The sequence below is a fragment of the Ochotona princeps genome, chromosome 21 (genome assembly GCF_030435755.1).
Source record: "Ochotona princeps isolate mOchPri1 chromosome 21, mOchPri1.hap1, whole genome shotgun sequence".
Classification (NCBI taxonomy): domain Eukaryota; kingdom Metazoa; phylum Chordata; class Mammalia; order Lagomorpha; family Ochotonidae; genus Ochotona; species Ochotona princeps.
The window spans coordinates 35,447,534-35,586,861 of record NC_080852.1 but is presented as its reverse complement, the minus strand read 5'-3'; the positions used below and the strand labels follow the sequence as shown (position 1 = coordinate 35,586,861).

Here is a 139,328-nt window from a genome sequence, read left to right as displayed (position 1 = left end):
AGCTGAGGCTGCCCCCTGAGCCACATGGACGTAGCAGGTGCAGGGTGTGGCTCTCTCAGAAGAAGGGGCACAGGAAACTGCATGAGCAGAGAACTGATGGCTGGTGGAGGTGGGGGCCTCGGGTCATTATAGCCAGGAGAGCAGGGCTCAGAGGGTAGTTTAGTTAGGGGTTCTCCAGGGAAACAGACCTGAGGGAGATTCATCCACTAATCATCTGTTATCTGTCGTTTGCATCTATCTCAAACTACCATCAGTCTATCAGTCATCTATCAGTCTATTGTCTGTCAGTCAACTGTCTCAATCATCAGTCTATCATCAATCAACTGTCTCAGTCTATCATCAATAGATCATCTGTTATCTATGATTATCCGTCACCCTTCTCTATCATCTGTCAACCCTCTGTGTCAATCTGTTATCTTTCACCTATTATCTGTCTATCTCCCTATTGAAATTGACTTTAAGGAATTGGTTCACACAATTCAGGAGTTTAGCAGCTGCGTTTGTGCCACTTTGCTTAAGCTTGACAGCTCTCCCAGGAAACAGCCCCTAATCTCATCCCCGGTTCCCAGTTGAAGAACCCAAGCTCTGAGAGATCATGTGACAACCCATAGCCACCAGCTAAGACTCAGGCCCAGGTGTCAGTGCCCTCAGGCTGTGTGCTTCAACAACAGTCACAAAGAATCTGGGAGGAGTGCCTTGGCTCCCTTGGGGTCAGCTCCTCACTCAGCCGCTGCCACACTCTTCCCCACACCTCAGCCTCAAGACTGTCTTATTAACACGGAGTGCCACACAGTAGCTTGCAGTGCATTAGAGGCAGTGGACAAGAGGAGAGTAACCTAGAGCGGCCCCTGTCTGATCTCAGACTCCAGGTCTGCCCTGTAGTAGGTGGCTGACCCAGGAGGGACCCCAAGTTCAGAATCTCTGTCCCACTGCACCCTGCCCCAGATGAGAGGACACTGCTGCTGTGTTGTAAGTGAATCCAGGGTTTGAGTCATCCTCCGCCAGCACCAGGCAGAGGGGCCCCATGTACCCCCTCATTTAGTGTGAGTCGTTTTTTCCTGGTGCCTGCTGAGTTGGCTTGGGCCAAGGGCTCAGGTTGCCCTTGATGGTGTTAGCTGGGCATGGTCCTCCCAGTGGGTACATCTGCTGGGATGCAGTCCTCATAGCTTATGCTGATAGAGCTGTCTAGAACAGTTGGACAGCTTGCTGTCAAGACCTGAGGGACCTTCTAGGTTGGACCAGCAGCCTGGGCAATGGCCTGCGGTGGGAGTGTCCAGATTTCTCCTGGAGAGAGCAAGCCCTGGGCTGGCTTATGTGACGCTTCCTCCTGGCTTGGCTCTGTGAGTGGGAGCTCTTTTTGCTGCCTATCTTCCCAACTCCCCTGCCTGTGTCCCTTTGTCTAGCCCTCTCAGGATCTCTGTCTTCTTTGTCTTCCTCTGACTCATGAGCGTCTCCCTGTGTCTCACGAATTTCCTTTTAAAGAAACCTGGACTGTTGGTCTCTCCTCCCATCCATCCCGAGCGTCTCTGATGGAAAGAATATAAATAATAACTGACATTGGCCAAACCTGTGCCCAGCAGACATTGCTGCTGATCCAATCACTGTTGACCGAGTCATGACAGGAGATTCAAGCATCCAAACCTCCATTTCAAGTTCTTGAAAAAGAAAGAAAGAAAAAAGAGAAGAAAAAGGAGGGAAAGGGAAAACAAAGAAAGACCTGAGAGAGTTGGAGTTCACAGGGTCAAGGCCAGGAAGAGTATAGAAGTGATGGGTGGGGACTGATGCATCAGCTCTTTGTTTCAGATTTTAATTCAGAAAGACAGGGTCTCCATGAAATCAGCTTTGGAGAAGCAGAAAATAAAGTGGGAATGTCTGGAAATGGCTGCACTGCCTTCCTGAACGCTTGCATGCGTGGTTGATGTAGCCCTGGTGGGGCTCATGCTGGGAAAGGCTGCTCGAGTCATTGGTGTCCACACCAATGTTGTATTTGGGACAGCCTCACTGCCTACCTAGGGGGTGGGGCCTTGCCAGGGGTAGAGAACATCTTGGGGCCTGAGAGATGCTGGTTTGTTAACAATCCCGTATTGCTTGAGGCTGGACTTCCCCTGGGCCAGAGCACCTTTCCATGTGGACCTGAACAATCCGATACCATCCGTTTCGGGTCTGATACTAATCCCTTCCTATTCACTCTCAGTGGCTTCTTGTTGCTCTCAGAACCAAAGTCTCTAGGGGCACTGTGAACCCCAAATCCATCTGCTCCCTCCGCCTTCCTAGCACTCCTCCCCACTTACATGTCTGTCTTTCTATCCTAGGGAAGCAAGGCCATGCATGCCTGCTTACCCCAGCCTTGGGGCCCCGTTCCCCAAGGCGAGTCTCTGCACCTGGGGTTCCCTGACTGCTCCATCTTCACCAGCCTCCAGGCGCTGCCCGAGCCTTCCAGAGCTGCTCTCTGACATACCTCTTACAACACCCTTCATTCCCCCTAATCCCCCAGGGACAGGTCCCTACAGATGGACTGCTGGCATGGAGCTGCTGCCTCAGGTGGTGTAAGTGGGGTGGCTGAGCTGAGAATGCGGGTCCTATTGGCATCTCACCCAGAGAAGTGTCCACCGTCCCCCACCCCTGGGCTCTGGGGAGATACAACAAGCCTTGGCAGATGCCTGAGCAGATGCCAGCCGATGCCAGCTGTCTCCCTGCTGACAGCCCCTTAATTGCTTCCTCCCAGCCTTTAGTTGCCCTCAGAGGACTGTCAGGGCCCAGCCTCCTGGGTGGGTTCTGCAGGCCACTGACCCAACTCTGAGATCTCAGTGATAATTGGACTTCCCTCTTCCGTGTGCCCAGCATCCAGAATGACGCTGGTAGAAATGCCCCAGGCTGCACCTTTTAAAGAAAGCAACCCTTGGAGCTGTGTCTAGGGAGTGCCTTGGACTGAGGACCTACTATGTGCTGGTAGCTGTGCCTGGGTCCTGCTGAGCTCTCACTTAGGCTGTTGCTCCATCCCCCAGCCCCCACTCAAAACCAGTAGTGGACAGGCAGGACCTGCCATTTGGGTGCTGGGTTTGTGGGCTCCTCACCCCAACATAGGCTCAGCATATGGCATTGCTGGTGTTGAGAAGGAAAGCTGTTTTTTTTTTTTTTTTTTGGTTTGTTTGCTTGCTTGTTTTGCCTCCTCTTTTATTGGAAATTATAAACTGCAGTGGCTAAGACCCCGTGAACACCATAAGTAAGTGCCTGGGTTTGAGTCCTGTCTGCACTTTTTCTAGCTTTAGCTAATGCATACCCTGGGTGGTCAGTCTCACATTTGAGGCCTGGATTGAGTTCCTGGTTCTTGGTGTTGGTCCTGACTGTTGCCAGCCTTTGGGAAGTGAGCCAGAGAATGGAAGTTCTCCTTCTCTCTGCCTCTGGAGTGAAAAAAAAAAGTGCAAAATAGTTACCTACACAAGTAGGTGTAAAGTGGGAAGAGCTACAGTGTAACCACGTGAGGAGCAGCTGCCTTGTTAAGAAGTAGCCACCCTGGCCAAGATCAGTCTCCCCAAGTCCTGGAGAAGACCCCGGTGGGAGCCTCCCAGATTCTCTGCCCTCATTGTTCCATGTGCTGTTGCCCACCCTCCTGAACTTTTGGATACTTCTGCTCTTGGTTTTCTTTTCTTTTAAAGATTTATTTATTTTTATTGGAAAGTCAGAGATATGGAGAGAGGAGGAGAGACAGAGAGGAAGATCTTCTGTCCAATGATTCACTCCCCAAGTGACCACAATGGTTGCAGCTGTGCCGATCTGAAGCCAGGAGCCTGAAGCTCCTCTGGGTCTCCCACACAGGTACAGGGTCCCAAGGCCTTGGGATGTCCTCGACTGCTTTCCCAGGCCACAAGCAGGGAGCTGGATGGGAATCAGGGACGCCGGGATTAGAACTGGTTGGTGCCCATATGGGATCCCAGCGCATTCGAGGCAAGGACTTTAGCTGCTAGGCCACCATGCTGGGTCCTGTTGGTTTTCTTTATGGTGTAGCCATTTCTGTGCATCACTGCAGAGGACAGTTTGCTTCTACATTTTTTAAAAAAGGATTTACTGATTTATTTGAAAGGTATAATTACAGAGAGAGGGGAAGGGATGGAGAGCTCTTCTATCCGCTGGTTCACTCCTCAAATGGTGGCAACCATTTGATTGAATTCAGTTGGTCTTGATTTGATTAGCTCAGGCCAAAGCCAGGAAATGGGAGCCTTCATTCTGGTCTCCCTTGGGTGCAGGAGCCCAAGGACTTGGGCAGTTTTCTGCTGGTTTCCCAGGTTCATCAGCATTGAGCTGGATTGGAAGTGGAGCAGCCAGGACTCAAATCTGCCCATATGGGATGCTGGTCTAGAGACGGCAGCAAAGTGCCGGTCCCTCCATCTGTTCTGGAATGGCTCAGGTATGCTCCTCTGTGACCTCGTCTTCTACTCAGCGTTGTATGTGGATGTTGGTCTGGCTTGCTGTGTGCAGCAATAGTCTCTTCATTTCCCTGGCTGCGTGGTGTTCTGTGTGGCTGTGTCACGCTTTAGTGGACTTCTGTTCCTAGTCTTTGGCGCATAGATAAGGTGACTAGCCTTCAGTACATTTCTGGGCCCCCAAGGTATCCATTGCTGTCACGTCTGTGCCTTCAGGTGAGCTCAGCAGGGCACCCAGGAGTGCATACTTAGTAGCTTTATTGAGAAACATTTTAGGAGATGCATATTTAAACTGCCAAATGCTTTTGCCGAGGAGTTGTGTGCCATCTGACATCACCAGCATCAGCGAATGAGAGCGCCAAGGCTCTGTCCTCAGAGCATCCTTGGGTGATTTCATTATTTTGTGACTTGGCACAATCTAGGGGTGGGGGCTGGGGAGTATAGGTCTGTCCCTCACAGGGGTGGGAGGTGGGGCGTGTAGATCTGTCGCTTGTCACAGCCTCCTGATAGCCCCAGGAGATGCAGTGAGCAGGAGCTGCACAAAGGAGGTTGCCACTGCCATCCCACCATGTGATTTCCTGGTCTGTGTTTGTCACTGGTGGAAGGTGTTTTTCATTGGTGGAAGGTTGTGTTGGAAAGGATGGAGAGAGCCGCGTGGTATGTGCGCCCACGCTGCTGACGTCACATGCAATCCCTCCTCATCATGTGATGGCTCCTGCCACACTTCACGCAGCTAATAGCGCTGGCCCTGTCGGCAGCAGCATGGCTTCACACTCAGAGATAATGCAAGTGTGACAGTATCGTGTAGCTGCCACATCACAGGTGGTGGGAGCATCAGCTCTGTACCATCTTAAAGGACCCCTGTTGTATATGGTGATCCCTCTGACTATAATGTCACTCTGCTGTGCCAGGTGATAAGAGAATAGCCAGACCTTTTACTTTTATTTCTTTTTTATTGCTGTGAATTTATGTTTTCAGCCAGCCTTCCGGGAATTCTGACACACTCAGAGCATGGTCTCCGCTCATTGTGCTTCACAGTCACCTGGTACACTTTAAAAATACTGGCTCAGGGACCCAGGCTGTGGCGCGGGACAGTAAGTCTCCACCTGCAGCATCGGCATCCCCTCTGGGTATCAGTTTGTGTCCTGGCTGCTGCCCTCTGTGTCCAGCTTCCTGTTAATGCCCCTGAGAAAGCCGCACCCACATGAGAAACCAAGGTGAAGCTCTGGCCTGATCCGGTTAGTAATGGTGGTTGCTGTTATTTGGGAAGTGAACTAATGGGTAAAAGATCTCTGTGTGACTCTTCCTCTGTAACTCTGCCTTTCAAATTAATGTCTAAAGATGTGTAGACCTGCAGTGGGCATTTGGCCCCACAGTTGAGGTACCTACATCCCACTTGGCCACGCACAGCCCTGTACCCAAGCCTCTGCATGGCCTACCTGCAGGGTGGCCTCGGTCTGTGTCTCTCCACAGCCACCCTGGCCTGTCTGTCCACCGAGATTCTGTTGAGACACAGCTGAGATGACTAAACTTTTCCTCTGGACTCCCTGCACCCTTAGAGGAAATGCCAGAGTCCTCCCACTGGGTGTTCTGCCATCAGCCCCGCCGTTGTCTCTTGCTGTATCCTTGCTTGCTCAGCCACAACCACTCTGCCTCCTCACTGGTCTTCAGACCTCCCAGGCATGGTGCTGCCTCGGGGCCTTTGCACGGACTGCGTTCTCCACCAGGCTCCCACCTCTTCTCTGTTTACACCAAGTGCTGATCCTAGAAACCTCCTCCTGTCATTTAACATCCCTCCCATGCTAGGTATCTCTTCAGAGCTCCAACTTCAGCCCACATGCCACACAGCTGCTCTGGTTCTGTCTGTCTCCCCTGATAGAATGGGGGCGTGGCAGGTGGCAGTTGCTGCTGGAGGCTGGCAGCTGCTTGGGTGTGTAAGTGCCTGGTGAATACATGGGGCCTACACTGACTGTGGCTGGATTATCGCTTTTCTCCAGGAAACCCTGGTAGGAGGACAAGAAGAATGTCACCCACCCTAAGCCTTCGCAGCAGTGTTTGGAGGGACAGCCTTGGCCTAGACCCCCATTTGTCTCTCCCAGCTCCCAGGATGCCACGTAACACTGCAGCCCACAGGCAGGCAGGTCCCCAGGGAAGGCCCTGACATTCGTGGCCTCATTAAGTCCTGCTTGATGAATGGTGGCCTTGCTGAGCTGGAACCTGTGCTATGGCGGCAGGGGACTCGAGGGTGACTTATGGCACAGTTCCTCGTGAGGGCCTGCCTCTTCCTCCTTGTAGCACTCAGAAACGGACCACAAAGGTGCTTGGAACCAAGGTCTTGGGAGTGAGTCCCTGTCCCTACACCCCCTTCCCTGAGTGACATTGCACATGTACCTGCCTCAAACTCAGGTGTAGATTGACAGGGGCAAACTGTATCTGTAGTCCCTGGTCCCCAGCTGACCTGGGGGGAGGGCTGAGTGTGAAGAGAAAGACCATGTTTCAGCTAGGCCTTTCTCATTCATTCATTCATTCATTCATTCAAGTGAAGTCCTTTGGGAGCCCATGGGGGTTGTAGGGAGGAAGAAGAGAGTGTTGTGATTGTTGCCCAGGTTGTTGGAGGTGCAGTTAGTCTTCCAGAGGTCAGAAAGGGCCCAGAACAGACAAGGTCTCACCCCAGGTCACATAGCAGCCTGGTCACTCCTGGGTGAGAAACACCAATGGCTCACACAGTCCCCACGGATGTCTAAAGTCCAACACTGCCGATCCCGTGTCTGACCCCACTCTGACCCGATGGCTTGTGGACTGGCTGTACTGATGGCTCTTATTTCTAGATGCACTTCTGGCATTTTCTCCTGCTGTTCTAATGGCTTGCAGCTGGTCCAGTGTGGGTGAGTCTGCCATTTGAGGTTCCACAAGACTGACATACTGGAGCCCTGGGGTACCTTGTAAACCCCAATGTCTGGAGCCTTAGTCCAGACTGCTAGCCCTGCTGACCTGCAGGAAATCAGAGAGGGTGCCTGCAGCCTGCCCTGGCTTGTTCGAGGGAACCTTCAGAGCATGCTTCTCCCTTTCTTGGTCTGAGGTTGTGGGCAGGACACCTCTGGGTTCTGCGGTACACGGGGCTGCTGCCTGGAGGTCACAGCCCTGCCACGAAGCAGCTATGTGGTTGCACACACATGGCCTTTTCCTGCCCTTGTGTAAGGACCTGAGGAGCACTGCCCTATGCCAGCACACCTGCTCTGTGAGAACAGCGACCTGGCTGCAAGGCCAGCATCACGGGGCTGATGCTGCTTTCTGTTAGCGCCGTCCCTTCCCTTCCTTGGAGCCCAGTGACCTCACCTGCAGGGTGGGGGACAGGACAAGAGCCCCTCCTGGGATGCTGCATTTCCCCAAGCATGGATCCGACTTTTGTTCCCTTGCCTGGTTTCCAGATCATGTCAGGAGAGGGGGTGGCATGATACTGGGTCCCACGACAGACCCCAAGGAACCCTCTCCTGCCCCTGCAACACCAAGTGGATTTCCCCTCAGGGTGGGCTGGGGGTTGGAACCCAGGTTCATGCAGTTGCTCAGACCCACCAAGAAGGCTCACCACCTCCCCAAATCCACGTGTAAGGCACGGGAGCTGTGTAATCTGTAGAAAACCAGGGACAAAGCACAGAGGCCGGGGCTGTGGCTGCTCACGGGGCCTGGTGGGGGCTGTGTGTGCCCTGTGCTGCTCTGCATGCCCGGCAGTCTGCTGCCCACGTGCTCATCCTGGCACCCATGACACAGGTGGCTGGGTGGGGGCCAAGGTGGACTCCAAGTAGGCTGCACATTCACACTCCAAAGCTTTCAGAGCCACCTGATGCGACCCCTCTGAATGGCTCCTTATGCCTTGCTCTCCCCGTTCAGACCCAGGAATAACCACAGCACCTCCCGAGAATGTCCATGGGCATAAAGGGGGTTAACAGTGTTTGCGTTAGGATGATGATTAATAACCCATCCTCTTGTTGACCCCCATTTGTTTTTAGTTTATTTACTTGAAAGTCAGAGTTACAGACAAAGGGAGAGACAGAGAGGGGGAGAGAGCTCTTCATCTGTGGGTTCACTTCCTAAATGGCTGGTGGTCAGGACTGGGAAGCTGAATCCAGGAGCCAGGAGCTTCTTCTGGGTCTCCCATGTAGGTGGCAGGGACCCAGGTACTTGCCATCTTCTTCTGCTTTGCCAGGTGCATTAGCAGGGAGCTGGATTGAAAGTGGAGCAGCTGGGACATGATTCCAGCATTGCAGGTGGAGGTCTTACCTGCCATAGCACTGGCTCCTGGTCCCCATTTCTCTCAGTGGACATGACAGAAGCTCTGGAAGTAGAATGCCCGACACACATTCCAACACTGGCACTATCCGTGGAGCAGTTACAGTCCCCAAACCTGAATCACTTTGTGAAGCTGGCATAGCCATCAGGTGCCAGGACCATATTGTATTCTTATGGATGGCCGAGGATTGGTGGAAGGGCAGTGACTGGTGTCATAGCCTGGCACACAGAGGAGCCTGGGCTGAGCTGCTGTCATGTGGCACAAGGGAACATAATTGTAGCCTTTCTGTTGCCATCCCTTAAGCGTCCCATGGTCTAATCTGTATCCCTGTTAATGATGCCTGCCCAGGCATTTGCTCCTAATTATTGTGTTGTAAAGGCAGTGCCAGGAATATTAGGCTGCCACCTGTCTCCTGGCAGGTGGCCCTGGGGGTGCACCTGTCAGGCAGCAGCCTTGGCCCATGTTGAGAATGCTGGCCAGCATTTTCTTCCTTGACTCAGAGCGTCTTGGGACCACCTGATGAGCTTCTATTGGCTTGGTCATATCCTCTCCTGGGGCTGCTTTCTGGCACTTGGCCCAGAAGGGACAGAGTAACAGTGTTTGCCTAAGGGACCATGCCTGGAATGGGTGGATGGAGGGCTGCATTGTTTTGCATTTCCCTCCTGTGGCCTGGATGCTGTGTGCTGCTGGAGCAGCCACTTTCCCTCTCTGAATGTCATGTCCCCACTGTCAAGAGTCAGTGAGGACTCCACCTCCAAGTCCTGCAGAATCCCTGGGTGGGGCTTTAGTGTCTGCCAGAGCCCTAGTCCCACCCCTGCATCCCGAGTCAGTGCCCAGCTGTTCTGCTCCTTGTGTGAGGTCACCTGAGGGTTGGATGCTACCTGTGCTGAGGTGAGCCTCACTGTCCAAAATGTCATGCAGATCATGTCCCATGTACAGGAGGCATGGGATGGAGGCCGTTTGCTGCTTGCTGCCTAATGCTCAGCTCCTTCCAGTTGAGGGACAGTCTCACACCTTAGTCCACACAGAACCTCCCAGTATTCCTCCATGTTCTTCATCATCTTCCTCTGCATCCCCATAGGGACACTGAGACCCAGCCTGTCTGACTCCAGGGCGCATCCTGGGGACCCTGATAGCAGCCACGCTGTTGCGCCATGCACAGGAAGCTCTGCCAGGGGGAAGCAGCTGGACCCTTGCGACAAAGCAGCTTCCGTTCCCCAGTCAGCTTCTCTGTCCTCCCACACCCATGGTCCTATCTTCTCCAGCAGCAAGGAGGGCAGCGGGAAGTCACAGTGAGACCCAGCCCTCCTCCAAACCCTGCAGTAGCTCCCACCTTCCCCAGGGAAGCCAGTGTCCCTGGCTGGCCCTGCCTGTCTCATTATTGGCCTTCTCTGTCCCCCTCTCTTCTCTGTGAGCCCTTTAATGACCTCCCTGCTCTTGTTTGCATTTTATGTAAGAATTATATTTTTAATTTTCATTTCCTTGTGAATAGTACCTGGGATACAGGCACACCCCCAGGGCACTTTAAAGGAAGTTCTCTAACCTCGCCACTTCCCCCACAGGATCACAATACAGCAGCTATTCAACAGTGTCTTAATACCCAATTCCCTGGCTTCTGGCATTGCCTCTCAAACATCACCTCTCCGCCCTTGACTTTTTTTTTTTTCTAGGTGAGTGTTGAAAAGAAGGCTTGGTCCCTCTGTCTGCTCAGATAGTGCCTTTCAGGCTGCTAGAGCTCTCCTGCCTCCTCCGGAAGCCTAGGGGTTTGATGGCCCTCTGGCCTGTCCCCCCTGCTGGGGTTCTGGTTTAAAGCTGGGCTTGCTCCAGCTCTGGTGTGTGTCCGAGGTGTTGGTGAATGTCACAGGTGGCGCCCAGGCTGCACTCCCCACCCCCAAGCAATGCTGTATGGCCAGGTCCAGGGTTTGAGTGCCATTCCTGTGCCGTGCGGGTGAGGACGGCCTCTGTCTCATCAGGACTGTCTAGGGATCCCTTTCCAGTTCTCTCAGGTCTGTAGCCCTGTGGATGAGAGTGAGGAGTGCACGTGGTTCATCATCCCCACTTCCTTGTTTGCCTGCCTTTGAAAATGAGACTCTTTCCTCAGGGACACTGGCGGGTCTTGGAGCACGTGGGAGCTCGTGGTTTCCCAGCCTCTTTTCTCTCTGATGCTCAGGTTGACCCAGATCAGGCGGTGGGAGCCCAGCCTCTCCTGACATTCTGGGACTATGAGGGAGGCGTGCCTGTGGTACTTACAGCTCCCCCCATTCCATCCCTCCAACCCCCTGCTGTGGAACAGCTATGTCTCTCCCTCCACACACACACCAGAAGCCCTGGATGAAAGTATTTAGAGTCCTCTGTCTGGGTCAGGGAGACTGCCCCCTTCCAAATCGGCAAAATCGGTCTGTGCCTCTCAGCTTACCCTGTTGATTTCTCACCTTCTAAGATGCTGCATCATTTACTATTCTTTTTTAAGACTTTATTTTTTTTATTTATTTGAAAGGCAGAGTAAAAGAGAAAGGTCTTTCATCTACCATTCACTCTTCAAATGGCTGCAACATCTGGGGCTGGGCCAGGTCGAAGCCTGGAGCAGGGAAAACCATCTTGGTCTCCCCCGTGGCTGGCAGTGGCCCACGTCCTTGACCCTGCAGCCGTTCAGGGTGTGCACTGGCAGGGAGCTGGGCCACAGAGTGGGGACTTGAACCCAGGCACTCCCATGTGAGATGCCAATGTCCCAAGTAGTGTCTTAGCTGCTACACCAAATACCCTCTGGATTAATTTACTTGTTACATCTGTCATTTATTCTCCCTTCCAGCTAGGAAATCCTGACTTTGCTTGTGGCTGCTGCTCCAAGTCTGGCACAGGGAGGGGCCCAGCAACTCCTTGTTGAAGGAGTGGATGAGTAACCCGCCATCCCCTCACCCCCATCCACAGAAGCCACCTTGGAGGCCTCTGGCAGAGCTGGGCTGCAGAAAAATGTCAAGCTAGACCCTAGGGGGAAGAGAAGGCTGAAGATGAAAGGCATCTCTGATGAGATGCAAATTTGTGTCAGGGAGCAGGTGGGGGTGGCAGCAACCCAAGGTCCCTGGGGCTTTGTGAGGCTGAGGCTAGGATGGAAACGGTAGCACTCCGGGGGTTGGGTGGGCAGATGGAGGCTGACCTGGCTCCCCGGAGAGCTTCTCCCAACCATCTTGGGCTGTGTGCTTTTGTGAGGGAAGCCAGACAGTCCCGTGCTGGAAATCTGGCTGACCCATCCTCTTGACTGTGTAACCCGGGCCAGCAGGGGGACTCTCTGGGCCTTGAGACAGGGAGGCTGGCTGACACCCAAACCCAGGCACAGCCCCACAGCTGTTTGCTTCAGGGCTCAGCCTGGAGCATTCCTCAGTCACTTCTCTTTCTTAGGGGCCCTGTTCTGTCCCACCCTCTCTGGGGCTGCCTTGGAAAAGTCTTAACTGCATTGTAGCATCTGACAGGGCAGGTGCAACTCTGCCTGGGTAGTATCCAGAACCCTGAGCCCTGGGGAGGGCTGGCTTGGCTGTGTGTGCTCACAAGGGGTTTCTGCTCCAGCAGTGGCTTCCTGTGCGGTGGGCAAAGTCTGGGAACCATGATTTTCTGTTTGTCATCTACACTGCCTTGGGCTGAACTCCTGCCATTGGCTAGAATCTGGGACTTTGAACTGAGCAAGACACTGGATTAGTCAGACTCTTGGGGTCCAAGTGACCAAAAGCTCAACTCAAGCTGGCCTGAGGAAGGTAGGGAACTTACTGGCATATGATACAGAAAAGGGGGCACGCAGCTTCAGGCAGGTAGGTTCAAGGTGTTGATGTGACGTCATCATCAGGCTTGTACCCCTGCTCATACAGAGACCATCCATCCGTAACCCCCTCTACCTGCCAGCAGAGCCTCCTTTTCCCAGTAGCTCCACCCACAGTCTCGTTGGGCTAACAGGAGCCACGTGTCCATCCCTGAACCAATCAGCACAGCAGGGGTTGGAATATGTGAGTTGGTTGCCCTGTGTCTAGGGTTTCTTCCTGCAATTTGGGGACACATCTACACCCAAACAGCCAACCCTCCCTGCGAAGGAAATGGGGGGGTGCAGCTGGAAGAAGAGGGTACAGGTTCTGGGGGAGGAGCCTGAGTGCATGTGGGGAGTGGAGGCATGTTTTGAACACCTGTGTGTACAGGTGCTTGGCTGTGTGGAGTGGTGCACTGTTTCCTTCTTGCAGCTTTGTCAGATACAGTCTTGTCTCCAGTGTGCAGGTGTGGAGACAGAGACTCAGGGACGAGCAACCTCTTCCTGGGCTGAACATCCTTGCAGGGTAGGAACCATGTCTTCCTCAGCTGTGTGCCAGGCACCAGGGAGGACCTGAATCTTCTGGGATCCATGGGGCCACCTCCCAAATCAGCTCCAAATAGACTGGGCTGGAGATTTCCCGGGGCAGCCGCTGATGCGCTGGGCTTGGGAAGAGACCTGGAATCACCCCCCACCCCACGCCTTCCCCACAGTTTCTCCTCTCAGCCCCATCTCAAGGTCTAGATCCCAGCCCTGGAGATTCCTGGCTCACTCTCCTGCCTCCAACATCATTTCCTTTGAGGATGAGTTCTTTCCTAGGAGACTCCTGCGTGTCACTGGAAAGACTGGGAGGTCCCTGGGAAGGGAATCCATTTCCTACCATGTAATTCACTTGTATCAATCATTGTTTCCCCAAACTTTTACCCCTGGCTCCCACCATGGAGAGAATCCTGCACTTTCAGGGGATGCTGGCCAAGGCCCGGGGGCAGGACTGCTACACACTGATGGGGATGGGTGAGAGGATGGCAGAAACCCCAGACTTTGCTTAAAATATTTATTTTATTATATATCATACTATTATATATTTCATATATATATATATATATATATATATATATGACAAGCTAGGAGTTTACAGAGATTGGGCGCAAGGCATACACACACACACACACACACACACACACACACACACGTCTTCCATTCATGGTTCATTCCCCAACTGATTACATGGCTGGGTTATTCCAAGCTGAAACCAGGAGTCCTGTGTTTCCCATGTGGGTGGTGGGGGGCTCAAACACTTACTCCATCTTCTGCTGCTTTCCCAGGCTGAATTGGAAGCAGAGCATCTGGGACATGAACCTGTGCCCAAAAGGGATGCCAGCTTTCCCTGCTGGGCCACAATACTGGCCCCCACAGAGAGGTGCACACTGCTGGCTCTCATCCAAAGCCTGAATTCTGGGGCAGAGAGACACTTCTCTAGGGAATGTCTCACTCTCCTGTGAGCTGACTGGTGGCTCCATTGTCACATAGGACTTGGGGACTTGGCAGATGGAAGGAAGGTTGGAGCCCAGGTCCTGCTGCCTCTCTGTGACCCTGGGGCATGTCCCTGGCCTGCCGCTAGCCCTGGTGATTTCAAAGAGTCACACTGGGGGATCAGAACGGAGGTGAACTGGGTGTGTGTTGGATGTGAATGGTTGCCGGCATATTTGCTGAATTCACTCTCACCAACTCTTCCTGCGGAGTCCCGTGAATTCTACCCAGCTGGCCACTGTGGGTAGATTCTCTTCCACACTAACGGCCCTGTCAGATGCCCAGCTGTGCTGCCCACTGAGGGACACAGGACAGACATTGTCTCAGGATATCCCTGGCACAGGTGCAGGAAGACCATCTCACACTGGCAGGGAATGCGTTGCTCGCATATCATGTATCAGTGGTTTTGCTTTCCACAGTCTGAGGTGCCTGTGGTCACTTCTAAAAAATAGGAAGTAGAAAAGTTCAAGAGCAGACAACGCATAAGCTCTGCATAGTATCATGGGCTCTCGCACTGCCCTGCTCTATCCTGCCTGGGATGTGAGAGATCCCCACGTCCATGGGATCCACAAGGCGTGTGCTATCCCCACCCACTGGCCATCACTTGGCAGCTGTGGAAGATGGGCTGCCCGGGTGTCTCAGTGCTGGCACTCATAGAAGTCTAATTAACGCCTTTACATAGCGCTTGGGCTGGTCGCTGTCTCTTTCTCAAGCAGTGTGTCATCTCCCGTCATCACAAGAAGGTTGGGAACACACAGTAAGATATTTTGAGCAGGGGCCCACACTCACACAGCTCGTAGTGTAGTGTCATCATGGTTTTACGTTGTTGTTTGTTGTTGTTGCCGCCTAATCCATCCAGTAAACCTTGTCATAGGTGGGTACATAGAGGGGAAAAAGTCAGGGACAGATGCCTCACTGCCCATGGCTTCAGGCATTCAAGGGGGTCTTGCTCTGTATCCCCACAGGGGAGGGGCTGCTGTATTGATACCCTGCAGACAGGCAAGGGTATTGGAGGGCTGAGCAGGTGCATCCTGGGCTGGGGACAAGGTAGGTGGATGGGCTGGATACACACTTAGGCAGAAAAGGACTTGGGGGGACTGGGTGCAGTGGAGGGAGGGCCAAGCTGGCTCAGGCTCTCAGCTCCGGGGAGGATTATCTATTTTAGCAACTCTGGGAGGGAGGGAGGGAGGAAAAGAGGGAGGGAAGAGGCTGGGAAGAGGCAGGGAGCGCCCAGCCTTGCCAGTTAGCGCGGGCAGCTCCTAGTGCAGCTCAAGGACTAAGGGGAGCACTCTGCAGCCAGGGCTGCCACCCCACCCGGCAGGACCAGGACTGTACCATGCTGGCCGTGTCGCTCAAGTGGCGGCTGGGCGTGGTGCGGCGGCGGCCCAAAGGTACCACAGGGGGATGGGCAGGTGGCCCAGAGCTGGTGACTGGACCTGGCACTGGCCGCTGCGGGTGTGGGGAGGGATCTGGGTGGGAGGTGGAGGCAGAGGCACTTCTGAGAATTCAGTCGGGTCCCCTTCCTACCCTTAGCCGCCCCTGTGCCCCTCCCTGCCTGGCCTCTCTCAGGATGGGGTCTGGTTTTTGCGGCCAGGGAGCCCTGGTGGTGGTGGAGGGGGTTTCTGTCCTGCCTGGAGTCTGTGCGGTCGGGGGCTCAGCCACAGCTGTCCAGAGGTTCTTGCTCTGTCTTGTTCCCATCTTCCTGGCTCCCTCTGGGTCTTTGTCTGCTTGAGTCTCTCTGACTCTCATGTCCCTCCCCACTGCCTCCCTCCCCGCCCCCTTCCTTCTGGTCTCTTTCTCCTAGACCCCATGTCTCCCATGCCTGTTTCTTCCCTGGCCTCTGGGTCTCTCTGCCCCAGCTCTGCTTTTCTCTGGGTCTCTCCTGCGTGCTCTCTCACTCCTGTCTGTCCCTGTCCCTGGGTTTCTCTCGTCTCCCTCTCTGCCTCCCCACGTGTCCCCTTTATCATTGCCACCTCTCATGGAGCCCCCACTCAGGCTGTAGGGCTGTGGGGTGTTTGGGGGCTGCATGTGTGCAGGGCCATGGCTGTGTCCGGGACGTTGGTTGGGGGAGCTGTGCTCAAAGACAAGAACTTGGCCTGAGACTGCACTCAGCGGACGCTGAGCACTGGACCATCCCACAGAAGTGGGGGTGAGGAGGGGTGGGGAGCTGTGTGATCCCAGGTGTCATCTGGCTTCCCCAGGCTGCCATGGGGGTCAGGTTTGTTTCTCCTTCTCCTCTGTCTGCCGCGTGGGAGAGGCGAGAGGTGGTGGAGTCACCGTCTCTAAGCTCCAGGCGGAACCTCAGAATAATCCCGCCTTTTACAAGAATGCTGGTGACAGACACTGATGCAGCGCTGCTGCCTACTCTGCAAAAGGCATGTCCGACCAACTTCACTCATTTAGGCCTCCTCACAGCCCTGCCCCTCGTCCTGGTGGTGCAGCGCCAGAGCAGAAGCCTAGACAGGTTAAGCCACTTGCCGGGGCAATGCAGCCATGGGGTTGGGGACCGCTTCAGTCAGCTCTCCTAACTGCTGGGAGGGGTGGGAGTCTCCCGGGGTAGCAGGGTGGTGGGGCACAGAGGAAAGTGGGATATGCATCTGACACCCTTGAGCACCTCACTTAGGGTCTCTTGGGTGTGTCCAGGGGATCCCCTCCCACACACACTGGGAAAAGTCTTGCACCATCTTCTGCTCAGCTCCACAGGCCCCGAGACTGTACGGGGCCACAGTGGAGGAGGGGCGGCTGTGGAACTCGGACCCTGTCCTGTAGGCAGTGGGAGCCATGGAAAGTTCTAGAGCAGCAGATCATGTGGGGCAGTGCCAAGTACTAGCACAGCGGCTGGCTGTGGCTTACAGACCACAGACAGGGATGCAGGGAGGGCGTAGGTGGGGTTCTCAGGTAAGGGATGAGGAGCTGGGCTACAGGGTGGGTACCGAGGCAAGGGACAGACATGTGCATCTCCCTGTCATGTAACTAGGCTCCTGTCTTGCACAGGCACCGTTCTAGGCCCTGGGGGCACAGCCGGCACCACTGTCCTTGCCCTCTCAGCCTCGTCTGCCCAAGCCCCTCAGCAGTGTACATGTTGGAGAATTATTCACTCCCTACTCTGTCTGGCTCACATGGGGGTGCCCGTGTCCATCTCGGAGTCCTGACTCTGACACACAGCTGCATCCAGCATTCCACTTCTGTGGCACCCCATCATGCCTCGGGCACCAGAACTACAGATCCATGTGGGCATCTTGGAGACCTGGGAGTCGGGGTGGGAAAGCTTCTCAGAGGGCAGGGAAGAGCTCTGGTCCTAGAATTGTTCCTAGAATTGCAGAATCCTGGCAGCTACAAGACACCTTTGTCCCCCTTGCACTTGCTGTGTGCCAGGTGCTGTGCTAAGCAGATAGCACATTCCTGCAGCCCCCCCTCCACAATCACCCACTGGAACCCATGCTGCTCTGGGCCCTGCATTGTCCCCATTGGTTGGCTTGTATGTTCAGTCGGGCAGGATCATCTGCCTGCCTTAATTGTCCAGACAATTGTGGAGGCTTCGGGACCCTGGGTCGCTGCTGCCTGGGTGTTGTCTGCTGCAGCCAAAAGCCCATTCATCACTCAGGAGACTCAGGTTGGCCGAATTTGTGCATCACCAGCAGGTCCCTGCTCTTCCTGACCTCAACTCCCCTTCTGTGCCCCCATCCTTGCTCTCCTTGGAGCCCCGGAAACTTCTTTGCCACCTCCCTCCATCCACCCAGTGACTGCCCTTGGGCCAACCTTGTCTCCAGCCCCCGCATCTCACTGTCTTGGCCGAGGTGACGGTGACTCAGAGGCAGATGTGGCGGGCAGGTGGGCGGGCAAGATGGTGTGCAGAGGCAGCAGCTTGCAGCAGCAGCCTGGGCAGCTGGGGTCCTGTGGGACAAGCTGGGCTGACATCCCTCTCCCCTGCTCTTTGCCGACTCACAGTGTCATGCATGCAGAATTGATTTGTCAAGGAAGACTTGGAGACAGGGTCACTGGAGTGAAGACAGGAGGTGCAGGGGAAGGGGACTCAGCCTGGCTGAAAACAGAGCAGAACCAGCTGGGAGAACACAGGTCCTGCCCCTCCCCACCCCATGCGTGCACCCCATCCTGCACATGGTGAGGTTGAGAACTGTTCTACCACCGGGTCTCCCAAGTGGGTGCAGGGATCCAAGCTCTTGGACCATTTTCCACCACTTGCCCAGATGCATCAGCAGGGAACTGGATCAGAAGCAAGGCAGTCTGTACTAGAACCAGCACTCCAGGGTGGGATGCTGGCGTGGCATGCACTGGCTTAGCCTGTATGGGATGGGCTGCGAGTGTGCTCACTGGGTCCCAGCTGTTCTGCTTGTTTGCTCAGTTGTCAGATGATCAGAGGCTCCCTGCATCTTGATGCTCCTGTGTCCAGAGGGAAACTGCTGCAGGACTCAGGGCCTGGAGCCTGGCAGGGGATCTCCAGACACCCCAAGAGCAGCAGCTGGGGGCAGAGCCCAAGTCTCCCAGCTGGTAGGTAACTGTGCCCCCGCCTTGGCCTGATAGGTGTGTTCATCTGTGTGAGTTGTTGAGAGCAGTGTCCGTGAGCATGCTCCCCAGGTGGTTGGGGGTGTGTTGCGGTGGTGTGTGTGTGTGTGTAGAGGTGAGCATAAGTATCCTCAGGTGGGCCTGGGTTCAAACCGTGGCTCACACTTGTGTGACCAATAATGACAGTGTATCGCATCTGGTCCCTTATCTCTGAGATGGGCATGTTGTAGAGATAAAATAAGAAAATATGTGTAAAATGTGTAGAACCCTGGCGCAGGGTTTCCATGACACCTGTATCAGCTGTGGGTCTTCTAAATATTCTAGAAACTTCTCTTCTCTTGGTCTGTCCACTTGGCCTGTTGTAGTTCCACCTTGGATGTCTCTCTGCTCCAGGCTGGGCACTGGCAAGGTTTGCGGGTCTGGGAATGAGTGTACCCCCGACCCCCACCCTGGACCACAGGGGACAGAATGGGGACAAAGCCAAACAGCAGGCCAGAGGACATCCTCTTGTGGCCCATGGGATGGTGTGTGAGGACAGCAACACCCACCTCGTGGAGAGGCTTAACAAGTGCAGGGCCTGAGGAGGTTGCTTGTCCTGGGCTGGCCCTGGGAGAGGGGGTGGGGAACAAGGAAGGAAGGTGAGGGATGCCAGACAGCCCCAGCAATAAAGGGTTTATCTCTCTGGTCTCTGCCTGTCTCCCACCCAGACTTCATTTCCTGCTGTCGCTCAGGGTGAGCTGGGCTGGCGTGCAGCTCCTTGTCTGACGATGGACTCAGCCTGGAATCAGAGAAGGCCCCTCCTCCAGGCCCTCTTTGACTCTCAAGTTTCCCAGTGGCCACCAGGGAGGAGGCTACCCCCGCTGCAGTGCCCAGGGAACCCCGTGAAGAGACACAGAGACCTGTGCCAGGCTGGGCATGTACTGCACCTGGAAGTCTCCATTTGCAAAGTCCTTCTTGGGACTCCTCACAGGAGGGATGCTACTCACAGGCAGCAGGGCTGGGATGGCAGCCTGGGTGCCCCTGGCCCTTGCTGAGCCCACTTGAATTCTGCTTCCTGTCCGTAGTATGGCCTCATCCTGAGGCTCTTAGGTGGATGGATGCTTTCTGATCACTTAATGCATGGTCTTCCCAAGCCTAGGGGACTTGGAGCTTTACATATTCCCATTCTACAGCTGAGGAAGGTTGTATCCTGAAGTCTGGAGGAGTTTGTACACATGCCTCAAGTCACATAGCAAGTGCCACAAAACCCTGGGGGGACCCAGAGACATCAGGGCCCCTGCTGGCCAGCTGCTGCAGGCTGCCCAGTGCCCTCACTTGCCTGCAGCCGAGTCCTAACGTAGAGCCATCAGATGTTATGTCTGGGAGCTGCTGGCAGGCCTGGCTTCCAGCCACCTCGCTTGGCCAGCAATCTGTCCCCCTGTACCCCCACTGCCCTGGGGGTGGCTGGCTGGGCCAGAGGGTTCCTCTATGGAGACAGACTGCAGCTGCCGGGCCACTTCCCCGGGCAGAACTCTCTCCTTGCCGCAGTGTGCTAGTTTGTTAGTGGTCCTTGCAAGGCCTGCCTGCCCCCTTGCCCTACAGCCGTCCTTGACTCCCATTGCCTGTCGGATGGAAGCCAAACTCCTTAATTCCTTAATTCAGCGCTTCTCAAACTTGACATACATCACCTGGGGACTCTGGTCCTGTAGGTGTGGGTGGGGCCTGGGAGACAGCATGTGCAGCTGGCTCCCAGAATGCCACTGCTAGCTTCTTTGGTGATGTCTTCCTTATCTCTCTCTCTTTTGAATATGTTATTTATTTAAAAGGAAGAGGAAAAGGGACAGATTTTTCATTTGCTTGTTCATCCCCAAATGGTTGCCTTAGCCAGGGCTGGGCTAGGCTGAAGCCAGGAGCTTCTTCGAGGTCTCCCACGTTGGTGCTGCTTTCCCAGACTGGTAGTAGGAGCTGGATTGGAAGTGGAGCAGCCAGGTCTCAAACCAGGGGGCATATGCAATGCCAGTGCCGTAGGTGGGAGCTTAGCCTATTATGTCATGGCGCCTCTGCTCGTTACTCCTTCTCAGGTGGGTGTTCCTCCCCGGGCTTGCACACCTGTGGTGGCTTTTCCCTTTGAATCATTCCTTCCCCTGTGTGGAAGTCAGGCTTAGAAGCCCTTCCCAGATGGAGCCAGTTGTTCATCATCTGTGCTCCCATGCACCTTTGCAAGAGGTCCGAGGCTGGTCCAAGAGCAGTGAGTCTGGCTCCTGCCCCCGCCCCTGCCCCATGGGACCCTGGCCCCATTCTTGCTGGCTGGTGACCTTGGACAAGGTAACCTCTGTATGCTGGCTTATTGAACTGTACTTTTCTCTGCTGTGGACAGACAGTTGCTTTTCAGCATATTTGTACCCTTGGAAAATGTGTGGGGACAGAGCCGGGGAGGGGGTGGGGGCGGCAGAGAAGACAGTAGGGGAAAAATGGTGTACCCTCCCCAGCGCATGGAACTGGACTGGGAGGGGCGAGGAGGAAGGGCAGAGCGACCTTTTCAGGGGCTGCTCCCCCACCAAAGTAAATTCCAAGGCGGGGTTGGGGAGCACAAAAGACAGGACTGAGGAAGCTGAGTTTCCAGAATTAATCGCTCATTGACATGCAGCTGGATGGAAAGCAAATGTTGTCTGAAGCGAAGAGGTAGATAACTCCGGAGCTCCAAGGCCGGGTCCTACGTGCACCTCCCCTGTAAGGACTGCAGCTGGGGAGGAGGGGGCAGGGCGCCAGCCCCTGAGGTGTGGGTGAGGGTGAGACCATCCAGGGTAGCCCTCTGTGCCCTGGGGGATTCCTGATAGGGCCCCTTCTGACCATCGCCAGGGCACACAGAGGGTCTCCTAGCCCAGTGCCCACTGGATGCACGTCCTCCCTTTCCCACACCCTCCTACGGCTGGGATCTGGGCATCTGCCTGCTCCTCCAGGGACCTTTGTCTGGTACCCGGCACCCAGCCCTTGGGACATATCTGAGGTCACCCAGAGAGGAAGGCAGATTGGGAAAGGGCCACAGAGCAGGGACTTGGGCTTGTGCTTGGCGGGCAGGGGGAGCTTTAGAGCCTAGGTTGTCCTAGGCTAGCACTGGGCTGGATTGAGCCAATGTGGGAAGGCCCAGGAACTGTGAGATAAAACCCTGGGTGGTGGCTCTGGGGGCGCCTGGAGAAACCCCTGGGATTTCTCTGTGCTCCCTCTGGTGGTGGGACATGAAACAAGGCTTCACAGTGCTTGGTCCAGGGCCAAGAGCTCCAAGGCCCGCACCTCATTTGTTGGCTCCTCTGCTGCCCCCTGCTGGAACCCTGTGTGCGTGTACAGGTTGTTGGACCCTCTGTCCAGGATTCGGGGTTGTCTCTGTCACCACACTGCAGGGGTGCTGATGGAGAAGGCAAGATCAGCAAGTACTGATAGAGGAGTGGAGGAAGGGGCCCGGTGGTCCTCAGGATGGGCCTGTTAGCGCTGTGCTGGTGGGCCACAGTTCTCAGGGTACAGGACTGATACACAGCTGGGGCGAGCAGGGAGCAGCTGCCCACTGTGGTCTGAGCCTAGGATCAGCTGTGCCTGCCCATCAAACCCAGAGGCGGGCGGAACCTCTACCCTGATTCCTTGGCTTTCACAGAAAGCTTTGTGGACACTGCGTGTGTCTAGTTGCTGGGCTCTGTTGCTCCCGGAGGGGAGCCTTAGGCTTGGGGGTAGGGGTAGGGTCTTTCAGTGTAGGAGGGTGTAGATGGAGGTGTGCAGGGCCCCGCTACCCCAGCACCCCTGCAACCAGGCGCGGTGCCTTATGTGGAACACCCTAGGTTTCTGACTAGGTTCTATGGGGATCTGCTACGTGCCAAGTTTGGAAGGTGCCATTCCCCTTTTCCAGATGGAAGCACTGAGGCCAAGGAAAGGCCTGGGAGCCCAGTGCCATCCTCAGAGATGGCCTAGCCACACTCAACCTGCTAGGGTTGGGGGAGTGGTGGACCCTGTCCTGGAGACAGCCCTGGTGACAGCCATGTCCCCTTTAAGCAGAGTCGCCTGCTGCAGTGGGTGGACTCCATGCCCAGCCAGTGGTAGCAGCGAGCTTCCCTCCTTCAGCCCCTCCCTGGGGAGGGGAGGGGAGGGGAGAGAAGAAGGGAGAGGGCTGAGCTCCTCCGGCCTCCGGAGGAGTTGACGCACAGCAGGGGAGACAATAGCGGACATGCTGTGTGGGCTCAGCCACGAGACCCTGGTAGAGGCAGGTATGTGGTGGGCAGGGTGAGGGCGCCCAACTCTGGTGCCTCGGGAGCTGCTGTCCAGGGAGAGAGAACTGGGAGGCGGAGACCCAGGGCAGGGAGGGGCACAGGACACCTGCTGGGTGGCTAGCACCTTTTGGCCCCTGCTGTTCCCCAGGGAACAGGCCATGTGGAGCAGGGGCAGGTGGGTCTGGGGCTCCCGGGGGGATTCTGAGCTGACTGTGCCTCAACCGGAGCCAGGGGCTTGCTTGGCCAGCTGCAGGTGGCAGTGAGCTCCCGTCCAGAGGTGTGGCAAGGAGGGAGCTCCCAGGGGTGGAGAGTGGACTGGGGACAGGTGGGAGGAGGTGTGTGTGGGGGGTGGGGGGACAGCTTCCATACTCCTGGACAGCCTGGACTGGGCCCCAGGGAGGAGCCTGGGGCAGACAGATGGTCTGCTGTGGTCATCTGTCATATGTCCCTTGGCTGGCTTACTCCCTTCCTCCTACCAGGAGCTTGTCAGGGGCCAGGCCCAGGCTCAGACCAAGTGTACTCATGCCCTAGGTCACCCCCACCCCCTCACACTCTCTGGACATGTCTCTGCAGCAGCGCTAAGGGCAGTGCTGCGGACAGAGAAGGAGACTGGGGCACAGGGAGGACAGCGGCTGAGCCGGGACTGAAGCCCAGAGACCAACAGTGCTCCCATGCTGATTCAGAGGCCCCTAGAGGCTAGTCACATTCCCAATGGTAGAGTGGGGGGATCAGCACCCCCGCCACCCCACACCAGGCTGCATCCTGACCTCCCTGTCTAGGTCTTCATTTTCCTGCACGTCACAGGGGTGTGAGGTGACACTGATGTCCCCAGCTTGCCAAGGTCCAGGCACATGAGGTCACTTCATATAGGGGGCAGAGTGACAGGGAGTCCTGTGGACCTCACCTGGGGTGCTGCTACAGAGTGCCCTCCACCCCCTGCTGGGCCCACATTTGCTTATTTTTCCCCAGGGTTGCCGCGGTGCAGAGCTTGCTGGGTGGTGGCCTGCCAGCCTGCCATTCAGCAATCATTTGCTCTCTCTGATGGATGCCTCAATCCCACTCATCACAGACTTCCCTTTCATGGGTCTCCCAGCTTCATATCACCTCTGCTTCCATGAGCCTCAGCACAGAGACTGCCTGCTAAAGTGCATACACGGAGCTGCAGGTGTGGCTTGGCACAAGTGCCTAGGGACCAGTGTTAGGACTCTTCCTCTTCTCCTGAGTGGAGGCAGGTGGAGTGGGGCTGGCTTTCTGGCGGCCTTTCTCCTCTCCGTGTGCCTGGAAAGCACCCTCTGGTTTAAGGCCGATGTGTTCGGTCATCCCCAGGGAAGGAGAGCCTGTTTGTGAGCTTCCTGGAGCTGGTGCTCATTGGCCCATGGTTCGGGCAGATCCCTGGGCATCTACATAGGGGCAGCCTCAGGTCCTGTGTCTCCCAGAGAGAGCTGCAGCTCAGGCTGGAATCTGGGACCAGCAGCCAGGTCTGAGCTCCCGCCTGCCATTGGACCATGCCCTGGGAGGAAGGGATGGGAAGCAGCCCCTTATGGCCTGGGTGCAGACCTTGGAGAAAGTCCCTTGCTGGGTCCACTCTCCTGCCTCCTTAGATGGAGTGGGGGAGAGGACTCTGATTCCCCAACCATAACACGGCTTCGTTCCCAGGGCCTGCAGCAAGGCATGTGTGTGCTGGTGTGAGAGGGGGAGTCTATGCTCTTTCCAGAGCCGCTACCGGGTTCTGCAAGTGCAATGGGCAGGTGCCACCTCCTGTGCTGAGGGAAACCTGGATGGAGCACTTAGCAGCCAGTTGCCTGGAGCCAAGACTCCTGAGTTTACATCCTGGCCCTGGATCTTCTTCAGCCGTGACCTTGAATAACTTCCCACTGCTTATGTAGGTCCACATTCTCCTAGTCTGGGCTGCCTGTGGCAAGCAGGAGAGGTATGCTGGGTGTTTGATTAGTGCTGGGCTGGGCGGGGAGGGAGGAATAGATTGATAGAAGCGTGGCACCCAGGTGGGCAGGGGGTGTTTGGCAGCTGGCCCCCTGGGTGTGAGGGCTGTGTGATGGTGTTGAGCACCGTCAGTAAGTATAAAATGAAGGGGAATGGGAGTCGGAGGGGCCGGGAGTGAAGGCCTGCACATGTATGTTTGGACTGGCTGCTGGGGGAGGCCACCCAGATATAGTGACAATCTGGAACCCTTCTGGAGGGAGGGGAGGAGGTTGTGAATGTCTGGGGGGAGTGTTCCAGGAGAGAGAACAGCAAGTGCAAGGGCCCTGGGGTTTGCAGGGCTGGATCCGGGGAAGGGAAGAGCTTTATGGGGGAGGCTGGACTGTGACTGGTGGCAGGAATGTTTGTTTTTATTCTCCACTCCGTGGGTACAGTCTCTCACGGCCGCAGGCAGCTAGCCGCTGTCAGAAATTGAGCTGGTCTGCTGGTAATTCGGTTTGGAGGGCTCCTTCATCAGTGCTGCCGGTCTCACAGTGAAGATGGCTCCAAGCCCACCTGGCTCAGGGAAGGGCCTGATCCTCAGCACTTGCAGTTGACTTGTTCGTGCTGTGATCTGTTCATTCCTTCCTGTTCATGGCTTTCAAAACAAGCAGGTGCCGAGCCTGCCCTCTCCATACTTCTCTATCATAGGAGGCTGGTGGGGGCCGGGCCCGGCATTCTGAATTCTTGTTCAGCTGTATCTCTGCGACAGACACAACCACACCTGGTGGGCGGCCCAGGACTGCAGGGTCAGCCCTGAGTGCCGGTCTGCCCCAGGGATGGGTCACAGGTCCTCCCTGGGAACCAAGGGGCCTGGGCTTGGGTCTGGGTGCCCCTGGAGGGTTCCCTTAGCTTGCATGTGCCCCACTTTCCTCATCTATAGAGCAGCGGTAACTGTATCCCCTCCCGTGTGGCAAGGCTGCAGTAAGTCCAGCTTCTAAAGTGCATGGCCTAGAGCCATGCTCTCATAGACTCTCACAGGGTGAGTGACAGCTAGGAAGAGAGCTGTCTGCCAGCTTGGGGGCTGGGTGCCTGCCCCCACATGCAGACAAGGTGAGGGGACTCTGACCCCACAGACAGGGGACAGCCCGGCCGGAGCCAGAACCCAGAGTTGGCCAACCCCAGAGTTTACCCTCCCTTTTCATGGGGCTGGACCTCAGGGTGGGGTGGTGCCTGGGGCTTGAGCGTCACTTGGTGGCTGCACTGTGGCTCTGAGAATCATCCCTACCGCCCTTTCCAGTCCCATGCACTGTTGTGAATGCTGCACGAGGGTGTGTGGGAACCCCGGTCCAGGCCCCCTTCTCTCGAACACACAGTGGTCCCAGCAACAGGTCCTGTCTGTGCCCCATGCAGATGTGGGCATCTGCTTTCCTTCTGTTCCCTTCTCTAAGGTCATGGAGGCCCCACCTGGGCCCCCGGCCTCTTGCCTGCTACCCAGCTGAGGCGGGTCCTGGCCAAGGCAGCCTGGCAGGAACCAACTTCCTTTGCCCTTTGTCGCAGCTCTGCAGCTCCCTGGGGCTCCAGAGAGGGGGAGGTCAGGAAGGCAAATGAGTGATTTCCACAGAAATGAAGGAAAAAAGACAAGACCCCTTCCCCCAGCAAGGCAGCCCACCACCGGGCTGCAGGTGCACAGGTCTGCACCCCTTCCCAGCCCTCAACCCTCCTTCCCCCGTGTGCCCCATCTGCATTTGGTGGCCCCGGAAACAAATTTCCCTCTGAAGCGAGTTCTTACAGGACTGACTGACTGAAGGCAAAAGCTCATAATTGCCCATTGCTGGAAGGAGGAGACAGGAAAAAAACACACGGATAAAAATATCTCTGGTTTTTATGCATGTTTCCAGCTGAAAATTGGTGGGAAAGATGTTTTTGAAAAGCCTTCATCTCTAAGCGTGTAATTACTGGGTCCCAGAACAAAAGCAAGAGTGGAGGAGAGTATAAGTGTGTTCTCCAAAGGAGGGGGCCGGGGTCTGAGCCCCATGAGGCTTTCCATAAATAAAGTGACCCCTCAGTTCCTCCAGCCCTGGGCCAGCAGGAGTTGCCAGTGAGAGGGACACTCCCATTTTACAGATGGGGAAGTGGAGCAAATCACAGGGCAGACTGAGACTTGGGGATTCCTCCTCAATAGCTGGTGTGTGTTGGTTTCTCCTACAACAACATGGGATGCCATATCCTCTCTGAAAAGGCACCAGCTCTAGTGGATGCCTTTTGGGATGGAGCAGGAGTCACCCCTAAAATGCCTATGCATTTCTTGGAAAGGTCATTCTCATGTCCAGTTAGTGCCCACCACCTCTGTCTGCCCCTATAGCTCCGGAGCCCAAAGCCAGCAAGATGGTATGAAAGGGACGGAGTCGGGGGGTCCCGCTCAGCCTTCCAAGAGTGTCACTGTAGCCAGTTGGGCACCGTGTGGTTCATGCAGCACTTCATGAATACTGAGTGGCAGATGGACTGGCAAGTGGCAGCGTTGACCCCAAGGACAGACACCACAGCCACCTGGGAGCAGGTGCCCGCCCGCAGCAGCCACTTCCAGTGTTTGGGGTTATGCAGCCTCTTGGACTAGGGCTCTGGCTCTGGCTGTGTTAACATCCAGCTCAACTCCTGCTGCTGCCCTTGGCCGCCCTGGCCAGGGTTCACTGCTCAGAGTTGGCACCTGGGACTCGTTTCCATGGCTCTTCCTCCCCCATCGCTCTCCCTAGGGGTACACAGGTGGCAGGAGGTGAGGAGAGGGATACACTGGTGTCCAAACAGTTTGGGCCGCGGGGGGGAGGCGGTGCGGATAAGCTTTCATTCAGAGCTGCCCTGGTGAACTCCCAGCTGTTTGCTGCTGCCGCGTGCGTGGGACCTGATCTTGCACGTTCTATTAGCCCAGAAAGTCTTGTTGGATCCAGATGAAGTGCGTCTGAGGGAACTGTAATGGGAGGCATTAGACTTAATGGAGCGTTGTCGGAACTGGAGGCGGCCCATGAAAATGGGGGCCCGAGGGAGGGGGTTGAACAGAGCTGCTGGGGCTTGACCCTGGCGGCTGTAGAATGACTGGCTGAAGTGTTTTGTGATTTATTGTTTACCAACCTTGGCCAGCTAGGGAACCCGGCCCTGGTTTGGCAGAGCGGGAAGCTGGGGAGCTGGGAGGGGTGATTAGGACTGCAGGGTGATGAAGGCTGAGGTGGAGTTTCCCCCAATCCAGCCTGAGCCCCGCCCACCCCACCTGGTTGACCCCCACCCGACTCCAGCCTCATTCTCACTAGCAGTGATGTTGCCTCCTAGGGCACAGTGGGCAGTCTGGAGTGGTTTGAATTGCCACAGATGCTGTTGGCATTTGATGGTTAGCAGATAGGGAGGCTGCTAAACTTCTTGGCTTGTGTCCCCTTCCCCCTAAGGAATTACCAACTCCCAGGAGACCCTGTGCCAGGAAAGGAAGCTGCTGTAGATGGAATCTCTGGCCTGCTGGTGAGGGAAGCCATCCCTCCTAAAGAAGGCTGGCCTTATGCCCGCTGCTCTATTATACCTGCCAGCTGCAAATAATTAAAAAGTGAGGCCTGAGAACCATCTGGTCTGTGCTACCATTGGCACCTGAACTCTCCAGGTACCTGCTGAGTGTCACATCCAATCCAAGCTGATGCTGAGAGGTGCTGCCCGGCATGCAAAGCAACTGGAACCCTTTAGCCTGGTTGGTGGGGGTGAAGCCTCAGAGGCGTCTTCCCAAGCAATGGAGAGAGGATTCTGTTTATGTCCGTGTAAGGTTTAACACTGTAGCAGCTAGAGTCATGTGCCCATACAGGTGCTGGGCCACTCCCCACAGCCCCGTGGGACTGTGGTCTGGCCTTGTTGAACCTGCTCCAGCAGCCCAAGGGGTGTCTGAGCCAAGATCTCCCACCCACAGTTGTCACTGGAGTCCCAGGCATGAGATGGGATACAGAACTTATATACATCAACACTCCCTCTCCCCACCGCTGTGTGTAGCCAGCCCTATGAACCGCAGGCTCGACTTGTGGGATTCAACCATCTGCAGGTGGAAAATACTCCAGGGGAAAACGTGCCTGTACTGGTTACCCACAGATGCCGCCCAGTCATCATTCCCCACATGATGCAGTGGAAGGGTGTGAGCCTCCCAGAGGTGATTTAAGATGCTGGGAGGATGCCAGAGGGTTCTGTGGGGCTCGTGCTGCAGCAGGGGTTCCTGGAGCCAGTTTTCCGAGGATGCCTAGGTTCATCTCCAGATGGCCTGGAATCCCTCAGCAGCACAAGAGCCCTGGGAGTGGTCGCCATCCTCTGCTATGCAGGGATGAGGACTAGGAAAGCGTGTCTGTGCTCGGCACTGATACATTTCTCTCTAGTGTTTTCAAAAAGCTGAGTGAGTGCGCAAGTCTCAGCTTACCCATTTGTACAGTGGAGTGATAGCACTGACAGTGTCAAGATCACCCTCTGCACAGTGTCGCGATGTTCAGGTGCTGAGCGGCCGTGACACTCCATGGTATGCCAGGCACTCGGCATACCAGGAGCCAGATGCTGAATTTTCCTTGGTGGAAGCCGGGGACGGTAGTCCAGCTGGGAATGGGGTGTTCCTGACAGCTGGAGGGACCTGCTTACCAGCTGGGTGCGGGCAAGAGGTACAGGCAGGTGTTCTTTCTCTTGCTGCAGATGATGGGCCCTACTGCAAAGGAGCCAAGGATGCCAGTGGGGTGGACATGGCCCTGGCATGCCGCCGACAGAGTGTGCCAGGTAAGGGCTGCTTCTCTATACTCTGCTCCTTGCCCTGGAGCCAGAGAACTCCGCGTGGCCTTCAGGGCAGGGAGCTCGCAGCTATCAGCGCCCTGCCCTGTGACCTCAGCCCATTCTCTCAACCTCTGGGACCCAGTGGCCCGCTTCCCCAGTGTCAGCCTCCCTAGCTCACCCTCCCATCTTTTGGCAGAGGAGTTCCGGGGTGTCACCGTGGTGGAGCTGCTCAAGAAGGAAGGCAGCACCCTGGGCCTCACCATCTCCGGCGGCACTGACAAGGATGGGAAGCCCAGGGTCTCCAACCTGAGGCCTGGGGGGCTTGCCGCCAGGTGAGATGTGGGCTCGCAGGGTCCTGGGTCATGGGCAAAGCATCCAGAGGCAGTGGCTTCCAGGAGCACCCAGCAGCTTGGTGTCTGTGACAGAGGAGGTCTCCTGTGAGGAACCATGGTTCCTGGTCCCATGTCTCCCTTTGCATCTACATGGGGCCTGTTGGGTCACACTGCTTCTGGGAGGCCCTCCCTGGTCTGACCCCAGACCTAGACAGCCATGGGTGCACATCCGCATCTTTCCTGTATTCTTCCCTCTGTGAACCCCTTTGGCCCGGGGCACTGGGGATCTGCCCCTCTGTCACTGCCTCCACTGGCCACCCACAGTGCGGGCACGCTGGTGCCGGGAGAGTCTCAGCGGAAGGCAGCAAGAGCACTGGGGGCTGGCAAGGGACACGATTGTGCCCTGTGGGCTGGTCCCATGGGCTGGTACGGGGCCTGGCCATCAGACAGATTACAGTTGTCACTGACCCTGAGCTGGCAACTGGCAACACTGAGCCTCAGCTTGCCCAGCTGTGAAGTGGGCTCCATGCTGGGGGTGCGTGGCTCCACTCCTGAGCTCCGCCCCCCCCCCCCCCCCCCGGTCGCAGGAGCGACTTGCTGAATGTGGGCGACTACATCCGGTCGGTGAACGGGATCCGCCTGGCCAGGCTGCGCCATGACGAGATTATCACCTTACTCAGGAACGTGGGCGAGCGCGTGGTGCTGGAGGTGGAGTATGAGCTGCCCCCGCCTGGTGGGTGCCCCTGGACGGGGAACTTTCTTGGCTGCCTTGGTCATGGGTGGTCACAGTTGCTTCCCCACACCAGGGCCTGGGTGGTGGGGGCCTGTGCCAGATGAGGTGGGTGGCACTTGAAGACCAGCCTGGGCTGGTGCTGGCTGCTGCCGTGTGCTGTCATTAGGAGGCAGTGGAACTCTGGATCTTCTGGAGCTCTGCACATGCAGTTGCTGTTTGCTCTTCCTTGGAGTTGGGGAGGGTTGGCTGAGTGCCTCGCCCCCTGACCCCTGCTGCCCTATTCCCCCCAGCACGTTGCACCTAAGAACAGTGGCCTGGAGCTTTTGCCTAGCTCTTAAGTTTGAACCATTGCCAAAAGTCTTGACACCCCAGTAACTCTGTGATTTGGCCTGAGGCTACAGTCACGCCAAGACCTCCATAGCACAGGCAGCCCCTTCCTCTGGAAGGAGGGGTGGGATGGGTGGGGCTTGCCCTCCCTACAGGTTCTGCGACCTGTAGGTCATCCAGTTCTCCTGGAACGAGCTCTGGGGAGATCTCCCAGCTTGGAGATGTGACTGAAAGACTCAAGGGAGTTGTCCCCTTCTCCCCAGCCCCCGAGAACAACCCAAGGATCATTTCCAAGACCGTGGACATCTCCCTCTACAAGGAAGGCAGCAGCTTTGGTTTTGTTCTCAGAGGTCAGTGTGCATGGCCCTGGGAGTGAGGGAGGGGCAGAGAGGGAACCAGTGCTACTGCCTGTTCTTTTTCTGCCTGAATGAATGTGATTGGTCAAGTCTGATTGTAAATGGTGACCGTTCCACCAAGTGCTAAATGGGAAATTTTGCCAAGTAACCAAGTGTGCGTGAAGAAAATTGTGCTAGAAAATGATGGTGAAATGATGGCTGCTCCTGGGATTTTGAGCTGTCTAGCAGTCTGGTCCAAAAGGGAAATGTGCTGAGATCACAGGAAATGGTCAAGACGTTTACTAACAGAGAGAGGTCTTTGGTCATGTTTCCTCCTGGACGGGGCTGTGGATGGCAAGCACAAGACTGTCCTGGAGGAGCCTGCCCAGGGGCTGGGTCAGGGACGGGGTAGGATGATCCGTCTGTGGCTCGATTCTGTGCAGGTGGCGCCCATGAGGATGCGCATAAGTCCCGCCCACTGGTCCTCACATATGTGCGGCCCGGCGGCCCTGCTGACAGGTGAGTGTGGGTTCTTGCCAGGCCCCTCCAGGAAGAAGGCAGAGTGGGGCACTTGGATCCCTTCCCTAGATGAGCAGACAGAGGCCACAGAGTCAGGGAGTCATGGGTGGACCTGGCGCACAACTCCAGGTGGGAGAGACCCAAGCTCGCTCTTTCCCTGGCTCCTGCTATCTGGCATTCCTGAGCTGTGCAGCTATGGGGTGGCTCTCCAGGGCATGGGCATCAACCATGGCTGTGGCTCTCTGAGAATTCAGTCTCATGAGTGCTGGTGATGCTGCCCAGCCCCCAGTGACCTGGGACTTGGGGGAAGTCGGGAGAATGTGGCCCTGGCTCCTGACCCAGCTGGCGGGCGACTCCTGGCTATTTGAAGCAAAACATGGACAAGCCTTGTTCAGAAATCTAAATCCATCTGGGGACAGGCCTGTGACAAGCTATTCATGGAACTCCCAGAATAGTTCGGGCCACCTGTCAAGGCAGCATGCAGGGTGCGGGTTTGACCCCCAAACCGAGGTGAACCCTGGGAACGCCCTCCCCCCAGGGCCCTGCTGAGTTCTTTCCCAGGCCCTTCTGTCAATGGGCCAGAATCACTGCTGGGAAACTGGGGCAGAGCAGCAGGAAGCCTGCCCCTCACCGCACCCCACCGCACCCCACCCCACCCCAAGTGTGGCTGGCATCCTCTCTGAGCCTTGGTACCCTCAGACCTGGCTCTAGGGCCACGTAGTGTGGAGGCTGAGACCGAGGCCACCTGATGCCTGCTGCCATGCGCTTTCCTGGCAACCCCCCTAGCTGGGCCAGCCTGGCTGATGGGGCCTCTCCCCTTAGGGAGGGCTCCTTGAAGGTGGGCGACAGGCTGCTCAGCGTCGATGGGATCCCGCTGCATGGGGCCAGCCATGCCACAGCCCTGGCCATGCTGCGACAGTGCAGCCACGAGGCGCTCTTCCAGGTGGAGTACGACGTGGCCACCCCAGGTCAGCAGGGAACCTGTGGTTGGGAATTGAGTCAGGGGAGGCGGTGGCCCACTTCACAGGCTGTGTGAGCTTGGGCCAGTCCCTTAGCCTCTCTGGGCAATAAGTACCATGGCCCAGGCGTAGTGGAAGCCCTGGGGGTGCAGCTGGCAGACAAGGTTAGCGAGCACAGTGGTTGAGAGGCTGTGTGAGCGAGGGGAGGCCTTAAGCTCTCCATGCCTCAGTTTCCATGGCTGGACAGTGGGTATAGCAGCTTGCTAAGGCAGAAACAGTCAGATGGAGAGCTCCGGCAGCCGTGGCTCAGGATTGTTTTGCTGTTCCACCTGCAGACACCGTGGCCAATGGGACAGGGCCCTTGGTAGTGGAAATAGCTAAGACGCCGGGCTCTGCCCTGGGGATCTCACTCACCACAGGCTCCCACCGGAACAAGCCAGTCATCACCATTGATCGCATCAAGCCAGCCAGCGTGGTGGATAGGTGAGGCACACGGTGGGTGTGGGACCAGCGCGGGAGTAGGGGCCCAGGGGTCTGTCTGGTCCGGCCAGCCCACCCATCTTGCTACCTTGCCCTGGACAGGAGTGGGGCCCTGCATGCTGGAGACCACATCCTGTCCATTGACGGCACCAGCACTGAGCACTGCTCCCTGCTTGAGGCCACCAAGCTACTGGCCAACGTGGCCGAGAAAGTGCGCCTGGAGATCTTGCCTGTGCCACATAGCCAGCGCCCCCCGAACCCCTCCGAGGCAGGTGGGTCCCCTCTGCTGCTGCCAAGGCCTGCAGGGTGCCCTGGGTGGGCTGGCGGGAAGTGTGACACTTTGCACAACAGGGGTTCCCATCTGGAAATCCAGGGCAGTTGCTGGGGGTGGGAGGCAGGACAGAGAAACTATGGGGTCAGGGGTGGGGCTCAGTGACAGCCTACTGGATGTTTGCTCCCGCAGCTGGCTGTGTGAATAGAAGTATAAAAACTGGGGTGAGTGGTGGGGGAGGGGTTACTGGGGTCTGCGCTTGAGTTGTCAGCTCCCGGCAGGCACAAAGGGCCTGGGGCAACCCCTTTGAGGAGTTGGGGGGCTCCCAGCTGGAAGCAGGGAGCCAGGGATCTGGGGAGGGGACCTTGGCTTCAGATTCTAAGCAGGTGCCTTTGCCTCTGTAAACAGGGGCGAGTACCCTGGATGGGTGCATGGGCATGGGAACGGGTAGTGTTCAACCCAGGGCTGAGGTCAGGTTGGTCAGGCTGTGGCCCTTCTACTCTCACATCAGATAAGGGGTGTAGGCCTGTGGGGAGGTCAGGTAAAGGGTCAGGCCTACAGAGAGGCCATCTTGGCTGTGTCGGGGGGGACCTTGCTGAGCCCCAGGCCTGGGCTGGGTGGCCTCAGGGCCAGAAGCAGCCTTGCCTGTTTGCTGGACACCTGCTGGATGCCAGGCTTGGTGTCCTGACTCTCCTGTGAGGACTGGCTTGGGATGCTAGTTCCCACCCCAACCCTATGTCACAGAGGCACCTCATTCTCGCACTCTCTGGACCCCAGGAAGGGCCTGTCTCTTGGTACCATTTTACAGTTGTTGAGAGGAAGTCACAGAAAGGCTGAGAAAGTGGAGACCAGTGACCAAGCTGGGGTTTGTCCCAGGCAGCTGGCTCCAGAGCTGGCTGAGCTCCTGGTGGGAGTGAGGACGCTGCTGGAGTGACAGACACTGGGCTAAGACAGAGAGTCTTTGCCTGGCCTTCCAGGGCTTGTCAGTGCAGGCAAAGCCTGGCAGCAAGAGTGGGAACCAGGACAGGGCGATCCTGGTGGCCTGGGAGGAGGCATCCTGTGGCGGCAAGTTTGGAGCAGACAGGAATTCACAGAGGACCCAGGAATGCTAGGGGAGAAATGGGAACAGCCACAAGGGTGATGGACATGGGTTTTGGCCAATCCCAAGGACCCAAGGCTACCCGGGGCAGGAAGAAGCCGGCCCTAGGGCCCGAGATGCAAGGGTGCAGCCCTGAGGGATCCCAGAGGTGCTGCAGCCACCTCCTTCCTCAGCCTTCCCTGGGATGGCTGGGGGCAGTGCTCCCAGCTGCAAACCTCTTGGGCTCCAGAGCGGCTCTCAAGTTCACCCCTGCCCCATCACTTGCAAGCTGAGAGCTGAGCAGCTCATCCCTTTGCTCCATCCCTGCAGCAGGTGTCTTGGGCACAGTACCCAGAAAGGTCTTCTGCTCCTTCATACAGAGAGGCAGCCAACCGGGGGACCCGGGGGACCTCTGCCAACTGGCTGCATCTGCCTCCCTTCTTCCTCCCCTCCCCTCACTGGCTGCAGTGAAAGTGCAGAGGAGTGAACAGCCTCACCGCTGGGACCCCTGTGTGCCCTCCTGCCACAGCCCCCGGCCCGGTCGCTGCAGGACACCCCCCTGGGCCGCCTCAGCTGGCCAGGACCAGAGCCGATGTAAGGTGCCCACATGGTAGCTCTGTGTGTCCCTCCTGCCCTTTCCTGGGGAGGGGCTTGTGCCTGTGGCATGGGTGGACATCAAGACTTAGGGAAACCGGGGTCCCTGCCTGTCACCCAGTGTGTCAGTGATGCTGTGGGTCTCTAGCCCCAGCAACTGGGCTTCTCCACCCCTGTGGAAGCCCCAGTGTCTCAAAGGCTTGCCTGAGGTCACAGTGCCTCACAGGTGGAGTGGGAGGCAGAGGGTAGAGGGGGGTCTGGCCTTGCGGCACGGAACAAGCATCCTGCCAGGGCTCACATGTCTCTGCTCTCATCTCCCTAGCCTTGTCCTCCTCTCCCTTCTCCTCACCAACCATGAACCACGCCTTTTCCTGCACCAATCCCAGCACTCTCCCCCGCGGATCCCAGCCCATGAGCCCCAGGACGACAATGGGCCGGAGGAGGCAGCGGAGACGGGAACACAAGAGCTCACGTAAGCCTGGCTGTCTTCCCTCTGCAGGAGTTGCTGGTGTGCCTAAGAGGACTGCAGAGGGTACTTGGGCAGGGCTCCTGCTGCATGTGTGTTGGGGAGGGGAGGAGAATTTTACTGACAGGAGCTGTTGTTCGGCTGGCTGCTAGGGATGCTCCAGCAGGTGTGTGCTGCCCAAGGGCACAGCTGAGGGGTGCCAATTACTGTGTGTTCTTTTAGTCTTAGGTATTTTTTTTTTATTTGAGGGGCACATGCACACAGAGATGAAAAGATGGAGACAGGGTGTTGTGCTGGTTTACTCCCCAGATGCTTGCAGTGACCAGGGCTAGGCCAGGTCAAAGCTGGACGCTCAATCCAGGATCCGAGTTGCTGGAGCTCTCGCTGCTGCTTCCCGGGTTGTGCATCAGCAGGGAGCTGGAGCCAGGACTCAGATCTGGACACTCTCACGGGGTGTGTGGGCCTCGCCACTGCTGGGCTGAGCACTCTTGCTCTGGTGGTCAGGTAGCCTTCACACGTCTGGCTCCTGTTCTTGTGATATTCTACCCAGCCGGCCCCAGCAGGCCCAGTGCCTGGGGGACAGATCTGCATGAGCCCAGATACTGGCTGCTGGATCCAGGCCCCATCTTGCTAAGGCGGAGGTCCAGGGCAATGTGAGTGCGACTTCTCACATCTCTGCCATCTGGGAACACTCCTGCTAGAGGCACACACGGGCCTGAGCCTGCCAGCTGTGACAATCCTCTCCATTTTCACTACATACATGTGTGTGCAGAGTCATGCATTGCTTGGCAACAGGAATGTGCTCTGGGTAATGTGTTTTTAGGAATTTGTACAGATGTCACACGGTGCACCTGCCCAAACTGAGATGGCATGCTGTCAGTGGGTGACATGGTCTTAGAGAAGGACTGTCATGTCCATGTGACTGTGCGCATGCACATACACACACACACACACACACACACACACACACACACACACGTGTTTCTGGCTACTGTTGCTCAGAGCTGTTTCTGTTTGTGATCACCACCTGTGTAGTGAAGTGCACAGTGCGGGAGGCGAGGTGGGGAAGCAGAGGCTATGTGAGGGCCTGGGGTTTTGAAATCTTTCCTACGAAGAACCAGTCCTCTGGTGGCTGAGAAGGGTCCTGTGGGAGTTGCAGGGCCCCCAGGAATGGTGGGAGGTGAACTGGGCCATTGTGGTTGGCCCAGATGAAGGAAGAGAGGAGTAAAAATCACTCATTACATTGGAGATCCCCAGCAGCCAAGTGGAAAAGAGAAACATTTTAGACTCAGGTGTGAGCTGCAGCAGACCTGGGACAGTCACTCACCTGGAGGTGTGTAGGTAAAAAGCAGGAAAGGCCATTCCTGGGTGGGGGCCATGGAGGTTAGGGACTCCTGGGATCCCCTTCTGAGCCCCCTTCTGAGCCCCCTTTCTAGGTTAAAAGTATTGGAATTATTGGTAATAGTGAAGTCATTAAATAGGAGGGCCAGCCACCATTTTTGTTATTGTGATAGTGAGAAACATAATGCAGATAAACGCAATAGCATGTCTAATACCATATGGCATGAAATATGTAATTTTAGCTATATCATTATAAAGTAAGTAGCGAAAGTATTTAATGTTGGTATCAAAAAGATAATGTGTTTTATGTGGGCTATGAAATCTAGTAGGCAACATCATGTATCACATAGTCCAGCATGGAGTTAGCCTGTAGCCAAGCAGTTCCTCTCAAGAGCAGTGAAGGCAGCTGGACCCAGAGGTCTGCAGTCAGATGAGGGAATAGACCCAGTGTGCACGCACAGTGGGGTATGTGCAGTGGTACAAGGTCACTCAGCTGTGGTGAGCAATGGACTGGCTCCCTACCCTTGCCACAACACTGACAGACTTGGGAAACCCAGCCAGGTGTGAGGGACCACAGAAGGCCATGTGCTGTGTGGCTATGTTTGCACAAAATGCCAGGAGCAGGCAAGTCCGTACAGACGGATTGAGGTCGGTGCTGGCTTGGGGCTGCGGGAGTTAGGGGTGAGGTGGGTGACAGTCCGAGAGAAACGAGGTTTATCTGTGAAGAGGTCAAGCCATGCTGATGCTGACTGCAGTGCTGGCTACGAGGCCCTGGTATTAAAAACCACAGTGTGGCACGCTGTAAATGGGCATTGCCGTGGCCCTTGAATTACGTCTCTGCAGTCAGATGACACCAGCCCCCAGCACCTCTGTCTTACAAAACTGTACCTCCCTTGCCATGGCCCTAGCAGGTGGTGTGGGACACTTGGGGCTCTGCAGAGGCCATCCTAGGTGGAGTCAGCAGCTGCCCTCACCTGCCTCTTGGCCAGGAAGCCCACCATGTGCTGTGTTCACTGTCCCACAGTGTCCTTGGCCTCCAGTACGGTGGGGCCCGGCGGGCAGATTGTGCACACGGAGACCACGGAGGTGGTGCTCTGCGGGGATCCACTCAGCGGCTTCGGCCTTCAGCTGCAGGGTGGTGTCTTTGCCACCGAGACCCTGTCCTCCCCTCCCCTGGTACGCTTCATCGAGCCCGATAGCCCGGCTGAGAGGTGAGCATGCCGCAGAATCCCACCTGGTCCCGTTGAGAAGGCTCAAGGACAGGCAGTGAAATGGGGTCCCAGTCCCAAGCCCTGACTTCACGAGTGTATCCATTGAAGCATCACCCCACCCCAGTGCCAGCCTCATTGCACAGCCACACAAACTGAGGTCCGGCCAGGTGGAGCCCTTAGCCGGTGTCATGTGACCACTTGCTGGCTTGGGGCAGGGCTAAGAGTAACACCCCAGGCCTTCCCATTGGGGTCATCCTGAAGCCTCTTCCTTCTGTTGGCCCCACCCTGGGATGCAGGTGTGGGCTGCTGCAAGTCGGGGACCGTGTGCTGTCCATCAATGGCATTGCCACGGAGGACGGGACGATGGAGGAAGCCAACCAGCTGTTGCGGGATGCAGCACTGGCCCACAAGGTCGTGCTGGAGATCGAGTTTGATGTGGCAGGTGAGTGTGGGCACTGGAATGCTGCCCTGTCCAGTGTCCTCTCCCGGGGCTGCTGGGGAGGGCGGGCTGCCATGTGCTGGTGAGGGCTTGAGATGGGTCTGTGATGTGCGACAGATGGAACTCAGAGGAGAGGAACCACAGAACTGGGGCACTGGCCATATGCCCTGTTTCTTCCCCATGTGGCTCAAGCCCAGAACTGCAGGCCAGTGCTTGGGTTAGGGTCCAGGCCATGTGGCTTTGCACAGGATGCTGCTCCTGTCATCAGCCTGTGTGGTGGGTGGGTCCATTGAGATCAGTGACGTGGAGGTGCCCTGCCCAGGCTGGCTCATGACCACTGCCTGGGAACCTGTGCTGGATGCAGATGGGCTGGGCTTTGCCTCAGGGATCCACCCTGGCTGTAGCTGGGATGCCTTGGGGATTCCGGTCTCCACTGCTATGCCCGCAGCTAGTTGCTTGTCTCTGGCCAATCTTGTTGTGTATCAGTTGGAATTGTGGCTTTGAGGGGTTCCCAGAACAGATCCAAATGCACAGTAGGTGGGGGTCCCCGGAGACTCCCCCCTTGTGTCTCATCTGGTCCCTGTCTATTTGTGCCCAGAGTCCGTCATCCCGAGCAGCGGTACCTTCCACGTGAAGCTGCCCAAGAGGCGAGGCGTGGAGCTAGGCATCACCATCAGCTGTGAGTTCTTTCTCCGCACACCCCTCAGCTTGGAGCAGCGCTTGTCCATGGTGGCCGGCATGCAGGGCTCAGGGAAGATTGCCAGCTGACGTCCCTTCCACTCTGCCAGACCCGGCTGCATGTCCATGGGCAGGACCTGGGTTCTCGGAGCCTTGGTTTCCCGTTCTGCACAGTGGACACCATCTGGCCCTACGGGTCTCTTCTAGTGGGACTTTACAGTGTCCTTGAAGGTGTGCTGGCTGCCTAGGCATCCTCAGAGGCCAGAGAGGCCTGGTACACAGATGGGGCTTGCTTGTATGTTTGTCTTAGGAGTGAAAGTGAGGATTGTAGAACCTAAAGAGAACCAGAGAACATGTGACCCCTGGCACGAGGAGCGCTTTATCCTGCTCCTGGCTGCCCAGAGTGGAGCCGAAGTCCTCACAGGGCCAGGAAGGCTGTGTGACCATCCCTGGCACCGAGACAGGTCCCACACTCTCCCGGTTGCAATCTCCCGTCTGTCCCTTGGACACACCGTGCTCTTTCCTACCTCAGGGGCTTTGCACAACCGAGCTCTCTGCCTGCTTCTCTGAGAGTCTCCCTGGGGAGCCTGTGTTCACTTGTCTCTTCAGCAGGGCCTCTCCTGACCCCTGATTTCAGGCCAGGCAGTCCTCCACGCAGCCCCTTTTCCCAGCTTTCAACCAGCATGTTTGTCAACTGAGAAATTAAATTTGTCCACATCCCATCCTTTTTTCTCCAACCCCACAAGCCTGGCAGCTCCCCATGATGGGCACCTGATGTTGAACCAGGTGACGTGAGTAGAGGTTCCCACAAGCCGGCCCCCCAGGGATGGGGGCAGGAGGAAAAGGGACTGATGTTGGTTGAGCACCTGCCGTGTGCCAGGAGCCATACTGAGTTTTGTGCCTGCATTATCTATCTTTGGTTATTCATGTTTAGTTATTGATAAGGCAGAAGGAGAGAGGGAAGGAAGGAGACAGGGAGAGATGCCATCATCTCTCTGTAGTGGCCAGGCTGGGCCTAGCTTAAGGTGGGAGCAGGGCTGCACTCCAGGCTGGAGCCCAGTTGCCCAAGTCCTCCTTGCTACTATCTGGCATCTGCATTGGTGGAAAGCTAGGTCAGGAGCCAGAGCTGGGGCTTGAACCCAGACTCCATTTGATATGAAATTCCTAATCAGTTAACTATTGAACTCACCTCAGGCCCCCATGATCTGGTTGAAGGTTGCCATGTGTCCTTGAGGGCCGGGGCATCACTATCCTGGTACTGAGGGGAAACCAAGGCACAGGCAGGTGAGCTGATTTGCCTACTGCCAGGATACAGTAAGACCAGGATGTGAGCAACATGTGGGCCTCCAGCCCATACCCAGTCCTGTTCAGGCCTTGGTCCACCCCCTGCGGCCATCTGGGGTCAGAGTCTCTGCCTCCTTTCCCCCAGCAGCCAGCAGGAGGCGCGGGGAGCCCCTGATCATCTCTGACATCAAGAAGGGCAGTGTGGCGCACAGGTAGGGTGTCTGGGCACCAATGGGGGCATGGGGCTGATAGGTGTGGGCGTGCCGCCTGCATGCGTCAGGCTCCTTCCCGTCCCTCACCTGGCTCATGCAGGACTGGCACCCTTGAGCCAGGCGACAAGCTGCTGGCCATTGACAACGTGCGCCTAGACAACTGCCCCATGGAGGACGCCGTGCAGATCCTGCGGCAGTGCGAGGACCTGGTGAAACTCAAGATCCGCAAAGACGAGGACAACTCGGGTAGGCACCCCCTGCCCCACTCCATGTCCTGCCAGGCCACTCCTGGGGCTGCCAGTGCAGGGGTGGGGCAGCCCCATGGGCTAGGCTCCTTCCTCAGCCATCCTGAGACCCCCGGGAGTTTGCCCAGCTCAAACTCTGGTGCAGTAGACCCTGAAGGGGCCATGGGGAAGAGTTGAGGGGACAGACACTGGGGATTGCATGTCTGGGCGGGCGCCGGGTGGGGACACAGCCGCTGCAGCATGAACGCCTGATGTAAGGAACAGTGGCCCACACTTCCCTGGGGAGAGAGGTTTTTTTCTGAGCAGGTGTTTTTCTTTTTTTAAGAAATGTTGGAAATTGTGTTTCTTTTCTGAAAATTTATTTATTTGAAAGGTAGAGAGAGATTTCTCATTGGTGGTTCACTCCCCAAATGTTGGCAACAGTTAGTGGCTGGACCAGGGCCAAGCCAGGAGCCAGGAATCAATCCAGGTCCCCAGTAGGACCCAGCTATTGGAGGGTGCCACCCCTTGCTGCCTGCCAGGGTGCGCAGGAGCAGGAAGCTGGAATGGGGTGTGGAGGACTTGAACCCACAGACTCTAGTGTGGGATGCTGAGTGTCCCAAGAGCGTCCCTGCCTCCTCTCCCACTGTTACCAGTGTCCGTGCTGTCGCTCTGTGGGTGGTGGGCAGAATCTTTCCGCTTCTTTTTATTTTGATGGTGTTTGGCAGAGAAAGCTGTTGTGGAGGCAGGAGATAGCCTGAGGGTCGTGTGCTGTGCGTGTGAGTGTGTGACATCTGTCCGTTGTGGTGTTTGTGAATGGAGAGGTAAGGGTGAGTGATGATGGCAAGGCCATGGGGCTAGAGCCACTCAGTGCCTGGCCCTGCTGCCCAGGCTTGCCCTGTCCCTCACGGGTGTCTCCCACTGTGCAGATGAGCAGGAGACCACAGGCGCAGTGAGCTACACTGTGGAGTTAAAACGCTACGGGGGACCCCTGGGCATCACCATCTCGGGCACCGAGGAGCCTTTCGACCCCATCGTCATCTCGGGCCTCACTAAGCGAGGTCTGGCTGAAAGGTGAGGGACTGAGTGTTGGGGTAGGCCCAGGGTGGGGGCTCCCCAGGGAGCAGGAGCTGGGCTGGGTTGGGGGGTGTGCCGCCAGATTGGATTCTAACCTCTGTCCCAGCATCCTCCAATGGCCATTGGGCCAATCACCTGCTGTCTCTGAGGGGGCAACCCTGACCTGTCCCGTGGGAGAATGGCCCTGACTGGGCAAGTGTGCCTTGCAGGTTAAGTAAGCACTGTGGGGATGGTGGGGGCAGCGCCCAGTCCCAGCATGAGCTGTGTGAGTTCTGGGCGTGGATTGGGGTGGGGGCAGGAGCAGAGGGGGGTCAGGGCCCAAGGCAGGTGAGAGGGGCAAGGTATCAGGCAAGCTAGGGCTTGCTGAGCCCTGAGGCACTGTCATCTGCTGGCCATGAGAGGGTAGGACGCGTCCCTGAACGGATGTGGGCAGGGGAGGGCAAGGGGCTGGCACTGGGCGGGCTGGGACAATTCTGGAGACAGAGCCTCCTACAGAATGTCTCCGCTCCTGGGGCGCCCCCTGCTGCCTGCCTTGAAGACTGCAGCAGCTGGTGAAGGATCGGATCGGTTTCCTGAACCTGACCTGGACCAATGTAGCTTAGAGCTGGCCAGTGGAGATAGAATCCAAGCCTCTACCACCTCCTCCCACACCCACCTCAGGGAGTGCCTAAGCAGCGGCTGCTGCCTGCATCCCACCTGGTGTGCCCCTTCTCTGCAACCCCCTGCTCCCACCAAGGCAGGGCTTAATGTATCAGGTATGGGGTCCAGTCACTGTTTTGCCAAGTCCCACAGGTAGACTCTAATGGATATCTAGGCAGAATTGGCTGACCTAGCCGGTGCTTTCCTCTGGCCCACTGAGCCTGGGTGTCCTCCAGGTGGGCAAACAGCCGGGGACAGAGGGAAGGGACGTAGGCTTTCACTGGAAGGAAGTATGGCTCCACCGTACCCATTTATCCTCAATTAGACTTGATAATAAAATATCATCACCCCCATTTACAGACGAAGGGACTCAGGCTCAGGGAAGTGAAGAAGTTGGCCCAAGGTCACTGGGTTAGGCTAACATGTACGTGGGGGCGGCCCTGGGCCCTGGAAGGGACTGTCCGTCCCCCACCCTCAACTCCCGGACAAGGCCCTGTGTGTCTCACTCCTGGCACTGCCCCATGTCTATACCCCAGGACTGGTGCCATCCATGTGGGGGACCGTATCCTGGCCATCAACAACGTTAGCCTGAAGGGCCGGCCACTGAGCGAGGCCATCCACCTCCTGCAGATGGCCGGCGAGATCGTCACGCTGAAAATCAAGAAGCAGCTGGACCGTGAGCCTCGCGCCGCATCCTCGGGGCTGGCCAGCCCGTCAGGGGTGGGAGGGGCCCAGCGTCACCTCGCTGATGTGTGACCGAGCCTCGTGTGCTCTGTGTGGCCCCAATTCACACATTAGTCCCATGAATGTGTCTGTGGCCAGGTACACCTTTGAGGGTCTTTTGTGCAACCTGGGCTCCCTGAGCCTTAGTAGTCCCATCTGTGAAGTGGGTTTGCTTCTGATTGTGCCACCTCCTATGTGTCAGCAGGCAGCTCAGTGCCTAGGAACTCTTAGCCTGCACTGAGGTGTGGAAACTGGGCATCTATTTCCAGGGCTGGAGGTGATGCCCCTCTTTCTCCTTCCAGGTCCCCTTGTACCCCGCAAATCGGGCAGCCTCAGCGAGACCAGTGATGTGGATGAGGGCCCTCCTGAGGCACTCAAAGGCGTGCTGGCAGCCCCATTCTCACCTGCTGTGCCCAGTGTGGACAGTGCTGTGGAGTCGTGGGACAGCTCGGCCACGGAGGGAGGCTTTGGGGGCCCAGGTGACAGCCCAGGGCCCTTGGATGGCAGCGTGCTCCCCCTATGCTGCCCGGCTAGCAGGGACTCCTTGCCCCTCCTGCCTGCCCTTTTCCATCCTTGGGGACAGTGCCTGACAGAAAGCCTGGCATGCTCCCTGCGCCACTCCCAGGGTCCTTTGCTCTTCTCAGCACACACTGCAGCCCCGTCTTCTGATGGGAAGTCCAGCCCTATGCTGGCCTTGCTTCTGCCTCCCTCTCTGGCACATGGAGCTGCTCTGCTGAAGACAGGGAGTTAGAGAGCCCTTTCTCACCCTGTCCCTCCCCCGGGGCTGAACTTCAGGGCCTCCTGCCCTGTAAATGCACATCAAGACCCCCAGGTGGCCTCCAGGGACCCTCAGTCAACAAGCCTGGTTCAGGGAACCAGTGGGGTGCAGCCTGTGGGTCTCCAGCATGAGTTCCTGGAGACTCCAAGAGGCCGCAGACACCTGTCGAGGGTCATCCCGCCCAGATGGACTGGGGCAGGGATGGTGGGGGGAGACTCAGGAGTGCAGACATCCCCTCTCCGCCTGCCAGGTTCCTACACCCCAAAGGCTGCGACCCGGGGCCTGAACCCCCAAGAGTGGAGGTCCCCTGGCCGGCTAAGAAGCAGCCCCCCGCCCACCGAGGCCCGGAGGAGCAGCTACACCCCGGGCCCTGCTGAAGAGAACTTCCAGGAGGAGGAAGATGAGGACTGGGAGGTGCCGACAAGGTTTGTGGTGGGAGTTGTGTGCTGGAGGAAGCATGCGGGGGCCAAAGTGGGAGACGGGGCATGGAAGGGTCATGGCTGGCCCCTGAGCAGGGGTTACCCGTGGGAGGGGAAGGGAGATGTTGAGGGAACAGGCCAAGAGTGTGCCGGAGAGGCTGTTCCTGTTCTCGGGGTCCCACACACACCCCACCGAGCTCCTGCCTGTCCTCCGTTCACCTGTCTGTCAGAGTGGCTCAATCCCCTAGCCTGCTGGAAACTTCTTTCCTGAGTAGAAGGAATCCCTGCCTTCTCCTCCTGGTGCCCCTATGTCTGATTGCCTGGTGGTTGTCGCGTCTATGGGTGGGCACCCATAGTTAGGTGCCTAGTCTCTGTAGTCAGGTATTCTCCTTGTGTTCTGAACAAATCACCAGCTGCTTAAGGACAGGGACCCCGTCCTTACTCGTCTGTGTCTAGAATTGACTGGAATGAGGCCTTCAGCCTCAGTGTACTGCCTGTGTAATGGGAAGGGAAGGAGAATGCTTGACCTTCAGAGGGTAAAAGAATGTTTTGCAAGCCATAGCGTGCCTTGTAGCTACCCCTTGTCTGGGAACGCAAGTCGCTGCTTGCTGGGCAGATGTGCTTAAATCCCCTGCAAACCCAGGCAGCCTTCCCCGGCCTGTCCCACCCTCCTCCATCTGTTTGTGTCCGTGCTGGCTTCGGCTCTGTCCCCGTCCTATGGTGCCATGTCGGGTGGGGCCTGGGGCAGTCCTCTGGGGGCTGCACCATGGATCTGTCTGTGCGTCTGTCTCTCTTCCCAGGCCTCCTGTGTCACCGCTGTCCACCCCGTCTCATCCGCCCCTGTTCTAACTGGCCGCCGACAGTCCTGGGTGCCCAAAACTGCGTCTTTCCCCCATTCTGTGTCATCAACCACTACCCCTGGGGCCCCAGCACTGTCACCGAGGACGCCTGCCCACCCGCCTGCCTGCCTGCCTGCCCACTCACTGTCTGTCCACCCCAGAGTCCCTCAAGCCCAGTGTGGGGCTTCGAAGACTCCTCAGACCCCAGTCTGCCTCCCCACCCACCTGCCGGCCAGAAGTTGACGCTGTGGTTCCTACGTTACAGCCCAGCCCCCGGCCCTGCCCACGAGGAGGGCTTCTGGCGCGTGTTCGGGGAAGCCCTCGAGGACCTGGAGTCGTGTGGCCAGTCCGAGTTGCTGAGGGAGCTGGAGGTTGGTCCCCCCAAGCCTGGGCACATGTGAGGATGCGCTGAGCATGCTGGGTGTGTGCAGGCCTGATGGAGAGGGTGGCACATCAGGGGCGTGTGTGTCTTGTGGGCACACAGGGCTTGTGCCTGCAGACATGTGAGCGTGCTCATGTGTGCACAGTGTGTCTTCATGCATGTGTCTGCTCTGGAGCCCTTTGGGGGCAGTGTGTTTGTGTGGTATGTGGCTGTGGGTGTGCCCTGAGGAGGTGTGTGGGTGCTAATGGCACGGCAGAGAGGAGATGGCAGTCATGAAGGGCCAGAGGGCAGCTGTGCTCTGGTGGGCTCAGCTCTGTCTGGGATGCCACGGGCTGCTGAAAGGGATGCAGCCGAGCCACTTGTGAAGCTGCTCCCGTCCCAACAGCGATTTGGCCTCCTTTAAAGCTTTGCTCCTTTGTGCTTTTGTCTCCCTCTTTCTTCCTAACATGCTTGCTTCCGATGCGGCTCGGTGTGAGTTTTATTTGTCTTACTAGAGACTTAGTCTGTGTTTTCAGTCTTCCCTTATCTGGCTTTCCATTGCACTCATTCTTTGGCTGCATTTTTTCTAATGTTTACCCCATTCCTTAGATTCTGTATTTCAATGTCTACATCTTTGTATCTGTGGCTTCTCTTTCACCAACTATGCCTACTCTCCCCTGCTATGCCATTGGCTTTCTTACTTTTCAGAGCATCTTAGAGTTGTTTCTTGTGATTTATCTCTAGCTCCCTGTGTGGGAATTTGCCCTCCTGCTCTGTCTGTGGCCAGGATAGGCTGTCTGATTTTGTCACTGCGCTTGCAGGCAGCTTTGGTTACTTCCAAAGCAGCGCCTCAATGCTCTGTGTTGTTGAAACCCCTATGCGCTGCCTCCTCAGTGGTCCTTGCTGAGGCCTTTGAACTTGCAGTTCCAGGCCAGTCTGACAGGAAGTTCTCAGCTTGGTGATTCTGCGTGATTGCAGAAGGTCACACTTGTGACCGCACGCTGTGCTGAGGTCAACACTGGTGCTTGAGTCCGCTTCCTCCTGGGTGTCATGCAGCTGGGCAGGTGTTTTCCGAGATGGCACGCCTCACTTCCTGCCTTGAGCCAGTGTTCTCTCTTCCCTGGGCTGCCTGTAGGCTAGCAGCCCCTTGGAGCAAGGGTTGCATTTCTGCTCATCCAACTTTTTCTTGCTTTGAGATCGAATTTTTTTAAAGCTGTCATTTGCAATCCATGTGTTTGGGAGGGGAGGGGAGCTTCTTGGACCAACCCGGTCTGCGTCATAACTGAAGCCCTAACATTGTGCAGTCTACAGGCCAGGGCCCTAAGGTACCTGGCCTCCCTGCTTCTAATAGTCAGAGATTCTGTGACTGCATGGTCCTGAGTCTCTGGTCTTTCCTGTGGCTCTCCAGGCAGAACAGGGCCAGTTACAAGGGCTCAAAGCTTGCCTCCCTCCTGGGTCCCATCTTCTTCTCTTATCCAACCTGGTGGTTCATTTGTAGGAGTTACTGCCCCAGTCTTAGGGACAGTAGGGTCACAGGGACCAGCTCTCCTATCCCAATGTTAGATGAAATGTGCCCATAGAGCATGCACTTGGACATCATAGAGGGAGGAGAGACTTTGCTGGGCCGGAGTGGGTGCCCATGACCCTGGGGAGCTGTGTAATATGTGTGAGAAGCCCATCTTTCCACCCAGTGAGCCTGGCAGCCTCACCCCATCTCAGGTCACAGACTCGCTGTCTGGCTAGTACCAGGCCTGACTCAGCCCATCCATCTCCAAGGATGCCAAGCCATTGACCTTGGACCTGTCATCATCCTGTTCCCCTCCCTCTCACTATCACCATTCTCGTCCTGACCATGGCTGTCTTTGACTTGGACAACCCCCAACTCCCTGTGGCATTTCCCTTGCAGCCTGAACACCTGGCTCTGCAGCCCCCAGTCTGGAAGAACCTTCTAGAGCCATTCCTCTGTGTCTGTCCCTCTCCCTCCATGCCTGGTCCCATGGGGTTTCCCTATCCCTCTGGGATAATGTTCTTATCTCTGTCTGCAGGGCACTGTAGGCTAAGCCCTTGCCCTCCCAGCCTTGTGCCACCTGCAGGGCCTTCCTCCCAACCCCTCCCTCCACTGCAGCAGGCTGCTGTCAGCCTCCTCTTCCTCATCTCTCAGGTCTTTGCTCTCTGAGCTGTCATGCCGAGGTGGAGTGTCGGCACCTCCTGGGTGTCATGCCTGTCTTGGGCTCTTGTCTCTTGTGTGTGTGCCTTCTGTGAGGTTCATTGTGATGTCTGATTTCACCTCGTGCGTGCTTGCAGCTGGTGATACAGCACTGTGCTGGAGAGCTCCGACTCTGGAGCCAGCCTCTGTTTACTCAGATTGTGCCTGAGTCATGATAACAAAATGACATCCCAGTGCAGAGTGCTGGGAGCGCAGAGTGGAAGCCAGTGAAGCGTTACCCTTGTCCTTCTCCGTCACACTGACCGCAACCCTGTCCACCATGGTGACCTTGAAGGCTGTCACAGGAGGGTGTGGATGGTATGAGCAGCCAAGCATCTGAGACAGGGCCGTCCGTGTCCCCGCAGGCCTCCATCATGACGGGTGCTGTGCAGAGCGTGGCTTTGGAGGGCAGGCCTGGCTGCCGGGCCCGGCCAAGGGGCCACGAGGTACATGCTTCCCCCCAGGAGGTGCAGGCGCTGCTGCCACCAACACCTTTGGAGATGCACAAGGTAGGTGCTGTGGCAGTGGGTACAGGAGGCCTGGGCCTGTGTCCTGGTGCTGTGGCAGTGGGTACAGGAGGCCTGGGCCTGTGTCCTGGTGCTGTGGCAGTGGGTACAGGAGGCCTCGGCCTGTGTCCTGGTGCTGTGGCAGCGGGTGCAGGAGGCCTCGGCCTGTGTCCTGGTGCTGTGAGGACCCACCAGGGCCTCCAGATCAGCCCCAGATCCCCGCCCCTCACGTATTGTCCTCCCCCATCAGACTATTTGGGAATTTGGTCATCAGTTTTTCAAAACTGTCCATGTTTAGATAATACACACACACATACTTGTAATGCATCATGGGCTATTATTTTTAACTAGACTTATTTTCTCCACTGAAACGTGTGTATATAGACATGTACTTATGCTCATTTTTGCACAAGCAGGTACATAGCTCATGTGTGTAAAGACATCTGTGTATATGCATGGAAAGGTTTATGTGTGTGTATATATGTGTCTGTGTGTATATGATTGTTCAAAAAGCTCATGGACAATGAAGTTGGAGAGGTTGGAAATCTGTGTGCCTGTTTCCCTCAGCCTTCTCCTCCTGCACATGTCCTGTGGCCAAGAAGCCCGCCTGGCCTGTATAACCTAGACCCTGCGCAGCACATGGCCCAGGAGCCAGCACTGCACCGTGCAGGAGCCAGAGTGGCATCAAAACCACACTGACGCCCCTCCAGATGTCTCCTTGATGAAGAGGCTCCCGTGAGAGGGAGATGGAGGGGCCTGGAGCATAGGCTCACAGCTGGGAGTGGGCTGGCAGGTGGAAGCCAGACCTAGGGGTCTGGGCTGCAGTGGGAGGAGCCGGGGACAGAGGCCAGCACTCTTGGGACATCTTCCTCCTGCCCCAGGTGACCCTGCACAAAGACCCCGTGCGGGACGACTTTGGCTTCAGCGTGTCTGATGGCCTCCTGGAGAAGGGTGTTTACGTCCACACCGTGCGCCCCGATGGCCCTGCCCACCGTGGAGGCCTCCGGCCCTTCGACAGGATCCTCCAGGTACTGTGCTGGAGGGAGTGGGGGCACTGCTGAGAGTGTGGCCTTGTTTTCCTGGAATGGGCTGGGAAGACAACCCCACTTCTACCCACGATGGGAAGGGCAGGAGTGGAGTTAGGGCAGGCTGACTTGTATTGTGTCACTGGTTTCAGAAAGAACTTAGCATCTGTATGACCTGTCCCTTGGGGGCTGGCGTGGGTCCCTTTCCCACCAGGTTGATGGAAGAGGACCAGCCCACCACAGAACTGCCCCTGCCACACACATCTGTCACAGTCCTTCATAGCCTGTTGGGCAAAAATTGGTCCTGTGATCTGCTTACCTTGGCTGCAAGGGAGGCTGGGAAATGTCAGACATCCCTGGCTTGGCCCCTGGTCATCGGTGACTTAGCTGTTTTTGCTCCCTCTGTATAGACTGGGCCATGTTTAGGACAAATTTACTTCGTTGTATTTGGCTTAATAGGCTTTTTTCAACTTTATTTGGAAAGAAAATGTGCAGTGTAGCAATGTGCATCCCACACCCGTCACCAGAGATGCCTTACACTGGATGTTACAGGGAACACGCTCTGTTCAACCTCGGATGGAGATTACTCAGAAACAAGGCTGTGCTGAACATGTATACACCTTGTTCTGTATCAGTGTGGTGGAGCAGCAGGCAGTTGTTAGAAATGAAGAACTGGGGAGGATGTGTGTGTTGCACTGTTTGTAACTGAACCTTGGAAGGTTCTGGTATCTTGGAAGGTAGGGGAAGAGAGGGCTTGGGTGGGGGGTGACCATGCAGACACAGGGCTTTCTCTTTATGACAGTAACACAAGAGGTGGGAGTTCAGCAAGGTGCAGATTGGTGTGTGTATGCACACACGTGTGCTTTTGGTCTAGCCAACGGAGCTTGGCTCTAACTCCTCTGCCGTGCCCCGTGCAGGTCAACCACGTGCGCACGCGGGACTTCGACTGCTGCCTGGCGGTGCCGCTGCTGGCACAGGCAGGCCAGGTTCTGGAGCTGGTCGTCAGCCGCAACCCAGTAGGACGGGGTGGCCGGGCCTCGCGTGCACCAGGCCCCAGCAGCCCCCGGATGCTGTGAAGAGCCCTGAGGGGCTGCTGGAGAGACGTGGGCCAGAGAAGAGGCTATCCTCCCTTCTTCCATCTGAGGATCTGGCAGACTAGCAGTGGGCCTGAGCACTGTGTCCTGGTTCTGTTGTGTCTGGGTCTTCCCCAGGCTGGGGCTCCTGATGTCTCTGCCCAGGAACTGCTTGCCCAGGATTTAGAGGAAACTTCCAGAGGAGTGTCCCTCTCCCTCGGCCCCCAAGGCTGGGAGCAGCTTCTCCCTGGTCTCCAGCATTCTGGTATTGGGGGGCCTTTGGAGTCCCCACGCTCCAGGCCCTGAGCCAAGGCACTTGGGACTGCAGGGTGGGCCAGGTCCTTGATTCTCAAAGGTTGGAGAATCATGCTTCAGCAGCTGTGCTGGAAGCTTCTGTGACTGCAGCTGGTGGACTGGGGTCTGTAGGGCAGGCTCAGGGTGGGGTGTGGAGTCTGCTCCTGGTGTAGGGGGTGGAGCCCTCTGAGAGGGGAGCAGGGGTAAGCAAAAGGCCCGGGGTGCTCCTCTCCCACAACCTGCCAAGGAGAGCTGGAAGACACAGGGATGGGGTAGCAGGTGGGCAGCTCTGGCACCCATGTCCGTTTATGGAGGAAGGGATGCCAAGAGGAGAGCCAGAGCAGAAGCCGAGTGAGGGCAGGCACTGGGACTCTGCCATGCTGGTGGAGACAGCATTCGCGTGTCCCTCATGGGAGCAGCGGGTCTGGCCGCACCAGTGTGTCCCTTCAGCTCACCTGCTTTGCTCCATAAACTCGAGGTTTTGGTGTGGGGAAGGCAGGGCCCTGCTTTGTAGTCTGGGGTGTAGTCCCCAGCCCAGATGTAGAAAGGGTCTCAGGAAAACATGGTGTGCCCCCTCATCCTTTTTCCACCCCAATCCCTGTTCCTTCAAGCTCTGGTCAGAGTTTGAGCAGAGCCAGGCTTCCCTGAGTCCCCTCTGGGTCCCCTATCACCCTATACCACTCCCCACTGTCCCCGAGCCCTCCTGGAGATTTTGCTCAGCCATGGGTAGGATGCCCAGTGTCTCAACTGACTTGTGTCCTTGGGCAAATGCCCACCTCATGAGGAGGGGTCACCGCCTGCCTGTCAGAGGGGCAGCCATCAGAACCAAGAGCTCTGGATTTCAGGGGCTGGAGCAGCCACAGGTGGGATGTTGGATAGGTGGCTCGGCCTCTCAGGGCATCTGGTGTGACAGGGCTGGACTGGGCGTACTCTCAGGGCCTTTTGGCCTAGGACAGCTGTGTCGGACTTCAGGTGGGGAGGCATATCCAGGCTGGACCCCCAACCCCCTCCAGAGGCTTCTGCTGTCCCCTGAGGTTATGCACTCAGGCCTCTGGGGGAGCTGCTGGAATTCTCATATGCAATAGTTCTCCTGACTTCTCCTGGGGATGACTCCTCCCAACTCCCACATTCCCTGCCCCCTCCCTGCTGAGTGTCCTGCCTGCCTATGCATTTCGGGTGCAGCCCCTGTGCCACCCCCTGCACCCCCTCCCAAAGTGGTATTTTTCTCTGGCTGCGATTAGAGAACATCCTTGTAAAGTATTTTTCTACATGGGATTTTCTTAGGACTCTCAGCAAGCACAAGGTGCCCAGGGGCTGCATGGCAGGGGCTGGCTGTGGTATGTCCATCTTTTTCCCAACATGGGGTACAGTGACTTGGGGGTGCTATTGAGATTTTTTAAAATAAAATCATGTAAATGCACTCGCAGTAGGCTGTTAACTTTGAGATGACAGAGGAGGTACTCACATGTGGAGTTGGCAGCATCTGACCTGCTATTAACTCACATGGGTATTTGGAGTCCTTCCTCCATTGGACTCAGCCCCCGCAGGACCCTGCCAGGCTTTGGCAAAAGGCAATGAATAAGAAGGCCCCAAGGTTGGAGCTGCGGGCCCATGAGGGCATGGACTGGGGCACGGTGCGCCTCCATCCTGAGTGTCAGGGAAGCCACACAGGCAGAAGGGAGTCCTTCTAGCTGCTATTGCTGGTGGGTGCCCATGGCAAGGGGAGCTAGGTATCCTGGGACCCAGAGCCCTGTGTGGGTGGAGGAAGTCGCCCTGGCTGTGCAGCCCAGGAGCGAACACCCTGTCTCAGGAGGGCTGGGAGGGGGAGGTGGGGAGGCAGCCGCACTGCTATGGCATGGCTACCCGGGGCGTGAACTGGCTGAGTCCAGCCTTCAGGGTGGGCTCCAGTACCTCCTAGGGTAGGGACGGGTCGCACACATAGTGGGGGTGGGTTTTATCCTAGCAGTGTACACAGGAAGAACAGTTTCACCTGGAAAGACTTGCGGCTGTGGAGCTGGTTGGATGAGAAGCCATCCACAAACACTGAGCTGCCCGTGGTGCTGAGATCCCCAGAGGACGCAGAGCCAACTGCACCTGCGGGGGTCGGGAGGGTGGAGGGGAAAGGCCGGCAGGTTGGTACTCCCTCCACCTTGCCCTGCCAGCCTCCCACACCTCCAGCCGGATGACTCTGGGCTGGAAATGGGATAAGGAGGCACAGCGGGTGAGTGCCTGCAACTCACCTTTAGCCTCGTGGGCCAACAGCTCGGTCCAGGTGGCAGATCTCTGGGTTGCAGAATCAGAACCACCAGCCCAAGCAGATCCAGGAGCCCTGGGTGTGAATCCTGACTCTTCGCCAACACTTCTGCAATACCCCTAAGCCCAGGACCCAAGATGCTCTGAAACCCAAAATCGCCTGGATACTGGCATGGACCATAAGTGGCACAGATCACACTGAAAGCAGTTACACAGTCCCCCTCAGGCCACGGACGCACATGAACTTGGTGTCTTGGTTCAGGTCCCATCCCCAAGATACATCACAACGTGTATGCACACATTCCAAACTCCGTCCCTAATCCGGAACCTACTTCCAGTCAGGGCTGCCTGGCCTGCCAGCCCCACCTCCAAGGGGCATCCGACTCCCTCTCCCAAACAAAACGCACACATGTTGAACTTTAAAAAGGAAATGTTTATTTTCATGTTATAAGGTGATTACAAACTCCTCTAAAAAAAAAGCAAAGATGAATTTAAAATATCAATAATACAGATTTATCTAAAAAGCAAAAGAGGGAAAACCACCCCTGTGAAACACAGGACTCCGTGTCATGAAACATGGCTGTATGTCAGAGCTCGGGATGCCAAGACTGGCTCGCCCACCCCGGGTCTTGTTCGCACACATGTACTCCTCCCTCCAAGAGTCCATAGTGAGTTGGTTTGTATTTCTTTACAAAAGTTTAAAATCTCTTAAAAATACTCTGAAGCTTTAAAAAATGTCCTGATGAACCAGACATATTTCTGGAAGGAGGCAAGACCCACGTTCTCAGCTTTCTCTTGTGCTAAATATAGAGTCACAGTCGTTAGGGACTAGGGGACAAATTGAGGGAAAAGCAAAGAAATGGAGTTCAAGTGAAGTCAAATCTATCGCCAGGCGGCCCTCCCTCAGGGACTGTGTCGGAACACATCTGTAGCGACACCCACAGAGAACAATGGGGACCACTTCCTATTAACACAAGGTATTTCTGAGAGTCACACATTGGGCGGGGGCAGCAGGCTGTCCCTTGACTTGGGGCTGCCCACTGCTCTTGGAGCTGGGAGCCCTGGGTTTTGTTAGGTTTGTACACAAGAGGCATTTGCACACAGTGGATGCAACACACAGTGGCGACCACCTGGCCCTGGGTCTGAGGATGGATGGGACCTTGGCGGAGAGGGGAGCGGTCCCTTCCTAGCTGTGTCTGAGCCTGGCTGCCCGCAGCATTCCCCTTCAGGAGGGGGCAGTGCTGGGACATGCTGGCAGGGCCACTGGCCGTTATACAGTGGCACGTGGCTGGCACAGTGCCCCTGGTTAGGCTGAGGGTGTACTCTGCATCCTTGAGGATGCAGGGAAAGAGAGCAGAGGAGAGGAGAGGCTGTGAAAAGTCACCCAAAGCTGCTTCCTGGGGCCTGGTCATTTCCCAGGTAGCCTTGGGCTACACTTGGAGCAGGCCTCAGGCGCCTCTTAGGTGGACAGGGCTCTCATTTCCTAGCCTACCAAGGCTGTGGGGAAGGAGAGGAGCCCTTGGTGGGACCCTGGTGAGCAAGAGCTCCAGTCGCCTACCTGCAGCCCCGAGGCACCCTTTTCACCTGTGGGATGGGCCTCACAGGGATGAGGGGGTGGGCCCAGAGCATTAGGGCACCACAGTTCCTTGATGACCAAGGCTGTTGATTGTCAGGGGGATCAGACCTGGATCTCCTGGGTGGTCGCACCTGTCACTGCTTACCCCTGGGACAACCTGCAGAACAAATCCTGGTCCAAACCTGACTCACGGTGCCAGAGGCCCGCTCTGCTCTGTGACTTGGCTACCCCAGCAACAAGGAGCCTGTTGGGTTGGGGCACTCCCACTACAGAGGGGACCCGACTTGGGGAAGCAGCAACAGCCCCTAGGCCCTCGATCCTGCCTTTTCACCTTAAAAGTAACCACTTCGTTAGCCTCCTTTATCCAGATCTGGCTGACCAGGCTATGTGTAGGCATCCAAATTTCACACCCCTCCCAAGCACAGAGCAGGCAGGGACTCTGCCCGTTCTCAGGACATTGGGACCAGAGTCAGAGCTCAAATGCAAAGTTCCATTTAAAAGGAGACACAAGTCATCACACATCAGGTTCGCAGAGCCACACTCTGCACACACACGGGAGCCAAGACAGATGCTTGGGGCTTGGGAAGCTGGGCCAGCAGTTGACCCCTTCCCCTTGCGGGGCCTGGGGACTTGGTCTGTGTGTGTCTTTGGTCTAGGATTTGGTCTGGAAAATCTTAAAAGAAGAGACCTTTCTCAGGCCACTTCCAGAAAATTGAGGTCTGCCTTGCTAACCCGGATACCCCGCAGCTTTTACTACAGGTGTGAGGCTTCCCCGCAGAGAGGGGACCTGAGGACCAAAATGACCACAAATGCCCTGGTAGCCTCTGCTTGCCCAGCCTCCTGCCCATGCAACACCTGTCTTTCTCCACTGGGACTGGTTAGTTTACTAAAGTTCCCTAAGACACACAGGTCACGTCGCTACATGGTACAAAGAAGCAAGAGATAGCTCAGGCAGACACAGAGGCACCCACAAGTACCAGGGGGACAGGAGTGCAGTGCAGCTGCCCAGGCTCGAGGACAGGACTGGTGCTCTGGCCGAGAGGGGCCGGCTTTGGCAGTGGAACATGTACATTGGCCAGAGATGGGGGAGGCTGGGATTGCCCCATGGGAAGGGCCCCCCACCCAAGGCTCCTCCCTGCCCCCGACACTGGGGAGGGGGCTTCCAGAGCCCCTGCATGCGTTAAAACTCCCTGGTCCCCGCCCTCACAGTGGTCCCTGCTTTGCAAGGAAAGATGGTTTCCTTTTGCTCCCACTCTGAACTCTTCACGGCTGTTCAAATGGCACAGTTTAGGTCCAACACACTGGTGGTCTGCGAGTGGGATCTTAAAGGCGTAGGATCCCTCAATCCTGGTTCTAACAGGGACCCGGCTCTGGTGACCAGCTTGGGGTGTCAGCCCTTACCCTGGCTTTTCCCAGCCATGTGGTCTCAGTGTCCAGGCAGTCAACTGTCTGACCTCAGCTACTACAGGGATCAGAAACAAGGTCCTTTCTTAGGGCCCAAGTCACTGTTGTGGGCTGCCCTTGGGCCTGAACTTGGAGGGGACTGGGGTCTGCTAAGTCCAAAAGCTAGGTTTGAGCCCCGGAGCTGCTCTTGGCGCTGGGACAGCCTTGGGCTCTGTCTGGCTTCACCCTGTCCTGCATCGGCCTGCTGAGGCACCCGGGCCACACCCTTTGATCCCTTTGCCTGCACCTCGCCCTTGGCCCCCCAACAAACTCATCATGCCTGGAGGAACAATCACAGCTGTGACAGCCCCGTTCTGACACCATGACATGTGGGGTACCGAACCCCGAGGCTGCCTGCAGCACCCCGGGACGGATCCTGGCCTCGTCCACCTCTCTTGAGGGTGAGCACCAAGTCTTGGGATGGACCCCAAGCCTGGACCCCAGGATTGCTCGCTGGGCTCCCCAGGAGCAGCAGTGTGGATGGTCCTGCTGAGGAGCCACCCACAGGGGCTCAGGATGACGGCTCTCTGCCCCACACCCACAAGTGGAGCCTGGCCCCCAGCTCCCCGGCCTGTCCATGAGAGGGGATGAGCCTTCGGCTTCTCTGCTCAGCTACAACAAGTGCAGGGGTGTGGCTGCCCACGACCCTGCTCTCTGGTGCCCCTGCGGCGGGCTTCCCAGGAACCAAGCTTTGGGAGGTGCTACGCCTTTAAGGTGGGTTTGCTGTCCCAGGAAGAGGCAGCCTTGTGGTTTGGCAGAGCCTTCAGCCAGTGCTAGGAGCACCGTAGAAAGGATTGCTTTTGGGAACAAGATCTATTGCTGGCAAGATCAAGCCGAGTGGTCAGAGTGTACAATTCCTAAGCTGATACAGTCACATGTTAAAAAACAATACAAAGAAAAATTGACCGAGTTCCCAGAAAATACATCTAATTCAGTATGAAAGCTCTGGCCTGGCCCCCAACGGTTGCCCATGGGGTTTCTTTTTGTATAAAGTATCCCCAAATAAACACCACACGCAACATGCATGCACACACACACACACAGAACATACACACAGAGTAACGTTTTCCTGTGACAATTAAAAAAAAATCCTAGTGCAAATATAGAGCTCTGTAAACCTGGTCCTAGGAGAATCTAATGTTAGTAAACAGCAGGGAAGTGGCCACGCCCGAGGAGGGCTCACATCATGGTCTCCACAACGATGTGGGTGGGCTTCATGAGCGCGCCGTTCAGGGACAGGCGGGACCTGTAGGGCTGGGCCCCCTCCGTCTCCACTGCCCAGCGGTTGGGTTCCCTCGGGGTCAGCAGGTACTTGATTCTCTGCAGAAGGAAGGCAGGGAGGGATGGTCAGGCAGGTGTTTGCTCCTGGTGCCTCCCCCTCCCCCGCACCCTTGTGCCGCTGGGTCCTATGCAAATGCCTGTCATCTTTGGACCTCCTATCCCGTGCTTTCTGGAAATATGAAGTCACCCCCTCACCCCTGCCCCCAGTCCTGACCCAGGGCACAGGTCTGTTGGCCAAGCCCTGCTGACAGCTCCAGGATGGGGATCCAGAACCTCCGTCCACACACTTCTCCCTTAGAATTCCTGCTCGACTTCCCTTACTTCGTAACAGTAGAGTCTCTGCAGTTGGCATGCAGGCCAGAGGATGGCAGGGCTACCCTAAGCCTTCTGTGGCTCCTGCCTTCTCACAGCATGGCCTGCGGGCTCAGGTGTGGGCTGCACCTGCCTCCCAGTCCCTCGAGGGAGCTGTAGGGACTGTAGGCTTGGCTTGGGCTGCTCACCCAGGCAGCCACTTCTGTTCCCCAAGCTGCTTGCTGCTCAGAGCCAGTCAGTCTAGGGGTCCTCCCCAGGGACACCAGGCACAGTCCGTGGCAGCACTCAGGCCTCCTGCCCACCCTACGCCCAGCCCTGCTCCTGCCAAGTGCCCAGAGATGTCAACAGGACACAGGTGCTAAGCCCAAGAGCTGCTTCCCCGAGCAGCTGCGCCCAACTTAGGGGTGCAGCGTGCTGCTTAGGGAGAGCCACCGTGCCCCATCTACATGCCCAGATTGACACCTTCCCTCAGAAGATCCGGCCATCCCCGGCCCCACCCTGCTGGTCACCAGTGCCACTTCTCAGGGGCAGAGCTGTGATATGGACTCGGTAGCCTTGTTGGGGTGATCCCAGCCCCAGTGGATTGGCTCCGCTTTCCTGAGTCACCTCCTGCTCCCCCATCATCAGGTGGCCAACAGGCAGTGACAAGAGGCTCGGGCTATGTGGGAGGCTCAACCCGGGCTGGGGGTGCAGTGGGGTGCAGAGCAGGGTTTGCCAGAGCTTGGGCTGGGAGGACACTTAGGCAATATGAGGAACATGTGGGGACAGAGACAGACGATGCTCAGCCACCCTCAGAGCAGTATGTATGCGGGGGGAGGGATGTCTATGCCCACCCATGTCCCCTCCTCTCTCATGCCAACCCTGCTCAGAACCTGAATAATTACTCTAAAATGAGGCCTTGAAGGGAGACTAAGTTAGTGACCCCATCACCAGCACAGTGTTGCTAAGGGCACTGGTCAACCAGAACAGGCCTCCGGAGACCCACCCCCTGCCACTGTGCTCAGTGGACATGGTGACCATGCAGAGCTGGGTGGGCGTGGGGTCCTAGGGGCCTTGGCTGTGGCTGTAGCCCATGTGTCTATCCATCCAGTGCTTTAGTATGGGAAGGAGCTATGGCGCCCTCAGCGCCCTGGCTGGACACAGGTCTTGCCTGGACGTGGCCCTCCCCATGCACACAGGGGCTCCGTGGCCCTTCCTCTTCCTCTATCCCCTCTCCCTTGCCAAGGACACCTCCAAGCAGAGGAAACAGACCCAGCCCAGCGGGGAGCTGGCGCTCCAGGACATCCTGGCTCCAGCGGTTTTAAAAAGCGAACAACAATGAAGATGACCTAGAACAAAGCAACACAGCCCTGGAACCAGCCCAAGCCCAAGCTCGCAGGGTCAGGGAGATTCTGAGAAAATTGTTTCTTGGAAAGCGTTACCTTCCACCAGTGCCTGCCTAGCTGGTGGGAGGTGAGGTGAGGCTGGGGGAGGCAGGCAGGCTTGGCTTGGGGCAGGGCATTTCTGAGGGTCCCAGTCCAGAAGGAGTTTGCCTTAGCTGACCTCTGGCTGTGGGCCTCTGGATGCAGTCCAGGTTTCCTTCCAGCACACACAGACCCCTTGCTCCTAAGCGAAGCCCCCAGCTCAGCCTCGGTGTGTGGAGGGCCACACAGCGCCAGCTTCCCCCACCTGGGCCCCTGCTCACCACAAGGAAGGGTCCCTCCGTCTGGCAGAGGCGGATGACAATGACCAGGGGGATGCACACCATTGAAGACAGGGCCAGGCACCAGCCCAGCCCGATGGCCCAGTCAGGGTACACGTAGACTTTGTTGTAGGTCAGGGGCACGTACTTGACGAGCGAGAAGACGAAACATCCCTGTGGGGAGAGGGCGGTGCTCAGAGGGCTCGGACCCCACCCAGAAGGAGGACCCCCCCACCAGCCCCACGGCTCAAGGCTGCAGGACACAGGCCAAGCCCCTGGGTGTCACCTCAGCTGTGCCCCCACCCGCCCACCCTGAAACCCTGCCGGCTCTTCAGCCACTTGCTCCAAGGCCTCAGCACGGGCTGTTCTCTGGCGGAGTCCTCTCCCGCTCAGCTTCCTCCTACGTCAGCTCCCTCCTTCAGAAACCCACCCGCACAAACCTTCTCTTCCTGCACAGTTGTGATGTGCCCCCCACACCCTCCGAGTCTCTAGCACCCCCATTTCTGCGACAGCCGGTGTAGCTCCAGGAACAATAAATGCAGGTGGCCACCAAGGCATCCCCAGCTGCGGGCAGCAGAGTGGGTGTCAGGCTCAGTCCAGGACAGGGAGAGGACTCAGCCTTGCGGCTCAGAGGGTCGCCTGGCGCTGTCTCCCTCTGAGCAGAGTGCCAAGGGGCTCTGCCACTCAGGGGCTGGATGGACAGTGGGGGTTGTGTGGGAGCAAAGCTGTTTAGAGAGTCATGTTGCTGAGGGGAGGGAGGGAGGAGGCCTCCCCCTGGGCAGCTCCGCAGGCCTGGTCCTGCGGCGGGCGGGATAGATGGCTCCCTTAGAAGCCGGTCTGGGCTCTGCCCAGCACAAGGCAGCTGCACCCCTCCCCTGCCCCGGGGACCCGACCTGCCCACGTCACACTCCTCTTCCACGAGGGGGATTCGTCCCTGCACTCGGACGCAGCCTCTCTCTGATCCACCCAACTCCTCGGGGAGGCAGAGAAGGAGACGCAGGGTCACAGTGCTGAGGAGGAGCTGCCCAGGAACAAACAGCAAGTGAGAGCCAGAACCTGAGCTGTAGCCCCACCAAGAGCCACTGCGCGGGGGAGGGTGCTAGCTGCCATGGTCACCTGGCGGGGAGGCCCCCACCCGGACACACGGCAATGCTTGACTAGCATCTCCTGAGGCCCAGGGAGGGGAGGGACTTGCTGCAGGTGTAGGCAGAGTTAGTGGCAGTGTGGACTCATCCAGCCTGTAGTAGAAACCACTACGGCGGCCTCACTAAGCACCTGCTCCCAAACCCAAGGGGGCTTCTGCCACGTGTGCTGCCTGTGGCCTGAACTGGCCAGCGCAGGCCAGATGCTGAGGGCCCCCCAAGGTGGAGTAAGCTCCAGGGTTCACATAGGCTTTATACCCCCAGGGCTCAGCAGCTGCAGCTGCCAAGGCCGACTTGGTGCTGGTGGGCAAAGGAGCCCCGGTGGGTCGGACGTGGCTGCCCCGGGCCCTGCCCTACCTTTCCTGCCCCTGGAAAAGCCAAGAGCATCGTGGTGGGTGTCTCCTCTAAGCCACTCTCCCACTCTCCCATGGTTTCAACCTGCTCTCTACTCAGCAGTTCCCCAACCAAGCTCCTCCACTTAACCAGGGATGCCCAGGAGTTCTGGGAGGGGCTGGGAGCCGGGTGAGCTGGGGAGCTGTGCTTCCCCAGGATGGCTTCCCTGACTCCTCGTCTGCTCGGGCCCCTGCCACCTCTGGCAGAAGGCCTTGGCTATGCCCAGGCTGGTTCCTCCACCAGGAACACCTGCCCACCTCGACTCTGGGTAGCCCTGGAACAGCCTGCCCCGCCTCTCCTGGGCGGGCAGCACTGAGCTGCCTCACAGGTACTTGGGCAGGTGGACGTGTCAGGCCCTGAGCCGAGGTGGGACAGAACTCACAACGCAGAGGACGGGGGTGATCACAGCCCAGCTGTACTTCATCCAGGGCCCGGGCCGATAGCCGATCATGTCCTCTATACCATCATAAAAGTCATCACCGCCTGTGGGGACAGAGGGGCACCGTGGTGACACAGCAGCTGAGAGCAGTCGTGGCCCCGGGGAATGGCTGGGCACCCACTCGGGGTTTGAGCCACCAGATCCTGTAGACCAAGTGTGGCACATGTTTATTTGAAGTTTTCTGAACTCAAATGCAACTGGACATCTTGTGCTTGTTTGGCAACCTTAAGTAGACTCTGAATCCTAGCATGGTCAAGCCGAGGCCTCAAGGAAGTGCAGACAGACTTTTTCTGAATCCTGGAGTCGGCAGAGACAGACCCCAGGGCGTGACTGGGTTCTGTGCTTGTCAAACACATGGGCACAGAGGGAGGACCCATAGTGTGGCTGTGGTGACATGGCTTGTGAGGGTACAGGCCTGGAGAGACGTGGCCAGGAGGGCCTTTGCTTTGCAGTGAGTTCCTGTGAACACCACCTGCTCCAGAAGCCCCAAGGAGAATGTGAGAAATACACAGCGATCTATACTCACCATAAATCCAGGCAATTACAAAACATTCAAAGAATGCAACCCACAGAAGGCATACACCACTAGCTGCATAGTAGTCAAAGAGTTGAAACACATACATGCCACCCTGCGGGGGGAAAGAACAAGAGAAGGCCTATTGGTGCCTTGGTCTGCAATTCCCTTCCTATGCAAAGAGCTCTGGCACATCAACAAGATGAGAAAAACGGACAGGGTTCTGATGAGATACAGATGAATGCATTTTTTAAGAGGCTCCACATTGGCTTTGAAGACGGATCAGACACAAACACGGAAAACCAATTGCAAATACATCTTGGCAACATCAAATTGGCCCGCAAAGGCGGTGCTTGGAGCCAAGTGTGGCCCACACAGAAGTTTCCGGGGATGTCAGCTGCTTGGGGAATGGGCCGCTTTTCTAACAGACATCTGTAGAAGGGCTAAGCCAGGGGCAGTGCTGAACCTGACTGCTTGTTCAAGAACACGGGTAGCAGGTGAGGTTGTGTGCAGGGCAGGGCTTAGGCTGCCTTGCACAGGCCCCTCTGCAAGCTCTGGCTGGCCACCTGTGAGCTGCGCCCACTGCTGCGCCCTTCTGTTCTTGGCAATTGGAAGCAACCCTCCTCGCGCCTCCCTACCCACCCTCTGAATAGTATGTGCTACCTGCACGTGACCTGGGAAGGGCTTTGGCACACAGCTACAAGCAGACAGAGCTGAAGGTTCCTCGCCCCTTTCCCCTACTGCAGACCCTGAGGGACAGCAGGCAACCATGGTCAGCACATTGCCATGGCAACTGGTAAGAAGAGCAGGGCAGTCTGGAGGGTGAATGGAGCCAGACCCAGGTCAACAGCAGGTGCCAGGCCTTTGCTGTGCTGTCCCCGCTGTGGGCCCCAATGGCCTGCTCAGAACAGAACCCTAACATAGGTGGGACTGGGGCACGAGCACACCCTGGCTCTCTCGGCCAGCTGCTGCCCCTAAGCAGGGCACTTGGGACCCTGATCATATACAAGTCTCTCGTGTGGGGGTGGGGAGAGGGAGGCAAGGCAGCCACCTACCTCCGTCACCATCGTCAGCCCCAGCAGGTAGCTGATGCTACACACGATGGCGATGAAGATTTCCCGACGATAACCCTTCCTTAGGAAGGATGGGTAAAGATCAACCAAGGATGTGATCTGTCCTTCGACTTCAACAAACTGCAGAGGGGAAGAGGACGAGGTCAGACTGGACGGCAGAGGCCCACTCTCACACCGCCGGGAACACATCAGTCGTAAGGAGCAAGGAGCAGCAAGCCAGGCTCAGGGCTGGCCTCACACCTGACCCTGCCAAGCCAGTCCCTATGCTATGCAGTGCCCCTGCAGCCTACCAAGCATGCCACCCCTGCAGCTGTGTGTGGGCTATTCCTGTTGCTGGAAAGCCATTCTCTCAGCACCATGACCTGAAGCTCAGGCTGACCCGCTGCCCTGGTTTGCTAGGTGTCGTCACGACACCCTCCCTCTCCCTTCTTTGGTCTTGTCCTCTCTGAGGCCTGGGGGGAGCAGAGCCCAGGCAGACTTGGCTGCTACTTGATTGTGCCCAGTGAGTGGACCTCAGCTGCCCCTGCTGCCCATAGGCCCCTGAGTTCAGGTGTGGCTCACAGCCCGGTGTATAACCCTCAGGGCATCTTGGGCTCCTGAGTGTGAGCCACGAGCTGCCTGCCACTCCAGGGTCCAGCCCTGTCCCCTGGAGGGTGACCCGGGAAGGACTCCTGAGATCCCCAGCCCTCCTCTGTGCTAGGGTGGATCTGAGACTGCTTACATCACAACATCAGGACAGCCTCCTTTTCAAAACCATGGCTTAGGGACTGTGTGCTGGCCCAGTGGGTTAAGCCTGCCGTGATGCTGGTTCAAGTCCTGGCTGCTCCGTTTCCAATCCAGCTCTCTGCCCATATGCCTGGGCAAGCAGAAGAGGATGGGCCCTGCCACCCACATGGGAGACTCAGATGGAGCTCCAGGCTCCTAGCTTCGGCCTGGTCCAGCCAGCTCCTGGCTGTTGCAGCCATCTGGGGGACAAGGCTGAGTGTGGAAGATTCCTGGCCTTCTCTGTTGCTTTGCTTTTCAAAGTAAACACATCTTTTAAAAACAACTAACAATGGCTTAAAACACCACCCCATGGACAGAGTTCATGGTGACCCCAGCAACACCCCAGCAAGGTTTCTGGGCTGCTGCCTCCCAGGCCTTCAGGAGCATGTGTGTGTGGATGGGCCGCCACGGCAGGCATGGTTTCAAGGTGGAAGACTGGGATGGACATGCAGCTGAGCAGCCCACACACAAACATCAGCACGCTTGGGTTTTGGCCCCCAGCTTCCTGCTGGCGCAGACCCGCAAGGCAGCAGCCATGGCTCAGGCAATCTCGATCCTGAGTTCCCAGCTGCTGGCTTCAGCCTAGTAGGCCCGGTAGGGCCCAGTGCAGGATTTTGAGAAGAGAACCAGTAAGCAGGGTCTTCCTCTCTTTCTCTTTCCCTCTGACTCCCAAATAAATAGATTGAAAACCCATTCTGGGAGTGCTGCACCCCAATATTGCCTGAGGCCCACACAGCTGCTGCCGACAGTGGAGGAGCTCAACACCCACCGTCCACAGGGCAATGTCAGAGGGGCACTGGGGAAGGTTGTCCTGCACTGGGGAGTGAGTGCCCACGAGGCCGAGGGCGGCCCCAGGGGCAGGGGTGGACTTGCTGGGCACTCCCCACAAGCTGAAGTGGTTCCGCATCTGAACTGAGTGCTAGAGCCAAGCCATGACCCAGCACCAAGATTGAAGTGTAGAGAAACACACACGGCTGCTTTCCTTTTCCAGACGGGAGAGTTATAGCAAGATGACCCCACGCTGCTGGGAAGCCCACAAATCCTGTCTTGTCCAAGCTTCCTGCATTTCTGGGGGATAACCAGCGCCCCCACTCCCGAAGCTCTCCAGACTTCCCTGGTTTCACATCCCCTGAGGGCTGACACCTCAATTTGAGCCTCAATTTGCCGGGCAGGGACGTGGAGAAAGATGGAACATTATTTGGGCTCACGGCAGCTGGGCCACTCCTGGCACCAGAATCCGGGCTGGTCTAGGAGGGGCAGGGGGTCTGCCACTCCTCCCTGTGCTGTTTGCTCACAGACCGTGTCCCCTGGGGACGATCCCAGAGTAACAGGTGCCTGCCTCCACCTCCATCCCGGGTCCCTCACCCTGGCTCACCTAACCCTGCGCAATGGGGCGACAGCTCCTAAGCCAGGAGCTCCCAAGAGCGAGGTCACAGAGGACGTGGTCTGAGTCCGAAGGGATGGCTCTGGGGGCAGGCAGACCAAGCATGGCCTCGCTGAGCCGTCACAAGGGTCATAGCCATTGCCAGGTATCGTGACACTGCAGGTGGCCAAGCTCAGGCTCGAAGAGCTGTGTGCTAAGTGGGGTGGTGTGGGGGAAGACTCACGGACAAGGGGCATAGTGTCTGGGTGTGGGAACACGGGAAGGTTTTGGGGGCACAGGCTGGCAATGGTGGCATGGGAATGGCTTTCTCCTGTGAGCCTGGTCCCTGAGCAAGGCAAAATGGCAGCTCTGAGGCTTGGTGCCTTCATTAGCCTGGCATGACAGCCGGCGGTGCCCGAGCAGGTGCCACTCTGACACCCCTGCAGTGCCACTCGCCACCATCCACATGACCTCCATCCCCTCTGTTTCCCCGAATTCACCCAGCAAACAGGGGCTGGATTGTACAGCAGACTCCTGTCACCCGTGGGTCCAAGGATTTAGGTTTCATGCCTGCTTCCGGCTTGATTTTCAGTAGGCAGGTTCACTTAGCCACCGCATGTGGAGTCCTGGCCCCACAGCAATGCTTAAGTGCGCTGGTCACTCAGCCCGGCGAGCGTGTGTCCCCCTCGGCCTGTGCAGGAAGTGGTTCCTGAAGCCCAGGCAGCTTATTCCGACCCACTGAGATGTAAGGCCACCTCAGCTCTTAGCCTCTGCTTTTCCTGTTTTTTTGTTTTGTTTTTCTTTCACTTAAGACTCTGGAAGAAGGAACAAAAAGCCTTTTGCTTGAAGCCTCCAGAGGCCAAACTCATTAGCTCTGGATGATTAACGGAGTCCTCTTGCTTGTTTACACAGCTCGAGCCCATCAACAACCACAAAGTATTTTGTTTTCCCTCTCCCAAATGTTTTCATTCTGTCTTCTCGGCTAATCCTGGTCCCTCTCCTGCCAAGTCCTCCGCTCTGATCTTGCCCTTGCTAGCCGACCTCCTTCTCCTCTCTCTGCGCCCTCTCTCCTTCCAAGACCTCCCTCCTGCCCACTCCCGAGTCCCAGGGGAGCTGCCCTGGACAATGGCTTTGGCAGCGGCAGCCCTTGTGGAGGGCGGCCCAGCTGAGCGATGGACTCCTGGTGGGAGAGGCAGCCTCCCCTCCCCCTGACCCAGATGGCACAATGGCTGGCTGGACACATGCCTCCTACACTTGTGACTCACAGCCCCCTCCTTGAGCCCTGCCAGAGCACCCAGCTGTCACCCCAACAGGGTCAGGTATGAGTACACCTGTCCTCCAGAGGAGGAAGCTGGGACTCCCTGGAAGGATGCTTGAACACACAAGCTATGGGCAGGAGGGAGTTGCACCCCCGAAACTTAGCGAAGGGGCAGGCTGTCCCCTATCATCTCGCTCGCACTTACCTGGCTATCCAGTCCAAGCAAGAGAAGCATAATAAAAAAGAGAATGGACCAAAAGGTGGGCAGCGGCATCATGGTCACAGCTTTTGGGTAGGCAATGAAGGCCAAGCCAGGACCTAGATGGGAGAGAAAATGGCAGGGGCACAAGGGAAGGGAGGCTCATCAGTGACGCAGCCCAGGTAGGCAGCAGGGCACCTGCAGACGCTGGCGCCCAGCACGGCCCCCCAAACCCCAATGCAGGGAGCAGCTAACCCTGAACCCCAGTGTGGGGGACAAAACCAGGGCCAGGCCTGGCTCGCTGCCCCGCCGGTCAAGCTGGGGCTCAGGTTGGGTTCTGCTTTGGCATTTGTTTCTTTCACAGCATGAGCTGCTCCCCAGACCACGAGGATGGATAGCAGAGTGCTGGGGCAGGACACAGGGCTGGGGTGCCAGGAGGGAGCCCGGGGCAGGCTTGGCTATGGGGATCACTGGGCCTGAGTGTGTCTGCCAGCAGTACCGGGGCTCCCATGGGCAGGCGGGCGTGGGGAGGGGACCCGCCGGGGAGGCCTGCAGCATGCATACCAGCCTGTCATCCCTCAGTTCCTGCCCTGAGAAATAAGGGGCAGGTTGTGGCTGACCCCCAAGGAGCCCCTATGTGTACATTCCCCAAGCTGGGCTGGGGGGTATCTAAAGTGGGGGAAGCCACAACAGAATGTTCCAGAGACATGTCTTGCCTCCCACTGGCCTGAAAGCAGATGCCAGGGGCCGAGACCTGTGGGTTCAGCCCAGGGGTTGGGGAAGGGTGCCAGGGGACAGCCCTAGGCTGAAAAAAAAAAATCAAGAACTTAAAAACCAAACAGAATAACCAGACGCGGCCTGGAGCTAGAACACTTGGGTGGGAAAGCGGAGATGGGGCAGGCTCTGAACAGCAAACATTACGACCAAACCACTGATTTCGGAGTGAAGGAAAACCCACAAAAACCCAGCACGTCAGCCCCACGAGAACCTGGAACCTGAAACTGCATTTTGGCGGCATTAACACCCAAAACGCGGCAGAGATAAGCAAGGCTCTTCGCAGCAGAAAGTCACTGGGTGAGGGATGGGGGCTGGGTTCACAAAAACACACCCTCAGAACCCAGAACCCCAAAACCTCAGGACCAAAGATGGAGTTGGAACCCACTTTCCACCAGGCAGGGGCCCTGCTGGTCCCTTGAGAGCACCAAGCCCAGCCCTGGGTGGCGTGCCCCAGGAGCGGGACGCCCGGCCGGCTGACTGAGAGCAGATGTTAAGACGGGGGGGCCCCCAACCCAGTGTACCCCAGTGCTCATTTCTGTACCCTCACAGCTGAGATTTTCTCTGCAAGTGCCCAGTGGGCAAATCTGGGAGGAGCCCAGGCCCAGCAGGGAACTCCTGGGGACCCTGCCTCCCTCCCCAACCCCTCCAACATCTGTCCTCCAGCTGGGTAACGACCTGCCCCAAGGCACTTGGCCATGGCGAAGAACTTATTAGGGAGGGCCAGCTGTTAGGGCAGCACCACGGGGAGTGACATGGTGCTTCAAGTGGACAGCAAGGGCTTCGACCAGTGGCACAGACAGATGTGGGAGCTTCCAGCTGTCCCCAGGAGGTCACCTCTCTCACCACCTGGCCACCCCATGCCCCCATCCCCCCGCCCCAGTGATCCCAGCCCATAGGAACAACCTCACACACTCATTGTGCAAAGTCAATATTGGATGGAGTATGATACTCCCACCACCCTTACTCCAAGCTCCCAAGTGGTGGTGGTGGTGGGAGGGACATCTGGAAGGACTGCCCACTTCCCCGACAGCCTGCAGGCATTTTCAGAGTAGGTCATGGGTATCCTAGGAGAGGCACGGGTCCTGAGCTCAGAGGGTCCAGGGGGAGGTCACAGGTGTCCAGCAGAAGACTGCCTCAAGCCTGCCTGTGACAGTGGCCAGGCTTGTGGCAGTCCCTGCACTGACCCATACCAGCCTCAGGCCTTCACTCTCCTCCTCTGAGAAGTAGATGCCCAGATGAACCAGGCCTGCAGCCATCAGACCCTCCAAGGCTGGGCTCAAGGGTGCGGGACTGGGGCGTGGTTCTGTGTTCCAGGAGGTGCTGACCCTGGTCAATGCCCGCAGCCTTGGAAGGAGCCTCACCCCCAGGGCCCTTGCTGCCTCCAGGGAGTCCCGGATCTCTGTCCCACCATCCACGTTACTGCTGTCTTCCAGCTGCAGGCCAGGGCTTCCCGGAAGCCTGGCCCCAAGAGACAGAAGGATCCCAGCATTCTCAGTGTGCTGACTCCCAGGCCCCAGGACAGTGGGTGCCAAAGAACCTGAGAGCCCAGAGGGCTAGACTCCGAGCACCTGTCCCCCTGGGGCTGACTTCCCAGGGCGGTCCTTAAAGCTTAGCCCCTCCCCAGAGGGTCACACCCACCATCCTCACTGTCTCCCCTCAGTGGTGCTGAGCCTGCAGAGGTGCCTGACATGAAGGAGACAGCACCCTGCGGGGAACACATGCAAAACACCGAAACAAGGCCCAGGGACTGGGGCCTGTGCTCGCTGGTAGGCAGGGAGAAGATCACGAGGTAATGAAACAGTCCCCAGCCTAACCGCCCCTAGGACCACATTGCAACAAAATGTTCGAAATGCAGCTTTGGTGCTCTGTGACACATGGGGGACATCTTGGGGTGGGGGGTCCATTTTAGAAACCAGGCTCATTTCCCCCCAAAGCCCCCTGGGGTCTGGCTTCATGCCTGCAATACTCATCTTACACACTAGGTGGCAGTGCCCACCACCACTGCCACCAATACCACCGTACCTGACTCAGCCACATCAGCAATGTCCACCCCTTGCTCTTGTGCCATGAAGCCCAGGATGGAAAAAATTGCGAAGCCAGACACAAAACTGGTACCACTGTTCAGGCATCCCAGCAGCATACAGTCCCTAAGTTACACATATGTCAGGGAGCAAGTTAATTCACAACACAAGGAAGCCACGCTCCCTACTTCTCTTCATTTCTAGGGTGCACCGGGCCCGCCGGCGCGACACTTGCCTGTATGAGTTGTACTTGTACTTGTTGTAGCTCCCCAGCGAGGTCATGGCTCCCAAGCAGATGGCATAGGAGAAGAAGATCTGGGTCCCGGCGTCGATCCACACCTGCGAGGGCCAGGGAGGTGGCAACAAGAAAGAAAGCAGAGATCAGAGCCAGCTTTGCAGAGGCCACCCTGCCCAAGGATGGCACCTTGCAGAGTCCAGATTCATCGGCCGACCCTGCCCTTATCCCTGGCATCAGGGTTAAGAGGTTAGGTTGCCCTGAAGTCAGCGCTAGCGTGGGCCTGGGCAAGTAGGGTTCCACCCCTGTGGCAACTTTTCAAGTGCAGAAAGTAAAGATGTCACCATAAGCTGGGCACACGGCAAGGCCCAAGGTCAAGGCTGTCATGACCACGTGGGGACCCCTGTGAGGCGGAATTGGGAAGAATGGCTGTGGCTCCGTGCAAAGTGGCTCTCCAGACTCTTCTGGGACCTTCTGGCAGCCCTGAGGCTACCTGTACAGCTGATCCCACCCCGTGTGGCCCACACCCATCCTCTCCTCTCCAGGGGGGCAGGAAGAGGATTGGAGCAGCCTGTATCCCTGGGAATCCCCAACACAAGAGACGTTAGTTTCCTCCAACCCTGAGGGCTGGTGGCTGAGCGCCAGGAGGGGCGCTTCCTAGGGCCTGTCCTCACCAAGGGAGCTGGCAGCTGCACCAGCCCAGCCTCTCCCACGCCCGGGACACGGGGCTCCCACTCACATACTTGCTGAGGCCACAGCCTGGAGGGACGGGAACCCCATTTATAGCAGATCCCTCCCTTACCTGGCGCTGTGCCCAGGGCACTCTACCTGGCAGCCTCAGCAGTTCTTGGCACCAACAACGCACACAGCTGAAAAGCTTGTGAGCGGTGCCGCAGGCCCCGAGTTGATGCTTGGCCACACCTCTACTACCTGCTGCTGTGCGAGCCCTGCCCTGTCCTGTAGCAGCTGGACCCTGGGGGGGACAGGGAAGAAGGGGGGTGGACCCTGCCCTGGCATACCTGCGGGTCCTCGAGGCGTGTGATGTTAGGGTACAGGTAGAACTTGATGCCCTCGCCTGCGCCGGGCAGCGTCAGCCCCCGCACTAGCAGTACCAGGAGCATGGCAAACGGGAACGTGGCTGTGAAGTAGACGACCTATGAGGGCAAGAGGATTCAGGTGGACCCGTGGCCGCCTGCCACCGTAGACGCAGAGAGGGAAGAAGGAAGGGAGGCAAGTGCAGGTGGGACCCGACCTCTCTGGGCCTCTGGGACCTTGCCTGTATCCTGGTACTCTGTGGGCTCCCACCCTGTGGACTCTGAGATTTAAATAAAAACATGTACAAACACAGCGGTGATGACACAAAGCCAATCCCTGCTCTTGGGGCACCATGGCACAGCAGAGCCGGGCACTGGGGTGCCTGCGTGGCCTTGGCCCGGGGCGGCAGCCATAAGTCCTGTACTGAAGGACTGATGGCTGTGTCTGTGCCTTTCCTGTGTGACCTTGGGCCCGGGGCCAACCCTCTTGGGACTTGGGCTTCCTGTGTGGAGTGGGCACAGAGCAACAGGACCCGTCAAGGGGGTGGGGTGGTGATCCCACGGGCTGATGCACCTGGCACCCAGCAGGCTCCAAACCTCAGGCCAAGGGAAACCAGGCAAGTGACAGTGAGAGATGAGGACAGAGCCCTGGGCCTCAGCTGGTTGGCAGAGCAGTCCCCAACAGAACATAAAGCTCTGCTGGCCACAGGCCCCCTGAGAAGGACACCAGCCGGCAAGGGGCTCTGGGAGTGGCGGCAGGCTCTCAGGTCCTCAGCCCAGCCACCCACCCAGCACTTACTGGGCACCCACCATGTGCCCGGGTGCTACTCCCAGTGCTGGGAGCCATTGACTTACTCATCCTGCCCTCCCCATTCGAGGGAAGCCGAGGCCAGGACAGAGTCTGCCATCCTGCCCAGGGTCACATGGCACTTGTGGGGCATGGGGAGGAGCCACCAAGACTGCATAGCGCACAGTGGTCCACAGCCGTCCCTGGCGGGTGGCTCAGGACTTCTCCCAAAGAGCAGTGGGAGACTGCGGCCCCAGGGCTGGAGGCAGAGATCCTACACAGCCACCGACCAGCTTGCTGGCACGTCTTGGGCAAGGCCTGCCCCTCTCGGATGCCCTGCCTCACCTGGACTTGAGAGGTTGGAAAGCCAGAGAGACCAGAGAGGCCCCAAGGGCCAGCCAGCCTGGGCAGTTGGCTGCCGAGGGCTCAGCATCCTGGCCCGTGTGGCTGGGAGGCTACCAGAGCTGACCTGGGTTTCATACTGCTGCCACATCATCCTGCCACTCCCGCCCCTGCCGCATCCACCAACACTCCTTCCTCCCGGGACCTCAGTTTCCCAGCCACTCTCAGACCCTGGAGGCTCATGATTTCCTGAAAACCAGATAGTGGGCAAGGAGGGTAGGGGGTGTCAGGAAGCCACGGAAGGGGTGAGAGGCGGAGAAAAGCAAACCTGGCTGCCCCAGCAGCAGCTCCTCCCTTCCTGCAGCTGGGCACCCCGACCAGGCCAGCTTCCACCTCTAGGGCTACATCTGGAGCTGATGAACAATAGCCACAGACAGCAGCCCCCCAGGGGCTCCGGGGGCAGCCACTTCAAAGGGGGTTAGGCCCTGGCTAGGCCAAGGTCGAGCAGCCAGACAGCTAAGGCTGCAGGGGCACCTGTGACAGGCACTGTAGGGGCACTGGGACCACAGTGCTCACTGCTTCGCTTGGCCCAGGCCCCACCCAGGTGTCACCTGCAGGAACAAACTGAAGCTTGGGGAGGTGATGTTGCCCACTCATGAGCATGGCTAGGGCCAGCAGTGGGGCCTGATGGAGGCTGCTGGTCTCGGGGATCCTCCCAGTGTGTGTGGCTCCCTAAGTTGGAGTCTTGACGAACACCCTCCTACCCTGCCAGTCCCGCCACTCGGTCTGCCGCCTCCTCTTTGTTTTGCGGCGCCTGTCATTGCTCTGAGGACCAGCTGCTGGGCCTCAGAGGAGAGGCTGGTGCCAGCCGCCGGCGGGCCCCTGGTGGAGGCACAGCTTGCCGTGGGACGTGGTATTTTTCCACTCCTGCTGGCGAACCTCTGTGGCTCCTCTGAGCCCTCTCTACCTGGCCACCCTGGAAACGTATGAAGATGCTCCCTACTCCTTGGAGACACTGGAGCTGCCACGCGTGCATGGTCCCCAGGCCCACGACATGCATGGGGCCAGCAGAGAAAGGGCTCCCACACAGCCGCAGCTCCTGGCAGTCTTTACCAGGCTGGCTCTGACTCGGGACCCATGGGTTTCTGGACAAAATGAGCCACCCTGGAGAGCAGGAGTGGCCACAGCATGGGTCTGAGCTCACTCTCCAGTCCTGCCCCATCCCTTCATGACTGTGAGGGCACCCCTGCCTGATGTCCTACTTGCACGCAGGGGAGGTGAAAGAGTGGAAAAGCCAAGGGCATCAAACATTGGCAATAGGGAGGCCTGGGTTCCTATCCCAGCTTGGCCGCTGACAAGCTGTGTGGCGCTGAGACAGTTAATTGCCCTCTCTGGACCTGCTTCCCCTGCTGTGAAGTAACTGCTTCCAGTAGCAAAGCCTACAATTCCTGAGCTGAGACAGCATAGAGCAGCACACCTGGCCCTGGCATCGGCTGCTGGTGTCACCACTGACTGAATGCAACAAGCCATAGTGGCTTCCTCAAGGCCGACTTCAGACCCCAGAGCTGAGCATGGCAGGTGTCAGGCAGGCAGGTAGCATGACTCAATCCCACGTCCTGGGCAGCAGGGCCTGGGCCAGCTGTGAGCCTGGCCTGTGGCTGGGGCCGAAGGCCACGGTGGCGAGGCGGCCGGGCAGAAAGGCAGCTCCCAGCCACAGCACTCAAGGAAGTCCACGGATCGCCCATGTTTGTCTTGGCTCCTCTGGGCCGGCCTGGGCTCTGCCATTGTTCTGGGAACCACGCCTGCCCATGCAGGAGACTGTTGCTAAGGGTGAGGTGGGAAGACCACTGGCAAGACATGTCAGCCCCAGCCCCAGGCGCAGGGGCGCTCTCCAGTGTGGCTTCGGTCCTCCCTGTGGGGCGTCCCCAGGGCTGCTGACTGCTGCTGGTGGGCATGAATCTCCCGCAGCAGGTGGCGGTACCCCGAGGCTCAGGGTCAGATACCCCTCCAGGCCACTGGGCTGGCTCTATGCTCCCCACTGGACAGACCCCAGCTCCTGTCCTGCCTGCCCCTCCTCCCTCACTGTCTTCCTGCAGCTCTCATCTTGCCTGGAATTTCTTCCGTTGGTCCTGTCACAGCGTGACCCCTCCCGGCAGGCTGTCGCTCTGGGCCATCTGAAATTCGTCTGTCCTGCTGGTCCCTACAGATCTCCATTCCTGCCACAGTACCTGACACACAGGAGAGGGGCTCATGGCACCCTGGCGCGTAGCATCAACGACCTAGCCCCTGGCACCGAGGCCCACAGAGTCCTGACAGCTTCGCTTCTGGGTGGGGGCATGGGTGAACAGATTCTCCACGGCGTGCCTCACCTTCACCTTCTCACCACCCACTTCTCAGATGTGGAAACTGAGCCTTGCAGGTAAGGGAGTGACCTCGGCTTCTGCCATCTTTGCAGAGAGGCAGAGCAAAGGGGTGGTCAGGGGGTGTTGAGTTCCCAACTCCAGCTCCCGGCGCACAGCCCTGCCCTGGGAGGCAGTGACGGGGGGCTCAATCAGCCAGACTGAGCCAGGGCACAGGGAGCTCTCCCTCTCTGCCTCTCAGAAGGCTGCCATCGACAGGGTTAGGACACGGAGAGGCAGAGAACACACATGCTCTTGGAGGCAGGTGCCCGTGCCCACTGCCAGCAGGACCTCCGGTGGGCATGGGAGCAGCCTCCCAAGGGCTCCTTGTCTGTGCTTCCAGACCACAGAGAAGATTCGTCAGGCCTGTGGCGGGGGGGGTGGTCCACAGAACCACGCCATCAGCCCCCAGCAAGCCTGTGGCTGGAGGGCTGGCTCCGTCTGCCCACCGCACCCTGCCTGTCACCACGCAGCACCTACTTGTCTGCAGTTCAACAGATCCTTCCTCACACACCAACAGCAACTCTGTCCCCCTTCCCATATCAAGGTGGGACTTTGAGGCAGGATGACGTCCATAAGCCTCTGCGTGCCCAGTACGACGGCTATGACCATTGCAGACCCCCACACTGGCCTTGGCATCATAAGGTCCCCATGCTGCCTGGGAACAGATGACACTGCAGTTATCACCCAGGTACACAGACACGCTCTCTACAAGGTAACATTCTTATCAGCGGCTCCAGGAGCTGATCACGGGCATCAGAGTCACCCACCCTGCGACGTGCCTGGTCGTCAGCAGCAGGACACAGGGATACAGCCAACAGCCCAGCTACAAGCACGACACGTCATCGTCAGCTAACGTTTTTGTGAGCCGCTTGCGTGGTTGTATGTTATAACTCATTTGCTCCGACTTAGCAGCCAAACTCCACGCCAGAGCATCTCAAACTGTGAAGAGCCGAGCACTGGCTGGGGACAGTGCACGAGGCACCATCTGCCTCCCACCTGCCCGCCCGCTCCTCCGGCTGCCGTGCAGCCCTAGGCCCGCTCCACCAAGCCATGCCCCCTGACTGCAGTCACACCGCATCCCTCCTCATCTGCCAACATCAGCAGTTGCTGCTGGGATCCTGAGGTGGGAAAGCAGCAGCAGCAGCAGCCCTGTGCGCTGGTCTTTAGACCCACGATGACTTGAATGTGGGCATGGAGGGAGTGTGGGCAGAGGCGCCCAGCCCGGGCTTTGCTTTGGGACTTGGGACTGGTCAGTGTTCACACCACCCCGGCTGCCTGGGAGGCGGAGTTGGCCTCACCTTCCCCGTGGACCTGACTCCCTTCCAGATGCAGAAGAAGCAGATCAGCCAGACGAGGAGAAGGCAGAGCGCGAGCTCCCATTTCAGAGTGCCCGGGTGGTCGATCCCAGGGGACAGGCTTAGCACGTTGCGCCTGCAAGCAAACACAGAGGGGAGTGGTCAGCGGGCCACGAGGGCTGGGCTAGGCTGTGTCTACCCGATTCACCTTGCCCCCTGCCTGGGCCCTGTAACTCCCATTTGCACAGGTACAAGGGTGCTGGGAAGGCAAGCAGGGATGCATTTGGACCCTAAAACAGGCAGCTGGGGGCTTTAGACACGGCCGAGCCTCAGGCAGGTTAACCCCCAGCCTGTTTCCCTGTTGTAAAATGAGTACCAATTCCTCATGGAAGCTCAGCCCAACCAAGAACCAAACCACAGATCCTCAGCTCAGTTCAGCTGTTCACTCCCTGGCTTTGGGCTGCTTGTCTAACCTCAGTCTGCTCATCTATGAAATGGGTAACTAACCTGCCCCCTGCTCCCACATCTGCCCCCGGCAAAGGTCCTCTCTCCATCCCCCCGAAGGCTGGATCTCTCCCTAAGATGGAAGCATCCAGATGGCAGAATATTCTGTCTGCAGGTCTGGACAGGTTCATTTTAGGGAGAGAAGGCACAGAGTCCCAAGCATGATCAGGACTGTCACTGGCAAAAGGCTGCAGCACCTGGAGCATGTGGCAGTGCTGTCCCTGCCTCGCTCCTGGAGTTAGGGACCTCAGGAGAAGGCAGGGTTGAGACTCAGCAGCAGGAGACCCTGCTGAGGGCCATCAGGGCAGGCGCGGATGCAGCTGCTCACAGACTGTCCCCCTGGAGGTTGGACGAAGGCAGAGCAGGTGCAGGGAGACCCAGGGCCTGGACCTGGTACCCCGGCCCGGAGCCAACCCTGTAGCTGGGACCCAGCAGACACCAAAGGTGGCCATGCCAGCCTGGCCCTGCCCATGCGTCCCCTCTGGTGGCTGAGCACGGGAGCCAGTTCCCTCAGGAAAGAGCCAGTCCCAGATGGAAGGGACAGGCTGAGTGGCTCCCGGGGTCTCAGTCTTTTCTTCTGTCCAGTGGAAGTAATAGACCCCTTTCAGGTTCACAGTTGCCGCCCAGCTTGGAAAGCACCTAATGAACTCACACAGGAAGGAACTTGAGGCGTGGAGGGGGTGGAAATAAGCCACAGACTGCTCCCTGAACACACTTTCCTTTATCCTTTCTTTGTGGGTCACAGTGACAGCCCCACCGATGACCTACATGTGGAGGTCTTTTCATTTTACTTATACAAGGAGTCTAACTGCTCCATTTGATAGATGGGGAAGACTGAGGCTTGGAGGTTCCACTGGCCCCGGGCCTCAAAGTCAGCAGGCTTCTCAGTCCAGGCCCACCCAACTCTACCATCCTGCTGTGCTAATGTTTAAAGAATGCAGAGCCATTGTGTTCTTAAAGGACCTTTCCTGTTGGGGTGACTATCAGGATCCCCTGGTGCCTCAGGGTAGGGGTTATCCCCAGGAGGCTGGGGCCTCAGGGAAGACAGCCCCTGGTGTGGTGTTTTGGGTTGGTGGCCTGGGGCCTGCTGGAGGATGGGCAGTGCCAGGAAGTGAGGAAGAGCTCCCTCCCTCATCATCTGGGCTACGGCACCCACGAGCCAGCATCCTCAGTTGCCCTCTCAAACTCATCAGTATCTCCCCAACCTGTCTCTAAGCACCCCAACTTGGTGGTCAGGTGCAGGCCAGGGGCTTGGCCAATATCTGGCTCAGGGAGGCCCTCGGTCCCTTCCTTCAGCACAAGTCTGCCAACAGCCTCCAAACCATGACCTCAGCTAGCCTGTCAGACCCTTGCTCTGCCCTGGGCCCCAGCCAAGCCCTGATGGAGACCACAACAAAGACACGGAGCCAGGGGCCTCTGCTGAGGGTATCAGGCCCGAGGGCGCCATGCCGTGAGTGACTCTCTGAGGTCCACTCTGCCTCACCTGGCACTTTCACTTCTAGGGCCAGCAGGAGGGTTCAGAGACTAAGACTGGCCGGGACCCAGCTGTCCATCCTGCTGGCTTCAGGGAGCCATAGGGCAGGAAGGTGACAGGGCAGCACACAGTCCAGGAAGGGACAGTAACCTTCACCGTGCGCTCCAAAGGAGCCGGAGAGCAGGCAGGGTGAGGACCCACATGGAGGGTGCACATCAGTGCACCAGTGTCCTGAGGCAGCACGGCACCCAGCATGAGCCTCTGAGCATCCTTAGCATGCCGGTCACCTGCACAGCACACTGTCGGGATGGTTTATGTGGGCAACGCACACGCCCCAGTCCCATTTGCCACAATGCAGCTGTCTCCTCGGAGCCTGACAAGGACTCCAGGACCCCATGGGCTAGCTATGAGTTAGAATCCTAGGGTCTCCTCACTGCCAGAGCCTGCAGAGTCACCCGCTGGACCTGCTCTGGGAGCTGCAGCAGCACTGCCCCTTAGGGCCACCTGGTTGCTTGATGTCTTTCCACCACGCTGCGTCCCATAACTCAGCCAGCAGCCCTGTCCCTGCCTTGTTGTCGTCAGAGCGAATCTAAGCCAGGCACTTCCCTCCAGTGCCTCCACCTCCCCCACCAGCCAGGCCCTACCTGCTTGTCCCACTCCTCCTACATCCACATCAAAGGGTGAGAGACTGCACTTGCCTGGGTCAGCCCGCTGCAGGGCCGACCCCGTTCCACTCCCTCATTCGTCAGCCTCACGGCCTGCCTTCGGGCCAGCTCTGAACAGAGCCTCGCTGAGCAGTGCCTGGCATACAGTAGGTGCCTGGCTGACATTAGCTGGGCAAACTCATCACACCCATTTGGCTGAGAGGGAAAGCTGAGGCTCCGGCTGGACCAGGAAGTCACCCAAAGTCATCCTGACAGAAACCAGACCCAGGTTTTTCTGCCACCCACCCGCCCCCCTCTGAACTCCGGAGTTCAGCCACCCCAAATATCAAGTCCGCCGTTACCCTTGGCCAGGGTCGCTAAGCATCACAGGCCTCCCTGACTCTTCTCCAGAGGTGAGCCACGTTCCTGTCCCAGAATAGTCATGATTCATTCCAGGGTGGGATCCAAGAAAGAATAGCCTGGCCGCCTGCGCCGAGCCGCCCGCCCCGCTGCCGTCCGGCCGGCACTTGGCGATGTAAATACGTCCTCCGAGTGGGCCAAATCGTTTCCTCTTGACTGCGGGCCAGCTGTGTATTGGCCACGGCACCCCCCTAGAGGCCGGTGCAGACAACAATTAGCAAAGTGCCGTCTGCGCTGGGCACAGGGCCGCACCAGCCGCACCCCTCTACCTCCTCCTTCTGACAGCTGCAGGGGGAGATTGGCAAGGGTGCTTGTTTGCAAACATGACTTACGTCTTTGATTCTGACAAAGTCTAACGCTACGTGCCGGGCTCCCAGGAGGACCTGGCTGACTGAGGGCATGGGGCCAGGGCCGGTCCCTCCAGCCAGGGCAGAGGTGACCTCGCAGAGCCAGGGCCAGCAGAAGGGGCAGCAGCTTTGTTTACCAAGCCGGGGGAGAAGGCAGCCCCCCTGGGCCCAGCACCTTAGGGCATCATGCCAGCTTTTGCTAAGCATGGTAATTCAGTGGCTGGCCAGTATGTGTGGGGGGGGACCATGTGGGTAATCTGAGGAGTGGACACACACACAGGGTGTGACCCTGGTCTAACGGCTGCTGGGGACCCACACCCCACCTTGAGGCTAGGACCTCTGCTACTTTGTCCCCATCCTAAGCTATCGGGGTCTTAGCTCTGGAACACACAGCTCAGGCTAGGAGGGCGGGCGTGTCAGGACCCAGCTAGTAGAAGGGCCTGGATGAGGACACCCCAAGGTCACCCGGCTGGGATGACCTCTGGAGGTGGGAACCTCCGGAAGCAAAGGTGGAAATACCAACAGGCTGGGTCCCTGCCATACCAGCCTGCCTCCCCCAACACTTGCCTCCTCTTTTGTAAGTCTGACACTCAGGGCCCCAAGCCCTGGCCCCCGCCACACCTGTCCTTCTTCAAGGCCACCCCCTCTTACTTGCCATTCCCCAGCTCAGGGTTAGAGGGGACACTGTGTCTCTGGGTGCCACTCCTGCCCAGGACATTTTAGGAGGCCTGGTGAGCTGCTACACTTCCCTCTGCACCCCTTCCTCAGATCTCTGCACTTGCAGGTGGGCAGGTAAAACCAGAGATGGGCTGGCAGAGGTGTGACGGTGCCTGGGCAAGGTGGGATCCTGGGTTATCTTTCGAAGGGAGACTGCAGCTCCTGTCTTCAGTCCGGCCAAAGCCCGGCCATCACAGCCATTTGGGAAATAAAAGTGGATGAAAGCTCTCCCTCCTTCTTCTCTTTCGGTAGTTCTGCCTTTCAAACAAGTCAGTGACGATGTTAAAGAGCCTCTGCTACAGACTGTTAACTCGGTGCTGACACAGCACCCCTGGGTCTCAGCTTTGCCCCATTCATTCCCTTCCCACTCTGCCATGTCATGCCCAGGACCAGGGAAGGCAGGAGGCTAGGGCTCCTCCCTCAGGGGCAGCTCAGGGATGGCACAGTAACCATATCCCATTCCAGAACCCCCTGCACCCTGTGCTCACATGGGAGGCATGCCTGGGCCCTGGCCTCAGCTGCTTTCCCAGCTCCTCCTCCACAGAGCTCCAGCTCCTCCAGGGATCCAGAAAAGGGTCAGGAGTCTCATGCCCGGAGTCTCATGAGACTCTACAGAAAAGCTGGACCAGTGTGGCCACCGGCAGGGAGGGGCCGGCACCCAACACAGGCAAGCCTACCCTACCAGGAACTTATCCAAATAAATACAGTTGTGCAAGGTCTTCTGGGCCGGAAAAGGTAGCCAGGATGTGGTGGTGCAGAATGGAGGTTCTGAAATGTAGGGGTCCTAGGATCCCCCCAGAGGGCCTTGCTGGACCAACAGGCCAGCAGGCAGGTGTGGACCCTCAAGGCGAGGGGCCCTCATGTGGGTCTGGAAGCCTTCCCTCTAGGAGCCTTGATGACAGGCGACAGATGACCACAGTGACAACCCTATTCCCAGAGAGGGCATCTTCAGCCCTTGGGGGCTGCTCCTTCTAGAATGCCCAAACACCCCGGGGCAGCTCCAGCAACTGGAAGGACCTTGCACGATGTTGTCGACTGCCACGTGCCAACCCTGTCATCAGGGCCAGCCAGGAAGCACTTCCTCTCTTAGGATCAGCCCACAACCAACAGGGGCAGTGCTGCCAGCATCTTGGATGCAGGTGAGGACACCACAGCCAGAGACAGAACACAGCTGCCTAAGCTAGCAGTGGGACAGTAAGGGGGTAAACCTAAGGAGACCAGGCCAGGCCAGGCCCAGCTGAAGCAATGGGGCCTGGCACACGCCCCCACAGCCTGGCAAGGGGCCAGTGGCTTGGGTGGGGCAGTCCTGGTCATCGGCTGTGTGCCAAGAACAGCACAGAAAGGCCAGGGCTGTGGCCTTGGGCCCTGATCAAGGCAGAAGAATGAAGTGCTAACATTTCTTTGTCTGCAAACCCGGGGCGGGGGCCGAGGGCAGAGAAGCACACTTTTAACGCCCTCTTTGTTTCCAAGTGGAAAACAGTTGCCCACCAGGAGTCCCCAGGCCCAGCCCTGCCCAGGAGCACACCCAGTGGTGACTCAGACCATGCCCGTGCCCGGGAGGCCTCACAAAACCCAGAGCAGGCGGCTGGGCCTTCCTGCCCAGGACGCATTAGCCCTGGCCACCCCTTACCCCTCTCCACCTGCCCCGAGACACCCCTGCAAACAGCAAAGCCGCACACCCAGGAAGCCATCAAGAAGGATAGGGACCCCTGTCCCTCTAGGCTCCCTACTCCACCCCAGGCCTCAACTGGCCTCCTCCCAGGGCCGAGGATTGTGCCTGAGCGTGCAGCCTCTGCCAGCACTGGATGGCACACTCTGGTCTTCTGAGCTCAACCGTATGTACTCTTCTGTGCTTGTTGGCTACACCATGGCCAGCTTAGCCGGGTACATGGTTCTTTATGCCCCTCGCTCGCTCCCCTTCAGATCTGGGTTTGTTCTCGGGTTCCCTTTGGCCCCTGGACACAGAAGACCAGTTGCCCTAGCAGTGCAGCCCCAGCCCACCCTGGGAAGAGCCGCCTCGAGGCCCTGCAAGCTGGCTGTCGACACACAAGGGAAAGAACCCAGGCCTGGGGACGTCCTGGTGGGTGGCTGCAGAGCTGAGTCCGGCCCAAAGCACCAACGGGCAGAATCCTAGGCTGAGGATGAGCTTACTGAAAGCCACCATGTCTGGGCTACTTGGCACACTGCTGAAGCTAACCCAGACGCCTTCTCACTGCCTGCTTGCCCTTTCCTAGCCACTTCAGCTTCACACATTTTTCTCCATGCAGTAACAGAGAATATACTTCTTCCAGAATACATTCAGAGACAGGCATCGCTTTCAGATAATTGAGGACCTGCACCCGCCTTTGGGAGACAACTAGAGAGACCAAGATGTGGGGAAGAGGACCGAGTTGCTTAAGACTCAGCAGCCAGTAACTGGCCAGCCTGGGATTTGATCCCAGGCCTTGTCTAGACCAAACTTCCAATGGATCTCTGAATGCACACCCTGCAGAATCCCTTCCACAGATAGCAACCCCTTGTCCCTGGGGAGGAGATGAATTGTGCCCCCCACCCCCAAGCCTGAGACCAGCCTTACTCCCAGAATTCGGTGACAGGGGAGGTGAAGTTGGTGGTGCTGACGGTGAGCCACATGCTCCTGTTCTTGCGCAAGGTGTCTTCCATGCACTGCGGCGTGTTCCAGCTGTGGTTGCAATGTGCCCAGGGAAGATCCGACTGGAAGGACTGGAATAGGTAGTAGGTGGCCCAGGCCAGGATGACAATGTAGTACACGTTCAGGAGGGATACAATCACGATGGAGGCATAGCCAATGCCTGTGGGCGGGAAGCAGGTGGGCAGCAGGTGAGCCAGGAGCATCCTGTCCATCCCCTCCCCTGTAGGCCATGCTGTCCCTAAACCAGGAGCCAAAAGCAGCCCTGGGACCTGACCAGCAAGTTTCTGTGGTACCACGGATGCACCGGTGGAGAGATGGGAGAATGTGATGGGCAGAATGCCACATGGTTCGCAGAGCGAATGGGTGAACAGGCAGAAGGAAGGCTGAATATGTCATAGCTATACAACTGGCTGGGGGATGGAAGGATGGTGGCTGATGAGACGTTAGGGCAGAGCAATGAATGAGTGAACGGAAGATGAATGGACAGGCTTGTAGTAATTGAATGGTTTAATGGAAGAAATATTTAATGGGTGGATGACTAAACTGACCAACACATATTCCCATCCTTGCCAATTAAATCATAACAGTGATGGGCTTATGTGCACAGGACTACAAAGCTATCATTATGGCAGTACTTGCTGCAAGGCCAGGACATTTCTCATGTGGTTGTGTTTGTCTTCATGGCAACCCTATGAAGAGAGTGGACTGTTTCTCTTACAGGTGAGGACTTTGATGTGCACAGGGATGTGCAGTGTGTTGGAATATGAGGAACAGGTAGGACTTGAGACCAGACACAGAGCCTCCTGAAGCCAAGTGTCTGCCTACAATACACTCTGCTAGACTCCTACTAGCATATCCTTCCTGCTAGCCGGACAGGTGGGCACAGCGGGACCTGCAGCCATCACTGTGTGCCAGGTGCCTGCCATCTACCTCCTCTCCCAACTGCACAGTGGTGGCAGTGTCACACCTCTGCTGTCCCAGCTACAATCCTGAGTCAGGCAGAGCTAAGTGCCATGGGCGAGGAAGCAATGCACCTGCAAACAGCAGGTGCTCACTAGCTGGGCCAAGTTGCTGCACCTCAGGCCCTTGGCAAGGCTTGACTCCTACTCACCAGAGAACAAGGGGCAGATCTTCTCCCAGCAGGTGATGCCCCCTTCAGAGGTGTACTGGCCTATGATGATCTCCAGGAAGAACACAGGCAGGCCGCCCCCAAACAGAAAGATGAAGTATGGTATGAGGAATGCACCTGCAAAGAGAGCAGAGGGGCAAGGGTCAGGCTGGGCCTAGCACTGAGGCCAGAGTCGAAGGTCTGTGCCCCCAAGAACTCCCATCTGAGGGACTCGGGGAGAATGGGCCTTCTCCTCATCCGCCTCTCTCTATGCAGGGCTGTGGCCCCAAGACCCATCTCAGCCACCACCACCTACACACCCTGGCCTACTGAGGCCAGGTGGACAGAGGAACCCCTGCAGGAAGGTACAGGAGGTGGCCTCTCCCCAGCTAGGCTGTGTGAACCAGGGCAGGACTGAGGGGCCAGGCCTTGGGCGGAGGCCTCATGCCCAGCACCTGCAAGCAGCTTTGGCCCATCCATACCCCCTGTGACTGCAGGCAATGGGGTCAAGGTATGTGCTTCATTTTGGGGAGCATTAACACACTCATCTGAGTCCTAAAGGAACCCAAATCCCACAGAAAGCAAAGAAACCCCCGTTGTGTGTCTAAGGCCCGGGGGGTGGACGGGGTGCAGCCTCACCTCCGCCATTTTTGTAGCAGAGGTACGGGAACCGCCAGACGTTGCCCAAGCCCACGAAGCCACCAGCCACCGACAGCACGAAGTCGAGCTTGCTGGACCACTTTTCCCTCTGTGGGGGCTTGCCCTCGGCCTCATCCTCGGGCCGCGTGCCTGGGCTCTTCCCAGGTGACGGCTTCAGGATGTCCTTGTGGAAGTCTTTCAGACACTGCAGCTTCTCCTTGTTGGCCATCTCCTCGCTCTCTGTAGAGGACAGAACAGTCCATACACAGCAATGAGGGCCAACCCCGGAGTCGGCAGCACAGTCCTGCCCTTGGCTCCCTGGAGCTGGCTGCTGCCACATGCCTAGACCCGTGCAGGAGCCTCGCAGCCCCTTGCCCACCCCGTCATCCAGCACCCTTCTAGGATGCCAGGGATTCCAACATTCAGGCTGGGCGACACTATGCACTGGCAGGGCCCACAACCGACAGCTTCAGCTCCCCGGGCACCTCAAAGGTTTCACCTGTGTCATCCCGCAAAACCCCAACACACCCCAGGCAGTGCTAGGAACCCTCCCCAGGACAGCCCTGCCTGTGCATTCTAGAAATTACAAGCCGACTTTCTGATGTTGGATTGGTACAAGACACGGAGCCCTGTGTGGCGAGTGCGGTGTGGCTGCTCCCAGGAGGGAGCTGCGGAGGCAGGGGGAGGGGTGCTCAGCTGGAACAGGCCCAGGACTGGGCAGCGGGCTGCAGCCCACGACAGAGAACGCGTGTTGGAAGCTCTGTTTGCCATCTATTAACCAGTCACATGTCGCAGCAGGAAAAGTAAGGCTTTGTGCTACGAGGATTAGGCTTGAGTCCCAGTAATCTCCTTTCCCGCCCCTCCCCAGCCATTCTCCGGCAACTCTGGCTCTAAGTCCCCTCACCCTCACCCTCCGGCTCTCTGTGGGGCTCAGCCAGCAGGAGCTGCACAAGCAGGTGGAATACACACACACACACACACACACACACACACACACACACACTCCGTCCCTTTCAGGCCACTCCTGGGACCTCACTCTCCTTGAGGTTTGCTGCCAGCCACAGAGCAGCCTCTTGCTTTATTTTTGTTTTTCAAATATTTTCTTATTTATTTTGGAAGACAGAGTTACACAGACAGGGATGAACAGAGACCTGCTGCTTGCCAGTTCACCCTCCAGATAGCCGAACTGGCCAACGCTGGGCCAGGTCCAAGCCAGGAACTTCCTTCGGGTCTTCCTGGGAGAAGCAGGAGCCCAAAGCCTTGAGCCACTCTTGGCTGCTTTTCCAGACCATTATCAGGGAGTGGGTTCAGAAGTGGCACCCATAGGACATTGCAGGTGGCAACTTGACCCACTACACCAGGTGCCAGCCCCCTCTTTCTGCACTTCCTGGGGTGGTTTCAAGTGTGCTGTCTTCTCGTCATGGCTACGTGAGCAGGAGATGGACCACACTTTCTGATAAAGAACAGACAAGGGTGACCAAGAACAACCCGTGCCCCAGCCAGTGAGAAACGGGAGACCATGAGACAACCGCGACTCAAGACCTGGACCCCTGCCCTCAGGGTTCACTCCTGACATGACAGCCGCGCCACAGGTGAGCCCACCGGGCCCTCTTAGGCCCCCACCTGCAGGATAAGAGGGGCAGATGGCATGATGGCTGACTCACAGCCAAACGCCGAAGTTTGCAACCATCTAATTGGGTGGCCGTCGTAGTTTCCTGGTGCTCCTGGAAAGCTGCAAGGTTGGGCTACACAGAGTTCACATTCCTCATGGCTACCCCATCACAGCAGGTGCAGCCAACCCTGAACACAACCTGGCCAGCTCACAGGCGGCACCTATGCACCGGCCTCGGGGCAGGTGGGCAGCCCAGCATGTCTCCTCCAGGGCTCACCACTATCTAGGACATTTGTCCCCGACTGGCCCCCTTGCTTCCAGGTTCTATCCTCCATCAGAAGATGGGCTCCCAACCTGCCTTGTTCACACAGTGCCTCCCTGCCTCGGCCTGAACAAGTGTGTTGCTAGGAAGGTGGTTCCCTGCGTGGCACCTGCCATCCATTTGTACACCTCTGAGTCAGTTGCTGGCAAGCTGTGCAGCCTTGAGACCGCAGGCGGGTGAAGCGTGGGCTGCCAGAGTGCCGTGCCACTCCAAGGGGCAGAGGCACAAAGACACGGCAAAACCCCTGCCCTCGGGATCCTCCCTCCACCCGGCATGGGGTGGGGGACCCCAATTGTTTCACTATCTGGCAGCCAGCAGACCTAGTGAGGCTTCCTGCAGCCCCCGGAGCCCTTCCTCTGTCTGGAGGAGCATCCGCATGGCCTTTCTCTGGCCGCTCCCTCGAGGCCCTGTGCAGGACCCGGCGGGCCTGTGGCTACTGTAAAAATAGCCCCAGCGGCCAGCATTGTTCCAGCCTGTGCTCGCTTGCTCTTGCTCGCACGCCCCCGATGGTTATCTGGACAGCCCATTGTGGACCGCCAGGGTGGGCGCATAATTGGAGGATGTGGGGCTCAGCTCCCCCCTGGAGAAGGTCTCAGGGAGGGAAGCCAGAGAGGCAGAGGCCGCCCTCCTGGATACTCCCCAGACTGGACCATGGGACTGGAAGGCCAGGCAGGCCTTCGGACAGAAGGTGGGAAGGGGCATGCTTCGGCCTCTGCTGGCTCTGGACGCCAGGGCACCACTGGCACTGGTGGGAATGGACCCCGCCAGGATTGGAAGCCTCCTCCCCTGTGGCTGTCCAGAGCCCCAGCTCTGCCCTCTGGGCTCCCAGACCCACTTGCTGCTTTTAGCACTGAGAACCTGCTAAAACACAGGGATTGGCGGGGGTACTTCAGGAGTCTCCCTAAGAACCCCCTCTTCCCCAGGCTGTGGTTTTCTCCAAATCAAGGGTTCGCTCTCCTTGTACACTTGAGATCTGTCACCCCCTCTGCTGGCCAGGATGTTGGGAGCCTTGAGGGGGCAGAGCAGGGGCTGCCACATGCCTGATGTTGGGGGAGGGGCACAGATCTCACTCATCCCCCTGGAGCATCTGGCTGGGCTCCTCCAGGTCCCTCCTCCTCAGGTCCCTCTCCCCACTCTCCTGTGGGCAGGGAGCCTAGGCCCAAGCACACTGGTAGAACATGTGGCCCGCTGCCCTGCTTTAGCCCCCCGCCACAGAGCTGCCTCATCCTATGCCCGCCAGCAGCCCTGCTCAGGTCTCTGACTGCCCACGTGTGCTTGGGCAGGTGCAGATGCAAACTCCCTGGGCCCCATCCTGAGGACTCGTTCCACAGACCCTGGGGCTGCCTGGCTGTAAGCAGCTGGCCTCTGCGAGGGCTCGGCCCATCCCAGCGGTTCTGTTTCTGCTCTCCACCACACCGCACATTCCTGGCAGCCACCCCCGGCTCACCATCACCATGGTGACCATGTTCTCACCCAGGCACGTGCAGCAGCCTCCTCCGCCTACCTCCGATCTTGTACCAAGGCAGGGCTGAAGCAACTCACACAACAGAGACAGTTGGTCAACACCCCAGCCCACCCGTCCTCACCGGCCCGACCTGGACTGCAGACGACACTGACCGCACAGGCTGCCCTCAGTCCTCCTTGCTGCCAAAGCTCGCAGTTCTCCCAGCAGCTGCCCCAGGGCCTTAGCTGGCAGCCCGGCAACTACAGGAATCTCAGATGTGAGGTCACCCAGAAGCTGGGTGACCTCAGCTAGTTACTCAACCTCTCTGGCTGTCAGTGTCCTCATCTGTAAACTTGGGGTGATTGTGTTAACCTCCCCAGGGGTGTCATGAGCACTACCCGAGTGGGGAGGGGCATGAACAGTGTAAGGCCCATGGCAAGTCCATCTGAGCGGCAGGCGCTTCCATTACCACTGCTGGGACAGGCGCGCCCTGGGCCTCGGGATACACAAGGCCTTCCTTCCATTCAGGGCAAAACCAGCAATACCCAGAGATGCCCCGCAACAGTCAGTAGTGCCAGCATCTGTGACAACGCACCCCGTCCCTTGGCTCTTGCCCCCACTGTCCCTCTGCTGGCCTGGCCTGACCTCAGCCACCCCGTCTCCACAGACCCAGGGTCAGGCCTGTAACCCCTGCTGCAGGCCAGCCCTCGTGCGGAGCACACTCAGGGCTGAGGCCGCTGCACCAGCAGGCTCGCAGCAGCCACTGCCCTGGGATAAGCGCTGTTGTCCTTGGCAGGGGCCCAGAGCGGCTCTGTAGCAGCGGAGACATGCAACCCTCTTTCTAGGCGCTCCCTCTTCAGTTCTCGCAGCTCTGAGCAACCAGAAAACAGCCTCTGACAGTCAGACAAGCCTCCTGCCCAACCCCGCTGCAAACCCTCTTGGCCTCTGCTCCATTGGTGGCAGCCAGTCACATCTGTGACTGAGTCTGGCTTGTAATGCAGCCAGATTCAAACCCGTGTCAGCCTCATCAAGATCTGTAAGACAGCCCGTTGTTCCCTTTCGGTGTATCCACCCCCAGCCCCGGCAGTTCTCACTTGGCCGAGCTGAGTGCAAACCCGGCTTCGTCGTCTCTCCTCAGGCACCCCTGCTCTGGAAGAGAGGCTCAGCTCTTCGGCAGGGGAGGAGAGCTGAGGTTGAGACAGGACAGCGAGGCAGCACACACAGGGAGCAAGGAGACTGGGGGCAGGGCAGGAGACTGGGGCCCAACCACTGCCCTGGCTCTCCCAATGCCAGGGTACCTGGGAGGACTCCACACTGCTGAGCCCACGGGCATGGACTGTGGCACCCAGCAGCTCATTCCCGTGCCATGGGGAGCCCAGACCTTTGGTTCTTTCTCCTGTACAAATTGGCTGGAAATTCGGGAGCTTTCTGTACCTGTTTGCACACTCCAACCCTGCAGCACAGCATCTTCTCTGCGAGATGAGCAGTGTTGGCACTTCTTCCAGGAGACTACAGCGCCCAAGATCCTCCTGGCACTGACCTGGCTGCTCAGGAGTTCCTGCCACCCTGGGCAAGACTGCAGGTCCGGCCTAGTGCAATAGCCTAGTAGTTAAATCCTCGCTTTGCATGCACCGGGATCCCATATGGGTGCTGGTTTGTATCTCCCCTGCTCCAGCTCCCTGCTTGTGGCCAGGAAAAGCAGCAGAGGACGGCCCAAAGTCTTGGGACCCTGCACCCACGTGGGAGACCAGGAAGAAGCTCCTGGCTCCTGGCTTTGGATCAGCTCAGCTCTGGCTGTTGCAGCCACTTGGGGAGTGAACCAGTGGGCAGAAGACCTTTCTCTGTCTCTTCTCTCTGTGGATCTTTCCAATAAAAATAAATAAATCTTAAAAAAAAAAAAAAAAAGATTGTAGGTCCCCACCTGGTCCTCTCTGGAATGTCCTTGCCAAGTGCTCAGGGCACGCAGCCTCCCAGGCAAGCTCCCTGGGCAGCACATGAGTTTCTCAGTATTCAGCTGGTAGGTGGACTGGGCCAGCAGCAGGGTCAAGTGCCTATAGAGCAAGAGGCCGGTTGGGGAGCCACACCCATGGCTAGACTGTCCCTTGGGCCTGCCTTTTCCTCACTGGCTTGTCCACACCAGCGCTGGTGGACGCGCTAGGCTGATGGAGGCCAGGAGGAGGCTGCGTGGTCTGGAGCATGTCATGATGTGTGAGCCTCAGCTTCCTGACCGAGAACAACAAGTGACAGCTGCCCACAGGGATGTAACGGGACGAGGCACATGCAGTGCCCAGTACAAGGCCAGGCACGTGCCAAATGAGTGATAAATTTCAGTTATGGCTGAAGAACACCACCCAGCACACTGCGGTTTTATTTTAATGGGTGTCAGGTACCACACCTGTAACTTAGAGAAAGGAACCAGGGAAACGAGCATTTGATGTTCAGGTGCCAATGGGAAGCTGCAGCAGCTGAAATGTGGATCAGACATCTGGATATGGGAGGTGGATGCTGCTCAGGGCAGCTTAACCCACTGCACCACAGACCCACCCACCCAATGGTCTGTTTGCAAAATCGAAAAAAAAAAAAAAAAAAAAGCTGGGGGAGGCCAAAACAGAGTGGCGAGACAGGGGAGGTATGGGTCCAAGGATATAGAATTCCAGCTACACATGAGGGAAAGTGTGGGGAGCGGCCGACCCCACACGGATGAGGGGCTTCAAGATGGCGGCTGGCCAAGTGCCAGGAGGCGGGACTTGTTCCCGCCAGGAGGCAGGCAGGAAGTCACAAGGATAGGCTAATTCTCCCTCGCTGTGGCTGCTGGCCTATCAGATAGCGCCCCGTGGACCACGTGCAGAAGTGATTGGTGGAAGAACTATATTTAAGCAGCTCGCTTTCGGCAATAAAGGTCTTTTTTGGTTCGTGACATTCTGGTGGCTCTTACGTGGGGAATGGGGGAATACAGAAACGGGAAGAACTGGGAAGAAGGGTGGTGGAAAACGGGAGGAAGGGTGGTGAAGAAGCGGGTAGGAAAGCTTAGACAAACGGTGCAGGAGCAGCGGAGAAAGGTTTTAAACGCAGCCGCTTTTGCCAGTTTTTCCCGGACCCCGAAGAATATTCCTCGTCATTTTAATGTCGCTGCAGGGCGGCGACATTCTGGTGGCCCGTACGGGGACTTTTCTGGACAAGTAGAAAAGCATACGGGGAAAGGAAAAAAATTTTCAGCCTGCACTAGCATAGAAAAGTGTACGGGAAAAAATTTTCAGCCTGTGCCAGCATAGGACAAGCGGCTGAGGCAGAAATATTTCGACCTGCGCCAATAAGCGGCTGAGACAAATTTTTCAGCCTACGCCAGCATAAGAAAAACAGCAGAGAGAGACAGAAATTTTCGGCCTGCGCTGGTATAGGAAAAGCGGCAGAGGGGGAATTTTTCGGCCTGCACTGGCATAGGGAATACAGCCCAGAGAGGCGGGAATACAGCCCAGAGAGGCGGGAATACAGTCCAGAGAGGCAGAATTTGCCCAAAGGGGCGGGATTGCCCACAGTGGCGGGGCGGCTCAACAGCACCTGAGCGACTGCAGTGGCAGCTGCACCTCGAGCGGGCGTCTCGGGCTGCGGAGCCGGCACCACTGTTTCTTCCGAATCTCCTTCCTCAGCAGCTCAGGGTTTTATAGGACGAAAGCACCATGGAGTTTTATGAGTCAATATATTTTATTGCTTTTATTCCTTCAGTTGTTATTACAGTAACTTTCCTCTTTTTCTGTTTTTTTATGAAAGAGACACTGTATGAGGAAGTTCTTGCTAAACAGAAGAGAGATGCTTTGGCTATAGAAGATGAGCAAGTTGTATCTGCTCCACTGAATGGTTGAAACTTCTAGTGTTTGGGAGGATTATCTATCGGAAAGAGGAAGTCGAGCCTCCCAAGTAGATTCTGACTCTGAGGAAGGAAATGACAATGAAAAAAGGGAATTTACAGGGGAGGAGCTGGAACAGCACTCTTCGAAACCAGGAATGGTGCCGTCCGCGCCCCCACCGGCTTATAACCCCATTGGGTCATGCTGCCATGGGGCATGTGCCTGCGGTGCCAATGCCCCGCGGGGATGGAAGGAAGCTATGTCTTCCTCCTCTGTTTTTCCAGTCCTAGAGGACCAAAATCAACAGATATTATCAGCCTATAGATTTTAAGATAATAAAGGGGTTAAAAGAGGCGGTCATGTCCTATGGACCCCAAGCAGCTTTTACGATAGCATTATTGGAGACCCTTGCCACCCAAACTTTAACCCCTGATGATTGGATGAATTTGGCTCATGCCACCCTTTCTGGTGGTCAGTATTTAAATTGGAAGGTGGCATACCAAGAGTTTTGTTCAGACATTGCGCGGTGTAATGCGCAAATAAGTATCTTCAAATAAGTGCCTCTGCCACTAAGGCATGGAAAATGCTTACAGGCACTGGGGATCTACAGGGAAGCCTCTCCAAGGTTATCCAAGGAGTCCATATTATAGCTAGAAATAAGTATTCCTACAAAAATCCTATGCAGAGTATAACCACAAATTCTTTTGAGGTGAGGCCTCTGTTTGTGCTGTGGGAGCAGCAATGTCCGTGATTCTTGGAGGCCAGTTGCAGAATTGCTTCTGTTTGTATTCAGGTAATGATACTTATGAAAGCTCGGTAGCAGTGGTTAATTGCATTGCTTTTCTTTTAGGCCCACCCCTGTGTGCCTGAGGCCAATGTTTCTGTTTTCTTGTTAGCAATGCTAGTCAAGTAGGGATTCACTTAACTTGTGGAATAGATTGTGTTCCTTCAGAATGTTGGAATACAATCGAGTACCCGCCGGCTGTGGTGATGTGCGTGCCCACCTATTTTCCCAGACCGATGGCGGTTAAAGAAGACCTGTCAGTCCTCCTGCGGCCAGAGCACAACTTCGGGGTTACTGCTGCCACTGTGACAACAATAGCTACAGCTGCCACTGCTGACGCCACGGCCATTGCGGCCCTAGTGACTGCTGTACCGGCAGCTATGACTGTCAACACCTAGGCGTGGCAGACTTCTGTGGTTCTTCAGACACAGGAGCAGCTTAACCAACATGTTTGGACTGGCTTGCTAACCACGGACTGATGAGTAGACTTGATTTAAGAACAGGTGGACATGTTATCTGAGGTCCTCTCAGTTTCCAACTTGCAGCTAATCTATTTAGAAGCCTTTTTAGTTTATTTGAATGGGACTCGAGATGTTTAGTTTGATCATTTATACGCTGGAGAAGCTTTTCGGTTTATTTATATGGGATTTGGATGTTCAGTTTGATAATTTACATGCTGGCTGCGTGGAAAAATTGTAACCATCTATGCCACCCGGGTTGAGGTGGCTACTGTGAAACAATGGTTTTGTTACGGGTACCATCTGTGGTCTGCAGGGCTAGACATTGGCTTGGATTTTTATCCCTTGGAGGGTTATTGTGCCTCGCGATCTTCCTGCTTGTCTAGTTTGTCTGAGACATAGGCAAGATAACGCCATTATGTGACAGGCCCTGATGGCCTCCCCCCAGGTACAGTTAAGCATGCTAGACCGGTAGTCAAAGACGGGTAAGACCTGCGGGGGACACCTACCAACCTAAGACAGGGCGTAGAGCTGGCAGCTCTGATACCCAATGACGGGTAAGGAGGTAGTCCTGCTGCGGGCTGCTTAAGACAGGCACGGCCTCAAATAAAAACGGGGGAGATGTGGGGAGCGGCCGACCCCACACGGATGAGGGGCTTCAAGATGGCGGCTGGACAAGTGCCAGGAGGCGGGACTTGTTCCCGCCAGGAGGCAGGCAGGAAGTCACAAGGATAGGCTAATTCTCCCTCGCTGTGGCTGCTGGCCTATCAGATAGCGCCCTGTGGACCACGTGCAGAAGTGATTGGTGGAAGAACTATATTTAAGCAGCTCGCTTTCGGCAATAAAGGTCTTTTTTGGTTAGTGACATTCTGGTGGCTCTTACGTGGGGAACGGGGGGAATACAGAAACGGGAAGAATTGGGAAGAAGGGTGGTGGAAAACGGGAGGAAGGGTGGTGAAGAAGCGGGTAGGAAAGCTTAGACAAACAGTGCAGGAGCAGCGGAGAAAGGTTTTAAACGCAGCCGCTTTTGCCAGTTTTTCCCGGACCCCCAAGAATATTCCTCGTCATTTTAATGTCACTGCAGGGCGGCAACAGGAAAGTGCAAGTGACACACAGTCACGTGACACCTGCATACTGGAAGTAGGCAAGCATGGATTTCAAGTGTCCTCATGCCAGCCCGCATGACCACACACACACATACACACACACTTCTGTGAGGTAATGCACAAGTTAATGAACTGGATTTGACCACTCTATGATGCTTGAAATTTCCTGTCCTACACCACCAATAGATGCAACTTTTGTCAATTCAAAACTAAAAGCAAAAGGAACAGCAGTGCATTCATTGAGTGCCGACTCTATGCACATTTCTTTGGCACCGTGTTGAGCTTCAGCTCCGCGGCCACCTGAGCCACGAGGAGGGACTCCAAAGTCCATGCGCATGGCACCGCAGCCGTCACGGGTCACCTGCTGCAGCTCCCTCACCACACGGAACGGGCTCCGGCGACCTTCAGCAGCAGCTGCAGGCCACCGAATGATGACACAACATGGCAATTGCACACTGGTACATGGCTCAGGGCCTGGGGGAGCAGGCGGCATCCAGGGACTCCAAAGGAAACCACAGACCCACCAGGATGGACAGCCTGGGGGACTGCAGCCTGCCCCTGGCTAGCAGGGCAGCCAAGGGATTCGGGGAGGGAGGCCGGGCCTGCAGTGTTGTAGGCTGGGCATGAGAGGCTATGTGAAGTGTGCCATCACACCCCCTTGGGGCACACCTGTTTTGGAACAGAAGTCAAAGGAAGACTCTCTCTCCCAAGAAGCCAATACTGGGGTTAAGCCCAACTCAAGGCTTCACACTCCACCACCCCAGGGTGTGATGAACCAAGAACAGGCAGGGCTGCTGGGACGGAGGCCACAGGGCAGAGTGGGCACTGCAGCAAAGGGCGGCTCTCACATGGGAGGCGTGTGCACGTACACACGTACGTTCCAGGATCTGAACTCGGCCGGTGGCCAGAGAGTCCTCTGTAGGTCAGGAGGTGCTGACCAGGCAGCCCAGGGCCCTGAGGGCTGGAGCCAGTGAGGTCATCCAGGAAGCCCCACAGGGCCGGGCCAGGAACCAGCTGAAACAATGATCAGCCATCTCCTGTCCCAGTGAAAGTGAGTTCTGTCTGGGAGACTGGCTGAGGCCTCCCTGGGGATGGGGCCTGTGGTGACCCGGGGTGTGACTGCTGCAGAGGTGTGCTCCCTCTCTGGTCCCACTAGTAACCCTCACTCTAAGTGCCATCTAGGTGGGCCTCCCGGTCTCTGCTCCTGGAACCTCCCCCAGCTTTTGCTCAGTCCTCACCCAGCAGCAGCTCTGGCTTCACGGGAACCCCACCTTTCCCACCCTGGGGCCACTGAGGCCCAGAACAGGGGACGGCCTAGGGCCAGATCTGCAGCTGGGGGGCCAGGGAGGGGGATCTGACATCACAGGGAAGGGTGAACAGACTGGCCTTGGGGACACTGCCAGGATGCAGGTGGGGGACAGGAAGCAGGTGCAGTCTGCAGTCATCGTCCCCATGCAGAAACCTGACGAGTCTGCTCCCACCTGTCCCAGCACTTGCTGCTTGCAAATGGCAGAACATGACCCAAAGCCCCTAGAACCCGTTCAGGCACAGAGAAGAAACTGAGGCAGAGAGGCAGGCAGGCGGGGGTGGTACAGGCAGAACTGGGCCGGGGACAGAGGCACTGGGATTCACATCAGACCCGGAGAGGCAGTATCTCAGGCCAGCTACGGAGCCAGGCTAAGGCAGTGACTGGTTCGTAGCCTGGGCTGGGTGTAGCTTTAATGCTGCTGGGTCCTCTGGACGAAATAATTCCCCTTAGCCCCTCAGAGGTCCCTGGCAATGCTGAGCCAGGACAGCTTTGGCAAGCACTCAAGTTAATGTTTGCCAAGAACCTGCCCTGCTATGTGCCAGAGACAGAGTTGACACTCCTGAAGTGGAGAGCGGTATGAAAGATTGGCAGAAGATGTCAAGTGTAACTAGCAGGGGATCAGATGCCCACCTTGTGCTAGAGAACCCACATGGGCAGACCCTGCAATGAGCCCAGCCAGGTACCAATCCACTCACTCAGTATAGAGCTGAGGCTGCTGCCCAAGGTGACTCAGAACTAAACGGCTAGCCCTATAGCCCATGACCTTACACACACCGGAGTGGGGCTGTGTAGGAGTCTCTAAGATCTGGGAGAACAGCACTGCCAAGAGGCCGCATGGGACACAGAGAGCCTTGTAGGGGCCCTGCCCCCAGCACCATGGAGTGGCCACGGTCTTCCTCAGGTGCTGGGTGCCTGGGCAGGGCAGGAGCTGCCTTTCTATGTAAAAGGGACCACGGACCACAGTGGCTATAGCCAGCCCCTTGGCTGAGCAGTGTTCTAAGCCCTGCCTTCCTGAAGCCATGCTTTGAAAAAGAACAGGAGGCACTTCCCCTGGCCCCAGGCAGTGCTCCTTGGGGTGGAGGGAAGGGATGGCTGGTCTGCAGCAACAGTACCATCTCTCATCGGACCCCCACTGACTGCCCACCTTCTATACACCAGGTCCAGAGTCTGTCCGCCCCACCCCCGCCCCGCGGGAGACACAGGTGGCTTTCCTGTCCTCAGGGAACCATTGTCCAGTACCAGGGAAGGATGGCTGGCTTTGCGGAAGTAAAGCAGAAACGGTCCAACAGGTTCAGAGGAGTTCACAGGCACCGCTGAGGGGAGCTGGCAGGACGCCCTCCCAGCCCAGCTGAGCCGGACCTGACACCTGCCTACAAGAAGCTCAGACTCAAGAATTATTTCCCTAGCACACTCAAAATGGCTCCACGGGCCGGTGTGTGGTGCAAACAGACTGCTTGGGACACGGGCGTCTCATGTCACTGCCACGTCCCACGCCCAGGCTTTATTTCCTGTTTGTATGCACCCTGACCGGCAGCAGACAACAGCTCAAGCATTTGGGTCCCTGGCACCCATGTGAGAGGCCAGGGGTGAATTCTGCGCTCTAGCTTCCACCTGGCCCAGCCTGGGCTATTGCAGGTACTTGGGGAGTGAACCAGCAAATGACAGATCTTTCTCCTCTCCTCTCACTGATGGGGAGAGGCACCATGCCACCTCCATGGCCAGGCACAGGCTTCAGAGCGGGCACACCTGTGGATTCTGCACACACGGGGATCCTGGGAGTCCTGGCTCCCAACCTGCAGGTCACTTGTCATCGTTGGACACTGCATGTGCTCTTAGCACTGAGCTTTTGCAGGCTTGCTTTCCTGCTGTGTGGGCGATCAGCCGCTTGGTCGCTAGGTTATGGGGTGCAGGAGCGAAGGGGAGGATCGTGGGGACAGTGGTGGCTTCCTCTCCCTCCCCCTCTGCCTGGGGCCTGGGTGAGTCAGCAGCAACAGGCTAGGCCCTGACTTACCCCATCACCCTCCCAGCAACCCCCTCCTAGTCTACGCCGGAAATGGGGGTGGAGCAGGTTCAACTGAGATCCCCAGGGAGGCACTGCCAAGCCCGGAATTACTTTGGGGACCCACAAAAAAAGAGGCACCCCCCAAAAGGTTTGGTTGCTATTTCCTCAAACTTCCCCTTCTGAGCTGTAAGAAGGCTAAAGCGCAGAGCAAGGCCAACAGGTGGGGCCCCTCCCGTGTGCTGTAGAACTGGAATGAGATGGGTTTCTGGGGGACAAAACTGGCCCAACACCCATTCCATCACCAGGGCTGGGCGGTAAGTCCCAGCTCTGTGAAAACCAGCCAGGGCATGGCTTTGAGCTCCATGGTCACTCCTGCCCATCAGCCTCAGTGTTGCCATCTGTCCAATGGGCAAAGGCTCCACCCACAGTGGGAGGCAGTGCCCGCTCGCGGATGTTGGTCAACAGCTATGGCCCCAACACTTTCCTCATTCAGCTGGGCTTCTCCACGCTCCCCCGCCTCACGCCAACTCAGAGGGGGACCACGGCATTGCCTGGCATGCAGCAGGTCAGCCACAGGCGCCCCCACAGGGGGTTTTTGCTATAGACCCTTAAGCCTGGGTTCAGGCAACCTCTGCCCAGGATCCCCCCAGCTGCACTCTGCTCATATCCTTCCTTTCTCAAGCCCCCAGCCTGCAGCCTGGTGCTGTCTCCCTAAGTGACTGACCAGTCCTCCATGTGCCTCGGCCTGGCCAGGCCAGCACCAGCCATGTCCCCCTCACTGCCAGCTAGTACTTCTGTAATGGTATGTCACTCAGGAAGGCCAACCTGTTGGCTGCTACCTGACACAAGGCCCAGCACCATCACTGCTTGTCGACAAGGAAGACACATTTAGGGCTCATGGGGACTTACAGTGTAGGGACCAACGGCCTCTACATGTGGGTTCCTGTGGGCTCCTCAGCTCCGGGAGAGTGAACAGAGAGCAGACACCGCTAGCATGGGAAAGGTGTGCGCCAGGACGCGGGCATGCTGGACCGGGTTGGTTGCCCTGAGACTGCAAAACAGTGCCTCACTCTTGGGGACCAAGCCCCATGTCTTTAGGAAGACAACTTCCACTAACCATTTCCTGAGCAACTTCCAAAGTGACCTTGCTGTCCTTCCTCGGCTCCCCTGAAGCTTTGCCAAGCGTAGCCGCCACACGGTCAGTCCTGGTACATCCATGCACAAGCCCACTTTATACATGAGAAAACCGAGGTCCCGGCCCAGATCAGCGGTGAGACTCAGGTGCAGACTCCAGCCTCTTTCACAGGCGGAGCAACTGCAGGCCCAGACGAGGAGGTCGGGGGGACAGGGAGGTTCCCAACCGCCCCAGCCTGCAGGACTCCAGCGGGCACCAGACAGAAGTGAAAGCTCCGGTTTCAAACCTGGGTGGACGGGGCTCATATTTAACTGTCAGGTTGGCAGATGTTGGCGTGGTGGTGGCGGCAGCTTCCAGCACTAAAGATGGTGTTTACCAGCAGCTACTGCTCGGCTGCAAGAAAAATTCAGTGTTATGATCTGCTCTGGGCTGGGGCTGGTGCCGGCCACCTACACACACAGACCGCCACGGACTCTGCTGCCCTTGCCCCTTCGCGCAGCTCTGCCAAGGCCTCCAGGGATGCCCGTTCAGGCACTGGGGACCCATGCTGCCTTCTCACACCTGCCACTCTCACCCAGAAGAGCACCACTCGGCACCCCAACTCCCTGCCTCGTGGAGTCCTTGAGGGAGGGCTACCATGGTTCACAGCCGCCTGGAAGAGTCTTGGTGGTCCTCCATCAGAATCTGAGGCTGCACATTTCCAGTCTCCACCTCCTGTCCCATGTCTCAGGGTTGCCTGCTGGGTTCTAGCACAAAACCACACACTCCAGGGCAAGGTCTAAAGCTCAGCTTCTTTCCTAGCCATAAAACTGTCCCCTGCTGACCCCCATAGACTCCTGAGAGGGCCATTGCAGGGTACCCCAGAGCCTCACCTTGGCCACACCTCCCTAAGTCTGAAGTGAGGACCCCTGAGTCCACCCAGCTCCATGGCTTTCAAATGTACCCCAAAAAGACTTTGGAGATGGGTGAGATAATGAAGAGAGGGGCTCGTGAACTGGGTGGGGTACCATTGGTCAGGGTAGAACAAATGACCAATGGAAGAGGTCATGATGGCTGACAATGCATGTGGGTATGTCCGAGTCACCTCGGCAAGCCCTCCCCAACCTGGGGAGCCAGTGGCTAACCCAATAGCCACCTGCCTCTCAGAGGGGGTTGAAGGTCACCCATTCTCTGCTGCCCCGAGGACTGGGCCCCCCCATGTGCAAATAAACAAATGGAGGCTCAGAGAGGAAACATGATGGAGTCCAAGGTCACCAGGTGTGCAAGTGCCAGAGCTGGGGTTTCCTCCCAAGACCAGGTGTGCAAGTGCCAGAGCTGGGGTTTCCTCCCAGGACGAGGCCTGTACACCCCAGCTGGCTTGCCAAAGCCATACAGAGTTTGAGAAATACAGAGAAGGGTCAGTAGTTCACATGGCTGTGAGCAGAGTGGGGTCTGATCTTGGGGCAGGGGGTGGGGGCAGGGCAGCGGGCCAAGGAAGCCTGTACTTGGCCCTCCCTGCACCCAGGGCAAGGGGCAGAATTCAGCTAGCCTTGTTCTCTAAGGACAGGAATGAGCTCCCAGGCACATGTGTGGGCCCTGGAGCAGAGCAGTCAATTTCTCCATGCAGTGCTGACGGGCAGGGCTGCCCCAGCTCCCTGCACCAGACTGAGGGTAGGAAGCCCGCAGGAGGCCTGGGGCCTGGCGACTACGGCTTGACCAAGGCATGGCCTGTCCTCTCTGGGCTGATGGGGAGACCCCGACACCAGCAGGTACAGTGTCCTAGCTGTCCCTCTGCACACACAGACACACACATAGCCCTCTCCCCGAAACTTCTCTCAGCCACCCACCCCAAGTACATCTCTATGTATCGCAGTTTGCCCCGACACAGTGTGGGGACACAATTGTCCTGGCTCACACAGTTACTGACTGACTGAGCTCCACATACAGGCTGTTCAGAACAGTACTTGGCACGCAGTAGGGTCTGACTAAGTTCAACCATCAAGATGGTGCCTAAGCTGATAGATGTTCACCCTGACACCAAGGTCTGCTCACAGTAGCTCTCGGGTACCACACTGGCTCACAGACTCAAGACCAGGGCTCCAGTGAAGGTCACCTAGTTCTGACATTTGGGCCACTATAACAGCCCTATCTCCTACCGGCTGTGCCTCGCAGGGGGTTAAGGGAGTGGAGCCTCGCCTGTTCTTCTGTACTGGGTGTAGCTGGGGGACCCAACACAGGTTTAGCTGAAGGTCTCTGGGTACCTGTGCCCGCCCCCCCCCCACACACTTTGGCACTAAATGACAGCCCCATCGAGGCGCTTGGTTGCTGCTTGGCACCTGCATCCATGTGAGTTTGGCTTGCACGCAGCTCTGGAGCCAGGGTGAGCTCACAGGGCATAGGGTGCCCACTGCAGCTGTTGCACATGGACCTCCCATTATAGGGCCAGGTGCACATGATGGCGTATGCCTGACACACACATCTGTGCATGCTGTTGCCCGTCCTCAGGCACTGCCTGCACCAACCCATTCCCACCTTTCTGCAGCACAGGTCTTCTGCTTTGGCCCTGAAAAAACTGCTTCTTTAACCTCATCAGGAGAATAGCTGATCATTTTTCAAATCCCAAGAGATGGAAAAAATTAAAGTCCACCAGTCCAGGGACAGGCCACTCTGCTGCCTCCCTCCCAAGTTTGCATGTGGAATCTGGAATAGTTTACAAAATTCAACACCTTCAAGGGCCCAACGTCCCCATTTTACAGGTGAGTAAACTAAGTCCCACCCTCCCACCCCGGACATAGGGTAGGACAGCCTGGTCCAGGGCCTCAGCCTTTGACAATGTCCCAGTCCCCTTGCAGGAACTCCCGAAGGCAGCCTAACCCCTTATTTGTGGGAGCTCTTTCCAGGCCCAAAGGACACAGAGCCCCAGACCCCAAGGATCCAGCCTGCAACCTACCTGGGGTCAGCTCAGGGGCTGAGAGGCACCATCGGGCAAGGCCTTGAGCAGAGTAGGTGGGAAGACAGAGGCTCCCATCGCGGGTCTGGGGCAGGAGCACGGGGCAAGCAGCGCTCAGCAAAGTGAGCCATGCCCACCCGCAGCTGGAGCCTGCAGGAAGCCCCACCCACGCAGGCCTCAGCCCTAGGAAGCGCCCAGGCACCCCCCAGGACAGTGTCCCGCACCTGCCCACTGCAGGCTGACTCCCCTGGTCCTGGTTTCCCAGGGAACCGCAGCCTCTGGTTACCTCACAGGGTATGAGTCACAGAAGGGAGCCAGGGTGGTTCCGGGAAGGGACAGAGGCCCTTGAGCAGACAGGGACACAGGGGAAGACCAAGCGTGGTGTGCCCACACGAGAGATACAGAGGGTTGGAAGCGACGAGAGGGTGGAAGAGGACAGAACCCTGACGGTGAGGTCACAATGGTCTCCCATCCAGCAGCTGGGACACCCGGTAGCTGCGTTTTTCAAAGAGGTAGCCCCATCACAGCCGCCACCTCCACCCACCACCCTGAGCTTTCAAAGTTGCTGCATTTTTCACAAAAACTCTATTTTTTAAGCGTTGCATTGAAAGGTGGTATAGCAGAGATATAGCAATACAGATGTATTGATGGAGGCTAGGGAGAATCGTTTACCTGCTAGTTCATATCCCCAAATGCCTGCGACAGCCCAGGCTGGGCCAGGCTGAAGCCCGGAACCAGGAACTCCACCTGGGGCTCCCCTGTGGGTGGCAGGGAGCCATGTGCTCAAGTCACCAGGCTGCTGCTTCCCAGGGTGCATCAGCAGAAGCTGGATGAGAAGCAGAGTGCAGGGGACTTGAACTGGTGCTCCTGAAAGGGATGCCGGCATCTCAAACAGCACCTCAACTCACTGGACCACCAAGCTGGCATATCCTACCGGCGGCTCTCAAGCCCCAGAGTCACGCGCTGCTCTTCCCCATCCTTTTCCGGGAAGCCTTCCCTGACCAGCCCCTACCCCTGGCCCAGTGGCAATCTGCCACCCTTCCTCCTCAGAGATCACAGGTCACCGACTGCTCTAGAGCAAAAGCCGGCCCGGCACCTGGGGAGGGATGAGGAGTGTCCTGCTTGTTGCCATAGCTGTCCTCATTGCAGCTGTCCTTCCATCACTGAACTGGCAGCCTCATTGGGCACCCGAGTCTGGGTTGTGCTGGGCCCTTGCTGAGCATCTAGCCTCAGCAAGGCTTTGGTCGTGCTCAAGACCCTGCTCCCTCGGCTGCTGACTGGCCCAGAGGCACTGAGACATCCCGCCATTGCAGAGCGTTCCATGGGACACGCGTGCCCCCAGCGCCTCCAGCAATCCAAGGCTTGCTCCGATGCCATCACTCTGCAAGGTCCAGTGCTGCGGCAGCTTAGCCTGCCACCCGCAACATTAGCATCCCAGATCACAGTGCCGGTTCAAGATCTGGCTCCCTACTCCCATCCCAGATGTGCACCTAGGAAAGCAGGAGGAGGCAGACACGTTTTTGTGCTCCTAGCACTCAAGTGGGAGACCAGATGCAATTTCTCTGACTTCTGCCTTTGGCTGTTGTAGCATCTCGGAGTGAGCCAGAGCATGGGAGATCTCTGCCATCTCTCTGCTGCTCTGACCTTTCCAGCAAGTAACTACATCTTTATAAAAGAATATCCTCACTTTCAGATGATGAGGTACTACAGTTCAGAGAGGGTGAGGGTCTTGAACAAAGTGGCCCAGCCAGAAGAGCTGGACTCAAGAGTTCTAGGTCTTTAAACAGTGGGGTCTGGGGTATCTCCAGGTCATGCCCTTGGCACCACGAAGTCATGGCCCTCAGCCCAAGACAGGAGGGCAGTAGACAGGGCAACAGGAGAAAGGCGTGTCATTCTTCAAAGATCCAGTAAGGATCAGAACCCAGGTCTGAGCTGGCCTAGAGCCAGGCTCACGCCCGGCCCTGGCCACAGCTGCAGCCCATGGCCAGCACGGCTCCAAAATGCTCTGAGAGAAAATCCCTGCTTAGTTACACTCAACTTATTGCCAGTCGAGCAGTCCCACCATGGCTAGAAAATGCTGACTCCCAAGGTGAGGACTGAAATTGCTTTTTTTGAAGGGCAGAGCTAGAGAGAAAGAGAAACAGAGCGAGCGAGCTTCCATTTTGCTGGTTCACTCCCCCACATAGCCTCAATGGCTGCAGTTAGGCCAAGTCCAAGCCAGGAACTAACTTCACCTGACTCTCCAACAGCAGTGTTGGACCCAGGCACTTGGGTCATCCTGTCTTCCCAGGGTCATTAGCAGAGAGCTGGATTGGAAGTGGAGCAGCCGGGACTCAAACCATTGCCCATAGGGGATACTGGTACTTGAGGGTAGAAGTTAACTAGTTCTGCCACAGTGCCAGCCCCATTTACCCTGAGCTTGGCCAGAGCAACTAATCTGCTGGCATCTGAGCAGTAGGCGCATTATCACAAACGAATCAGAGGAAGGAACAAACCAGCAGTTGTCTCCCAGCCTGTACCCTGTGACTTTTTTTAAACCGTCACTTACAATGATTTATTCAAAAGGAAAAGAGACAGAAAGGCAGAGAGATCTTCCATCCACTAGTTCACTCCCCACCACCAAAAGGCCTGTAACAGCTAGGGCTGAGCCAGGAAAAGCCAGGAGCCTGAATTCCAGCCAAGTCTCCCACACAGGTAGCAGCTGTCTTCCACCGTGTGTTGGCAGGAAGCTGGATGGGAAGCAGAGCAGCCAGGACTGCAACAGGTGCCCCTGAGCACCCTGCTTTTGGAAATGCAATGGCATCCCCTTCCTCCCTGGTCCCCTTACCTCACCCATCCCCTACTCTGTGACCCTCCTGCAAAGTGTCTGACCCCTTGTTGCCAGCTTTAGTTGGGACAGCCCTGGGGACAGCCCTGAAGGATTTAAAGTCTCCTTCTCCTCCTTGGGTAAAGGCACCCTGAGATTTTAAGCATGGATATGGAGGGCCAAGGAATCCCATCTTCTTCATGGACACATCTCCTGCCAGCGCTCAGATCCCGCTATGGCTGCTGGCCTCTGGCTTCTCAGTAGGCACCTGCCCAAGAGGCTTTGTTCCACCTTTGCCCTTACTGTGCCACCTGGAAGATTTTCTGCAGAACCTAATGCCACCACCTGCCAGTTGCCAGCATGACCTCAGGAAGGTGAGGCTCCCAGGAGGCCCTCAGTTGCATCATCTGTGAAATGGGCCATCTCGAATTACACAGGGAAGGTATCAGGAAGTGCCTGGGTACACAATGGGCTTCACTCTGGGGAGAAACAGAACACCCTGGCCCTCACCCTCAATCGCCCTCTGTTCCAGGCTTGTTTAACACACACACACACACACACACACACACACACACGGGTCGCAGGCCTGGCATGCAGAGAGAACCTCAGAAAAACTTCCTCCACCACAGAGCTGCTTTTGGAGTCACTGCTATCTCCTCCCAAGACTCCCAATACCAAACAGGTTGGTAGACAGGTTGGAGAGCACCTTAGAGCAGACTCCTCCTGGGCCTTGGTTCCCCCCTTCTCCACTGGCGTCTATATGTTTCCTATGCACCAGTTCGCACCTAAATAGCCACACAGCGTCCCTACCTTTCAGGGGCCTCCAGCCATCACAAAAGGACTTCCAGCTCTGTAGCAGGCTCCCCAGGGATGCTTCAGAGCACCCCCTGGCTGGTCATAAGTCCGTGGGTCAGGTGCCCACACTCCCTCTTGGAGCACCTGGGTTCCACAATCCCCTGTGCCCTCTGCTAACACAGACCTGCAGCAGGTCGGGGGGAGAGCCGCATGATGGCCCAAGTCTAGGGCGCTTGCCACCGGCGTGAGACACCTGGCTGGAGCTGCCGGTTCCCGGCTCAGCCCGACTCAGCTCCAGCTATCTCGGGCAGAGAGTGAACCAGCAGGTGGACTCTTCCTGTGTCACTCTGCAGCAGCCCCTCCCCTGTCCCTAACTACAGATTCACAGAACCCACCCCTGGGCGAGGCAACCCAGATCCCCTGCCCAGCCCCTCTCCCCTCTGCAGGGTCCAGAACCAGGCCCCAGCCCAGACACGCCCCCAAAGGCTCCCTCCAGGCTTTCCTTTATGGTCAGGTCTTCCCCCCTGGGCTGTTTCTTTACTAGGGATGCCCTCAACTGACCTCCGGAGTGGTTTTGGAGCCTTCTGTGCCCAGGGCACCCTCCAAGATCTGATGGCCTGATTGTCACTCTACCCGAGGCTAGCCAGGCCCCCTAGCTCTCTCTGAGGACCAGTCCACAACCATTTATGACTGGATGATTAGACTTTCAATTCTCAGTTTTAAGACGCCAAACTTCCCGACATCAAACACACCTGCGCAGGCCTTCCTCTGGCCCAGCATGGCTGGAAGGGGTTCAGGAAAACATCGAAACCATCCAGGACTAGAACAGACAATGGGGGACCAAAGATCTCTACCCCGGCCTGGGGTAGGTGACAGGGCCTGCTCCCAGGAACCCCCTGCAGGCCCAGCCCTGGAAGGCCCTGCAGGCCCTGCAGGCCTCAGGAGAGGGTGCTTGGGGTGTGGAGTAAGCCACTTGGTATTGGGATTAAGTCAGCATTATGAGCACTATTATGACTGCTGCTACTACATGCAAGTGTCGACACCAAGCCTTATCAGAACCCCAAGCTGCCATCTCCAACATATGCCAGCTAAGCAGTGGCCATCATAGTCCCTGTCTGCCAGATGAGACCCCTAAGGCATGAGCAAGAAGCAGCAGCAAGGACCAAGGAGCAGGGCCTGAGGTCTCCAGATGTCGTGTGACCCTCTATGAGCCTTGGGGACATCATGAGGAGCAATGAACGGCAGGTGGAGGTCACGGTCACAACCTGCCTCCCTCCACCCTTCTGGGGTCCTCGTCCCCCTCACGGCTACCCAAGGGTCTATTAGGTCACTCATGCCCCTCCTCTCCCATTCTGGCCTTGTGCCCCATCCCACCTGTACCACCCAGCAATGCCCTGGGTACACAGTGGCTGCTCGGGGTGGGTATTGTGGTCCAGTTGGTTAAGCCACCATTGACAGCACCACATCCCATATCAGAGCATGGCTGGGGTCCTGGCTGCTCCAACTCCTGTCCAGCTCCCTGCTAATGTGCCTGGGAGGGCAGCAGAAGACGGCGCAAGTGCTTGGGTCCCTGTACCCCCATGGGAGTGTTTCTGGGACCCAGCCTCAACTATCTCCAGCAGTCAGGCAGTGAACCACTCACTGGTGGACAATCTCACTATCATCAGCCTTTCAAATAAATGCATAAAAACAAAAGCAAACACCTGTTTCTTTTAAAATGTGTCTCTGTGTGTATATATGCACTCCACATTCACTGAATGAATGGATGCTGCATAAACAGCTCAATTCACCAGGCAGCAGTGGGAGGACAGGGCAGGGCGATGAGCACCAGCGCTCCGCCTCCCCAGCCTAGCTGCACCTGCAGACAGACTGGGGCAGGTCCATGGGGGGTCAGCCCCCTGCTGCCTGGACACTGCAGCAGAGTCTGTGGGCAGGGCTGGATGCAGGTGGAAGGATGGGGAGCAGACCTCACAGGCCATGCTCTCTCCCTAAAAATAATGCTCAGAGGTGAGCATGTTGCATTCAGCAACTACCACACAGTCCACACTCATCCAAAAAGTGACTTACGGTGTACCTGGCTGACTGTACAAGTGCCCTGAGGTTCTCCTGCCCAGCATACAAAGCCGAGCACAATCATATACTCTGTGTCCACAGGCAACTCCCTCCCTCCTGCCCACCCAGAGGAAGCCTCCTGCCAACTGGCGGCACACACCTGTGAGTGACCCCTAGGCTCCCACATTCACAGGGATCCATGGCTAAGGATACCATGTGAATGACACATGTGCTGTATCCTATCCTGCTTCCTAGGCAGACACAGCTAATCGATCACAGCTTCACTCCGAACACTAACTCACTCATCAGAACCTGGGTGTTCTGGGTCTCCAGGAACTTAACAGACAATAAACATTAGCCTACAGGGACCTGTGCTGTGGCACAGTAAGCTAAGCTATTGCCTGCAATACCAGCATCTCATGCAGGCTTCAATCTGAGACCTGTCCACTCTACTTTTGGTCCACCCTCCTGCTAATGCTCCTGGGAAAGCAGTAGAAGGTGGACCAAATGGAATCCTGCACCCATGTGTGGGAGACCTGGATGCAGCCCCTGGTGCATGACTCAGCTCTGGCCATTGCAGCCATCTGGGGAGTGAACCAGCAGATGGAATATCTGTCTCTCCCCCTGTATCTCCCTCTCTAACTGCCTTTCAGAAATTTTTTTAATGTAATCTGTTACAGATTTACTGAATTTTGAGTTCTGCCTATGGTTGCTATGGTAGGGCCAGAACACATGATGTCACTGGTCTTGTATGGCCAGACGTTCCCCTACCCCACCCTACAGTATCATTGAGGAACTAACGATGGAAAAGCACCAGCACTAGCTGTATACTCAGACTCCCGAGACAGAGGAGCCTGCAGCTGCCGCGAGAGCCCTGGACATGGTAATGGCCAGCTCTGCATGGCAGAGCAGCCACTGCGTGCCCCCCGCAGCTGCTCATCCCTGATCCTTGCCAACACAGAAGCCATGGTCCACATCACACCCATTCTGACACAGGTCCCCAGGGCCCAGAGAGGTCCTGTGACATGTCCAGCATCACAAAGCAAGGAGAGGTGGATGGCATTCACACGCGGCTCATCAAACCCCGACTCACAGTCCTGCAGAACCACACAGTAGACCTCTTTCTAGAGTGTGCATCTATTTTCAGCCTGGGTCTGGCCAGTATTCGCGGCGACTTATAGTTGCCTTGCTTTTCCTGGTCCATGCTGGCAGACTGGGGGTATCTCTCCTCCCACCTGTTCACTGCGGCCCCAAGGGCAGGGGCTCCCCCAAGAGACCCCCCATTCCCTCTCAATATCAGAGGTCAGCCAAGTCAGGGTAGCCTTCAGGGCCCCAGACTTGGGAACAAGTGCTGGGTGTCCCAGAGGTGCGCACCCCTAGCTGGCTTATGTGTCCAGACAAGGTGCCAAGATGCCCTTTCAAAGCCAGCCTCCGCACTCAGCCCAGGCAGGGCAGGAAGTGCTGAGGACCGGCAGCCCAGCCCCACGAGTACACAGAAGTGCACCTTGTGTGTTGTGTGCTTTGCAATGACGGAGATAGAGATGTGGGACATTACTGCCAGCGGCTAACCCCAAAGGGAGGCTGTGTGCAGCCAGTCTCCCATTGCTGGGGAATGAATGACCCAAGCCAGCCCCCACACAGGAGGAGGCCTGCCCACCCCACAGTCTGTGCCAGCGTCTCACAGGCACAAGGCTATAGCCAGACCTTCCCAAGGGCTCTGTGACAGCTCCATGGCCACTCCGGGGCTAAGTGGCAATGGGCAGGGCTTTGTCCTCTCCTCAGCGTCTGCCCACTTTCCCACTGTACCTGCTGCCTGGCCAGCCAGGAAGTTGACCTCCACGTACCCAATAGCCACTCCTCCAGCAGCATTCACAATGTGGCAGGAGCCTTCTGTCCGGCAGCCATCTCCCCTCTCCCTGGAACCACCCAGAGCACCCAGGAGGGGGACCTGGTTTTTTGACAGGGTTCTACCAGCCAAGGGAGGTGTGAGGGGGCGCACCTTCGGGGATCCCACCTGGGAGGATGAAATGCTGTCTACACGAGGCGCTTGGCAGCTGTGATCACAAAGCAATGATGTCACTCCCACCAGGCCCTGGCTACCTATCCAAGCCTCCAGGGAGCTCTCACCATCCCATTTTATAGGTAGGAATGCTAAGGTTCAACAAGACCCAAAGACTGTCCTCAAGGGCCACACAACAGCACGGGCTGGAACTGCCTGATTCCCCAGCTCCTCCGAGCCCCAGCCTCAAGCCCTTGGAGCTATTTGACTGGCACTGGGAAGAAAGCTTCCATAGACTGCAGACATCCCCTTTTTCACACGGAAGCTGCAGGTCAGAGGCCCCGAGTCAGTGCCCAGCAAGGAGGGCCCCACAGCAGGGAGTGCTGACAGCATCTGCCCTCTCCACACCACGTTGCCAGAAGAAGCCAAGAGGGCTGCCTGGAGGAGGCATCAGACAGGGCCCCTCAGCCTCCACTGCCTTTCCTGTCAGTGAGCGACAAGCAAGGACAGAGCCACAGACCTCAGCCCAAGGGACAGTAACTGCCTTCCTCCATCCGTGTGGCCCCTTGCACAGCACACACCACACTCTGGTAGCAGAGCGCCAAAGCTCCCCAGCTGCCCCTGGCTACTCATTAACCAGCAGGTGGGGCTGGGGAAGGGAGAGCAGGGGCTGCCTTCGACCCTGCTCCCAGCCTGGGGGCTGTGGACACCAGGGTCAGGCCACCTGGGTTGAAATCCTTCCTAGTGAGACAACCTCAGGAACAGCTGGTTCCCACGGGCGTCAGTTTCCCCATCTGAACAACAAAGTGGACCCCAGTGCCCGGCTCCCTTGGTGACTGTGGCAGCAGCACCGGCCGGCATCCATCCATAAACGACTCAGCAGCAGTTGGTCCTGTCTCCATCCGTCTCAATCAGGCTGTCGAGGGTCAGCTGAACTGGTACGGTAACAACCCCCATCCCGTCCCGTGGAGTCCTGTAGATGGTTGGTTGGTGATGCTCAAGCCGGGAGCCTAGGAGGGATGGCAAGCACCATGGACATGCCATGCAGTCTGTGGGTTCCCTCCATTCCCCACTCTGCACCGTACGGAGGGGAATCCTGCTGAGCCTGCTGGGACATCACCACCAGAACACACCTCCGCGAGGTCAGGCTGCCTGTGACGCAGTGCGAGGCTGCACACTAGCTCTCTGCCTCCCCTCCCAAGTGCCCCACGGGCAACCCTGGCCCCGAGGCAAGGGCACTGAACCCTCCTTCCCCCGCCTTAGAAATCCCTACACAGGAGGCCGGGGTTTGCAGATTCCAGAGCGAGTCACAGGCCAGCAGAGCAGCAGGCTGAGCCTGAGGCTGTGTGGTTCCAGGGTTGGGGCTGCACAGGTCTCCAGTGTCCATCCTACTGTGAGGTGTGGGGTGCATCTGTCACTGAACGCCCCAGTGAACACCCTGAGAGGGACTTCAAGAATGAGACGCCCATTAAACCCACTTCAGAACCCCTGTGAGCCTCAGCGGAAAAGGCCAAGAAAGGTTTTGGTGCAAGCAGGCGGTAGCAATGAGTGCAGTGTCACTAGGGGCTGAGCTTAGATAGCAGAACTGTGTCAATGAGCAGGCAGGGAGGAGATTTGGTTAAGCAAGGGCCCTCCCCTTGGAAGGATGGGGCGAAAGGGTGCTGCGCCTATTTACTCCCCGTGATTCAGCAGCTCCACAATATTCTGGTGACTTTTTACAGAACATACAGAGAGGATGCAGCGACCAGGGGAGACACACTGGGTATTGGTTGAACCGGCCCTGTGTTACCCAGAGCAAGAGTTTAACAGGTTCCTTGGCTCCTGGCACATCCCCCCTCTGCAGGATGGCCGCACTTACCCCTCCCAGGGGTCAGTCCACCTGTCCTCTCCATCAGCTCAGGCAAGCCTCCAGCCCCAGGCTGGGACTCCAGAACAGTGCTCACCCCTCCTCCCTGTCACACACAGGGCCCAGGCAGACCCAGGTGGCCAAACCCAGCCAGAGAACACAAGCCCATCTGGGCACAGCGTCCCAACCCACTTACATTTTGGAAGCTGCTCAGAAGGGGCTGCAGTTCTGGCTCTGCACCTGTGGGGAGAACAGAGGAGCGGCGTGGTCAGGACCCACACGCACACAGAGTTCTGACCAAGTCCAGGAGAGGAGAGTCAGACCATCCACCCCCCTACAGACACATTCTTTCTCTTTCCCTCTCCACAGGAGTCGGGGTGTCACCTTGCTCCCCTGGGGAAGGCTGCCTTCTGCTAGCTAGCCATGGGTAGCTGGGCATCCCCAGCCCAGGTTGGGCCGCCCACCAGCTCCATCGAGAGGAGATGCAGTCAGCGGCACTCGGAGCCTCCAACACTTCTCCATTTTGTAGGGGTTGGGGGTGGGGCAGACTTTGTTTTGTCTCTGAAGCACCTGCCTGGGGCTAGGGCAGAGGCCTCCGCCTCCCAGGCCACCCACCAGTAGAGCTTGGCTCTGGACGGGAAGGCTCCCCCAGTTCTCAGGACAGAAAAATGCAGTCAGAAGAAACTGGTCCCTTACCTAAGGGAGACCCCTGTTTGAACGAACACTGAATCTGGATTAGCAGAGGCGGGCAGGGGTGAGGAGGAAGGTCATTCGAAGCCTCCGGGACTTCCTCATTTCTCTGCCTGGCCCTCCCAACAGTCGCATCCCCAGACGCACACAGGCCGGGTAGCTGCCAGCAAATTAGCTGACCTCTTGGTTACGTGACGGGCCCCACCGGCTCCTGGGCCTGAGGGGTAGCAAGGACTCACAGCTCAGCGGCATCTTTGTGTCCCAGGTCCTGTACCCGGCACAGAAAGCCCAGCATAAACAAGACCAGGGTGGTCTCTGCTTTCCCTGCGCATCCCCGCCTGGCCACACCCCACCCACACCATGTCACTTCCTGGGCGGAGCCTCAGTTCTGGAAAGGTCAGTGTGGGTCCTTCAAGGGGCCATGTGCATCCCACTCTCTAGAACACCACGGGAAGAGGAATGTTTAGCTCAGAGCTCAGGGAAGAGAGGAAGCCAGCTCTGTAGGCTCAGATGGGCACTCCACCTCTGGGGGTCCAGCCTGCTGGCGCCAAGCCGATTCTGGGACCAGCCTAAATCTACTCCCCTGGAAGACAGCGCACACCTGTTCTCAATCCAAGGGGTGTGGGTGCTGCCAGGTGGGTGTGCGAGCCAGGCCTAGCCAATTAGAGAGAGCTTCCATGATTGGGCTCAAGGACAGGCACCTGTCAGTTCCCAGGTACTTAGAACGATAGCCAGATATGGCTCAAAGTGCTGGGGAAAGACAGGCCCTTTCCAGGTTGGGTGGCTAGCTAGGGAGAGAGGGGACACCCAGACAGCTGGGGGTACCCCAAAGAGAATGGAGCAGATACCAGGAGACGGAACCCCAGAAACACCACGAATCAGGCTCCATGCCATCCCTCAGCACCTGGGCCTACCACACAGTGGAAGGATTCCGTAAACGCTGTGACTCCTCGGTCTCCTTTGAACCCCAACAATCTGGCCCCCAGCACTGCCTCAAGAGCACCGTGGGCTCTGCTCATCCCTTACCTTTCCCTACTCAGCCCAGCGGAGGCGGGGCAACCACGTGACAGACAGCTGAGGCCCCACCCACAGTCATCCTCCCTGTGGCAGAGGCTCAGTCTGACCCCGCCCCAGCCCAGACCCCAGCCCCAGCCCCAGGGATGTTGTCAGAATTAAGTGCCTAGGGGGCCTCATACTAATGGCCCGTAGGGGTCTAAGTGGGCCTGAGATCCTACATTCTGGTAAGTTCTCTGTTCCTTTCTGCTGGTCCAGGGATCCCATTCCAAGAGCACAGACTCTGCACCTGCACTATTCACCCAGTGGCTGAGGACCAGGGTAATGGAGGAGCAGACCCCTAATTTTAAAAAAAATGCTCCCGTGGTTGTCAGGATGGGTGGGCCAGGTCCCAGGTGAGGCCATTACCCACGTAAAAAGCAGAGGTGGCTGTGAGAGTCCATGCTGCCTTCTCGGGTTCCAGCAGGCCGCCAGGCTGGGCTGCCAGAAGCCCAGAGATTCCCCTACCCATCCCCCCATCTGTGGAGCAGTCAGCAAGGCCAGTGCCAAGTCCTGCTGCAGGGCAGCCGTGCACGCTCGCAGGGAGCAGGGCCTGGCTGGCTGGGCTCGCCCTGATTCACATTGCTCTTGGCCAGCCCCAATGAGCCTCCTGTGGCTTCTGGATGGCAGACATGGTCAGTAAGCCTTAAGAGGCTTTCCCGCTGCAGTCCCCTCCAAGGTGGCACTGGCCCAGAGGCCCAGCTGGCCCAGCTCCCAGCCCCAAGACCTTGGGCCAGTTACCTGCTCTGGTGACCTCAGGTTTTCATAGGCAAAATGGGAAGAATAATGTCTCGGGGGAGTCTCGGGGGTGGGGGGGCACAATCTGGGGAATGATGTTTCCAGAACACAGGGCTGGGCTGCGAGGGCTGGGCAAGGTGCAGCACCTGGGGTTCCTGGGAGAGCTTGTTTTGGAGCGGGAATGGTGAATCCCCATGCACACTTTTCCTCACATGGTTTCCATGAGCCTTCTGGAAGCCTTCCAATGTTTCTTTTTCAAAACTTGCATGGATATCAGCTTCCCTTTCAATTCCGGGGGTTTTATGAACTTTCTGAACCACCCTTATCTCAGGTGTCCCAGAGCTATTATCTTCTTTAACTCTTCTACTCCCTCAGTCCAGATCCTTCAGAAGTCAGACACCAGGCCCCCTGCCCCTGCCCCCACCCCCCGCACCTGCTGCTTAGCCAGGGGCCTTTAGCCCCCAAGTGGGAGCTACAAGATTCCAACTCCAAGAAGCACTTCAGAAGGCTCATGGGAAATGTGTGCTATGGGAACCTTATGTATGGGTTTCAAGTCCTTGCACTGAAGGAAACTTCCAATTCCACTCTTCTTTTTAAAAGATTTATTTATTTAATTGAAAGGCAGAGTGTAGAGGCAGAGATCTTCCATCCTCTGGTTCACTCCCCCAGGAGCTGGAGCGCCATCCAGGTCTCCTGCATGGGTGCAGGGGCTCAGACACTTGGGCCATCCTCTGCTGCCTTCCCTGGTACACTGGTAGGGAGCTGGATTGGAACTGGAGTAGCCAGGACTTGAACTGGCACTCTGATATAGTATGCTGGTGTCATAACACCAGCCCCAATTCTATGTTTCCACAACCTTTTTGAAGCCCCGTCATATCTGATGTTGTTTGTGATGACATCACTATGAGACAGCCCAAGGATGTGATGTGATGTAAGCTGCTTCTGCTTCTGCTCCGGCCCTGGCCAGCGGCAAGCAGGGGCACAGGTAGGTGGGTTCTGCCTCCCCGCTGCTGAAGGCTTGGTCTCGGTCAAGGCAATAGCAGACAGGGGCTTCTGGCTGCTACAGTGCCTGTCTGAGGAAGGCTGGGTCTCGGGAGCGAGGCAGCACAGCCTCTTCCTGGCATGTGCACAAGGAGGTGGTGGGGTGCTGTGGGGAGGTTGCAGCCCCATCTAGCGCAGAGGCCATGAGGCTTCCACAGGGAGCCATGGACGGACCTGATGATGGAGACTTGAGTCTCACCCCTAAGGAGGGGCATCCCTTGCCGCCATGCTGCCTGAGTCAGTGCTGGCCAGCTAACGGGACCAGGAGCTCTCACTCCTGACCAGAATCAACCTGTCATTATGCTGCCAGGGCTAGGCCAGAGCTCAGCTGGGAAAGTGGCCAGGGGTGCTTGAGGACTCTGGAGAGCAGGAAGGGACATGGCCGCTCCACTTTTCCCACGGAGCCCAGGTAAAGCTGTGGCCAAGTGCCCACCAACAGCAACTGGCTGGGATTCACGACACACAGCCAGGGCTGCTGGGAGACCCCCCAGGCCTGGAACAAGAAGGCTGGATGGAGAAGAACTAGACAGAGAAGGGCAGCGGGACACAGAGTCCTTCTGCAGGGTGCGGCTGCTGCTTTTCTCTCTCTCGTTTTAAGGTCATCTCTGATCTTTATCCCACTAATGGTGGAGTGGACAGCGTCACTGCAGCTCTGCCCCAGGCGCCTCTAAATCCAGGCCCCAAACTGAGACGCCTCCTTGCATAGTGGGGACTAGAACTTCCTGAGATTCCAACAGGGGGCTTCACCCTCACCTCAGACAGTACCCCACGTGGGACCCTGCACCCCGACACCATGGAGAAGGGTTTTCTGCTCTGTTCTTCAGCAGGTAACTTCCCAGGCATGCGAAGCCCCCAGGGTCACCCTTCCCAGGTTGGGGAAACAGGACTGCCAGGGTCACAGAGAAAGCCGAAGCGAAGGGCATGCAGGTCGTGGTGCTGCACTGGCTGACTCTGGGCCCTCACTCTGACCAGGGCCTCTGTTTCCACTTGTGCGGCTGCCACCAGACAGCTCCATGGGAGCATGATCTGGTCTGTTTTGTTTGCCAGCCAGTCCCCAGGGCCTATGACATACAGGCAACTGCTGAGCAGATGACGGAAGGAAAGTGATGGGCAGACGAATGGATGGTGATGAGTGGTTGGGTGGTTGGGTGGATGGGTGGGTATGAGTAGATGAACAGGCAGGTGGATGTCATTTCCAAACAGGGACTCACTCAGATGTCCCAGCTGTGTTCCTATCTCAGCAGGGAAAGCAGATGTTCCTGATGTGTTTGTTCAGCACCTCTAGGAACGGGGCCATTGCCCTGGGTCCTAGTGTGTCCACCCCTCCCCGAATGTCATCCCAGCCAGGATGTCACACGAGATCACCAGTGTCTGGACAAGGGCCTGAGTAAAGGCCACAGGAACCCAGGGCCAGGCAGCCTTAAGCCCCTTGGACCTGTGTGACATTTTTGAAGGCTTGCTAGGTGCCAGGCACCACTCAGGAATTGCCTCGTGGCTCGGGGTACATCCCACTGCCACATGCAGGGAGGGATAAGGAGCAATGCAAGCAAGGGCCTCAGGGACAGAACAGCGCAGGCAGGACCCAAAGAGCTGATGCCAGGCCTCAGAAGGGACCAGCCACGCCACGGGGAAATGTAGAATTTTCTGCAGGTGAGAGGGAGACTGGCTGTGGGCCTGACCAGCAGGGCTGGGCAAAGAGTTTGATCTTGATCTTAAGGAGCACTGGGGGGACTTGTGAACCAGACAGCAAGCAGCACAGGGGAGCTGGCCCTGGAGGCAGCCCCATTGCCCTGGACTCCAGTGGCTTCTTTTAGTGGTGGTGACAGTGGGTACCACTTCATGCCAGCAGGAAGGCCCCAAAGCCACACGCTGAGCCACCCTCTGCAGGTGCCTCATGGTGGCAGGGGAGCAGCAACATTCTCATGGCCTCCCCTCCCATGCCCTTTGTCCCCTGGGCTAGAGGCCTCTGTTCACTGAGCCTACCATGCTCCTCCACCCCCACCCAGCAGCTCTGGGCTGAGGACTTCCCACTGCAAAGGAGACAATGGAATGGGGGGTGGATGGAACAGAGGGGGAAAGGGGCAGTGATTCACTCAGCTAGTTGTGGAATGCAAGGAAAAGCTGCGCAGAGGAGTCTCAGGCCAGCCAGCACCGGGAGGGACCCTGGACAGATGCAGGCCTAGGCTCCATGCGGGCTCAGTGAGGGCTGGGCAGGCCCCAGGGTGAGAACAGTTGAAGAAGGCCACTCTCCTTTTTTCTGGTCCAGGTCTGATGAGATGCCTACCTGAGGATGGCAACAGTCCCTTGCCAGGCCCACCCCCCATGCCATGACCTCACTCCCCCAGCCTGATTCAGGGTGCTCCTTGTACAGAAGAGCTGTACAGAACTACTCCCTTCGCCGCTCCCCCCACCGCCATGAGGGTACAGTCCTGACACCTTCCTCATCTGGAAATACTGAGCAGGCTGAGGCTGCTTCTATGGGTGCCTGCAGGGCACGTTCAAAGCCACAGGCTGGGCATGTCATTCTCTGAGCTGGTGGAACTGGAGGTCCCAGGAGCAGGATAATCCTTTTTGTTTTAACACGGAAAGGGTCCGCAATGGCCTGTGGTTATCCAGACCCAAGCGAACAGAATGGAGAAGAGTGTGATGTCATTTCTCCTCCATGGCTGGCTTGCTGAACAGATCTACATAAACCCTGAATCACAGAGAAGAAAAGTGATCCACAAAGCAACCAAGAGGAGTTTGTGTCTGTATCGTCCCCCAAGAGAAGCAGCAGAAGCTGCACACAGAGGGAGATGCACAGCCTTTCAGGCCTGTGTCATTTCAGAAAGAAAGCAAGATGACAGACAGATGTCCATCCTGTGCTGGCTACAGACCATGGTCCATTTTCAGTGTCCATTTCCATGAGGTGTCTCTTGGCTGTGACTCAATGTGTTAACAAGTTAGTGTCTGTCTACCTTGTGACACCTCCTGGAGACAGCTTCAGCTCTCCAGAAACGAAGACACAGTCCACGGAAGAGTTGGTCACAGACACTCGCACAAGTTTTATCCAGAATAGCCCACATTGGAAGCCACCAAGACATCCACCACTGGGCAACAGCCAAGCAAAGAGGGGTCCAGCAGCCCCTAATGTTCATGGGGGAATCTAAATCATGACAGTCCCCAATAGCCCAAGCCCTCCAACTGCTGTCTTCCCTACACGCCCGCCTGTGACAAAGTCTAATTTATAAGTTAGGACAGTAAGAGATTAACAGCAATAGCTAATAGAAAGGCAACAATATACTGTCATAAAGTCATCTACGAGGCGCACATTTCTGGAATTTTCCATGTCACCCTATCAGGTTGTAGGTTGGCCACAGGTAAGTGAAACTGCAGAAAAGCAAAACTGAGGGCAAGCAGAGGTGGCTGAGTGCCCACACAGTGGAAATGCCACTCAGCAAGAAGGGGATTCACCGTGGGTGGACACACTCGGGGACATCAGGCAGAGAAAAGTCAGATTCCATGTCAAACTAGCCGCTGCACAGCCCACTGACAGGAAGTGGCTCCAGATGAGGCCAAATAAACCAATGGCGACAGAAATCAGCAAGCAGCTTGTTTTGGGAGCCAGGGATACAAGACAAGTTTCCAGGGTGCTGGAAGCAGGTGACTATCCACAAGAGCTACTATAAGCATAGATGTTATGCTTTTGATTTTAAAATATTTTTGGAAAATAATAAATGAGAACTTTTTTAAAAGGCAGATTCCGAGACCACCACCTGGGGCTTCTGAATGGGCCTGGCTTTGGGATCTGGATATTTTTTTTTTTTTTTTTAAGGAAGGAAAAAGAAAAGCTAGAAAAAGAATTCCAAGTGATTGTGTGTGTAGCTTGGCTGCAGGCTCAGCAGCCACCGCTTCACGCCCTGGGGGTTTGCCTGCTGGTTTTCACAAGATAGGCTTGCTTGGCCAAGTCCCTTGCTCTGCCTCCCCCAACCCCCTACTTCCCACCCCTGGCATCCACCTCCACTCCAGGTGAGGAAGGAAAACCTCACAACCCCTCTACAGCTCACCCTGAAGATGCTTGGGTACATGCTCCGGGGAGGTCAACACCAGAGAATTAATGGCCTGTACACCTGCCAGGCAGCACACCCAGGTCTTCACCCCAGGTGTAGTGAAAGGGCTTGGGGCAACATTCACTGGCACAGAAAATGTTCCTGCTCTGCCCAACAGCATCTGAGCCACGACTGGCTCCTGAAACAGCCTGGATCTTGGCTTGCCATCGGGGTTCCCCGGGCTGTATGTTAGCCTGGCTTCTCCCCCTCTGGCCTCAAACACAGCTGGTCCTACTTCTATCATTGCTGCTTAACTTCTCCAGTATTCAAGGCCACCAATCTGGCTCCTGTCCTCTTGCCAGCTGAGGACCCAGGGACCCTGCTTCATGTCATAGTGCTCTATACCTGCTGTGCCCCCCTGCCTGGCATGTCAACTCCCAGGAGAGACCACTCCTCTAGCACCTCCTGGAAGAGGCCAAAGTGCCTCTGCCACACTCCACCTGTGGATGCGCAAGGGACAGTCTGCCCCTTATTCCACAGATAAGGAAACTGAGGCCTCTGGAAAGGGTGCCTGCAGGGACTAGAGCAGGCCTTGGACTTCAGCACCCTGCAGATAGCCATGGTCCCAGAGCCACCGTGGGTCCTAGCTCCCTCTGTACTAGCAGCTCCCCAGGAGCCAACATTCTACCTCAAGTCCAGTGCCTGCCCACCACCGGGCCTACCCAAGCACATGGGACACATTTAGAATGATCTGGCAGCCTCACTTGAAGGCCACCTGGGCATGCCACCCATTCACACATACCCTGGCTGAGACAAGTGGACAGCCTTAAAACAGGAAGACACTGGCCCCTCAAATGTGACTGGTGTCCAGCGCTTGTAGAACTGGGGGGGGGGGGGGCAGCCTGCACCTGCCAAGGTGGCTCCATTCCACCCCCTCCCCAGCTCCCTCTGGCTGCGGCCAAGCTGAATGGCAGGCAACCCTCGTCATGCGCTTCTAAAGTTCCTCAAGATCCCCAGGGATGCGGCCACTGACTCGCAGGTGTATCGCCACTCAGGACCTTTGGAAAAGACATCCAGAGAAGCACAGAGTGACAGATCACTCTGCTACCTGCTGCAGGAGGGGCTCCAGGGAAGACACAGGACAGAGCCATGGTGCCAACGGCTCTAGCCCCGAGGATGGGAGCACCTCTGCCCCTGACTTTCCCCGCTTCCCAGGAAGTCAGCATCCAGAGCCCACGGTGGGGAGTCCTTTGGAAACACAATGGAGCCACGGTGCAGTCAAGGCAAAGGCCTCCATGCATCCCGTGTTTTGCCCATCTATAAAATGGGCACCACCCAGCAAGAGCTCCAGACAGGGATCTAATCCCCTCAGGGATGGGGTGAGAGGGTCTGGTGGCAACTGCAACTCAGGGCAGGCCAAGGGGAGACTGGGAAGGATGAGGACTTCAGAGTGTGCTACCACAGACAATGGCGACCTAGGAACTCATGACCCCTCTAATCCGGTGCCCTGTGGCGGGGCCGGCTTTACAGCTTACCACAAGCTTATTCAGACTCATCTGCCTCAATCCCCTCAAGGACGCCAGCGCTGACATTCTTGTTGCTGGGACAGCCGAGCCCAGTTGCAAAGACACCAAGAGAATTGCCCAAGGTCACCTGTTCATGAAGACAGGATACAGCACTCCCAGGACCTGGTTGCTGCCTTGGGTCCCTGGCTTACTCACCCAACTGGCAGACTCCCCCTGCCCATTTCACAGATGAGGAAACTGAGCCTAAAGAAAAAAGTTTGCCCAAGGTCAGCCGGGGGCTGAGCCAGACCCATGACCTCCAGCTGGTCTGCCGGTCCTACCCTGTTGTGGGGTCTCAGCCCACTTGGGCAGGGGCCCTGGCAGTGCCCCCACACCATCCTGATGAGCTCTCTTCCCTTGCCCAGCCCCCACCTGTTCGAGCCCACCCCACACTCCCGGGACAACTCCCTGGTCTAGGAGGCAGGCATGCAGTTGCTAAGCGCTCACCCGCTCTCCCTCGTAAAAATAAACTCCCTCTGCCTGAGAGGCTCTGGGTGAGATCCCCTCCCTTCCAGCCAGCAAAAAAATTAAAACGAAATTGTGCAAAAGATCTCCTCGCGACATCTACTGGAACGTTGGCTGTGACCAAGACAGCCGATTTCCTCAGTCCAGGAGAACCACGCAGCACCGACCCTCAGCCCCCAAAACCCTCCTGTTGGGGCATCTGGTCGGGCCCTAAGCAGATCTACTTTCCCTGGCAGGCTGGGGGTGGGGTGGGGGACAGACTGCCTCTCCAGCCTGTGAAGCTGGTCCTGGGGGAGGCCGGGACCTGGCAGAAGCTGGGCAGGGACCAAAATAGCCAGAGCAGGGGCGCTGCCCGGTACACACCTCCCTCCCAGCCTGCACCCACGGAAGACAGCTCACAGGTGCCTTCCAATCCAGTGAGGCAAAGCCTGGACTGCCAATGGTCCGGTTCTCCCTACACAGCTGGGAGGGGAGTGGCCCAAAAGAGGAACCTAAAGGGCGAAGCAGGGAGGATGTGTCCTGCTGGCCCTACCCGCGGTCCCTGGCTGTCCCTCTGGACCTCGAGCTCCTTGCTCAGATTGGCCGGACAACGGGCACTGCCTCCTGCACGCTTCACACACGGGCAACCTGCAGCCACCCTGTCACCTTCCCTAGGCAGTATCTGCCCTGGAGAGCCTGGCTCTGGGCCATTCAGCCCTTTAGGCACCAGGGACGCCCCCACCCACCCAGGGACAATCAGGGGCACCAAAATACCCCCAACCAGAGCCTTGAAGACAGAGGGACGCACACGTGCGCACAGCCTCTTTCCCGGAGGAGGTGCTCACACAGGCGCACGGCAAGGACGCGGCGCCGCGGCCACACTCAACCGTCTCAGGCGCACACACACAGAGCCCCGCACCCAGAACACACTGAGGCACACATGAACACGCTGTTGGGGGCTTCAGAGGTACGCACATATGTAGACATGTGCAGGGATCCGACGGGCACGCGCACAGGCACATACATCACACACGAACACACACACACACACCTGCAGCCTGCACCCGCAGCGACCGCCCTCTCCTAGGGAAACAATAACGGCTCCACCGGGGCACTGGGCGGGCGACCTCTGTTCCTCCCTCGGGACGAGAGGGGCGAAGGCACCGAGGGCGCTAGGCGGAGAAGGGACCGAGTCCCGCTGGGATGTGGGAGGCGGCTGGAGCGCGGGGCTGGGCAGCAGGCTGCAGGCGACGGGCAGCTCCGGCTCCGCGCGCCCGGCACCCCGTCGCTCCGGTACCTGGGCTCGCCGCGGCGCTGCGCTCGGTTCCACCGACAGGGAACTGCCCGCCGCCTCGATCTCCGACCCTCGGGGTCTGCGCTCCGCACTCGCTGTCTGCGCGGCGCGGCCTCTGGGCTAGCGATCCTCAGGGCTCGGCGCTGGCGGTGGAGAGCGGCTGCAGCCAGGGACCGGGGCTCGGCGCTGGCGGCGGCGCGGAGGAAGCGGTAATTTATAAGCGGCTTCTTCCTGACCTCGCGTGTCTGTTGTCTGAACAGGCAGCTCTCAGCATCACCCATCCTGCTGGGTGGAAAAATACCAGCTCGGCCGGGCCAGGGGCGGGGCACGGGCGGGGCCTGGGCACCCAGCCCCGCCCACGAGCGGGACACACACACACACACACACACACACACACACACACACACACAGGCACGCGCACGCGCGCACACAAAATGCACGCACGCGCGTGCGGGTTCGGACACACAAAGAACCGGGCTCGCCTCGCTGAGGGCGCGCGCACACACACCCTGCAGTGGGGCGGGGAGTGCTGCATCCCAGGGCTGGTGCCAAGTAGTACAGCCCCTGTCTGCAGAGGAAGCACCAGAGAGACCCTGGCCCAAGAGGTCCCCCCTCTGGTCACACACCCATCCACCTGACTCAGGGGATGAGACCTGGGGCTGCTGAAGCAGCGAGGTGGGATGATCCTACAGGTTCTCCCAGCCTCCCCATGCTTGTAAGGAAAAACTGGGCAGGGTCACTGAGCTCTGCCTAGCTGGAGGAGGCCCTGAGGCCCCAGCATCCTGGTTGTATGACTTTGGGCACTTCACAGATGCTCTGCATGCCTTGGTTTCCCCAACTGTAAAATGGAAACAACCATAGCCAAGCCAATCTCCACTGGCTTCTCCGAGGAGCCAAGGTTAACTTAACAGTGCAAGGAGCTGGGAACAGCACCCGGCACCCAGCACCCAGCACCTGGGAGGTGCCAAGCGAGTGTCAGCGTGGGTGACTATTTATAAGCGGGGCTGGGGTGTGCGCCATTATTCTTGCCCTTATTTGAATGCACGGCTCCTTGGAGACCGTTTTCCACACCAGCGTCCTGGCTGAGCAGCCAGGGAAGTGCTGTGTGACCTCCAGCGAGATCTCTCTCCAGCTGTGTTCCCCCGACACCACTCTGCACCTGCATGGCTGTGTGAACAGCACAAGAACCCTTCCACCTCCTAACTAGAGAAAAAAGAAACAAGGTGGCCAATAAGGTGGCCCAGTCTGGCCCCCTGCCAGCTGTGGCTCTCTTCCCCCAGGCAGTACCGAGGAGCCCAGGGGTGTCACATCCCTCATGTCTTCCTTTGAGGGCCCTGCTGTCGGCTCCAGCCTGGCCCTCCAGCTAGCTCTGTCTCCCCACCCTCCTGGCACAGGGCCACCCGCCCATGCCTTCCCCAGCCCTCTCTGCTGGCTGCAGAGGGAAGGACCAGTAGTGCCTCTCCAACGCTGCAGTGTCCTGGTTGACATTCACCTCTGAGCACACCTTGGCCCTTTGTAACGGTAACTGTACCCATTGTATGGGTGACAACACTGAAGCTGGAGAAAACAAACAATGTCATGGCCAGGTCCCTCTGCTTCTCCTAGCGTGAATGAGATTCCTCTCTGAACTGCAGGGGCAAGAACTCCTCTGACTCCTGAGCTGTGTCACTGCCCGCAGCGCTGGCAGGCGAGGCCAGAGAAGGCCACAGGTCACAGCATTCTAGGCTGAACCAAAGTGAGGCTTGGGGCCTGGTGCTTTTGCCCCCATCAAGACTGTGAGTCTAACACGGACCTAGCACACAGCTGACACTCAACAAATGCTTGCTGCTTTCATGGTATGCCCTGGGCAACTTAGTGCATTTGAGGACGTTAACCCCTTCCTTCCCCCTGGAAGTCCTACCAGGTCAGCACTATTGTCCCAGCACTGCAGAGAAGGGTAGAAACTTGCTCACCCAGAGTCACCCAGCTGGGGCTGAGCGTAAGCATCTGGCTCCGGGGATGACAGTGAGATATGGGTGGCTGCCAGATCAAAAGCAGGGGCAGCTGGCAGGAGGGAGCAGAGGAGGAGCCAGGAGGAGGGTTGGCAAGAAGTGGGGCAGGGACAGGATGGCCAGGCAGGAGGCGGGGCTCGCCTCTGCTGCTTCCAGGCTGTGTGACTTGGGACTGCACGCCTGCTCACTGGACTTCAGTATCCTGCCCCCAAACCTCCCACCACACACCTGTCACCTGGGATAGCAGCTTTGCCCGGTCAGGCCAGTGTGAAGAGAAGTCAAAGTTTTTAAATGGAGGGTCCCTGCACTGCAGTCAGCTCAGGGTTGCTTCTTTGGCCTCCACTTGGCTTTAAAATGTTTAACGCAGGTTGCCATGAATAACAATACAGGGGATTTCACCATGTGAAAGTCTGTAGGCTTGAGGTGGGCGTGGTGCTGATTGCTATGCTTCTGAGCTGGCTTCCTGCTAAGATGTCTTGGCAGGCGGCAGGTGGTGTCTCAGCACTTGTATCCCTGCTACCCATTTAGGAAGTGTAGACTGTTCTGGGTTCCTGCCTTCCGCCTGGCCAGTTCTGGCTGTTGCAGGCATTTGGTATGTGAACTACCAGATAAAAGATTTCTTCTGACTTTCAAGTGGATTAAAATGAATAACCACTATTTTAAAAATCTGAATTTGAGCCCGAAGCGATGGCTCAGTGGCTAAATCCTCACCTTACAAGTGCTGGGATCTCATGTTCATGTCCTGGCTGCTCCAATTCCCATCCAGCTCCCTCTGCTTGTGGCCTGGGAAAGCAGTAGAGGACCCAAAGCCCTGGGACCCTGCACCTGCATGGGCTCCTGGCTCCTGGCTTCAGATCAGCTCAGCTCTGGCTATTGTGACCATTTGGGGAGTGAACCAGCAGCTGGAAGATCATTTTGTCTATCCTTCTCTCCATAAATATGATCTGATCAAAAGAAAATAAGAAACAAGGAAATCTCTTTAAAGAAAATCTTAATTAGTGGTTTCTCTTGAAAATTGCCCATACCTACCTGTGCAATGGTTGGGAGCTAGGGGGAATATCATTGTTTCCCGCATGGCCAGTTGGCTCCTGAATGCCACATGCTGATCCTTGCAGGGGCTCGGGTTTGAGACACATGCTCTTTTGTGCCCTGTTCCTGACCCCTGGCCAGGGCAAGGGAGCTGGAAGTTGCAGAAAGACTAAGTACCCACAGTGGCGAATGCATTGGCACTGAGCAGGGACATCCAGGAAAACTGGGCAGAGGTTTCCCTTGGAAGCCAAGTGCTAGGCTGAAATTCCACTGGGACTAAGTGCCCATTTCCAGAATGAAAATGGACAGCGGGCAGAGCTCCTGGGAAGTGCCCGCTAGGTGCTGGCCAGGTCCCAGGATTCAGGTCACAGCCATTCACTGGCTTTTTCCAACAGCTCTGTATAGAAAAAGAAGAGCTGTGCATGCCCCAGTCGGAGTGCTGGGTTCAATACTCGGCTCCAGCTCGTAACTCCAGCTTCGTGCTGATGCACACCCTGCAAGGCAGCAGCCGCAACGGCTGGAGCTGAGCTAATCTGAAGCCAGGAGCCAGGAGCTTTCTCTGGGACTCCCATGCAGGTGCAGGGTCCCAAGGCTTTGGGCCATCCTTGACTGCTTTCCCAGGCCACATGCAGGGAGCTGGATGGGAAGCTGGGCCACTGGGATTAGAACCAGCACTCATATGGGATCCTGGCTTGTGCAAGACGAAGAGTTTAGCCACTAGGCTATTGCTCCGGGCCCAGCTCTCTGTGTCTTATTCTCTGCAGCTCCGAAAGAGAAAAATACATGCACCAAGGCTCCGAGAAAATCATTCATTTCTTGCCAGGAAAGATCTGGTGTAGGCCTGTGGGAGGTGCAGCCCACGCTGGGGAACCCGGCTGGCTTGGCAATGGCTGGCTCTCGGTAGGTACCCACCTTACAAGGTTGGAGCTGTGTGACCAGCCTTGTGGAACCCTCAGGACACCACTCCCAAGGGCAGCCCTGAGGAGACAGAGCTGTAGGGGCAGGCTACCAGGTGGCCCTCTCCCCATCCTGGTCACTGTCTCTTGTACTAGTCGTCACACACACCACGGAGCCTTCAAGCATCTGCTTCCTGCTTGCAATTCCTGCCTGCGTTTCCCAGGCTGTGTGTCCCAGAGTGAACAATGTGACTTGGACATGCCTTAGTGTCCTGATGGCACAGTGAGACTAATCAGAGCCTGCCTGCCTGTGATGGTCAGGAGGACCAAGACTAGTGCCTGGCATACAACCCTATGGTGGCCAGCTGGGACACCTGCCTGGTCTCCCCACACTGTGTGTCCCAGGGCCTCCACCAGAGTTGCTGCCTCCCGCAGCTGTTCCATAGCCCGAGTCTCGCTGGGAGCCCCAGCAGCACCCAGCCTGGAGCCTGGGGCGCAAAGGACCTTGGGAAATGCTCACTGGGTGTGGCCTGTGGGCAACAAGTCCTCACTTCCTCCTCCCTGCGGGGCAGGAGAGGTTGAACAGCCCCAGAGCCGGGCAGAGGGGGCCGTGTCAGTGCCAGGGGACAGACTTGAGGGGTGGGAGACGGGGATGCAGGAGCGCCTTCCTTCACTCACTGATGTTGCGACAGTCGCTCTCAGCCCTACACCACGCAGGACCAGGCTGCTGTGGGACTCCTCCCCGAGGCTTCCTCTCCCTCCCTGCCACTTCTCCCCTGCCCTCCTCCTGCCACCCTGCCCCCCTGCCCCCACCGAGTCTATCTCAGGAGGCAAGTAGGATCCTGGACTGCAGAAGGTACTTTGGCAGTTTCGGACAAGGCTGCACTGTTCCCATAGGGCTTTGAGCCTGCAACTCCACACCCAGGTAACACCCACCCAAAGCTGACACAGAGTGCGAATGGCTGCACTGGTCAGAACAGCCAGAACAGGAAGCAGAAGAGGAGAGCAGAAGGCAGGGCCTACTCGGACACCGCCCCACACCGGGTGTGAGCCCCAGCATGGACCTCCACATCAGGCAGCCTCGGTGAGGGCACCAGGGCAGGGACAGGGTTGACCAGAAAACCCCCAGAACCCTCTGTAATGTGGAACACTTCTACACCGAGACTCAGCAGGAGCAAATGCTGGCCTGCTCTGGCCTGGAGCTGAGTCTGGGCAGCCTAGTCCTCACCCCAGTGCCGGGCGGTGGCAGCCAGCAGCGCTCCCTGGTAGTCTGGCACCTGCAAAGATTGCGCTGGTGCCCGGGTCAGGGTGGGAGTCTAACATGCACTATTGAATGTTGTAGCCTGGGTTTTCCACCACTGCCCGCCCCTCCCCACCTCCCCTTTCACTACCTGCAAACCTACACTGGTCACTCGGGGAAGAGGCCTGGCTATAGGACTTCAGCCCCACCTGTGACAGTTTCCTGTCATTCCCATCTCCCTGGGCCAGCAGGTGGGGACAAGGAGCAGGATCCCAGCCCTGAGTAGATCCTTGGGGTCTCTGCCTCAGTTTTCCCATCTGTGGCATAAGAAGGCAGTCAGGGAGGGAGGCCCAGCCCTGCCCTCCTCCAGCTGGAAGGCGATCCAGAGCAGGGCTTGAGACCTTGGATTGCAGGGTCAAGGCGCAGTGGGGAGTTGGTTGGGGGTCGTGTTGCTGGACCATACTGAGAGTCATTTAGTGCAGGGGAGAGGGCACTTGGGAGCAGAGCAAAGCTCCCAGCCTAGCCAGACCTTCACAGGGATCTCCACGTGGGGCCCATCAGTGTGAGAGGCGGCTAAGATCCAAGAACTGCAGCCCCTTGGGGTCACCCAGGAAGCTCAGGACACCTGAAATTGGATTTGCCTCCAGATATTCCGATGTCACAGGGCATTAGAGGCTGGCCTGGGTCCTGGCCCTCCTGGCTGCTGGGACCCGAGCAGCGTGGAGTGGCCCAGGCGTCCGCAGACAGAGCTCAGTCTGCTGCATTCTTGCCTGGGCCTCTCCGTGGCTGCCTTCTTATATTTGGCTATTTCCCTCCCTACACGCCCCCAAACACAACAATTCAAAATATTCACTGCTCCCAGACAATAAACAAAGCTGGGGAGGCAGGCAGCTAGCTCCCTGACTGTTTTGTTCCCACTTATGGCCTGATCCAAGACTGGCCTGATTGGGCCCTCGGGCCTGGTCATCAGAGCCAAGGCAGGGTGGGCCCAGCTGGCCCCAGCCCCAGCTCCACTCCTGGAGTCCCAGGGGAGCCAGGCAACCCCCGCCCCCTGCCGATGCTGGCTACCCAGGGAGGCAGAGGCCGAGAGTGTGTGTGCCACCACAGAGCAGTGCTGCCCAGGGCCCTCTCACCTGTGATTTCTGGCCCTGGAGGGGATCCCAGGCAGGCCCTGGGAGAGGAGACAAGCAAGGCCCTTGTTGCCCAGTGGCACAGAGGGTAGAGGTGGTTTTGCCACATGGGAACTTGACCCCCAGCCTTAAGGGGGATTCTCAGCCCTGGTATTTGGAGGCCTCTCACCACGTTAGGCTTGCACTTGAGTGTTCAAATATCTGGGCCCATCCATTATTCATTAAACAAATGGAACATCCTCTATAGGTCAGAGGTCAGTGGACAAGAAATGGAGGACAATACCAGGCCAACCTGACACCAACAGCACGTTCCTGAGACACATGTGCCCATCTTAGAATCAAGCTCCTGTGCCAGGCACGAGAAGTCAGCCTGTTCTCCCACACTGGCAAGCGAGTTTTCACTGTGAGCTAGAGACCAAGTTCACACTCAAAGTTCTCAGACTTTCTGGAGCCCTAGACTGCATGTGACAACAAGGGAGAGCCATCAGTGTGGGGCTGCAGCCTGCCCATCACCCCAGTCCCCTGCCACTCCCTGCAAACCCTCACACAACCTCCCATCCACTGCCAGGTGAGGGGCACAGAGCAGGGGACCCACCCACCTTGGCTGCATAATGGGGGCTGCTTGAGTTGCTGCAAAAGGATGCCAGCTCCCTACATCAGAGGGCCTGAGTGGAGTCTTCACTCCTCCACTTCTGATCCCGCTCCCTGCTCCCGTGTGTCCCGGGAGGCAGCAGCTGCTTGGGTCTCTCCCAGCCACCTGGGAGACCCAGATGGACTTCCGGCTTCTGGTTTCAGTGTGGCCCAGCCCAGCTATTCCAGGCATTTGGGAGGGAGACAACAGAGGGAAGCGATCTCTCTCTCCGTTCTACCTTTCAAATAAATACAGTAAGAATAAATTATATTTTTTATAAAGAGAACAGTCCTCATGCCACCCCTCAGCTGGCTGGAACTGTGACGCATGGTGGCCTGCAGGTGCAGTCTTGTTCCTCAGCCTGCTGGGTCTTTTGCTCCACTCTATGTCCATGTGCCCAACCACGGCCTCCCACATCTGGGACTCCTGGGTGGGACTGAGGTGGCTGCCGCAGGTGGTTTCCTGGAAAGCACAGAGGCCGGTTCAAATGTAGACTTGGTCAGTGATGCTGTGTGGCAGTGGGCAAACCCTTGGGTCTGTCTGGGCCTCCAATGTAAAGGGACAGTGGGAGAGTGGGTTGCTGCTGCTGCTGCCCACACCCTGGAATCATCACAGAAGGGAGACTCTTCCAGGAAGAATGGAGTTGTTCTGCCCCCATTCTCTCTTCAGGGCTTGGGTCAGCAACACTTTTTGCAATGCCCATCTCCTTGGTGACAGAGGCGTCCCCAGGCCAGAGCCCCGAGCACGGCAGCCCAGGGCCCTGGCTTGTCATCAGTGGCGGTTGTAGTGTGAAGCATCTCATCTTGGCAGAAAGGCAGTGGCCTCACTCTAGTGAAGTGTGTGAATGCTGTCTGAGAGTGAGTGTGTTCCCAGGAGAGAGATGACATGAGTGACGGTGCAGGAGATGGGTCAGAGCTGCTTCTGGAAGTCCTGAGCCAGGAGGTGACCTCTGTTGGGCTCTGCTCAAGTGCCTCCTGGCCTCCTGCTCGTGTCTTGTGGCTTCCTCTGTCCTGGGACCCCCGCCCAATCTTGTCACTGTGGCCATGCCTGGCCTTCTCCCTGTGTCTCTGCCGTCACAGGATGCCCCCTGCAGTGCAGTCTCTGGGTCCACACTCCTTATGCCAGTTGAATTGGTGTCATCATAGCCTCTTCTCTTAAAGAACTTCTTTAGTGAACTTATTAGAAAGGTGGAAGACAGGCAGAGACCACCCATCTGTTGCTTCACCTGCAATGGTGAGGGCCCAGACAGGGGGAAGCTGGGAATTCAACCAAGGTCTCCCTTATGGGCAGCAGGAACCCTGGCATCTGAGCGCCTGCCTCAGCTCCCAGGGCTGCATTAACAGGAGCAGAGCAGGACTTGACCCCAGTACCCCAATGCGCAGTGGTGTGGGGGTTCACAGGCCGCCGGTAAATCTTCTCTGCTGAAGCCCCATGTCTTGTGTTGTTTCCTTCTCATTTTATCGCATTTTAGCCCCTCAAACACCTGTCTAGCTGAGGCGGGGCCAGACTGAAGCCAGAAGCAGGAGTGCCAGCCAGCTCTCCTGTGTGGGTGGCAAGGCCCTGGGCGCCTGGGCCTGCCGTCTCTCCTGGCACATTAGCAGGGAGCTGTGTTGGAAGCAGAACAGCCAGGAATGGAACAGGGCACTCTCATGTGGGTGTCTTTAGCAGTGCCATAACACCCATCTCTACAAAATGGTTTTGAAAAAAAAAAACCCTAATTTAGTGATACCTGACACCCTGTGGGACCATCTGGAAACCTTATGTAGTGCCTATGCTGGGAACTGTCTGGAGAAAAATCATCCTCATGGTGAGAAAGGGCTCCTCTGGGTCATTTGTGTGGTCCACTGGTTATGTGTGTGGTCTTTCTAGTCCCCAGATATGACTGGAGCGAGGGTAGTAAGCTGTGGATGGCAGAAGTTTTTAGACCATGTCCCAGGAGCCAGCGGCAGACAAGTGCTTTGAGAGCTGCCTTCTCCCATCATCGCCATGTTACAGATGAGGGCCCGGCAGCCCCAAGGGAGAGGCAGCTGGCCCAACCTCTGCCCTGCAGGCTCAGGAGTCCTCTGCTCCACAGCCTTGGCCCTTAAGACGCGACTTCAGGGTTCCTGTGGCCTGCGAGGTGGACCCTGTCTGGTGTGTGACTGTGGGTCAGACCAGCTAAGCTGCAGCCAAGAGGCCCTCTCCCTCAGAGGCTGCACTTGGCAAGGTGCAGCCTGGCCATCCGTCAAGCCCCAGGGACAGATTTAGTGCCCTTAATCCCCCTCTTAAGTCAGGTCTCTGCTTGTCACCAGCCTGCCGGGACCCCTGGGAGATCTGTCTATGCAGGCTCAGGGGTCAGAGTCTGGCATTTGCCAAGGAGCCAAGGGGAAGATGCCTGGCTTCCAGTGTGGCCAGAGCACTGAGCTGTGAGTCCCCCAGCTGCTCACTCCTGCCAGGGGAGCCCCAGTTGGGGGAAGTGATAGGAAGGTTGGCAGAGGCCAACTACAGCATGAATATGGTGTGGTCCTTCTGAAACTTGTGCTAAAATCAGACTGCCACTGGGGCACCACTGGGAGGTCGCTGAGCTAGCTAACACCTCCTAGCCCAACCCTCCCTGTTTGGGTGAGAAATGAATTAGATCACACATTGGACCATGTTTGCACCTGGGTGGTGATCACAGGCAGAAGGGCAGCAGAAGGTGGGACTCTGCTTGGGACCCTACATCCCACGTTGGGGGTCTGAGGCCAAATGCAGGCCTTGCTTCTGACTCTAGCTTCCAAGGCACCCTGGGAGAGGGTAGGGATGGCTCCAGGGCGAGAGTTCCTGACACCCACACGGGAAACCTGGATTGAGTTTCCAGCTTCTGGCTTTAACTTGGCTCAGCCCCAGCCGTGGGAGGCTTTGACTCAAGGGACAGGAGCACTTTCTTCTTTCCCCCCTCTGTCTACTTTTCCAATAAACAAAGAAAGAAATGTGAGGAGTGAGAACCACCCCTTGCATGGTGATGTTTTACTTACCAGGGCTGCTTCCTCAGCTGGGGCTCGTGTAGAGCACGGAGGGTTGGCTTAGATACCTCTCAGGAGAGGAGCTGGGACCCCGGGAATTCCTGAGAACCCCCAAAGAGCGTGTGGGTGACAGAGAAGGGGACCCTGGAAGGAGCTGGAGAGGAGTGATGGGAGCAGAAGCAGGAGAGAGGTGTGGGGCCAGGGGAAGTGGATCCTAGGGAACAGCTGAGGGACCTGTCGGGGCGTCCACCTGCAGACAGCACCCCGTGCCCATCCGCACCTGACCTGGGGCCGGAGGTGCATAGGGAGGCTGCCCATCTCTTGGGCAAGTGTGCCCCTCACCTGGGAGCAGGAGATGGAGACACAGACATGAGCCGTGACAGCCCTGTCACATTGGGGTCACAGAGACCACCCGGCCTACCATAGTGCGACCGTGGGATGCATGAGAGGGCTGTCCTGGGTGGACACCTTTCCTGTTTTTAGGAAAACACCTACCTGGGCTGGTGGCACCTGGTTTGTTTATAGAAGGAAAAGGGAAAGGGGGAAGTGTGTGTGTGTGTGTGTGTGTGTGTGAGGCGGGTGGAACAGACCAGCTTAGGTCTTTGTCCCCAGAGCATTCACTGGACCTCCACGAGGGCCAATCAGGCTGTCACTCCACTTTGCCTACAGGGTATCAGAGCAGACTGTGCTCGGGTGACAGGGCTCCGAGCAGGCAGGCGAGGGGTACTGCTCATCCAGATAGGAAGTGACTGGGGTTGAGTACACAGCCTGGCCATGGCTACCCTGCCAGGGGCCCTCTCTTTTCTTGCCTCTTCCTGTTCCTCCCTGGTCAGCTGAACTCCCTCCCCAGCCGGCACCCAGTACCCTAAGGGACTCCCTGATGAATGGTGACCATGGAATCCTCACCACGAGTGTCCCTCTCCTGCCTAGGACCCTCGTGGCTTCCTGCTCGGTCTGTGTGACCAGCTGCTTCATTCAGGCTCAAGCTCCTGCCCCCCAGCTCCAGGTGAGGACTGCCTGGGGGAGGCTGCCATTCCCTAAAGCCAGGCCAACAGCCGCTGCTAGGTCCTGAATGGAGCTGGGTGTTCCTAGCCCTAGACCCCAGGTACTCTCAGCACTGAGTGGCTAGCATTTCCTAGTTCCTCTCCCCCACCGGCGGTTCTGCTGGATACAGCACCTGCTGCAGCCCACTGTGGTGACTCAGAGCCTGCTGGGCAGTGTTCAAAGCGGAACCCCACTGACCACGGCCTCCTCGGGTCCCAGGAGGATGGCTCAGGGTCTCTTTCCAAGGACAAGGCTTTCTTGACACCCCGACTGTGCTTTCTGCTTTCTGGGGATTGCATTGGGGCTGGCAGGCAGGAAGCAGGGGTGGGGGTGATGGGTGCCCGTTTCCATAGCTGCCCACCTGAAGAAGTGGAGTCTGGAAGGTGAGGTAGAGGCAGGGATGGGCCCTGACGGGTGGAAGGTAAGGAGGGGTCAGGTGAGGCGCCACAGTTGGTGCTGAGAGCCCTTGAGTGGGATGAGCCTGACTTGGGGACTCAATGAGGCCTGGGTTTGGGGCGTCCCATTGCTGCTGGTGCAAGGGCTTCAATTTTGGGCCACTTTGAAAGGGACCATGTTGAGGGTCCCAGCCCTGTCCTGTTTCTTCCCTGCCAGCTGGCCCCAGACTGAGCCCTTCAGGGTTCAGTGCACCAGGCCTGGGGAGTCCATTTGATCCTTGTGGCTCCTAGGCCTGAGCTACAGAAGACTTCCATCCCCGAGGAGGCTTAACCTTGGACCTTGGATTACAGATCGTCTGTTTTGTTTACTTGAGAAAATGAGATTAATGCTCCATCTACTGGTACATTTCCCCAAAGTCTCCAAGAATTGGTCTGGGGCCCAGTGGCATGGTCTAGCGGCTAAAGTCCTCGCCTTGAACGCCCTGGGATCCCATATGGGCGCCGGTTCTAATACCGGCAGCTCCACTTCCCATCCAGGTCCCTGCTTGTGGCCTGGGAAAGCAGTCAAGGACGGCTCAATGCATTGGGACACTGCGCCCGCGTGGGAGACCTGCAGGGGGTTCCAGGTTCCTGGCTTCGGATCGGCGCACATCGGCCCATTGCGGCTCACTTGGGGAGTGAATCATCGGCTGGAAGATCTTCCTCTCTGTCTCTCCTCCTCTCTATATATCTGACTTTGTAATAAAATAAATAAATCTTTCAAAGAAAAAGAGTTGGTCTGCACCTCCGAGCGGGTGACAGGGACCCGGTTGCTCAAGCCATCACCGCTGCCTCTCTGGGTGGGAACTAGCAAGGAGCTGAGATCAGAAGTGGAGCCAGGAATTAGCCCCAGGCACTGTGACATGGGCCATGGAAGCCCCAGGTGGCACACCAAGCACCTCCTCAAACGAATCCGAATCCATCCTTCCATGAACCCCTGTACTTCCTGCTGGCAGCCGACAGCACGTGGGCAAACTTGAGATTGGCAGTCAACAGCAGTGGAAACTAAATCTCAGCATGGGGCCTTGAGGCTGCCGCAGCCGCCCAAGACCCTGCCCAGGACAGGACGCTCAGAACCCACCAGTGTCGCTGCACTCCCCCTGCCACCACGCACACCACCAGCCCATCATCTCCTGCCCGGGACCTGCCCCCCAGGCCCTTGCCGGGCTCCACCCACATCCCCAGCTGCCCGGGACCTGCCCTGTGCCAGGGTCAGCAGCATAGCTTTCCCAGGGCTCCTGCCATGATGCTTCCTCCCCATTTCCCCACCCCCAGGGCTGCTCAGGGGCTCCCCCTCCCCTCTAGCCCCAGCCCTCCCCCAAGATCCAGGTCCTACTTACCCTATGGGAACATCATGTGGTGACATCACGCTGTGACATCACGCCATGACAGCCTGCGCAGATGCCTGCAGGAGGCACAGCCTCTGCCTTTCTTCTGAGAGATGGGGTCATAGCACCGACAAGCCAGGTGGGAGGTGGCAGTGCTGGCAGCTAGCATGTGCCAGAGGAAAGCCACGAAGTTCTTCCTATAGATCAAAGTGAAGGCACAGTGAGGTAGGCTGAGTGACAGAGAGGTCACGCTCCCGGCTTTTATTGTAGTGTGTGGCTCTGCTGTTCACTCAGTTACTTGTTAGAGCTGCTTTCGTCTGGACTCGGGTGTCTGGAATCTTAGCCAGGTCACATCTGCAGGGGACAGGTGCCTGGCCGGCCTGTGTTCCTGATGGGGACCCTTGCTGTGCAACTGGGTCTGGTGCAGTCTGGGGCAGTCATGCAGTGGGGTGGGTTCCTCCCGGGCCACTGGCTCTGGGGTGTGCTCTGGCTGGGCCAGGGCCCTGCAGAGGCTGCCGCACCCTTCCAGGTGGGGGCTGACAGGCCATGGGCAGGCATGGCCTCTACATACAGCTGGCGTTTGACCATGAGCCCCCTCTGGCAGCCCAGCACTTCAGTTCTTGTCACAAATATAGGACCCCAGATGGAGCTCTTGGCTCCCAGCGTCTGGCTGGCCCAGCCTCAGCTGATTCAGGCCTCTGGGGAGTGAACCAGCAGGTAGAAGATCTCTGTCTCTCCCTCACTTTCCATCACTCTGCTCTTCAAACAACTAAACGAATCTTAAAGAGAACACCTCAGCCTCTTGTCCCTGACCCCACAACCCACCAAAGCTCTCCTGCCTTGAAGGAATTAGGGAAGGCCTCTGGGAGGAGGTGGTATTCAAATCATCTGTGATATCCAAGAGAACTGCAGCAGGTTGGGGAACAGTGCTGATTTGTGTGCTGGGACCTGTGCAAGGAACTCCTCCTTCTCCTGGCTCTTGCTTGATGCAAAGCCGCTGGCCACACACTGCCTCTGGCTCAGCACTGGGGTCCAATGATGGGTGACACAGATGCGACCCTGACCTCACAGTGCTGGGTCCTGGACAGGGCCTGGGGATGACCTTGAGATTGACCTCAGCAGTGAAGGTCACTCTGCTCCAGCCACACAATTTTACACCATGGTCCTCCTGCTGTGGGCACCGTGATGTCCTTGTCCGATAGAGACCGAGGCTCAGGGCTCAAAGCACTGTGGGGAGGGCGCAGAGCCGGAGCCAGGCCTGTTGCCTCACACTTGGGTGCCCAGAACCCAGGTATGTGTGGGCAGAGCAGCGCTCACCCTGGTCTGGGAGTACAGGGAGTTCTGTTTCACTTCTCCACTGGCTGGAGACCCCCAGCCCAAAGCTTCAGAGTCATGTAGGGAAGCCAGGGTGAGCATGTGGGTCAGACTCGGCGCTCAAGGCCAGCCGTGTGACTGCTTAGTGGGGCCCGTGAGTGGCATGGGAGGGATTTTCTGGGATTTCTGTGGAACCTAGTGTCTCCTAGCCTGACCTCACTTCACAGGGCAGTGTCTGAGGCCTGGCCTCATGGCAAGCCCCCGGGAGCCACCAGTCTGGGGCCTGGAGCCGTCATGTGGGTACTGACCATGGTTGCTGAGGCCATAGTGGCTGCAGGGGTGCCCTGAAGCTGAGGCCCTGTGGGTCTCGTGGCATTCATTGCCAGGGGTAGCTTCCCACTTCGCATATGGGAAAATTGAGGGTGGGTAGGTTAAGTCAGCTGCTGCCCAACATTGCTTGCAGCTGCTACTGCTCTTCTGTCCCAGGCAAGTCTCGCTTGCAGTCATTGTTTGTGTAGGTGGTAGGGTGCGTGAGGACCACAGGTGCCTGGCCATATTGGGTTCTGGCAAAGTCCTAGCTGGGAGAAGTTGGCTCCTGTGCACCTGAGTGTCCTTGACAGAGGCAGTCGGTGTCTTGGATGTGGCGGTTCTTGCTCAGGCAGCTGTTTGATCCTTCCACTCCAGCAGTGTGGGTGGCTCTACACACTGCATGTGGGAGAAGGACCATGGGGAGCACCTCCCTGCTCCCAGACTGAGCCCAGGTCCATCCGAGCCTCTGCGGGCACCTCCAGCCCACCCCTCAACACTACTGTGAAGACCCCCTGGAAGCGCTTGGTTCTTCGCTCTTTAGGTTCCTCCCACTAGCTCAGGAAGTCCCATGTGGCTTCCCATATCTCAGATGGGAAAACTGAGACCCAAAGAGGTTAATCAGTGGGCTCCTGGGCAGCAGAAAAACATCAGTCATATTAATCTCCGTGTCCGTTTGTATTAAATGATGTGACCACAGTGGGAAGGAGACCACCCAGCTAGACAAGCCCAGGGCCATCTCCAGCCTCCCAGACAGGCCAGGACTTATTCAGCAAGGTCGGCCCAAGATCAGAAAATGCCTCCAGCCTAACCCATCCCCTGCCTCTCTCTGTCCCCGGAGTGCTTTGGAGGTATAGTGCCAAGGTTCTGGGGTGAGCCCTGGGCCCGCATGCATACACCTTGGGCCCTGGGTGCTACATGGAGGGTCCTTAGCCAGGCTGTGAGCCTCAGGTTCTGTGTCTTTGGTTTGGGGGGGGGGGTCATGGCTGTGCCTGCCCACAGGGTGGGACAAGAAGCAATTGAGGTGTAGTGACCCCCGAGTGTGTCCATTTATCATTCATCCATCCAAGTGGATATGGAGTATAGGGGTCCTATGGGGACTGCCAGTCAGGAGCCAGAATGAGGCCAAGGACATGGGCACCAGCTGGGGGCAGACGGGAGCCTGCACAGAGGGGGTACCGGCTATGTGGGCCTGGGCCTCTGCCTCCTCTGCACCCCTCTCTTCATTCCTTTGGGATGGTGCCCAGAACCTGACCTGCTTTCACAGTGGAGGCTGTGTCTGCCCTCCTGGATCTGGGACAAGCGCAGCCTGAGCCCCCTACTCCACTACAACCCTAGGTGAGAGGACCTTGCAAAGCCACCTGCCAGTGTCCCAGAGCCAGCCCGTAGCTGCTAGCTGCTGGCCCTGTCCCCATGCTGGGCACACCCTCTGTAGTGGCTGGGGACGGGTTCAGGGATCAGCTGATGTCCTGGACATGCATTTCTAGTCCTGGCTGGGAGGACCCCCGTCCCCACCCCACCCCACCTCCCTGCTGTCTCCAGCACCTCCCCCTCCCTCTGCTCCCTCTGCAGAGGCAGCTGCTCCTCTCAGATTCCACTGCCCGCCCACCCACCCTCCCCAAGGCCGGCCCACCCTACTGAGACCATCAGCCTCTGGCGCCTGGCACAGGCCACCGCCCATCCTGCCAGAGCGGCTGCTGCCAGGGGAGCCTGCCCACCCTCACGTCGCCCAAGCCCCAGGCACCAGCTAGACGCACACCCAGCTCAGCAGAAAGAGCCAGCTCAGGTCACCCCGGGAAGTGGCTGTGGCTCCAGCCTCCCCGAAGGCCTGGCCCGGGAAAGTCTCTGCTGGTTTCTTAGAAAGACCCCTCAGTGGAGACGCAGGCAGCGCTGGGGCCCCACCTAGAGGGAAGGAAAGACTCTGCCTGACACAGGCAGGTTGTGTGACCCAGCTGGTCACTCTCCCTGTCCCTGTCCCAGGTCAGAAAACAGGACAGTGTGGGAACACGGCCCAGAACAGTGCTCAGGGGTTCACGGGCCACACGCCAGGGCCGACGGTGGCCAGCAAGGAAAGGAGGCCAGGCCAGAGACTGTGTGGGGGGGTGGGGGTTGGAAAAGGCTTGGGAAAGCAGAGCGGCAAAGGCTGGGAGCCAGAGCATGGCAGGGCAGTGGGTACGGGAGATGGAGAGGGGAAGGGTTGGGGACCTCCTGGCTGGGCATGAGGAGCCCAGAACCATCCTTGAAGAAGCGACGCTGTTGCTGAGCCTGGGATGCCTGCAGAGAAGTTGGGTTTAGGGGCATGGAATGGGCCCCATGAGAGAATGACCATGCCCAGGGACACAGCAGTGATGAGTTTTACCAATTGATGGCCCTCAGTGCCAGCAGGCAGGCCACTGCCAGTCGGGAGCCCCCCTTTCCTCCCTGCTCTCCAATGTCACATGTCAACAGGTGCCCCAATTTCCTGGGTTCACATCACACCAGAGCTGGAAGGGACTTTGCGGTGAAATAGTTTTCCTGATGGGAAAACTGAGTTATAGAGGAGTGGGGACTTGCCTGTGTTCACCCAGGGGAGTTGGGGTGAGGGTTGAGACCTCCCAGGTGAGGCTGTTAGCAAGGCCATAGCATCAGTTGCTGGTGGTGAGTGGGTGTGGGAGTGGAGGAGATGATGTCTTCGACTCTTGGACAGTCAGCTTCGTGGTTCCAGCTTCATGGGAGGCTGGAGGCTCTGCCCTCTTGTCACTTGTTGGGAAGGATAAGTAACAGCCACAGTGGCAGGAGGGGGTGGCAGGAGATATGCAGACACGTTGTCCCGACCCTGCCTGTCCCTGCTGCAGCGCCCTGAGCACCTGCCGAGCACCTGCTGACTTGTTTCCTATTCTCCCTTAACCATACGCTGCCATGCTGTGTGCCCAGTTGGAAAGGCTGTTGGTCAGCCAGAGGTGAGGAACAGCTCATGGGCAGGTGTGTGTAGCCGGTTATGTGCTGATCCTTGTTGCCTTGTGGAAGAAGATTGGGAAATCCCAAACTGAGGGCCTGATGGCAGCCCTCAACAGCTCTGACAACAAAGCCTGATAACAAAGGCAGATGGAGATACTGGAGCGCATGTGTGGATTTCCCTTCTGGGTCCCAAGATGCCCCAGGATGTCTTCCATGCCAAGCAGAGTTCCAGGTCTTTGGCAATGCATGCCCCCTTCCAGCCTTGGGTGTAGCTGCCAGGTCTGGGAGCTAGACCAGTGTGGGGTGAGGGGCTCCAGAGCCCAGGGGCCCTGAGGCAGCCCCCTGCTTGTCAAACTGTGTGGTTAGAGTTTTTCTCTTTCTTTCTTTTGACTGTTTATTTGAAGGCAGAGTGACAGAGAGAGAGAGAGAAAGATCTTCCATCTGCTGACTTGATCCCCAATGCCTGAGACAGACAGGTTTCCCTGGTGGCTGGGGATAGTGGCTCAAGCCCTTGAGCCATCTTCCGCTGCTTCCCAGACATAGCAGCAGGGAGCTGGGTCGGGAGCAGAGCTGCAGGCACTCAACACTCAGATTTGGGATGTGGGGGACTTAAGTGGCAGCTTAACCTGTTGCTTCACAGTGCCCACCTCGATAGGCACCTCGTGCCCTCTCTTGCCTGCTGAGTGGTCCCAGCCAGGCCTTGGGGGCTCACCTGGCCTCAAGAGCTCTCAGTGGACAGGGTGGTCTTGCAAGTGCTTGCACAGGTGTTTCTGTGTTGGATGCCCGG

At 57.4% G+C, this 139,328-nt stretch overlaps 2 protein-coding genes across 10 annotated transcripts; one reads left to right on the top strand and one right to left on the bottom strand.

Moving 5' to 3' along the window:
- The first annotated feature begins 22,722 nt into the window (after positions 1 to 22,722).
- Positions 22,723 to 51,496, top strand: GRIP2 (glutamate receptor interacting protein 2). Of its 5 annotated transcripts, none has more exons than XM_058678933.1 (24): positions 22,723 to 22,779; positions 29,395 to 29,475; positions 29,666 to 29,801; positions 30,389 to 30,534; positions 31,125 to 31,211; positions 31,640 to 31,715; positions 32,538 to 32,683; positions 33,010 to 33,157; positions 33,257 to 33,426; positions 34,972 to 35,097; positions 35,420 to 35,569; positions 37,929 to 38,115; positions 38,412 to 38,557; positions 39,153 to 39,233; positions 40,665 to 40,728; positions 40,829 to 40,974; positions 41,882 to 42,026; positions 43,205 to 43,344; positions 43,694 to 43,870; positions 44,420 to 44,594; positions 45,693 to 45,798; positions 48,360 to 48,503; positions 49,382 to 49,528; positions 50,443 to 51,496. In XM_058678933.1, the coding sequence occupies exons 1-24, from the start codon at positions 22,740 to 22,742 to the stop codon at positions 50,599 to 50,601; spliced, it is 3,123 nt and encodes a 1,040-aa protein (XP_058534916.1). In that variant the 5' UTR covers positions 22,723 to 22,739; the 3' UTR covers positions 50,602 to 51,496. The 5 variants fall into 5 exon arrangements, with proteins under 5 accessions (XP_058534916.1, XP_058534915.1, XP_058534917.1 ...); XM_058678932.1 differs by having other exon boundaries at positions 40,662 to 40,728; XM_058678934.1 differs by lacking the exon at positions 34,972 to 35,097 and having other exon boundaries at positions 40,662 to 40,728.
- Positions 51,497 to 57,269: 5,773 nt separating this feature from the next.
- On the bottom strand, positions 57,270 to 121,541 carry SLC6A6 (solute carrier family 6 member 6). Of its 5 annotated transcripts, XM_058679034.1 has the most exons (16): positions 101,213 to 101,343; positions 100,927 to 101,011; positions 98,284 to 98,390; positions 83,981 to 84,220; positions 83,345 to 83,479; positions 82,159 to 82,393; positions 75,481 to 75,613; positions 70,637 to 70,771; positions 69,618 to 69,721; positions 69,384 to 69,508; positions 66,591 to 66,703; positions 62,982 to 63,119; positions 61,939 to 62,041; positions 61,356 to 61,456; positions 59,442 to 59,612; positions 57,270 to 57,484 (listed from the first exon to the last, which is right to left on the bottom strand). In XM_058679034.1, the coding sequence occupies exons 3-16, from the start codon at positions 98,300 to 98,302 to the stop codon at positions 57,344 to 57,346; spliced, it is 1,893 nt and encodes a 630-aa protein (XP_058535017.1). In that variant the 5' UTR covers positions 98,303 to 98,390; positions 100,927 to 101,011; positions 101,213 to 101,343; the 3' UTR covers positions 57,270 to 57,343. The 5 variants fall into 5 exon arrangements, with proteins under 5 accessions (XP_058535017.1, XP_058535018.1, XP_058535020.1 ...); XM_058679035.1 differs by lacking the exons at positions 98,284 to 98,390; positions 100,927 to 101,011; positions 101,213 to 101,343 and adding exons at positions 110,621 to 110,664; positions 121,281 to 121,541; XM_058679037.1 differs by lacking the exon at positions 98,284 to 98,390.
- Between the last annotated feature and the right edge of the window lie 17,787 nt (positions 121,542 to 139,328).

Coding starts and splice junctions, on each gene's coding strand:
- GRIP2 (XM_058678932.1), top strand. CDS start 22,740: ATGCTGTGTGGGCTCAGCCACGAGACCCTGGTAGAGGCAG. Junction 29,476..29,665: donor CCGCCGACAGAGTGTGCCAG/GTAAGGGCTGCT, acceptor ATCTTTTGGCAG/AGGAGTTCCGGGGTGTCACC. Junction 35,098..35,419: donor TGGCCAGGACCAGAGCCGAT/GTAAGGTGCCCA, acceptor TCATCTCCCTAG/CCTTGTCCTCCTCTCCCTTC.
- SLC6A6 (XM_058679034.1), bottom strand. Junction 69,509..69,617: donor TACAAGTACAACTCATACAG/GCAAGTGTCGCG, acceptor TGTGTAACTTAG/GGACTGTATGCTGCTGGGAT. Junction 66,704..69,383: donor TGCTGATGTGGCTGAGTCAG/GTACGGTGGTAT, acceptor TCTCCCATCTAG/GTCCTGGCTTGGCCTTCATT.